Raw genomic sequence first — 144,179 nt, 5'->3', positions numbered from 1 at the left:
GATATCGCTGCCTCGTTCACCACATGGTCCGTCTATCGTGATTCTACATTTTCGTATCCGACGCAAAACTGATAGTTAATTGTAACGTTCAGGGTCACCTATTGACGATGGGGCACTCAAATTGCGTCGCGATTCATTACATCGTCCTCCTGTGGACTTGTCTCCAAGGGTCTATTGCTACCTCGGGCACCTTGTGATCGATCTCCAGTGAGTCTAGGTTTTCGAACCCGACGCAAAACTGATAGTTAATTGTACCCTTCAGGGCCTCCTAACGACGATGGAATACTCAAATTGCGTCGAGATTCTATACATCGTTTTCCAGGACATCTCTCCATGATTATAATGCTGCCTTGGGCACTTTATGGTCGTTCTCCTGTGAGTCTAGATATTCGAATCCGACGCGAAACTAATTGTTAATTGTAACGTTCAGGGCTTCCTAATGACGATGGAACACTCAAATTGCGTCGACATTCAATACATCGTCATTCAGCCGATTTGTCTCCAAGGGTCTGTTGCTGCCTCGGGCACCTTATGGTTGTTCCACTGTGAGTCTAGATTTTAGAATCCGACGCAAAACTGATAGTTAATTGTAATGTTCATTGCCTCCCAATGACGATGGAACACTCAAATCGCGTCGAGATTCAATACATCAGCCTCCAGCCGACTTGTATCCAAGGGGTATTGCTGCCTCGGGCACCATATGGTCCGTCTCAAAAATGATAGTTATTTGCAAGGTTCAGCGCCTCCTAATGACGATGGAACACTCAAATCGCGTCGAGATTCAATACATCAGCCTCCAGCCGACTTGCCTCCAAGGGTATATTGCTGCCTCGGGCACTTTATGTTCCTTCTCCTGTGAGTCTAGATTTTCGAATCCGACGCATAACTGATAGTTAATTGCTACGTTCAGCGCCCCCTAAAGACGATGGAACAATCAAATTGGGTCGAGAATCAATACATCATCCTTCAGCCGACTTGTCTCCAAGGTTCTATTGCTGCCTCGGGCACCTTATGGTCGTTCTCCTGTGAGTCTTGATTTTCGAATCCGACGCAAAACTGATAGTTAATTGCAACGTTCAGGGCCACCTAATGACGATGGAACACTCAAATTGCATCGAGAATCAATACATCGTACTCCAGCCGAATTGTCTACAAGGGATATTATCCTCGGGCTCCATGTGGTCCGCCTCCTGTGAGTCTAGATTTTCGAATCCGACGCGAAACTGATAGTTAATTGTAACTTTCAGGGCCTTTCTTATGACGATGGAACACTTAAATTGCGTCGAGATTCAATACATCGTCCTTCAGCCGACTTGTCTCCAAGGTTCTATTGCCGCCTCGGGCACCTTATGGTCGTTCTGTTGCGTGTCTCGATTTTCGAATCCGACGCAAAACTGATAGTTAATTGTAACGTTCAGGGCCTCCTAATGACGATGGGGCATTCAAATTGCGTCGCGATTCAATACATCGTAATCCAGCGGACTGGTCTCCAAGGGGATATTGTTGACTCGGACACCTTACGGTCAGTCTCTAGTGAGTCTAGATTTTCGAATCCGACGAAAAACTGATAGTTAATTGTACCGTTCAGGGCCTCCTAATGACGATGGAATACTCAAATTGCGTCGAGATTCAATACATCGGCCTCGAGCCGAATTGTCTCCAAGGTTCAATTGCTGCCTCGGGCACATTATGGTCGTTCTCCTGTGAGTCTCGATTTTCGAATCCGACGCAAAACTGATAGTTAATTGCAACGTTCAGGGCCTCCTAATGTCGATGGAACACTCAAATTGCGTTGAGATTCAATACATCGTCACCCAGCCGACTTCTCTCCGTGGGGATAATGCTGCCTCGGGCATTTTATAGTCCGTCTCAAAAATGATAGTTATTTGCAACGATCAGCGTCTCCTAATGACGATGGAACACTCAAATAGCGTCGAGATTCAATACATCGTCCTTCAGCCGACTTGTCTCCAAGGTTCTATTCCTGCCCCGGGCACCTTATGATCGTTCTCTTGTGAGTCTCGATTTTCGAATCCGACGCAAAACTGATAGTTAATTGCAACGTTCAGGGCCTCTTAATGACGATGGAACACTCAAATTGCGTCGAGATTCAATTCATTGTCCTCCAGCCGGCTTGTCTCCAAGGGGATATCGCTGCCTCGTTCACCACATGGTCCGTCTCCGGTGATTCTACATTTTCGTATCCGACGCAATACTGACAGTTAATTGTAACGTTCAAGGCCTCCTAATGACGATGGACCACTCAAATTGCGTCGCGATCCAATACTTCGTCCTCCAGCCGACTTGTCTCCATAGGTCTATTGCTGCCTCGGGCACCTTATGATCGATCTCCAGTGAGTCTAGATTTTCGAACCCGACGCAAAACTGATAGTTAATTGTACCGTTCAGTTCCTCCTAATGACGATGGAATACTCAAATTGCGTCGAGATTCAATACATCGTCTTCTAGCCGACTTCTCTCCATGGGGATAATGCTGCCTCGGGCACTTTATTGTCGTACTCCTGTGAGTCTAGATATTTGAATCCGACGCGAAACTGATTGTTAATTGGAAAGTTTAGGGCTTCCTAATGACGATGGAACACTCAAAAGTGCGTCAAGATTCAATACATCGGCCTCCAGCCGGCTTGTCTCCAAGGGGATATCGCTGCCTCGTTCACCACATGGTCCGTATCCGGTGAATCTACATTTTCGTATCCGACGCAAATCTGATAGTTAATTGTAACGTTCAGGGCCTCCTAATGACGATGGGGCACTCAAATTGCGTCGCGATTCAATACATCGTCCTCCAGCGGGCTGGTCTCCAAGGGGATATTGTTGCCTCGGACACCTTATGGGCAGTCTCCAGTGAGTCTAGATTTTCCAATCCGAAGAAAAACTGATAGTTAATTGTAGCATTCAGGGCCTCCTAATGACGATGGAACACTGAAATTGCGTCGCGATCCAATACGTCGTCCTCCAGCCGACTTGTCTCCAAAGGTCTGTTGCCGCCACGGGCACCTCATGATCGATATCCAGTGAGTCCAGATTTTCGAACCCGACGCAAAACTGATAGTTAATTGTACCGTTCAGGGCCTCCTAATGACGATGGAATACTCAAATTGTGTCGAGATTCAATACATCGTCATCCAGCCGACTTCTCTCCATGGGGATAATGCTGCCTAGGGTATTTATGGTCGTTCTCCTGTGAGTCTAGCTATTCGAATCCGACGCGAAACATATTGTTAATTGTAAAGTTTAGGGCTTCATAATGACGATGGAACACTCAAATTGCGTCGAGATTCAATACATTGGCCTCCAACCGACTTGTCTCCAAGTTTATATTGCTGCCTCGGGCACTTTATGGTCGTTCTCCTGTGAGTCTAGATTTTCGAATCTGACGCATAACTGATAGTTAATTGAAACGTTCAGTGCCCCCTAATGCCGATGGAACACTCAAATTGCGTCGAGATTCAATACATCGTCCTCCAGCCGGCTTGTCTCCAAGGGGATATCGCTGCCTCGTTCACCACATGGTCCGTCTATCGTGATTCTACATTTTCGTATCCGACGCAAAACTGATAGTTAATTGTAACGTTCAGGGTCACCTATTGACGATGGGGCACTCAAATTGCGTCGCGATTCATTACATCGTCCTCCTGCCGACTTGTCTCCAAGGGTCTATTGCTACCTCGGGCACCTTGTGATCGATCTCCAGTGAGTCTAGGTTTTCGAACCCGACGCAAAACTGATAGTTAATTGTACCCTTCAGGGCCTCCTAACGACGATGGAATACTCAAATTGCGTCGAGATTCTATACATCGTTTTCCAGGACATCTCTCCATGATTATAATGCTGCCTTGGGCACTTTATGGTCGTTCTCCTGTGAGTCTAGATATTCGAATCCGACGCGAAACTAATTGTTAATTGTAACGTTCAGGGCTTCCTAATGACGATGGAACACTCAAATTGCGTCGAGATTCAATACATCGTCATTCAGCCGATTTGTCTCCAAGGGTCTATTGCTGCCTCGGGCACCTTATGGTCGTTCCACTGTGAGTCTAGATTTTAGAATCCGACGCAAAACTGATAGTTAATTGTAATGTTCAGGGCCTCCTAATGACGATGGAACACTCAAATTGCGTCGAGATTCAATACATCAGCCTCCAGCCGACTTGTCTCCAAGGGGTATTGCTGCCTCGGGCACCATATGGTCCGTCTCAAAAATGATAGTTATTTGCAAGGTTCAGCGCCTCCTAATGACGCTGGAACACTCAAATTGCGTCGAGATTCAATACATCGGCCTCCAGCCGACTTGTCTCCAAGGGTATATTGCTGCCTCGGGCACTTTATGGTCGTTCTCCTGTGAGTCTAGATTTTCGAATCCGACGCATAACTGATAGTTAATTGCAACGTTCTGCGCCCCCTAAAGACGATGGAACAATCAAATTGGGTTGAGAATCAATACATCGTCCTTCAGCCGACTTGTCTCTAAGGTTCTATTGCTGCCTCGGGCACCTTATGGTCGTTCTCTCGTGAGTCTCGATTTTCGAATCCAAAGCAAAACTTATAGTTAATTGCAGCGTTCAGGGCCTCTTAATGACGATGGAACACTCAAATTGCGTCGAGGTTGAATACATCGTTCTCCAGCCGAATTGTCTCCGAAGGGTATTGCTGCCTCGGGCAGCATATGGTCCGCCTCCTGTGAGTCTAGATTTTCGAATTCGACGCAAAAATGATAGTTAATTGTAAATTTCAGCGCCTCCTAATGACGATGGAACACTCAAATTGCGTCGAGATTCAATACATCGGCCTCGAGCCAACTTGTCTCCAAGGTTCTATTGCTGCCTCGGGCACATTATGGTCGTTCTCCTGTGAGTCTTGATTTTCGAATCCGACGCGAAACTGATAGTTAATTGTAACATTCAGGGCCTCCTAATGACGATGGAACACTCTAATTGCGTCGCGATCCAATACTTCGTCCTCCAGCCGACTTGTCTCCAAGGGGATATTGTTGCCTCGGACACCTTATGGTCAGCCTCCTGTGAGTCTAGATTTTCGAACCCGACGCAAAGCTGATAGTTAATTGTACCGTTCAGGGCCTCCTAACGACGATGGAATACTCAAATTGCGTCGAGATTCAATTCATCGTTTTCCAGGACATCTCTCCATGGGGATAATGCTGCCTCGGGCACTTTATGGTCGTTCTCCTGTGAGTCTAGATATTCGAAGCCGACGCGAAACTAATTGTTAATTGTAACGTTCAGGGCTTCCTAATGACGATGGAACACTCAAATTGCGTCGACATTCAATACATCGTCATTCAGCCGATTTGTCTCCAAGGGTCTGTTGCTGCCTCGGGCACCTTATGGTTGTTCCACTGTGAGTCTAGATTTTAGAATCCGACGCAAAACTGATAGTTAATTGTAATGTTCATTGCCTCCCAATGACGATGGAACACTCAAATCGCGTCGAGATTCAATACATCAGCCTCCAGCCGACTTGTATCCAAGGGGTATTGCTGCCTCGGGCACCATATGGTCCGTCTCAAAAATGATAGTTATTTGCAAGGTTCAGCGCCTCCTAATGACGATGGAACACTCAAATCGCGTCGAGATTCAATACATCAGCCTCCAGCCGACTTGCCTCCAAGGGTATATTGCTGCCTCGGGCACTTTATGTTCCTTCTCCTGTGAGTCTAGATTTTCGAATCCGACGCATAACTGATAGTTAATTGCTACGTTCAGCGCCCCCTAAAGACGATGGAACAATCAAATTGGGTCGAGAATCAATACATCATCCTTCAGCCGACTTGTCTCCAAGGTTCTATTGCTGCCTCGGGCACCTTATGGTCGTTCTCCTGTGAGTCTTGATTTTCGAATCCGACGCAAAACTGATAGTTAATTGCAACGTTCAGGGCCACCTAATGACGATGGAACACTCAAATTGCATCGAGAATCAATACATCGTACTCCAGCCGAATTGTCTACAAGGGATATTATGCCTCGGGCTCCATGTGGTCCGCCTCCTGTGAGTCTAGATTTTCGAATCCGACGCGAAACTGATAGTTAATTGTAACTTTCAGGGCCTTTCTTATGACGATGGAACACTTAAATTGCGTCGAGATTCAATACATCGTCCTTCAGCCGACTTGTCTCCAAGGTTCTATTGCCGCCTCGGGCACCTTATGGTCGTTCTGTTGCGTGTCTCGATTTTCGAATCCGACGCAAAACTGATAGTTAATTGTAACGTTCAGGGCCTCCTAATGACGATGGGGCACTCAAATTGCGTCGCGATTCAATACATCGTAATCCAGCGGACTGGTCTCCAAGGGGATATTGTTGACTCGGACACCTAACGGTCAGTCTCTAGTGAGTCTAGATTTTCGAATCCGACGAAAAACTGATAGTTAATTGTACCGTTCAGGGCCTCCTAATGACGATGGAATACTCAAATTGCGTCGAGATTCAATACATCGACCTCCAGCCGACTTGTCTCCAAGGGTCTATTGCTGCCTCGGGCACCTCATGATCGATCTCCAGTGAGACTAGATTTTCGAACCCGACGCAAAACTGATAGTTAATTGTACCGTTCAGGGCCTCCTAATGACGATGGAATACTCAAATTGCGTCGAGATTCAATACATCGTCATCCAGCCGACTTCTCTCCATGGGGATAATGCTGCCTCGGGCATTTTATCGTGGTTCTCCTGTGAGTCTAGATATTCGATTCCGACGCGAAACTGATTGTTAATTGTAACGTTCAGGGCTTCCTAATGACGATGGAACACTCAAATTGCGTCGAGATTCAATACATCGTCCTACAGCCGACTTGTCTCCAAGGTTCTATTGCCGCCTCGGGCACCTTATGGTCGTTCTCTTGTGAGTCTCGATTTTCGAATCCGACGCAAAACTGATAGTTAATTGCAACGTTCATGGCCTCCTAATGACGATGGAACACTCAAATTGCGTCGAGAGTCAATACATCGTCCTCCAGCCGACTTGTCTACAAGGGGATATGGCTGCCCCAGGCTCCATGTGGACCGTCTCCTGTGAGTCTAGATTTTCGAATCCGACGCATAAATGATAGTTAATTGTAACGTTCAGCGCCTCCTAATGACGATATAACACTCAAATTGCGTCGAGATTCAATACATCGTCATTCAGCCCGATTTGTCTCCAAGGGTCTATTGCTGCCTCGGGCACCTTATGGTCGTTCCACTGTGAGTCTAGATTTTAGAATCTGACGCAAAACTGATAGTTAATTGTAATGTTCAGGGCCTCCTATAGACGATGGAACACTCAATTTGCGTCGAGATTGAATAGATCGGCCTCCAGCCGACTTGGGTCCAAATGTCTATTGCTGCCTCGGGCACCTTGTGGTCGTTCTCCTGTGAGTCTAGATTTTCGAACCCGACGCAAAACTGATAGTTAATTGTAACGTTCAGGGCCTCCTAATGACGATGGAATACTCAAATTGGGTCGAGATTCAATATATCGTCCTCCAGCCGACTTCTCTCCATGGGGATAATGCTGCCTCGGGTACCTTATGGTCGTTCACCTGTGAGTCTAGATTTTCGAATCCGACGCGAAAATGATTGTTAATTGTAACGTTCAGGGCTTCCTAATGACGATGGAACACTCAAATTGCGTCGAGATTCAATACATCGTCATTCAGCCGATTTGACTCCAAGGGTCCATTGCTGCCTCGGGCAGCTTATGATCGATCTCCAGTGATTCTAGATTTTCAAACCCGACGCAAAACTGATAGTTAATTGTACCGTTCAAGGCCCCCTAATGACGATGGAATACTCAAATTGCGTCGAGATTCAATACATCGTCATCCAGCTGACTTCTCTCCATGGGTATAATGCTGCCTCGGGCACTTTATAATCGTTCTCCTGTGAGTCTAGATTTTCGAATCCGACCCATAACTGATAGTTAATTGCAACGTTCAGCGCCTCCTAATGACGATGGAACACTCTAACTGCGTCGGGATTGAATACATCGGCCTCCAGCCGACTTGGGTCGAAATGTCTATTGCTGCCTCGGGCACCTTATGGTCGTTCTCCTGTGAGTCTAGATTTTCGAATCCGACCCATAACTGATAGTTAATTGCAACGTTCAGCGCCTCCTAATGACGATGGAATACTCAAATTGCGTCGAGATTTAATACATCAGCCTCCAGCCGACTTGTCTCCAAGGGGACATTGCTGCCTCGGCAACCATAAGGTCCTTCTCCTGTGAGTCTAGATTTTCGATTCCGATGCGAAACTGATAGTTAATTGTAACGTTCAGGACCTCCTAATGACGATGGATCACTCTAATTGCGTCGAGATTGAATACATCGGCCTCCAGCCGACTTGGATCGAAATGTCTATTGCTGCCTCGGGCACCTTATGGTCGTTCTCATGTGTGTCTCGATTTTCGAATCCGACGCAAAACTGCTAGTTAATTGCAACGTTGAGGGCTCTTAATGACGATGGAACACTCAAATTGCGTCGAGATTCAATGCATCGGCCTCGAGCCGACTTGTCTCCAAGGGGACATTGCTGCCTTTGGCACCAAATGGTACGTCTCCTGTGAGTCTAGATTTTCGTTTCCGATCCGAAACTGATAGTTAATTGTAACGTTCAGGGCGTCCTAATGGCGAAGGAACATTCAAATTGCGTCGAGATTCAATACGTCGGCCTCCAGCCGACTTGTCTCCAAGGGTCTATTGCTGCATCGAGCACTTTATGGTCGTTCTACTGTGAGTCTAGACTTTCGAATCCGACGCGAAACTGATAGTTATTTGCAACGTTCAGAGCCTCCTAATGACGATGGAACACTCAAATTGTTTTGAAAAGCAATACACCGGCATTCAAACCTACTTGTCTCCACAAGTCTATTGCTGCCTCGGGCACGTTATGGTCGTTCTCCTGTGAGTCTAGATTTTAGAATCCGACGGAAAACTAATAGTTAATTGTAACGTTCAGGGCCTCCTAAAGACGATGGAACACTCAAATTGCGTCGAGATTCAATACATCGGCCTTCAGCCGACTTGTCTACAAGGGGATATTGCTGCCTCGGGCTCCATGTGGTCCGTCTCCAGTGAGTGTAGATTTTCGAATCCGACGCGAAACTGATAGTTAATTGTAACGTTCAGGGCCTCCTAATGACGATGGAATACTCAAATTGCGTCAAGATTCAATACATCGTCCTCCAGCCGACTTCTCTCAATGGGGATATTGCTGCCTCGGGCACCTTATGATCGTTCTCCTGTGAGTCTAGATTTTCGAATCCGACGCACAAATGATAGTTAATTGTAAAGTTCAAGGCCTCCTAATGACGATGGAACACTCAAATTGCTTCAAGATTCAATACATCGGCCTCCAGCCGACTTGCCTCCACGGGTCTATTGCTGCTTTGGGCACCTTATGGTCGTTCTCCCGTGAGTCTAGATTTTCGAATCCGACGAATAACTGATAGATAATTGTAAAGCTCAGCGCCTCCTAATGACGATGGAACACTCAAATTGCGTCGAGATTCAATACATCGTCCTCCAGCCGACTTGTCTCCAAGGGGATATCGCTGCCTTGGGCACCACATGGTATATCTCCTGTGAGTCTAGATTTTCGAATCCGACGCAAAACTGATAGTTAATTGCAACGTTGAGGGCCTCCTAATGACGATGGAACACTCAAATTGCTTCGAGATTCAATACATCATCCTTCCGCCGACTTGTCTCCAAGGTTCTATTGCTTCCTCGGGCCCTTACGGTCGTTCCCCTGTGAGTCTAGATTTTCGAATCCGTCGCATAACTGATAGTTAATTGCAACGTTCAGCGCGTCCTAATGACGATGGAACACTCAAATTGCGTCGAGATTCAATACATCGTCCTCCAGCCGACTTGTCTCCAAGGGTCTATTGCTGCCTCGGGCACCTTATGTTCGTTCTCCTGTGAGTCTAGATTTTCGAATCCGACACATAACTGATAGTTTATTGTAACACTCAGCGCCTCCTAATGACGATGGAACACTCAAATTGGGTTGAGATCCATACATCGTCCTCCCGCCGACTTGTCTCCAAGGGGATATTGCTGCCTTGGGCACAACATGGTCCATCTCCGGTGATTCTACATTTTCGAATCCGACGCAAAACTGATAGTTAATTGTAACGTTCAGGGCCTCCTAATGACGATGGAACACTCCAATTGCGTCGAGATTCAATACATTGGCCTCCAGCCGACCTGTCTCCAACGGTCTATTCCTGCCTCGGGCACCTTATGGTCGTTCTCCTATGAGTCTAGATTTTCGAATCCGACGCATAACTGGTAGTTAATTGCAACGTTCAGCGCCTCCTAATGACGATGGAACACTCAAATTGCGTCGAGATTCAAAACATCGGCCTCCAGCCGACTTGTCTCCAAATGTCTATTGCTGCTTCGGGCACCTTGTGGTCCTTCTCCTGTGAGTCTAGATTTTCGAATACGACGCATAACTGATAGTTAACTGTAACGCTCAGCGCCTCCTAATGACGATGGAACACTCAAATTGCGTCGAGATTCAATACATCGTCCTCAAGCCGACAAGTCTCCAATGGTCTATTCCTGCCTCGGGCACCTTATCGTCGTTCTCCTGTGAGTCCAGATATTCGAATCCGACGCAAAACGGACTGCTAATTGAAACGTTCAGAGCCTCCTAATGATGATGGAACACTCAAATTGAGTCGAGATTCAATACATCGTCCTCCAGCCGACTTGTCTCCAAGGGGATATGGCTGCCTCGGGCACCATATAGTCCTTCCCCTGTGAGTCTAGAATTACGAATCCGACGCAAAACTGTTAGTTAATTATAACTTTCAGGACCTCCTAATGACGATGGAACACTCAAATTGCGTCGAGATTCAATACATCGTCCTCCAGCCGACTTATCTCCAAGGGGACATTGCAGCCTCGGGCACCATATGGTCCTTTTCCTGTGAGTCTAGATTTCCGATTCCGATGCGAAACTGATAGTCAATTGTAACGTTCAGGGCCTCCTAATGACGATGGAACACTCAAATTGCGTCGAGATTTTATACATCGGGTTCCAGCCGACTTGTCTCCAAATGTCTATTGCTCCCTCGGGCACCTTGTGGTCGTTCTCCTGTGTGTCTAGATTTTCGAATCCGACGCAAAACTGGTAATTGTAACGTTCAGTGCCTCCTAATGACGATGGATTACTCAAATTGCGTCGAGATTCACTACATCGTCCTTCTGCCGACTTGTCTCCAATGTTCTATTGCTGGCTCGGGCACCTTTTGGTCGTTCTCCTGTGACTCTAGATTTTAGAAACCGATGCAAAACTGATAGTTAATTGTAACTTTCAGGGCATCTTAATGACGATGGAACACTCTAATTGCGTCGAGATTCAATACATCGTCCTCCAGCCGACTTGTCTCGAAGGGGATATCGCTGCCTTGTGCACCACATGGTCCATCTCCTGTGAGTCTAGATTTTCGAATCCGACGCGAAACTGATTGTTAATTGTGACGTACAGGACTTCCTAATGACGATGCAACACTCAAATTGCGTCGAGATCCAATACATCGTCATTCAGCCAACTTCCTCCATGGGGATTTTGCTGCATCGGGCACCTTATGGTCGTTCTCCTGTGACACTACATTTTAGAAAACGACGCAAAACTGATAGTTAATTGTAACGGATAGGGCCTCCTAATGACGATGGAACACTCAAATTGCGTTGAGATTCAATACATCGTCTTTCAGCCGACTTGTCGCCAAGGTTCTATTGCTGCCTCAGGCACCTTATGGTCGTTCTCCTGTGAGTCTCGAATTTCGAAACCGACGCAAAAATGATAGTCAATTGCAACGTTCAAGGCTTCCGAATGACGATGGAACACTCAAATTGCGTCGAGGTTCAATACATCGTCCTCCAGCCGACTTGTCTCCAAGGGGTATTGCTACCTCGGGCACCAAATAGTCCGACTCCTGTGAGTCTAGATTTTCGAATTCGACGCATAACTGATAGTTAATTGCAACGTTCAGCGCCTCCTATTGACCAAGTAACACTCAAATTGCGTCGAGATTCAATACATCGGCCTCCAGCCGACTTCTCTCCAAATGTCTGTTGCTGCCTCGGGCAGATTGTGGTCGTTCTCCTGTGAGTCTAGATTGTCGAATACGACGCATAACTGATAGTTAATTGTAAAGTTCAGGGCCTCCTAAAGACGATGGAACACTGAAATTGCGTCGCGATTTAATACATCGTCCTCCAGCAGACTTGTCTCCAAGGGTCTATTGCTGCCTCGGGCACCTTATGGTCGTTCTCCTGTGAGTCTTGATTTTCGTATCCGACGCATAACTGATAGTTAATTGTAACGCACAGCGCCTCCTAATGACGATGGAACACTCAAATTCCGTCGAGATTCAATACATCGTCCTCTAGCCGACTTGTCTCCAAGGGGATATTGCTGCCTTGGGCACCACATGGTCCATCTCCGGTGATTCTACATTTTCGAATCCGACGCAAAACTGATAGTTAATTGTCACGTTCAGGGCCTCCTAATGACAATGGAACACTCAAATTGCGTCGAGATTCAATACATCGGCCTCCAGATGACTTGTCTCCAAATGTCAATTGCTCCCTCTGGCACCTTGTGGTCGTTCTCCTGTGAGTCTAGATTTTAGAATACGACGCATAACTGATAGTTAATTGCAACGTTCAGCGCCTCCTAATGACGATGGAACACTCAAATTCCGTCGAGATTCAATACATCGTCCTCCAGCCGACTTTTCTCCAAGGGTTTACTGCTGCCTCGGGCACCTTATGGACGTTCACCTGTGAGTCAAGAATTTCGAATCCGACGCATAACTGATAGTTAATTGTAACGCTCAGCGACTCCTAATGACGATGGAACACTCAAATTGCGTCGAGATTCAATACCTAGTTCTCCAGCCGACTTGTCTCCATGGGGATATTGCTGCCTCGGGCACCGTATGGTCCGTCTCCTGTGAGTCTCGATTTTCGAATCCGACGCAATACTGATAGTTAATTGCAACGTTCAGCGCCTCCAATTGACCATGTAACACTCAAATTGCGTCGAGATTCAATTTATCAGCCTCCAGCCGACTTGTCTCCAAATGTCTATTGCTGCCTCGAGCAGCTTGTGGTCGTTCTCCTGTGAGTCAAGATTTTCGAATACGACGCATAACTGATAGTTAATTGTAACGCTCAGCGCCTCCTAATGACGATGGAACACTCAAATTGCGTCGAGATTCAATACATCGTCCTCCAGCCGACTTGTCTCCAAGGGGATATTGCTGCCTTGGGCACCACATGGTCCATCTCCGGTGATTCTACATTTTCGAATCCGACGCAAAACTGATAGTTAATTGTCACGTTCAGGGCCTCCTAATGACAATGGAACACTCAAATTGCGTCGAGATTCAATACATTGGCCTCCAGCCGACTTGTCTCCATGGGTCTAATCCTGCCTCGGGCACCTTGTCGTCGTTCTCCTGTGAGTCCAGATATTTGAATCCGACGCAAAACGGACTGCTAATTGTAACGTTCAGAGCCTCCTAATGATGATGGAACACTCAAATTGCTTCGAGATTCAATACATCGTCCTCCAGCCGACTTGTCTCCAAGGGGAATATTGCTGCCTCGGGCACATATAGTCCTTCTCCAGTGAGTCTAGAATTTCGAATCCGACGCAAAACTGATTGTTAATTGTAACGTTCAGAGCCCCCCAATGACGATGGAACACTCAAATTGCGTCGAGATTCAATACATCGGCCTCTAGCCGACTTGTCTCCAAGGTTCTATTGCTGCCTCGGGCACCCTATGGTCGTCCTTCTGTGCGTCTAGATTTTCGAATCCGACGCATAACTGATAGTTAATTGCAACGTTTAGCGCCTCCTATTGACCATGTAACACTCAAATTGCGTCGAGATTCAATTCATCGGCCCCTAGCCGACTTGTCTCCAAATGTCTATTGCTGCCTCGGGCAGCTCGTGGTCGTTCTCCTGTGAGTCTAGATTTTCGAATACGACGCATAACTGATAGTTAATTGCAACGTTCAGCGCCTCCTAATGACGATGGAACACTCAAATTGCGTCGAGATTCAATACATCGGCCTCCAGCCGACTTGCCTCCAAATGTCTGTTGCTCTTTCGGGCACCTTGTGGTCGTTCTCCTGTGAGTGTAGATTTTAGAATCCGACGCATTACTGATAGTTAATTGTAAAGTTCAGTGCCTCCTAATGACGATGGAACACTCAAATTGCGTCGAGATTCAATACATAGTCCTCCAGCCGACTTGTCTCCAAGGTTAGACCACATGGTTGGGCACCACATGATCCATATCAGGTGATTCTACATTTTCGAATCCGACGCAAACTGATAGTTAATTGTAACGTTCAGGGCCTCCTAATGACGATAGGGCACTCAAATTGCGTCGCGATTCAATACATCGCCCTCCAGCGGACTGGTCTCCAAGGGGATATTGCTGCCTCTGGCACCTTATGGTCCGTCTTCAGTGAGTCTAGATTTTCGAATCCGACGCATAACTTATAGTTAATTGCAACGTTCAGCGCCTCCTAATGACGATGGAACACTCAAATTGCGTCGAGATTCAATAAATCGGACTCCAGATGACTTGTCTCCAAATGTCTATTGCTGCCTCGGGCAGCTTGTGGTCGTTCTCCTGTGAGTCTAGATTTTCGAATACGACGCAAAACGGACTGCTAATTGTAACGTTCAGCCGACTTGTCTCCAAGGGGGATATTGCTGCCTCGGGCACATATACTCCTTCTCCTGTGAGTCTACATTTTCGATTCCGACTTATAACTGATAGTTGATTGCAACGTTCAGGGCCTCCTAATGACGATGGAACACTCAAATTGCGTCGAGATTCAATACATCGTGCTTCTGCCGACTTGTCTTCAAGGTTCTATCGCTGCCTCGGGGACCTTTTGGTCGTTCTCCTGTGAGTCTAGATTTTCGAATCCGACGCAAACTGATAGATAATTGTAACGTTCCGGACCTCCTAATGACGATGGAACACTCAAATTGCGTAGAGATTCAATACATCGTACTTCAGCCGACTTGTATCCAAGCGTCCATTGCTCCCTCGCGCACCTTATGGTAGTTCTCCTGTGAGTCTACATTTTCGATTCCGACTTATAACTGATAGTTGATTGCAACGTTCAGGGCCTCCTAATGACGATGGAACACTCAAATTGCGTCGAGATACAATACATCGTCCTCCAGCCGACTTGTCTCCAAGGGGATATTGCTGCCCTGGGCACCACATGGTCCATATCCGGTGATTCTACATTTTCGAATCCGACGCAAAACTGACAGTTAATTGTAACGTTCAGGGGCTCCTAATGACGATAGGGCACTCAAATTGCGTCGCGATTCAATACATCGTCCTCCAGCGGACTGGTCTCCAAAGGGATATTGCTTCCTCGGGCACCTTATGGTCCGTCTCCAGTGAGTCTAGATTTTCGAATTCGACGCATAACTGATACTTAATTGCAACGTTCAGCGCCTCCTAATGACGATGGAACACTCAAATTGCGTCGAGATTCAATACATCGTCCTCCAGCCGACTTTTCTCCAAGGGTCTATTCCTGCCTCGGGCACCTTATCGTTGTTCTCCTGTGAGTCCAGATTTTCGATTCCGATGCGATACTGATAGTTAATTGTAACGTTCAGGGCATCCTAATGACGATAGAACACTCAAATTGCGTCGAGATTTAATACATCGTCCTTCAGCCGACTTTACTCCAAGGGGATATTGCAGCCTCGTGCACCATATGGTCCGTCCCCTGTGAGTCTAGATTAACGAATCAGACGCATAACTTGAAGTTAATTGTAACGTCCAGGGCCTCCTAATGTCGATGGAATACTGAAATTGCGTCGAGATTCAATTCATCGTCCTCCAGCCGACTTATCTCCAATGGGATTTTGCAGCCACGGGCACCATATATTCCTTCTACTGTGAGTCAAGAATTTCCAATCCGACGCAAAACTAATAGTTAATTGTAACGTTCACGACCTCCTAATGACGGTGGAACACTCAAATTGCGTCGCGATTCAATACATCGTCCTCCAGCCGACTTGACTCCAAGGGGATATTGCTGCCTCGGGCACCTTATGCTCGTTCTTCTGTGAGTCTACATTCTCGACCCCGACGCAAAACTGATAGTTAATTGTAACGTTCAGGGCCTCCTAATGACGATGGAATACTCAAACGGCGTCGTGATTCAATACATCGTCCTCCAGCCGACTTCTCTCCATGGGGATATTGCTGCCTCGGGCACCTAATGGTCGTTCTCCTGTGAGTGTAGATTTTCGAATCCGACGCGAAACTGATTGTTAACTGTAACGTTCAGGGCTTCCTAATGACGATGGAACACTGAAATAGCGTCGAGATTCAATACATCGTCAATCAGCCGACTTGTCTCCAAGCGACTATTGCTGCCTCGGGCACCTTATGGTCGTTCTCCTGTGAGGCATGATTTTAGAATCCGACGCCAAACTGATAGTTAATTGTAACCTTCAGTTCCTCCTAATGACGATGGAACACTGAAATTGCTTCGAGATTCAATACGTCGGCCTCCAGCCGACTTGTCTCCAAGGGGACATTGCTGCCTCGGGCACCATATGGTCCTTCTCCTGTGAGTCTAGATTTTCGATTCCGACTTATAACTGATAGTTGATTGCAACGTTCAGGGCCTCCTAATGACGATGGAACACTCAAATTGCGTCGAGATTCAATACATCGTCCTTCTGCCGACTTGTCTTCAAGGTTCTATCGCTGCCTCTGGGACCTTTTGGTCGTTCTCCTGTGAGTCTAGATTTTCGAATCCGACGCAAACTGATAGATAATTGTAACGTTCAGGGCCTCCTAATGACGATGGAACACTCAAATTGCGTCGAGATTCAATACATCGTCCTCCTGCCGACTTGTCTCCAAATGTCTATTGCTGCCTCGGGCACCTTGTGTTCGTTCTCCTGTGAGTCTAGATTTTCGAATACGACGCATAACTGATAGTTAATTGTTAAGTTCAGGGCCTCCTAATGACGATGGAACACTCAAATTGCGTCGAGATTCAATACATCGTCCTTCTGCCGACTTGTCTTCAAGGTTCTATCGCTGCCTCTGGGACCTTTTGGTCGTTCTCCTGTGAGTCTAGATTTTCGAATCCGACGCAAACTGATAGATAATTGTAACGTTCAGGGCATCCTAATGACGATAGAACACTCAAATTGCGTCGAGATTTAATACATCGTCCTTCAGCCGACTTGACTCCAAGGGGATATTGCTGCCTCGGGCACCATATGGTCCGTCCCCTGTGAGTCTAGATTAACGAATCAGACGCATAACTTGTAGTTAATTGTAACGTCCAGGGCCTCCTAATGTCGATGGAACACTGAAATTGCGTCGAGATTCAATTCATCGTCCTCCAGCCGACTTATCTCCAAGGGGATTTTGCAGCCACGGGCACCATATATTCCTTCTACTGTGAGTCAAGAATTTCCAATCCGACGCAAAACTAATAGTTAATTGTAACGTTCACGACCTCCTAATGACGGTGGAACACTCAAATTGCGTCGCGATTCAATACATCGTCCTCCAGCCGACTTGACTCCAAGGGGATATTGCTGCCTCGGGCACCTTATGCTCGTTCTTCTGTGAGTCTACATTTTCGACCCCGACGCAAAACTGATAGTTAATTGTAACGTTCAGGGCCTCCTAATGACGATGGAATACTCAAACGGCGTCGTGATTCAATACATCGTCCTCCAGCCGACTTCTCTCCATGGGGATATTGCTGCCTCGGGCACCTAATGGTCGTTCTCCTGTGAGTGTAGATTTTCGAATCCGACGCGAAACTGATTGTTAACTGTAACGTTCAGGGCTTCCTAATGACGATGGAACACTGAAATAGCGTCGAGATTCAATACATCGTCAATCAGCCGACTTGTCTCCAAGCGACTATTGCTGCCTCGGGCACCTTATGCTCGTTCTCCTGTGGGTCTCGATTTTCGAATCCGACGCAATACCGATAGTTAATTGCAATTTTCTCGGCCTCCTGATGACGATGGAACACTCAAATCGCGTCGAGGTTCAATACATCGTCCTCCACCCGACTTGTCTCCAAGGGGTATTGCTGCCTCGATGTCCTTGTGGTCCGCCTCCTGTGAGTCTAGATTTACGAATCCGACGCGAAACTGAAGATAATTGTAACGTTCAGGGCCTCCTAATGGCGATGGAACACTCAAACTGCGTCGAATTTCAATACATCGTCATTCAGCCGACTTGTCTCCATGGGTCTATCGCTGCATCGGGCACCTTATGATCATTCTAATGCGAGTCTAGATTTTAGAATCCGACGCAAAACTGAAAGTTAATTGTACCGTTCAGGGCCTCCTAATGACGATGGAACACTCATATTGCGTCGAGATTCAATACATCGTCCTCCAGCCGACTTGTCTCCAAGGGAACATTGCTGCCTCGGGCACCATATGGTTCTTCTCCTGTGAGTCTAGGTTTTCGATTCCGATGCGAAACTGATAGTTAATTGTTACGTTCAGGGCCGCCTAAAGACGATGGAACACTCAAATAGCGTCGAGATTCAATACATCGGCCTCCAGCCGACTTGTCTCCAAATATCTATTGCTGCCACGGGCACCTTGTGTTCGTTTTCCTGTGAGTCTAGGTTTTCAAATCCGACGCATAACTGATAGTTAATTGTAAAGTTCAGGGCTTCCTAATGACGATGGAACACTCAAATTGCGTCGAGATTCAATACATCGTCCTCCAGCCGACTTTTCTCCAAGGGGATATCGCTGCCTCGTGCACCAAATGGTCCGTCTCCGGTAATTCTACATTTACGAATCCGACGCAAAACTGATAGTTAATTGTAACGTTCAGGGCCTCCTAATGACGATGGGGCACTCAAATTGCGTCGCGATTCAATACATCGTCCTCCAGCGCGCTGATCTCCAAGGGGATATTGCTGCCTCGGGCACCTTATGGTCCGTCTCCTGTGACTCTAGATTTTCGAATCCGACGAAAATCTGATACTTAATTGTAACATTAAGTGCCTCCTAATGACGATGGAACGCTCAAATTGCGTCGCGATCCAATACATCGTCCTCCAGCCGACTTGTCTCCAAGGGACTATTGCTGCCTCGGGCACCTTATGATCGTTTTCCTGTGAGTCTAGATATTCGAATCCGATACGAAACTGATAGTTATTTGTAAGGTTCAGGGCCTCTTAATGACGATGGAACACTCAAATTGCTTCGAGATTCAATACATCGTCCTCCAGCCGACTTCTCTCCATGGGGATATTGCTGCCTCGGGCACCTAATGGTCGTTCTCCTGTGAGTGTAGATTTTCGAATCCGACGCGAAACTGATTGTTAACTGTAACGTTCAGGGCTTCCTAATGACGATGGAACACTGAAATAGCGTCGAGATTCAATACATCGTCAATCAGCCGACTTGTCTCCAAGCGACTATTGCTGCCTCGGGCACCTTATGGTCGTTCTCCTGTGAGGCATGATTTTAGAATCCGACGCCAAACTGATAGTTAATTGTAACCTTCAGTTCCTCCTAATGACGATGGAACACTGAAATTGCTTCGAGATTCAATACGTCGGCCTCCAGCCGACTTGTCTCCAAGGGGACGTTGCTGCCTCGGGCACCATATGGTCCTTCTCCTGTGAGTCTAGATTTTCGATTCCGACTTATAACTGATAGTTGATTGCAACGTTCAGGGCCTCCTAATGACGATGGAACACTCAAATTGCGTCGAGATTCAATACATCGTCCTTCTGCCGACTTGTCTTCAAGGTTCTATCGCTGCCTCTGGGACCTTTTGGTCGTTCTCCTGTGAGTCTAGATTTTCGAATCCGACGCAAACTGATAGATAATTGTAACGTTCAGGGCCTCCTAATGACGATGGAACACTCAAATTGCGTCGAGATTCAATACATCGTCCTCCTGCCGACTTGTCTCCAAATGTGTATTGCTGTCTCGGGCACCTTGTGTTCGCTCTCCTGTGAGTCTAGATTTTCGAATACGACGCATAACTGATAGTTAATTGTTAAGTTCAGGCCCTCCTAATGACGATGGAACACTCAAATTGCGTCGAGATTCAATACATCGTCCTCCAGCCGACTTTTCTCCAAGGGTCTATTCCTGCCTCGGGCACCTTATCGTTGTTCTCCTGTGGGTCCAGATTTTCGATTCCGATGCGATACTGATAGTTAATTGTAACGTTCAGGGCATCCTAATGACGATAGAACACTCAAATTGCGTCGAGATTTAATACATCGTCCTTCAGCCGACTTGACTCCAAGGGGATATTGCTGCCTCGGGCACCATATGGTCCGTCCCCTGTGATTCTAGATTAACGAATCAGACGCATAACTTGTAGTTAATTGTAACGTCCAGGGCCTCCTAATGTCGATGGAACACTGAAATTGCGTCGAGATTCAATTCATCGTCCTCCAGCCGACTTATCTCCAAGGGGATTTTGCAGCCACGGGCACCATATATTCCTTCTACTGTGAGTCAAGAATTTCCAATCCGACGCAAAACTAATAGTTAATTGTAACGTTCACGACCTCCTAATGACGGTGGAACACTCAAATTGCGTCGCGATTCAATACATCGTCCTCCAGCCGACTTGACTCCAAGGGGATATTGCTGCCTCGGGCACCTTATGCTCGTTCTTCTGTGAGTCTACATTTTCGACCCCGACGCAAAACTGATAGTTAATTGTAGCGTTCAGGGCCTCCTAATGACGATGGAATACTCAAACGGCGTCGTGATTCAATACATCGTCCTCCAGCCGACTTCTCTCCATGGGGATATTGCTGCCTCGGGCACCTAATGGTCGTTCTCCTGTGAGTGTAGATTTTCGAATCCGACGCGAAACTGATTGTTAACTGTTACGTTCAGGGCTTCCTAATGACGATGGAACACTGAAATAGCGTCGAGATTCAATACATCGTCAATCAGCCGACTTGTCTCCAAGCGACTATTGCTGCCTCGGGCACCTTATGCTCGTTCTCCTATGGGTCTCGATTTTCGAATCCGACGCAATACCGATAGTTAATTGCAATTTTCTCGGCCTCCTAATGACGATGGAACACTCAAATCGCGTCGAGGTTCAATACATCGTCCTCCAGCCGACTTGTCTCCAAGGGGTATTGCTGCCTCGATGTCCTTGTGGTCCGCCTCCTGTGAGTCTAGATTTACGAATCCGACGCGAAACTGAAGATAATTGTAACGTTCAGGGCCTCCTAATGGCGATGGAACACTCAAACTGCGTCGAATTTCAATACATCGTCATTCAGCCGACTTGTCTCCATGGGTCTATCGCTGCATCGGGCACCTTATGATCATTCTAATGCGAGTCTAGATTTTAGAATCCGACGCAAAACTGAAAGTTAATTGTACCGTTCAGGGCCTCCTAATGACGATGGAACACTCATATTGCGTCGAGATTCAATACATCGTCCTCCAGCCGACTTGTCTCCAAGGGAACATTGCTGCCTCGGGCACCATATGGTTCTTCTCCTGTGAGTCTAGGTTTTCGATTCCGATGCGAAACTGATAGTTAATTGTTACGTTCAGGGCCGCCTAAAGACGATGGAACACTCAAATAGCGTCGAGATTCAATACATCGGCCTCCAGCCGACTTGTCTCCAAATATCTATTGCTGCCACGGGCACCTTGTGTTCGTTTTCCTGTGAGTCTAGGTTTTCAAATCCGACGCATAACTGATAGTTAATTGTAAAGTTCAGGGCTTCCTAATGACGATGGAACACTCAAATTGCGTCGAGATTCAATACATCGTCCTCCAGCCGACTTTTCTCCAAGGGGATATCGCTGCCTCGTGCACCAAATGGTCCGTCTCCGGTAATTCTACATTTACGAATCCGACGCAAAACTGATAGTTAATTGTAACGTTCAGGGCCTCCTAATGACGATGGGGCACTCAAATTGCGTCGCGATTCAATACATCGTCCTCCAGCGCGCTGATCTCCAAGGGGATATTGCTGCCTCGGGCACCTTATGGTCCGTCTCCTGTGACTCTAGATTTTCGAATCCGACGAAAATCTGATACTTAATTGTAACATTAAGTGCCTCCTAATGACGATGGAACGCTCAAATTGCGTCGCGATCCAATACATCGTCCTCCAGCCGACTTGTCTCCAAGGGACTATTGCTGCCTCGGGCACCTTATGATCGTTTTCCTGTGAGTCTAGATATTCGAATCCGATACGAAACTGATAGTTATTTGTAAGGTTCAGGGCCTCTTAATGACGATGGAACACTCAAATTGCTTCGAGATTCAATACATCGTCCTCCAGCCGACTTCTCTCTGCTGCCTCGGGCACCTAATGGTCGTTCTCCTGTGAGTGTAGATTTTCGAATCCGACGCGAAACTGTTTGTTAACTGTAACGTTCAGGGCTTCATAATGACGATGGAACACTGAAATAGCGTCGAGATTCAATACATCGCCAATCAGCCGACTTGTCTCCAAGCGACTGTTGCTGCCTCGGGCACCTTATGGTCGTTCTCCTGTGAGGCATGATTTAAAATCCGAAGCAAAACTGATAGTTAATTGTAACGTTAAGTTCCTCCTAATGACGATGGAACACTCAAATTGCTTCGAGATTCAATACGTCGGCCTCCAGCCGACTTGTCTCCAAGGGGACATTGCTGCCTCGGGCACCATATGGTCCTTCTCCTGTGAGTCTAGATTTTCGATTCCGATGCGAAACTGATAGTTAATTGTAACGTTCAGGGCCTCCTAATGACGATGGAACACTCAACTTGCGTCGAGATTCAATACATCGTCCTCCAGCCGACTTGTCTCCAAGGGTCTATTGCTGCCTCGGGCACCTAATGGACGTTCTCCTGTGAGTCAAGATTTTCGAATCCGACGCATAACTGATAGTTAATTGTAACGCTCAGCGACTCCTAATGACGATGGAACACTCAAATTGCGTCGAGATTCAATACCTCGTCCTCCAGCCGACGTGTCTCCATGGGTATATTGCTGCCTCGGGCACCATATGGTCCGTCTCTTGTGAGTCCAGATTTTAGAATCCGACGCGTAACTGATAGTTAATTGTAACGTTCAGGGCCTCCTAATGACGATGGATCACTCACGTTGCGTCGAGATTCAATACATCGTCCTCCAGCCGACTTGTCTCCAAGGGGAGACCACATGGTTGGGCACCACATGGTCCATATCCAGTGATTCTACATTTTCGAATCCGACGCAAAACTGATAGTTAATTGTAACGTTCAGGGCCTCCAAATGTCGATAGGGCACTCAAATTGCGTCGCGATTCAATACATCGTCCTCCAGCGGACTGGTCTCCAAGAGGATATTGCTGCCTCTGGCACCTTATGGTCCGTCTCCAGTGAGTCTAGATTTTCGAATCCGACGCATAACTGATAGTTAATTGCAACGTTCAGCGCCTCCTAATGACGATGGAACACTCAAATTGCGTCGAGATTCAATACATCGTCCTCCAGACAACTTTTCTCCAATTGTCTATTGCTGCCTCGGGCACTTTATGGTCGTTCTCCTGTGAGTCTCGATTTTCGAATCCGACGCAATACCGATAGTTATTTGCAATTTTCAGGGCCTCCTAATGACGATGGAACACTCAAATTGCGTCGAGGTTCAATACATCGTCCTCCAGCCGACTTGTCTCCAAGGGGTATTGCTGCCTCGGGGTCCTTGTGGTCCGCCTCCTGTGAGTCTAGATTTACGAATCCGACGCGAAACTGAAGATAATTGTAACGTTCAGGGCCTCCTAATGGCGATGGAACACTCAAACTGCGTCGAATTTCAATACATCGTCATTGAGCCGACTTGTCTCCAAGGGTCTATCGCTGCATCGGGCACCTTATGATCGTTCTCCTGCGAGTCTACATTTTAGAATCCGACGCAAAACTGATAGTTAATTGTACCGTTCAGGACCTCCTAATGACGATGGAACACTCAAATTGCGTCGAGATTCAATACATCGTCCTCCAGCCGACTTGTCTCCAAGGGAACATTGCTGCCTCGGGCACCATATGGTTCTTCTCCTGTGAGTCTAGATTTTCGATTCCGATGCGAAACTGATAGTTAATTGTAACGTTCAGGGCCGCCTAAAGACGATGGAACACTCAAATTGCGTCGAGATTCAATACATCGGCCTCCAGCCGACTTGTCTCCAAATATCTATTGCTGCCTCGGGCACCTTGTGTTCGTTTTCCTGTGAGTCTAGGTTTTCGAATCCGACGCATAACTGATAGTTAATTGTAAAGTTCAGGGCTTCCTAATGACGATGGAACACTCAAATTGCGTCGAGATTCAATACATCGTCCTCCAGCCGATTTGTCTCCAAGGGGATATCGCTGCCTCGGGCACCACATGGTCCGTCTCCGGTAATTCTACATTTTCGAATCCGACGCAAAACTGATAGTTAATTGAAACGTTCAGGGCCTCCTAACGACGATGGGGCCCTCAAATTGCGTCGCGATTCAATACATCGTCCTCCAGCGCGCTGATTTCCAAGGGTCTATTGCTGCCTCGGGCACCTTGTGATCGTTTTCCTGTGAGTCTAGATTTTCGAATCCGATACGAAACTGATAGTTATTTGTAAGGTTCAGGGACTCTCAATGACGAAGGAACACTCAAATTGCTTCAAGATTCAATACATCGTCCCCAAGCCGACTTGTCTCTAAGGGGATATCGCTGCCTCGGGCACCACATGGTCCGTCTCCAGTGATTCTACATTTTCGAATCCGACGCAAAACTGATAGTTAATTGTAACGTTCAGGGCCTCCTAATGACGATGGGGCACTCAAATTGCGTCGCGATTCAAAACATCGTCCTCCAGCGGGCTGATCTCCAAGGGGATATTGCTGCCTCGGGCACCTTATAGTCCGTCTCCTGTGACTCTAGATTTTCGAATCCAACCAATAACTGATAGTTAATTGCAACGATCAGCGCCTCCTAATGACGATGGAACACTCAAATTGCGTCAAGATTCAATACATCGGCCTCTAGCCGACTTGTCTCCAAATGCCTATTGCTGCCTCGGGCACCTTGTGTTCGTTCACCTGTGAGTCTAGATTTTCGAATACAACGCATAACTGATAGTTAATTGTAAAGTTCAGGGCCTCCTAATGACGATGGAACACTCAAATTGCGTCGAGATTCAATACATCGTCCTCCAGCCGACTTTTCTCCAAGGGTCTATTGCTGCCTCGGACACATTATGGTCGTTCTCCTGTGAGTCTAGATTTTCGAATCAGACGCATAACGGATAGTTAATTGTAACGCTCAGCGCCTCCTAATGACGATGGAACACTCAATTGGCGTCGATATTCAATGCATCGTCCTCCAGCCGACTTCTCTCCAAGGGTCTATTCCTGCCTCGGGCACCTTATCGTAGTTCTCCTGTGAGTCCAGAAATTCGAATCCGACGCAAAACGGACTGCTAATTGTAACGTCCAGTGCCTCCTAATGATGATGGAACACTCAAATTGCGTCGAGATTCAATACATCGTCATTCAGCCGACTTGTCTCCAAGGGTCTATTGCTGCCTCGTGAACCTTATGGTCGTTCTCCTGTGAGTCTAGATTTTAGAATCCGACGCAAAACTGATAGTTAATTGCCACGTTCAGGGCCTCCTAATGACGATGGAACACTCAAATTGCGTCGAGATTCAATACATCGTCCTCCAGCCGACTTGTCGCAAGGGGACATTGCTGCCTCGTGCACCATATGGTCCTTCTCCTGTGAATCTAGATTTTCGATTCCGATGCGAAACTGATAGTTAATTGTAACGTTCAGGGCCTCCTAATGACGATAAACCACTCACATTGCGTCGAGAGTCAATACATCGTCTTCCAGCCGACTTGTCTCCAACGGGATATTGCTCCCTCGGGCACCATGTGGTCCGTCTCCTGTGAGGCTAGATTTTCGAATCCGACGCAAAAATGATAGTTAATTGTAACGTTCAGGGCTTCCTAATGACGATGGAACACTCAAATTGCGTAGCGATTCAATTCATCGTCCTCCAGCCGACCTGCCTCCAAGGGTCTATTGCTGCCTCTGGCACCTAATGGTCTTGCTCCTGTGAGTCTAGGTTTTCGAATCCGTCGCAAAACTGATATTTAATCGTAACGTTAAGGGCCTCCTAATGACGATGGAACACAGAAATAGCGTCGAGATTCAATACATCGTCCTTCAGCCGACTTGTCTCCAAGCGTCCACTGTTGCCTCGGGCACCTTATGGTCGTTCTCCTGTGAGTCTACAATTTCAATTCCGACACATAACTGATAGTTAATTGTAACGTTCAGGGCCTCCTAATGACGATGGAACACTCAAATTGCGTCGCGATTCAATAAATCGTCCTCCAAGCGACTTGTCTCCAAGGGTCAATTGCTGCCTTTGGCACCTAATGGTCTTGCTCCTTTGAGTCTAGATTTTCGTATCCGACGCAAAACTGATATTTAATTGTAACGTTAAGGGCCTCCTAATGACGATGGAACGCTCAAATTGCGTCGCGATCCAATACATCGTCCTCCAGCCGACTTGTCTCCAAGGGACTATTGCAGCCTCGGGTACCTTATGATCGTTTTCCTGTGAGTCTAGATATTCGAATCCGATACGAAACTGATAGTTATTTGTAAGGTTCAGGGCCTCTTAATGACGATGGAACACTCAAATTGCTTCGAGATTCAATACCTCGTCCTCCAGCCGGCTTCTCTCCATGGGGATATTGCTGCCTCGGGAACCTAATGGTCGTTCTCCTGTGAGTGTAGATTTTCGAATCCGACGCGAAACTGATTGTTAACTGTAACGTTCAGGGCTTCCTAATGACGATGGAACACTGAAATAGCGTCGAGATTCAATACATCGCCAATCAGCCGACTTGTCTCCAAGCGACTGTTGCTGCCTCGGGCACCTTATGGTCGTTCTCCTGTGAGGCATGATTTTAGAATCCGAAGCAAAACTGATAGTTAATTGTAACGTTCAGTTCCTCCTAATGACGATGGAACACTCAAATTGCTTCGAGATTCAATACGTCGGCCTCCAGCCGACTTGTCTCCAAGGGGACATTGCTGCCTCGGGCACCATATGGTCCTTCTCCTGTGAGTCTAGATTTTCGATTCCGATGCGAAACTGATAGTTAATTGTAACGTTCAGGGCCTCCTAATGACGATGGAACACTCAACTTGCGTCGAGATTCAATACATCGTCCTCCAGCCGACTTGTCTCCAAGGGTCTATTGCTGCCTCGGGCACCTAATGGACGTTCTCCTGTGAGTCAAGATTTTCGAATCCGACGCATAACTGATAGTTAATTGTAACGCTCAGCGACTCCTAATGACGATGGAACACTCAAATTGCGTCGAGATTCAATACATCGGCCTCCAGATGACTTGTCTCCAAATGTCTATTGCTGCCTCTGGCACCTTGTGGTCGTTCTCCTGTGAGTCTAGATTTTCGAATACGACGCATTACTGATAGTTACTTGTAAAGTTCAGGGCCTCCTGATGACGATGGAACACTCAAATTGCGTCGAGATTCAATACATCGTCCTCCAGACAACTTTTCTCCAATTGTCTATTGCTGCCTCGGGCACTTTATGGTCGTTCTCCTGTGAGTCTCGATTTTCGAATCCGACGCAATACCGATAGTTATTTGCAATTTTCAGGGCCTCCTAATGACGATGGAACACTCAAATTGCGTCGAGGTTCAATACATCGTCCTCCAGCCGACTTGTCTCCAAGGGGTATTGCTGCCTCGGGGTCCTTGTGGTCCGCCTCCTGTGAGTCTAGATTTACGAATCCGACGCGAAACTGAAGATAATTGTAACGTTCAGGGCCTCCTAATGGCGATGGAACACTCAAACTGCGTCGAATTTCAATACATCGTCATTGAGCCGACTTGTCTCCAAGGGTCTATCGCTGCATCGGGCACCCTATGATCGTTCTCCTGCGAGTCTAGATTTTAGAATCCGACGCTAAACTGATAGTTAATTGTACCGTTCAGGGCCTCCTAATGACGATGGAACACTCAAATTGCGTCGAGATTCAATACATCGTCCTCCAGCCGACTTGTCTCCAAGGGAACACTGCTGCCTCGGGCACCATATGGTTCTTCTCCTGTTAGTCTAGGATTTCGATTCCGATGCGAAACTGATAGTTAATTGTAACGTTCAGGGCCGCCTAAAGACGATGGAACACTCAAATTGCGTCGAGATTCAATACATCGGCCTCCAGCAGACTTGTCTCCAAATATCTATTGCTGCCTCGGGCACCTTGTGTACGTTTTCCTGTGAGTCTAGGTTTTCGAATCCGACGCATAACTGATAGTTAATTGTAAAGTTCAGGGCTTCCTAATGACGATGGAACACTCAAATTGCGTCGAGATTCAATACATCGTCCTCCAGCCGACTTGTCTCCAAGGGGATATCGCTGCCTCGGGCACCACATGGTCCGTCTCCGGTAATTCTACATTTTCGAATCCGACGCAAAACTGATAGTTAATTGTAACGTTCAGGGCCTCCTAATGACGATGGGGCACTCAAATTGCGTCGCGATTCAATACATCGTCCTCCAGCGCGCTGATTTCCAAGGGTCTATTGCTGCCTCGGGCACCTTATGATCGTTTTCCTGTGAGTCTAGATTTTCGAATCCGATACGAAACTGATAGTTATTTGTAAGGTTCAGGGTCTCTCAATGACGAAGGAACACTCAAATTGCTTCGAGATTCAATACATCGTCCCCCAGCCGACTTGTCTCTAAGGGGATATCGCTGCCTCGGGCACCACATGGTCCGTCTCCGGTGATTCTACATTTTCGAATCCGACGCAAAACTGATAGTTAATTGTAACGTTCAGGGCCTCCTAATGACGATGGGGCACTCAAATTGCGTCGCGATTCAATACATCGTCCTCCAGCGGGCTGATCTCCAAGGGGATATTGCTGCCTCGGGCACCTTATAGTCCGTCTCCTGTGACTCTAGATTTTCGAATCCAACCGATAACTGATAGTTAATTGCAACAATCAGCGCCTCCTAATGACGATGGAACACTCAAATTGCGTCGAGATTCAATACATCGTCCTCCAGCCGACTTTTCTCCAAGGGTCTATTGCTGCCTCGGACACATTATGGTCGTTCTCTTGTGAGTCTAGATTTCCGAATCAGACGCATAACGGATAGTTAATTGTAACGCTCAGCGCCTCCTAATGACGATGGGACACTCAATTGGCGTCGATATTCAATGCATCGTCCTCCAGCCGACTTCTCTCCGAGGGTCTATTCCTGCCTCGGGCACCTTATCGTAGTTCTCCTGTGAGTCCAGAAATTCGAATCCGACGCAAAACGGAATGCTAATTGTAACGTTCAGTGCCTCCTAATGATGATGGAACACTCAAATTGCGTCGAGATTCAATACATCGTCATTCAGCCGACTTGTCTCCAAGGGACTATTGCTGCCTCGTGAACCGAGTCTAGATTTTAGAATCCGACGCAAAACTGATAGTTAATTGCCACGTTCAGCGCCTCCTAATGACGATGGAACACTCAAATTGCGTCGAGATTCAATCCATCGTCCTCCAGCCGACTTGTCGCAAGGGGACATTGCTGCCTCGGGCACCATATGGTCCTTCTCCTGTGAATCTAGATTTTCGATTCCGATGCGAAACTGATAGTTAATTGTAACGTTCAGGGCCTCCTAATGACGATAAACCACTCACATTGCGTCGAGAGTCAATACATCGTCTTCCAGCCGACTTGTCTACAAGGGGATATTGCTGCCTCGGGCACCTTGTGGTCCGACTCCTGTGAGTCTAGATTTTCGAATCCGACGCAAAAATGATAGTTAATTGTAACGTTCAGGGCTTCCTAATGACGATGGAACACTCAAATTGCGTAGCGATTCAATTCATCCTCCTCCAGCCGACCTGCCTCCAAGGGTCTATTGCTGCCTCTGGCACCTAATGGTCTTGCTCCTGTGAGTCTAGGTTTTCGAATCCGTCGCAAAACTGATATTTAATCGTAACGTTAAGGGCCTCCTAATGACGATGGAACACTGAAATAGCGTCGAGATTCAATTCATCGTCCTTCAGCCGACTTGTCTCCAAGCGTCCACTGTTGCCTCGGGCACCTTACGGTCGTTCTCCTGTGAGTCTACAATTTCAATTCCGACACATAACTGATAGTTAATTGTAACGTTCAGGGCCTCCTAATGACGATGGAACACTGAAATAGCGTCGAGATTCAATACATCGTCCTCCAGCAGACTTGTCTCCAAGGGGATATTGCTGCCTCGGGCACCATATGGTCCGTCTCCTGTGAGTCTAGATTTTCGAATCCGAAGCAGAACTTGTAGTTAATTGTTACGTTCAGTGCTTCCCAAAGACGATGGAATACTCAAATTGCGTCGAGAGTCAATACATCGTATTCCAGCCGACTTGTCTCCAACGTGATATTGCTGCTTGGGGCACCATGTGGTCCGTCTCCTGTGAGTCAAGATTTTCGAATCCGACGCAAAATTGATAGATAATTGTAACGTTCAGGGCCTCCTAATGACGATGGAACACTCAAATTGCGTCGAGAGTCAATACACCGTCATCCAGCCGACTTGTCTTCAAGGGGATATTGCTGCCTCGGGCTCCATGTGGTCCGTCTCCTGTGAGTCTAAATTTTCGTAACCGACGCAAAAATGATAGTGAATTGTAACGTTCAGCGCCTCCTAATGACGATGGAACTCTCAAATTGCGTCGAGAGTCAATACATCGTCTTACAGCCGACTTGACTACAAGGGGATATTGCTGCCTCGGGCTCCATATGGTTCGTCTCCTTTGAGTCCAGATTTTCGAATCCGACGCAAAAATGATATTTAATTGTAACGTTCAGGGCCTCCTAATGACGATGGAACACTCAAATTGCGTCGAGATTTAACACTTTAATACAACGGCCTCCAGCCGACTCGGTGCCTCGGACACCTTATGGTCGTTCTCTTGTGTGTCTAGATTTTCGAACCCGAAGCATAACTGATAGTTAATTGTAACGTCCAGGGCCTCCTAATGACGATGGAACACTCAAATTGCGTCGAGATTCAATACATCGCCCTCCAGCCAACTTGTCTCCAAGGGTCTATTGCTGCCTGGGGCACCGCATGGTCGTTCTCCTGTGAGTCTATATTTTCGGATCCGACGCATAACTGATAGATAATTGTAACGTTCAGGGCCTCCTAATGACGATGGAACACTGAAATAGCGTCGAGATTCAATACATCGTCCTTCAGCCGACTTGTCTCCAAGCGTCCAGTGTTGCCTCAGGCACCTTATGGTCGTTCTCCTGTGAGTCTACATTTTCGATTCCGACACATAACTGATAGTTAATTGTAACGTTCAAGGTCTCCTTATGACGATGGAACACTCAAATTGATCGAGATTCAATACATCGTCCTCCAGCCGACTTGTATCCAAGGGTCTACTGCTACCTCGGTTACCTTATCGTCGTTCTCCAGTGAGTCCAGATATTCGAATCCGACGCAAAACGGACTGCTAATTGTAACGTTCAGAGCCTCCTAATGATGATGGAAGACTCAAATTGCGTCGAGATTCAATACATCGTCCTCCAGCCGACTTGTCTCCTAGGGGATATTGCTGCCTCGGGCACCATATAGTCCTTCTCCTGTGAGTCTAGAATTTCAAATCCGACGCAAAAGTGATAGTTAATTGTAACGTTCAGGACCTCCTAATAACGATGGAACACTCAAATTGCGTCGCGATTCAATACATCGTCCTCCAGGCGACTTGTCTCCAAGGGTCAATTGCTGCCTTTGGCACCAAATGGTCTTACTCCTTTGAGTCTAGATTTTCGTATCCGACGCAAAACTGATAATTAATTCTAACGTTAAGGGCCTGCTAATGACGATGGAACACTCAAATAGCTTCGAGATTCAATACATCGTCCTCCAACCGACTTGTGTCCAAGGGGATATTGCTGCCTCGGGCACCATATGGTCCGTCTCCTGTGAGTCTAGATTTTCGAATCCGAAGCAAAACTTGTAGTTAATTGTTACGTTCAGGGCTTCCTAATGACGATGGAACACTCAAATTGCGTCGAGAGTCAATACATCGTCTTCCAGCCGACTTGTCTACAAGGGGATATTGCTGCCTCGGGCTCCATGTGGTCCGTCTCCTGTGAGTCTAAATTTTCGAATCCGACGCAAAAATGATAGTGAATTGTAACGTTCAGCGCCTCCTAATGACGATGGAACACTCAAATTGCGTCGAGAGTCAATACATCGTCTTCCAGCCGACTTGTCTACAAGGGGATATTGCTGCCTCGGGCTCCATGTGGTCCGTCTCCTGTGAGTCTAGATTTTCGAATTGGACGCAAAAATGATAGTTAATTGTAACGTTCAGGGCCTCCTAATGTCGATGGAACACTCAAATTGCGTCGCGATTCAATACATCGTCCTCCAGACGACTTGCCTCCAAGGGTCTATTGCTGCCTTTGGCACCTAATGGTCTTGCTCCTGTGAGTCTAGATTTTCGAATCCGGCGCAAAACTGATATTTAATTGTATCGTTAAGGGCCTCCTAACGACGATGGAGCACTCCAATTGCGTCGAGATTCAATACTTCGTCCTCCAGCCGACTTTTCTCCATGGGTCTACTGCTACCGCGGTCACCTTATCGTCGTACTCCTGTGAGTCCAGATATTCGAATCCGACGCAAAACGGACTGCTAATTGTAACGTTCAGAGCCTCCTAATGATTATGGAACACTCAAATTGCGTCGAAATTCAATACATCGTCCTCCAGCCGACTTGCCTCCAAGGGGATATCGCTGCCTCGGGCACCATATAGTCCTTCTCCTGTGAGTCTAGAATTTCCATCCGACGCAAAACTGATAGTTAATTGTAACGTTCAGGACCTCCTAATGACTATGAAACACTCAAATTGCGTCGCGATTCAATACATCGTCCTCCAGCCGACTTGACTCCAAGGGTCAATTGCTGCCTTTGGCACCAAATAATCTTGCTCCTGTGAGTCTAGATTTTCGAATCTGACGCAAAACCGATATTCAATTGTAACGTTATGGGCCTCCTAATGATGATTGAACACTCTGCGTCGAGATTCAATACATCGTCCTCCAGCCGACTTGTCTCCAACGTCATATTGCTGCTTGGGGCACCATGTGGTCCGTTTCCTGTGAGTCTAGATTTTCGAATCCGACGCTAAAATGATAGTTAATTGTAACGTGCAGGGCCTCCTTATGACGAAGGAACACTCAAATTGCGTCGAGATTCAATACATCGTCCTCCAGCCGACTTGTCTCCAAGGGTCTATTGCTGCCTCGGGCACCTTATGGTCGTTCTCCTGTGAGTCTAGAATTTCGGATCCGACGCATAACTGATAGTTAATTGTAACGTTCAGGACCTCCTAATGACGATAGAACACTCAAATTGCGTCGAGATCCAATACATCGCCCTCCCGCCGACTTGTCTCCAACGGGATATTGCTGCCTCGGGCACCACGTGGTCCGTCTCCTGTGAGTCTAGATTCTCAAATCCGACGGAAAAATGATAGTTAATTGTAACGCTCAGGGCCTCCTAATGACGATGGAACACTCAAATTGCGTCGAGAGTCAATACATCGTCATCCAGCCGACTTGTCTACAAGGGGATATTGCTGCCTCGGGTTCCATGTGGTCCGTCTCCTGTGAGTCTGAATTTTCGAATCCGACGCAAAAATGATAGTGAATTGTAACGTTCAGCGCCTCCTAATGACGATGGAACTCTCAAATTGCGTCGAGAGTCAATACATCGTCTTCCAGCCGACTTGTCTACAAGGGGATATTGCTGCCTCGGGCTCCATATGGTTCGTCTCCTGTGAGTTCAGATTTTCGAATCCGACGCAATAATGATATTTAATTGTAACGTTCATGGCCTCCTAATGACGATGGAACACTCAAATTGCTTCGAGATTCAATACATCGTCCTCCAGCCGACGTGTCTCCAATGGTCTATTGCTGCCTCGGGCACCTTATGGTCCGCCTCCTGTGAGTCAAGAATTTCGAATCCGACGGAAAACTGATAGTTAATTGTAACGTTCATTGCCTCCTAATGTCGATGGAACACACAAATTGCGCAGCGATCTAATACTTCGTCCTCCAGCCGACTTGACTCCAAGGGGATATTGCTGCCTCGGGCACCTTATGCTCGTTCTCCTGTGAGTCTAGATTTTCGAACCCGACGCAAAAATGATAGTTAATTGTAACGTTCAGGGCCTCCTAATGACGATGGAATACTCAAACTGCGTCGAGATTCAATACATCGTCCTCCAGCCGACGTCTCTCCATGGGAATACTGCTGCCTCGGGCACCTTATGGTCGTTCTCCTGTGAGTGTAGATTTTCGAATCCGACGCGAAACTGATTGTTAATTGTAACGTTCAATGCTTCCTAATGACGAAGGAACACTCAAATTGCGTCGAGATTCAATACATCGTCCTCCAGCCGACTTGTCTCCAAGGGTCTATTGCTGCCTCGGGCACCTTATGGTCGTTCTCCTGTGAGTCTAGATTATCGAATCTGACGAATAACTGATAGTTAATTGTAACGTTTAGCGCCTCCTAATGACGATGGAACACTCAAATTGCGTCGAGATTTAATACATCGGCCCCCAGCCGACTTGCTGCCGCGGACACTTTATGGTCGTTCTCCTGCGAGTCTAGATTTTCGAATCCGAAGCATAACTGATAGTTAATTGTAACGTCCAGGGCCTCCTAATGACGATGATACACTCAAATTGCGTCGAGATTCAGTACATCGTCCTCCAGCCGACTTGTCTCCAAGGGTCTATTGCTGCCTGGGGCACCGCATGGACGTTCTCCTGTGAGTCTATATTTTCGAATCCAACGCATAACTGACAGCTAATTGTAACGTTCAGGGCCTCCTAATGACGATGGAACACTGAAATAGCGTCGAGATTCAATACATCGTCCTTCAGCCGACTTGTCTCCAAGCGTCCATTGTTGCCTCGGGCACCTTATGGTCGTTCTCCTGTGAGTCTACATTTTCGATTCCGACACGTAACTGATAGTTAATTGTAACGTTCAGGGCCTCCTAATGACGATGGAACTCTCAAATTGGTCGAGATTCAATACATCGTCCTCCAGCCGACTGGTCTCCATGGGTCTACTGCTACCTCGGCCACCTTATCTTCGTTCTCTTGTGAGTCGAGATATTCGAATCCGACGCAAAACGGACTGCTAATTGTAACGTTCAGAGCCTCCTAATGATGATGGCAGACTCAAAATGCGTCGAGATTCAATACATCGTCCTCCAGCCGACTTGTCTCCAAGGGGATATTGCTGCCTCGGGCACCATATAGTTTTTCTCCTGTGAGTCTAGAATTTCAAATCCGACGCTAAAGTGATAGTTAATAGTAACGTTCAGCACCTCCTAATGACGATGGAGCACTCAAATTACGTCGAGAGTCAATACATCGTCTTCCAGCCGACTTGCCTCCAAGGGTCTATTGCTGCCTCTGGCACTTAATGGTCTTGCTCCTGTGAGTCTAGATTTTCGAATCCGACGCAAAACTGATATTTAATTGTATCGTTAAGGGCCTTCTAATGTCGATGGAACACTCAAATTGCGTCGACATTTAATACATCGTCCTCCAGCCGACTTGTCTCCAAGGGGATATTGCAGCCTTGGGCACCATGTGGTCCTTCTCCTGTGAGTCTAGATTGTCGAATCCGACGCGAAACTGATAGTTAATTGTAACATTCAGCGCCTCCTAATGACGATGGAACACTTAAATTGCATCGAGATTCAATACAGCAGCCTCCAGCCGACTTGTCTCCAAGGATCTATTATTGCCTGGGGCACCGCATGGTAGTTGTCCTGTGAGTCTACATTTTCGAATCCGACGCATAACTGATAATCAATTGTAACGTTCAGGGCCTCCAAATGACGATGGAACACTGAAACCGCGTCGAGATTCAATACATCGTCCTTCAGCCGACAGGTCTCTATGCGTCCATTGCTGCCTCAGGCACCTTATGGTCGTTCTCCTGTGAGTCTACATTTTCGATTCCGGCACATAACTGATAGTTAATTGTAACGTTCAGGGCCTCCTAATGACACATAACTGTTAGTTAATTGCAACATTCAGGGCCTCTTAACGACGATGGAACACTCAAATTGCGTCGAGATTCAATACATCGTCCTCCAGCCGACTTGTCTTCATGGGTCTACTGCTACCTCGGTCACCTTATCGTCGTTCTCCTGTGAGTCCAGATATTCGAATCCGACGCAAAACGGACTGCTAATTGTAACGTTCAGAGCCTCCTAATGATTATGGAACACTCAAATTGCGTCGAAATTCAATACATCGTCCTCCAGCCGACTTGTCTCCAAGGGGATATCGCTGCCTCGGGCACCTTATAGTCCTTCTCCCGTGAGTCTAGAATTTCGATATGACGCAAAACTGATAGTTAATTGTAACGTTCAGAACCTCCTAATGACGATGGAACACTTAAATTGCGTCGCGATTCAATACATCGTCCTCCAGCCGACTTGTCTCCAAGGGTCAATTGTTGCCTTTGGCACCTAATGGTCTTGCTCCTGTGAGTCTAGATTTTCGAATCCGACGAAAAAGTGATATTTAATTGTAACCTTATGGGCCTCCTAATGATGATGGAACACTCAAATTGAGTCGACATCCAATACATCGTCCTCCCGCCGACTTGTCTCCAACGTGATATTGCTGCTTGGGGCACCATGTGGTCCGTCTCCTGTGTGTCTAGATTTTCGAATCCGACGCAAGAATGATAGTTAATTGTAACGTTCAGCGCCTCCTAATGACGATAGAACACTCAAATAGCGTCGAAATCCAATACATCGCCCTCCCGCCGACTTGTCTCCAACGGGATATTGCTGCCTCGGGCACCATGTGGTCCGTCTCCTGTGAGTCTAGATATTCGAATCCGACGGAAAAATGATAGTTAATTGTAACGTTCAGGGCCTCCTAATGAGGATGGAACACTCAAATTGCGTCGAGAGTCAATACATCGTCATCCAGCCGACTTGTCTACAAGGGGATGTTGCTGCGTCGGGCTCCATGTGGTCCGTCTCCTGTGAGTCTAGATTTTCGAATCCGACCCAAAAATGATAGTGAATTGTAGCGTTCAGCGCCTCCTAATGACGATGGAACTCTCAAATTGCGTCGAGAGTCAATACATCGTCTTCCAGCCGACTTGTCTACAAGGGGATATTGCTACCTCGGGCTCCATATGGTTCGTCTCCTGTGAGTCCAGATATTCGAATCCGACGCAAAAATGATAGTTAATTGTAACGCAGCTGTAGCGGCGCATCGAAAGCTAAGTACTAATTAATTGTTTGTGTATAGTAGTTTATTTAGGAACTTTAGTAGTCTTCAACCGGTGTTCTTGGTGTTTTCCGGTGAAATAACTTCAGAAGAAATTTTTGCGAACTGCTGTCAGTTTCGTTACTGTCATTAGGCGTTTGATTTTCTTTCTGTGTTAGTATTTTGTTATATTCTCATTTGTTGTTGATTAATATTGTCAATAATAGTAGTTACTTCCCTTGTAGAGCAAGTTTGTGATAATTGTAGTCAGTTTTTAACATCTTCTTATTGTAGTAGCAGAACTTAGATAAAGTTGTTTTCTTGTTTCAATAATTGTAAAATTTTACCATGAGTGAGAAGTGTGGGCTTTGCCGTAGGTTCGTGAGTAGTGGATTGCGGTGTGAGACTTGTTCGAAGTATTTTCACTGGGGGGAATGCAGTGGGGAAGCCAGTGGGCATTCTGGTGAGATCCTCTCGTGGAACTGCAGGTTATGTAGTAAGAGTAAGTTGATAGCGGAGCAGGAGCGTAAGATCTGTGCCCTTCAGGTGCAGTTGAAAAACGCACAGGAGGAGCTAGATAGGATGAGGAGGGAGAAGGGGGTTGGGGAATGGGAGCTGGCTGTTGGCAAGAGATCTGCTAGGAGAAGGAGATTTTCAGATAGTTTTACTATTGGTGTTTGTAATAGATATGACCAACTGTCAGAGTCTAGTGGAGAGGAATATCTAGTTGCTGTAGATGTAGGAAGTATGCAGCAGACCTCAGCAGTTACGGTGGCTAGGACAGTTGCAAAGTCTAAGAGAAAGAAGAAGGTTCTGCTGTTAGGTAGTTCTCATGGTAGAGGTGTAGGCCAGCAGTTGCAGGAAGTTTTGGGGAGTGAGTACCAGGTCACCAGCATTGTGAAGCCTAATGCAGGATTGGCTCAGGTGACTTTTAACATAGGGGGGTAGTGTAGGGATTTTACTAAAGAGGATCAGGTAGTGATTGTGGGTGGGGCTGGTAATAGTATTGATAGGGATGGGGAGTATGACATAGATGGTGACCTGGAAAAGATAGCCACTCAGACTGGCAACACCAATGTGCATTTCGTGGAACTGTTTCAGCGTCACGATCGGCCTCATCTTAATACAGCCGTCAGGCGTAATAACATGAGACTTGGGGGTGCGCTGATGACAGAAGGCATGAGTCACATTTCAGTGGTGTCGGTGGAGTCTATCAGTAGGACGGGTTTCACTAGACATGGCCTGCACCTCAACAGGTATGGGAAGGGGAGGTTGGCAAAACTTATAGGTGACAGCATAGGTGGGGGTGGTGGGATCACTCATGGGAAAATTCCGGTAGTTGTGGGTGTTAGAGCTGTACCTTTTTTAGATTGAAGTCAGCTGATAGGTATTCCTGCTTAAGGGAAGTCTCTCTAACAAAGAAACCACTTTCTACAAAGCTTGGGTATCCTATTAATGAGGGAATTAGTATATTTCATCAAAATATACAAGGTATTAGAGATAAAGTTAGTGAACTGCTTATAGATGTTGACTCTGAAATTATTGGTATATCTGAACACTTCTTAAGTAAGGAGATCATTCAGAGGCTTCCTTTACCAGGATACAGGTTGGCTGGCAGCTTTTCTAGGAGCTCTTTGCGGTGTGGGGGAGTAGCCATGTATGTGAAAAACGGTATCCCATTTGAGTCAATTGATGTTTCAAAGTACTGCACTGAAAAGGTGTTTGAATGTTGTGCAGGTGTGATTAAATTTAGTGGAGCTAAACTTCTTACTGTTGTTATTTATAGATCCCCAGACTCCGATTTCACAACATTTTTGCTAAAGCTAGAGGAGGTTCTTGGTTCACTTTATAGGAAATACAAAAAGTTTGTTATATGTGGTGACTTCAATATTAATTGTATAAGTGATTGTGCAAGGAAAAGGATGCTGGTAGACCTCCTTAATTCATATAATCTTATGCAAACCGTATTCTTTCCAACGAGAGTGCAAGGGAACAGTAGAACAACCATAGACAATATTTTTGTTCATTCGTCATTATTAGAAGGGCATTCTGTTAGCAAAAAGGTGAATGGCCTTTCAGATCATGATGCACAAATTTTAAGTCTAAAGCATTTTTGTGCTGCAACACATGTTAAATATAGTTACCAACTTTTTAGGAAAGCTGATCCAGTTGCTGTACAGACTTTTATAAACCTTATCAAGGAACAAGAGTGGCAAGATGTTTATAGTGCTGATACAGTAGACGGTAAATATAATGCTTTCCTCAAGACTTTTCTCGTGCTCTTTGAAAGTTGCTTTCCGTTAGAACGTTCAAAACAGGGTACTAGCACAAACAGGCAGCCTGGGTGGCTGACTAAAGGGATAAGAATATCTTGTAGAACAAAGTGGCAATTATATCAAAATGTTAGAAACAGTCAAAATCTAAATGCAGCAGCCCATTACAAACAGTATTGTAAGGTGCTTAAAAAAGTTATTAGGAAGGCAAAAAGTATGTGGTATGCAGATAGAATAGCTAAGTCTCAGGATAAAATTAAAACCATATGGTCAGTCGTAAAGGAAGTGGCTGGTCTGCAGAGACAGGTCGAGAATATAGAATCAGTGCATAGTGGGGATGTCCGTGTTACTAATAAGTCGTATATATGTACAGTACTTAATAATCACTTTCTGAATATAGCAGGTGAACTAAATAGAAACCTAGTCCCAACAGGGAATCATATAGCGCTCTTAGAAAAATGTGTTCCGAGACTGTTACCTGAAATGCTCCTCCATGATACTGACAAGAGGGAGATTGAGTTAATAATTAAATCACTAAAGACCAAGAACTCTCATGGATATGACGGGATATCTAGCAGAATACTGAAGTATTGTTCCACGTATGTTAGCTCAGTACTTAGCCATATCTGTAACTTTTCCTTTAGGAGTGGTCAGTTTCCTGACCGATTAAAGTACTCGGTAGTGAAGCCACTTTATAAAAAGGGAGACAGGGATAATGTTGACAATTATAGACCTATTTCTATGCCATCGGTGTTTGCTAAAGTTATCGAGAGGGTTGTATATACAAGGTTACTGCAGCATTTAAATTCACATAATTTGCTATCAAATGTACAGTTTGGTTTTAGAAATGGCTTAACAACTGAAAATGCTATAGTCTCTTTTCTCTGTGAGGTTTTGGACGGATTAAATAAAAGGTTGCGAACGTTAGGTGTTTTCTTTGATTTAACGAAGGCTTTTGACTGTGTTGACCACAAAATATTACTTCAGAAGTTGGAACATTATGGAGTAAGGGGAGTAGCTTACAATTGGTTCGCCTCCTACTTTAAGAACAGAAAGCAGAAGGTAATCCTCCGCAATATTGAGAGTGGTAATGATGTTCAGTCCCAATGGGGCACTGTTAAATGGGGCGTTCCCCAAGGGTCGGTGCTGGGGCCACTGCTGTTCCTTATTTATGTAAATGATATGCCTTCTAGTATTACAGGGGATTCAAAAATATTTCTGTTTGCTGATGACACCACCTTGGTAGTGAAGGATCTTATGTGTAATATTGAAACATTATCAAATAATGTAGTTCATGATATAAGTTTGTGGCTTGTGGAAAATAATTTGATGCTAAATCACAGTAAGACTCAGTTTTTACAGTTTCTAACCCACAATTCAACAAGAACTGACATTTTAATCAGACAGAATGGGCATGTTATAAGCGAGACGGAACAGTTCAAGTTCCTAGGCGTACGGATAGATAGTAAGCTGTTGTGGAAAGCCCATGTTCAGGATCTTGTTCAGAAACTAAATGCCGCTTTATTTACCATTAGAACAGTATCTGAAATAAGTGACATTTCAACACGAAAAGTAGTATACTTCGCATATTTTCATACGCTTATGTCATATGGTATTATTTTTTGGGGTAATTCTTCTGATTCAAAAAGGGTATTTTTGGCTCAAAAACGGGCTGTTCGAGCTATGTATGGTGTAAGTTCGAAAACCTCCTGTCGACCCCTATTCAATAGTCTGGGAATTTTGACACTGCCGTCACAGTATGTATTTTCTTTAATGTCGCTTGTTGTTAGCAATATCAGCTTATTCCCAAGAGTTAGCAGCTTTCACTCAGTTAATACTAGGCAGAAATCAAATCTGCATGTGGAATGCACTTCCTTGACTCTTGTGCAGAAAGGAGTGCAGTATTCTGCTGTATCCATTTTCAATAAGCTGCCACAAGAACTCAAAAATCTTAGCAGTAGCCCAAACACTTTTAAGTCTAAACTGAAGAGTTTCCTCATGGCTCACTCCTTCTACTCTGTCGAGGAGCTCCTGGAAGAGATAAAAAATTAAGCAAATTCCAGTGTCACATTCTTGATTTTCTTTATTTAAACTAACGACTTGTCACCTGAATATGTTTCTTATATTTCATTTTATACGTTTCTACAATCGTGTTATAATTTCATGTATTGACTCGTTCCATGACCATGGAGACTTCTCCTAAATGTGGTCCCACGGAACAATAAATAAATAAATAAAAAATAAATAAATAAACGTTGAGGGCCTCTTAATGACGGTGGAACACTCAAATTGCGTCGCGATTCAATACATCGTCCTCCAGCCGACTTGCCTCCAAGGGTCTATTGCTGCCTCTGGCACCTAATGGCCTTGCTCCTGTGAGTCTAGACTTTCGAATCCGACACATAACTGATAGTTAATTTAAAAGTTCAGGGCCTCCTAACGACGAAGGAACACTAAAATTGCGTCGAGATTCAATACATCGTCCTCCAGCCGACTTCTCTCCAATGGTCTATTGCTGCCTCGGGCACCTTATGGTCCGCCTCCTGTGAGTCTAGATTTTCGAACCCGACGCAAAACTGACAGTTAATTGTAACGTTCAGCGCCTCCTAATGACGATGGAATACTCAAACTGCGTCGAGATTCAATACATCGTCCTCCAGCCGACTTGTCTCCAAGGGTCTATGGCTGCCTCGGGCACCTTATGGTCCGCCTCCTGCGAGTCTAGATTTTCGAATCCGACGCAAAACTGATAGATAATTGTAACGTTCATGGCCTCCTAATGACGATGGAACACTCAAATTGCGTAGCGATCTAATACATCGTCCTCCAGCCGACTTGACTCCAAGGGGATATTGCTTCCTCGGGCACCTTATGCTCGTTCTCCTGTGAGTCTAGATATTCGAACCCGACGCAAAACTGATAGTTGATTGTAACGTTCAGGGCCTCCTAATGACGATGGAATACTCAAACTGCGTCGAGATTCAATACATCGTCCTCCAGCCGACTTCTCTCTATGGGGATACTGCTGCCTCGGGCACCTTATGGTCGTTCTCCTGTGAGTGTAGATTGTCGAACCCGACGCGAAACTGATTGTTATTTGTAACGTTCAGAGCTTCCTAATGACAATGGAACACTGAAATAGCGTCGAGGTTCAATACATCGTCAATCAGCCGACTTATCTCCAAGCGACTATTGCTGCCTCGGGCACCTTAAGGTCGTTCTCCTGTGAGTCATGATTTTAGAATCCGACGCAAAACTGATAGTTAATTGTAACGTTCAGGGCCTCATAATGACGATGGAACACTCAAATTGCGTCGAGATTCAATACATCGGCCTCCTGCCGACTTGTCTCCAAGGGGACATTGCTGCCTAATGCACCATATGGTCCGTCTCCTGTGAGTCTAGATTCCCGATTCCGATGCGAAACAGATAGTTAACTGTAACGTTCAGGGCCTCCTAATGACGATGGGACACTCAAATTGCGTCGAGATTCAATACATCGTCCTCCCGCTGACTTGTCTCCAACGGGATATTGCTGCCTCGGGCACCATGTGGTCCTTCTCCTGTGAGTCTAGATTTTCGAATCCGACGAATAACTGATAGTTAATTGTAACGTTCAGCGACTCCTAATGACGATGGAACACTCAAATTGCGCGAGATTTAATACATCGGCCTCCAGCCAACTTGCTGCCTCGGACACCTTATGGTCGTTCTCCTGTGAGTCTAGATTTTCGAATCCGACGAATAACTGTTAGCTAATTGTGACGTTCAGGGCCTCCTAATGACGATGGAACACTGAAATAGCGTCGAGATTCGATACATCGTCCTTCAGCCGACTTGTTTCCAAGCGTCCATTGTTGCCTCGGGCACCTTATGGTCGTTCTCCTGTGAGTCTACATTTTCGATTCCGACACGTATTTGATAGTTAATTGTAACGTTCAGGGCCTCCTAATGACGATGGAACACTCAAATTGATCGAGATTCAATACATCGTCCTCCAGCCGACTTGTCTCCAAGGGTCAATTGTTGCCTTTGGCACCTAATGGTCTTGCTCCTGTGAGTCTAGATTTTCGAATCCGACGAAAAACTGATATTTAATTGTAACGTTATGGGCCTCCTAATGACGATGGAACACTCTGAGTCGAGATTCAATACATCGTCCTCCAGCCGACTTGTCTCCAAGGGGTTAATGGTGCCTCGTGCACCATAGGGTCCGTCTCCTGTGAGTCTAGATTTTCGAATCCGACGCAAAAGTGATAGTTAATTGTAACGTTCAGCGCCTCCTAATGACGACAGAACACTGAAATAGCGTCGAAATCCAATACATCGCCCTCCCGCCGACTTGTCTCCAACGGGATATTGCTGCCTCGGGCATCATGTGGTCCGTCTCCTGTGAGTCTAGATTTTCGAATCCGACGGAAAAATGATAGTTAATTGTAACGTTCAGGGCCTCCTAATGACGATGGAACACTCAAAGTGCGTCGAGAGTCAATACATCGTCATCCAGCCGACTTGTGTACAAGGGGATATTGCTGCGTCGGGCTCCATGTGGTCCGTCTCCTGTGAGTCTAAATTTTCGAATCCGACGCAAAAATGATAGTGAATTGTAACGTTCAGCGCCTCCTAATGACGATGGAACTCTCAAATTGCGTCGAGAGTCAATACATCGTCTTCCAGCCGACTTGTCTACAAGGGGATATTGCTACCTCGGGCTCCAAATGGTTCGTCTCCTGTGAGTCCATATATTCGAATCCGACGCAAAAATGATAGTTAATTGTAACGTTCAGGGCCTCCTAATGACGATGGAATACTCAAACTGCGTCGAGATTCAATACATCGTCCTCCAGCCGACTTCTCTCTATGGGGATACTGCTGCCTCGGGCACGTTATGGTCGTTCTCCTGTGAGTGTAGATTTTCGAATCCGATGCGAAACTGATAGTTAATTGTAACGTTCAGGGCCTCCTAATGACGATCGAACACTCAAATTGCGTCGAGATTCAATACATCGTCCTCCCGCTGACTTGTCTTCAACGGGATATTGCTGCCTCGGGCACCATGTGGTCCTCCTCCTGTGAGTCTAGATTTTCGAATCCGACGAATAACTGATAGTTAATTGTAACGTTCAGCGCCTCCTAATGACGATGGAACACTCAAATTGCGTAGCGATCTAATACATCGTCCTCCAGCCGACTTGACTCCAAGGGGATATTGCTGCCTCGGGCACCTTATGCTCGTTCTCCTGTGAGTCTAGAAATTCGAACCCGACGCAAAACTGATAGTTAATTGTAACGTTCAGGGCCTCCTAATGACGATGGAATACTCAAACTGCGTCGAGATTCAATACATCGTCCTCCAGCCGACTCCTCTCTATGGGTCTACTGCTACCTCGACCACCTTGTCGTCGTTCTCCTGTGAGTCAAGATAATCGAATCCGACGCAAAACGGACTGCTAATTGTAACGTTCAAAGCCTCCTAATGATGACGGAAGACTAAAATTGCTTCCACAATCAATACATCGTGCTCGAGCCGACTTGTCTCCAAGGGGATATTGCTGCCTCGGGCACCATATATTCCTTCTCCTGTGAGTCTAGAATTTCGAATCCGACGCAAAACTGATAGTTAATTGTAACGTTCAGGACCACCTAATGACGATGGAACACTCAAATAGCGTGAGATTCAATACATCATCCTCCAGCCGACTTGTCTCCAAGGGGATATTGCTGCCTCGGGCACCATATGGTCCGTCTCCTGTGAGTCTAGATTTTCGAATCCGACGCAAAACTGATAGTTAATTATAACGTTCAGGGCCTCCTAATGACGATGGAAAACTCAAATTGCGTCGAGATTCAATACATCGTCCTCCAGCCGACTTGTCTCCATGTGTCTACTGCTACCTCGGTCACCTTATCGTCGTTCTCCTGTGAGACCAGATACTCGAATCCGACGCAAAACGACTGCTAATTGTTACGTTCAGAGCCTCCTATTGATGATGGAACACTCTAATTGCGTCGAGATTCAATACATCGTCCTCCAGCAGACTTGTCTCCATATAGTCCTTCTATTGTGAGTCTAGAATTTCGAATCCGACGCAAAACTGATATTTAATTGTAACGTCAAGGGCCTCCTAATGACGATGGAACACTCAAATTGAGTCGAGATTCAATACATTGTCCTCCAGCCGACTTGTCTCCAAGGGGATATTGCTGCCTCGGCACCATATGGTCCGTCTCCTGTTAGTCTAGATTTTCGAATCCGAAGCAAAACTTGTAGTTAATTGTAACGTTCAGGGCCTCCTAATGACGATGGAACACTCAAATTGCGTTGAGATCCAATACATCGTCCTCCCGCCGACATGTCTCCAACGTGGTATTGCTGCCTCGGGCACCATGTGGTCCGTCTCCTGTGAGTCTAGATTTTCGAATCCGACGCAAAACTAATAGTTAATTGTAAAGTTCAGGGCCTCCTAATGGCGATAGAACACTTAAATTGCGTCGAGATTCAATACGTCGTCCTCCAGCCGACTTGTCTCCAAGGGTATATTGTTGCCTCGGGCAGCTTATGGTTGTTCTCCTGTGAGTCTAGATTTTCGGATCCGACGCATAACTGATAGTAAATTGTAACGTTCAGCGCCTCCTAATGACGATAGAACACTCAAATTGCGTCGAGATTCAATACATCGTCCTGCAGCCGAATGGTCTATAAGGCGATATTGCTGCCTCCTTTGAGTCTGGATTTTCGAATTCGATGCAAAAATGATAGTGAATTGTAACGTTCAGCGCCTAATAATGACGATGGAAATCTCAAATTGCGTCAATCAATACATCGTCTTCCAGGCGACTTGTCTACAAGGGGATATTGCTGCCTCGGGCTCCATGTGGTCCGTCCCCTGTGAGTTTAGATTAACGAATCTGACGCATAACTTGTAGTTGATTGTAACGTTTAGGGCTTCCTAATGACGATGTAACACTGAAATAGCGTCGAGATTCAATACATCGTCCCTCGGCAGACTTGTCTCCAAGCGTCCATTGTTGCCTCGGGCACCTTATGGTCGTTCTCCTGTGAGTCTACATTTTCGATTCCGACACATAACTGATAGTTAATTGTAACGTTCAGGGCCTCCTAATAACGATGGAACACTCAAATTGCGTCGAGATTCAATACATCGTCCTCTAGCCGACTTGTCTCCATGGGTCTATTGCTACATCGGTCACCTTATCGTCGTTCTCCTGGGAGTCCAGATATTCGAATCCGACGCAAAACGGACTGCTAATTGTACAGTTCAGAGCCTCCTAATGATGATGGAACAATCAAATTGCGTCGAGATTCAATACATCGTCCTCCAGCCGACTTGTCTCCAAGGGGATATCGTTGCCTCGGGCACCATATAGTCCTTCTCCTGTGAGTCTGGAATTTCGAATCCGACGCAAAACTGATAGTTAATTGTAACGTTCAGGACCTCCTAATGACGATGGAACACTCAAATTGCGTCGCGATTCAATATATCGTCCTCCAGCCGACTTGTATCCAAGGGTCAATTGCTGCCTTTGGCAAGTTATGGTCTTGCTCCTGTGAGTCCAGATTTTTGTATCCGACGCAAAACTGATATTTAATTGTAACGTAAAGGGCCTCCTAATGACGATGGAACACTCATATTGCGTCGAAATTCAATACATCGTCCTCCAGCAGACTTGTCTCCAAGGGGATATTACTGCCTCGGGCACAATATGGTCCGTTTCCTGTGAGTCTAGATTTTCGTATCCGACGCAAAACTTGTAGTTAATTGTAACGTTCAGGGCTTCCTAATGACGATAGAACACTAAAATTGCGTCGAGATTCAATACGTCGTCCTCCAGCCGACTTGTCTGCAAGGGGATATTGCTGCCTCGGGCACCTTATCGTCATTCCTCTGTGAGTCTACATTTTCGAATCCGACGCAAAACTAATTGTTAATTGTAAAGTTCAGGGCCTCCTAATGACGATGGGACACTCAAATTACGTCGGGATTCAATACATTGTCCACCCGCCGACTTGTCTGCAACGAGATATTGCTGCCTCGGGCACCATATGGTCCGTATCCTGTGTGTCTAGATTTTCGAATCCGACGCAAAACTGATAGTTAATTGTAACGTTCAGGGGCTCCTAATGACGATAGCACACTCAAATTGCTTCGAGATTCAATACGTCATCCTCCAGCCGACTTGTCTGCAAGGCGATATTGCTGCCTCGGGCACCATATGGTCCGTCTCCTGTAGGTCCAGATATTCGAATCTGACGCAAAACGGACTGCCAATCGTAACGATCAGAGCCTCATAATGACGATGGAACACTCAAATTGCATGAAGATTCAATACATCGTCCTTCAGCCGACTTGTCTCCAAGCGTCCTTTGCTGCCTCGGGCACCTTACGGTCGTCCTCCTGTGAGTCTACATTTTCGATTCCGACACATAACTGATAGTTAATTGTAACGTTCAGGGCCTCCTAATGATGATGGAACACTCAAATTGCGTCGAGATTCAATACATCGTCCTCCGACGCAAAACTGATAGTTAATTGTAACGTTCAGGGCCTCCTAATGACGATGGAACACTCAAATTGCGTCGAGATTCAATACGTCGTCCTCCAGCCGACTTGTCTCCAAGGGTCTATTGTTGCCTCGGGCAGCTTATGGTCGTTCTCCTGTGAGTCTAGATTTTCGGATCCGACGCATAACTGATAGTCAATTGTAACGTTCAGGGCCTCCTAATGACGATGGAACACTCAAATTGCGTCGAGATTCAATACATCGTCCTCCAGCCGACTTGTCTCCTAGGGGATATTGCTGCATCGGGCACCATATGATCCGTCTCCTGTGAGTCTAGATTTTCGAATCCAACGCAAAACTTGTAGTTAATTGTTACTTTCAGGGCCTCAGAATGACGATGGAACACTCAAATTGCGTCGGGATCCAATACATCGTCCTCCCGCCGACTTGTCTCCAACGTGATATTGCTGCCTCGGGCACCATGTGGTCCGTCTCCTGTGAGACTAGGTTTTCGAATCCGACGCAAAACTGATAGTTAATTGTAACGTTCAGGGCCTCCTAATGGCGATAGAACACTCAAAATTGCGTCGAGATTCAATACGTCGTCCTCTAGCCGACTTGTCTCCAAGGGTCTATTGTTGCCTCGGGCAGCTTATGGTCGTTCTCCTGTGAGTCTAGATTTTCGGATCCGACGCATGACTGATAGTCAATTGTAACGTTCAGCGCCTCCTAATGACGATAGAACACTCAAATTGCGTCGAGATTCAACACAGCGTCCTCCAGCCGACTTACATGGGGATATTGCTGCCTCGGGCTCCATGTGGTCCGTCCCGTTTGAGTCTAGATTAACGAATCAGACGGATAACTTGTAGTTAATTGTAACGTTCAGGGCCTCGTAATGACGATAGAACACTATAATTGCGTCAAGATTCAATACGTCGTCCTCCAGCCGACTTGTCTGCAAGGTTATATTGCTGCCTCGGGCACCTTATCGTCATTCCTCTGTGAGCCTAGAGTTTCAAATCCGACGCAAAACTAATAGTTAATTGTAACGTTCAGGGCCTCCTAATGATGATAGAACACTAAAATTGCGTCGAGATTCAATTCATCGTCCTCCAGCCGACTTGTCTACAAGGGGATATTGCTGCCTCGGGCACCTTATGGTCCGCCTCCTGTGAGTCTAGATTTTCGAATACGTCGCAAAACGGATGGTTATTTGTAACGTTCATGGCCTCCTAATAACGATGGAACACTCAAATTGCGTCGAGATTCAATACCTCGTCCTCCAGCCGACTTGTCTCCATTGGTCTACTGCTACCTCGGTCACCTTATCGTCGTTCTCCTGTGTGACCAGATATTCGAATCCGACGCAAAACGGACTGCTAATTGTAACGTTCAGAGCCTCCTAATGATGATGGAACACTCTAATTGCGTCGAGATTCAATACATCGTCCTCCAGCAGACTTGTCTCCATATAGTCCTTCTGCTGTGAGTCTAGATTTTCGAATCCGACGAAAAACTGATATTTAATTGTAACGTTATGGGCCTCCTAATGACGATGGAACACTCTGAGTCGAGATTCAATACATCGTCCTCCAGCCGACTTGTCTCCAAGGGGTTAATGGTGCCTCGTGCACCATAGGGTCCGTCTCCTGTGAGTCTAGATTTTCGAATCCGTCGCAAAAGTGATAGTTAATTGTAACGTTCAGCGCCTCCTAATGACGACAGAACACTGAAATAGCGTCGAAATCCAATACATCGCCCTCCCGCCGACTTGTCTCCAACGGGATATTGCTGCCTCGGGCATCATGTGGTCCATCTCCTGTGAGTCTAGATTTTCGAATCCGACGGAAAAATGATAGTTAATTGTAACGTTCAGGGCCTCCTAATGACGATGGAACACTCAAAGTGCGTCGAGAGTCAATACATCGTCATCCAGCCGACTTGTGTACAAGGGGATATTGCTGCGTCGGGCTCCATGTGGTCCGTCTCCTGTGAGTCTAAATTTTCGAATCCGACGCAAAAATGATAGTGAATTGTAACGTTCAGCGCCTCCTAATGACGATGGAACTCTCAAATTGCGTCGAGAGTCAATACATCGTCTTCCAGCCGACTTGTCTACAAGGGGATATTGCTACCTCGGGCTCCAAATGGTTCGTCTCCTGTGAGTCCATATATTCGAATCCGACGCAAAAATGATAGTTAATTGTAACGTTCAGGGCCTCCTAATGACGATGGAATACTCAAACTGCGTCGAGATTCAATACATCGTCCTCCAGCCGACTTCTCTCTATGGGGATACTGCTGCCTCGGGCACGTTATGGTCGTTCTCCTGTGAGTGTAGATTTTCGAATCCGATGCGAAACTGATAGTTAATTGTAACGTTCAGGGCCTCCTAATGACGATCGAACACTCAAATTGCGTCGAGATTCAATACATCGTCCTCCCGCTGACTTGTCTCCAACGGGATATTGCTGCCTCGGGCACCATGTGGTCCTCCTCCTGTGAGTCTAGATTTTCGAATCCGACGAATAACTGATAGTTAATTGTAACGTTCAGCGCCTCCTAATGACGATGGAACACTCAAATTGCGTAGCGATCTAATACATCGTCCTCCAGCCGACTTGACTCCAAGGGGATATTGCTGCCTCGGGCACCTTATGCTCGTTCTCCTGTGAGTCTAGAAATTCGAACCCGACGCAAAACTGATAGTTAATTGTAACGTTCAGGGCCTCCTAATGACGATGGAATACTCAAACTGCGTCGAGATTCAATACATCGTCCTCCAGCCGACTCCTCTCTATGGGTCTACTGCTACCTCGACCACCTTGTCGTCGTTCTCCTGTGAGTCCAGATAATCGAATCCGACGCAAAACGGACTGCTAATTGTAACGTTCAAAGCCTCCTAATGATGACGGAAGACTAAAATTGCTTCCACAATCAATACATCGTGCTCGAGCCGACTTGTCTCCAAGGGGATATTGCTGCCTCGGGCACCATATATTCCTTCTCCTGTGAGTCTAGAATTTCGAATCCGACGCAAAACTGATAGTTAATTGTAACGTTCAGGACCACCTAATGACGATGGAACACTCAAATAGCGTGAGATTCAATACATCATCCTCCAGCCGACTTGTCTCCAAGGGGATATTGCTGCCTCGGGCACCATATGGTCCGTCTCCTGTGAGTCTAGATTTTCGAATCCGACGCAAAACTGATAGTTAATTATAACGTTCAGGGCCTCCTAATGACGATGGAAAACTCAAATTGCGTCGAGATTCAATACATCGTCCTCCAGCCGACTTGTCTCCATGTGTCTACTGCTACCTCGGTCACCTTATCGTCGTTCTCCTGTGAGACCAGATACTCGAATCCGACGCAAAACGACTGCTAATTGTTACGTTCAGAGCCTCCTATTGATGATGGAACACTCTAATTGCGTCGAGATTCAATACATCGTCCTCCAGCAGACTTGTCTCCATATTGTCCTTCTATTGTGAGTCTAGAATTTCGAATCCGACGCAAAACTGATATTTAATTGTAACGTCAACTGCCTCCTAATGACGATGGAACACTCAAATTGAGTCGAGATTCAATACATTGTCCTCCAGCCGACTTGTCTCCAAGGGGATATTGCTGCCTCGGCACCATATGGTCCGTCTCCTGTTAGTCTAGATTTTCGAATCCGAAGCAAAACTTGTAGTTAATTGTAACGTTCAGGGCCTCCTAATGACGATGGAACACTCAAATTGCGTTGAGATCCAATACATCGTCCTCCCGCCGACATGTCTCCAACGTGGTATTGCTGCCTCGGGCACCATGTGGTCCGTCTCCTGTGAGTCTAGATTTTCGAATCCGACGCAAAACTAATAGTTAATTGTAAAGTTCAGGGCCTCCTAATGGCGATAGAACACTTAAATTGCGTCGAGATTCAATACGTCGTCCTCCAGCCGACTTGTCTCCAAGGGTATATTGTTGCCTCGGGCAGCTTATGGTTGTTCTCCTGTGAGTCTAGATTTTCGGATCCGACGCATAACTGATAGTAAATTGTAACGTTCAGCGCCTCCTAATGACGATAGAACACTCAAATTGCGTCGAGATTCAATACATCGTCCTGCAGCCGAATGGTCTATAAGGCGATATTGCTGCCTCCTTTGAGTCTGGATTTTCGAATTCGATGCAAAAATGATAGTGAATTGTAACGTTCAGCGCCTAATAATGACGATGGAAATCTCAAATTGCGTCAATCAATACATCGTCTTCCAGGCGACTTGTCTACAAGGGGATATTGCTGCCTCGGGCTCCATGTGGTCCGTCCCCTGTGAGTTTAGATTAACGAATCTGACGCATAACTTGTAGTTGATTGTAACGTTTAGGGCTTCCTAATGACGATGTAACACTGAAATAGCGTCGAGATTCAATACATCGTCCCTCGGCAGACTTGTCTCCAAGCGTCCATTGTTGCCTCGGGCACCTTATGGTCGTTCTCCTGTGAGTCTACATTTTCGATTCCGACACATAACTGATAGTTAATTGTAACGTTCAGGGCCTCCTAATAACGATGGAACACTCAAATTGCGTCGAGATTCAATACATCGTCCTCCAGCCGACTTGTCTCCATGGGTCTATTGCTACATCGGTCACCTTATCGTCGTTCTCCTGGGAGTCCAGATATTCGAATCCGACGCAAAACGGACTGCTAATTGTACAGTTCAGAGCCTCCTAATGATGATGGAACAATCAAATTGCGTCGAGATTCAATACATCGTCCTCCAGCCGACTTGTCTCCAAGGGGATATCGTTGCCTCGGGCACCATATAGTCCTTCTCCTGTGAGTCTGGAATTTCGAATCCGACGCAAAACTGATAGTTAATTGTAACGTTCAGGACCTCCTAATGACGATGGAACACTCAAATTGCGTCGCGATTCAATATATCGTCCTCCAGCCGACTTGTATCCAAGGGTCAATTGCTGCCTTTGGCAAGTTATGGTCTTGCTCCTGTGAGTCCAGATTTTTGTATCCTACGCAAAACTGATATTTAATTGTAACGTAAAGGGCCTCCTAATGACGATGGAACACTCATATTGCGTCGAAATTCAATACATCGTCCTCCAGCAGACTTGTCTCCAAGGGGATATTACTGCCTCGGGCACAATATGGTCCGTTTCCTGTGAGTCTAGATTTTCGTATCCGACGCAAAACTTGTAGTTAATTGTAACGTTCAGGGCTTCCTAATGACGATAGAACACTAAAATTGCGTCGAGATTCAATACGTCGTCCTCCAGCCGACTTGTCTGCAAGGGGATATTGCTGCCTCGGGCACCTTATCGTCATTCCTCTGTGAGTCTACATTTTCGAATCCGACGCAAAACTAATTGTGAATTGTAAAGTTCAGGGCCTCCTAATGACGATGGGACACTCAAATTACGTCGGGATTCAATACATTGTCCACCCGCCGACTTGTCTGCAACGAGATATTGCTGCCTCGGGCACCATATGGTCCGTATCCTGTGTGTCTAGATTTTCGAATCCGACGCAAAACTGATAGTTAATTGTAACGTTCAGGGGCTCCTAATGACGATAGCACACTCAAATTGCTTCGAGATTCAATACGTCATCCTCCAGCCGACTTGTCTGCAAGGCGATATTGCTGCCTCGGGCACCATATGGTCCGTCTCCTGTAGGTCCAGATATTCGAATCTGACGCAAAACGGACTGCCAATCGTAACGATCAGAGCCTCATAATGACGATGGAACACTCAAATTGCATGAAGATTCAATACATCGTCCTTCAGCCGACTTGTCTCCAAGCGTCCTTTGCTGCCTCGGGCACCTTACGGTCGTCCTCCTGTGAGTCTACATTTTCGATTGCGACACATAACTGATAGTTAATTGTAACGTTCAGGGCCTCCTAATGATGATGGAACACTCAAATTGCGTCGAGATTCAATACATCGTCCTCCGACGCAAAACTGATAGTTAATTGTAACGTTCAGGGCCTCCTAATGACGATGGAACACTCAAATTGCGTCGAGATTCAATACGTCGTCCTCCAGCCGACTTGTCTCCAAGGGTCTATTGTTGCCTCGGGCAGCTTATGGTCGTTCTCCTGTGAGTCTAGATTTTCGGATCCGACGCATAACTGATAGTCAATTGTAACGTTCAGGGCCTCCTAATGACGATGGAACACTCAAATTGCGTCGAGATTCAATACATCGTCCTCCAGCCGACTTGTCTCCTAGGGGATATTGCTGCATCGGGCACCATATGATCCGTCTCCTGTGAGTCTAGATTTTCGAATCCAACGCAAAACTTGTAGTTAATTGTTACTTTCAGGGCCTCAGAATGACGATGGAACACTCAAATTGCGTCGGGATCCAATACATCGTCCTCCCGCCGACTTGTCTCCAACGTGATATTGCTGCCTCGGGCACCATGTGGTCCGTCTCCTGTGAGACTAGGTTTTCGAATCCGACGCAAAACTGATAGTTAATTGTAACGTTCAGGGCCTCCTAATGGCGATAGAACACTCAAAATTGCGTCGAGATTCAATACGTCGTCCTCTAGCCGACTTGTCTCCAAGGGTCTATTGTTGCCTCGGGCAGCTTATGGTCGTTCTCCTGTGAGTCTAGATTTTCGGATCCGACGCATGACTGATAGTCAATTGTAACGTTCAGCGCCTCCTAATGACGATAGAACACTCAAATTGCGTCGAGATTCAATACAGCGTCCTCCAGCCGACTTGTCTACAAGGCGATATTGCTGCCTCGGGCACCTTATGGTTCGCCTCCTTTGAGTCTAGAATTTCGAATCCGACGCAAAAATGATAGTGAATTGTAACGTTCAGCGCCTCCTAATGACGATGGTAATCTCAAATTGCGTCGAGAGTCAATACATCGTCTTCCAGCCGACTTATCTACATGGGGATATTGCTGCCTCGGGCTCCATGTGGTCCGTCCCGTTTGAGTCTAGATTAACGAATCCGACGGATAACTTGTAGTTAATTGTAACGTTCAGGGCCTCGTAATGACGATAGAACACTATAATTGCGTCAAGATTCAATACGTCGTCCTCCAGCCGACTTGTCTGCAAGGGGATATTGCTGCCTCGGGCACCTTATGGTCCGCCTCCTGTGAGTCTAGATTTTCGAATACGTCGCAAAGCGGATGGTTATTTGTAACGTTCATGGCCTCCTAATAACGATGGAACACTCAAATTGCGTCGAGATTCAATACCTCGTCCTCCAGCCGACTTGTCTCCATTGGTCTACTGCTACCTCGGTCACCTTATCGTCGTTCTCCTGTGTGACCAGATATTCGAATCCGACGCAAAACGGACTGCTAATTGTAACGTTCAGAGCCTCCTAATGATGATGGAACACTCTAATTGCGTCGAGATTCAATACATCGTCCTCCAGCAGACTTGTCTCCATATAGTCCTTCTGCTGTGAGTCTATAATTTCGAATCCGACGCAAAACTGATAGTTAATTGTAACGTTCAGGACCTCCTAATGACGATGGAACACTGAAATTGCATCGCAATTCAATATATCGCCCTCCAGCCGACTTGTTTCCAAGGGTCATTTGCTGCCTTTGGCACCCAATGGTCTTGCTCCTGTGAGTCAAGAATTTCGAGATCCGACGCAAAACTGATAGTTAATTGTAAAGTTCAGGACCTCCTAATGACGATGGAACACTCAAATTGCGTCGCGATTCAATACATCGTCCACCCGCCGACTTGTCTCCAACAGGATAATTCTGCCTCGGGCACCTTATGGTCGTTCTCCTGTGAGTCTACATTTTCGATTCCGACACATAACTGATAGTTAATTGTAACGTTCAGGGCCTCCTAATGACGATGGAACACTCAAATTGCGTCAGTATTCAATACATCGTCCTTCAGCCGACTTGTCTCCAAGGGTCTATTGCTGCCTCTGGCACCTTATGGTCGTTCTCCTGTGAGTCAAGAATTTCGAGATCCGACGCAAAACTGATAGTTAATTGTAAAGTTCAGGACCTCCTAATGACGATGGAACACTCAAATTGCGTCGCGATTCAATACATCGTCCACCCGCCGACTTGTCTCCAACAGGATAATTCTGCCTCGGGCACCTTATGGTCGTTCTCCTGTGAGTCTACATTTTCGATTCCGACACATAACTGATAGTTAATTGTAACGTTCAGGGCCTCCTAATGACGATGGAACACTCAAATTGCGTCAGTATTCAATACATCGTCCTTCAGCCGACTTGTCTCCAAGGGTCTATTGCTGCCTCTGGCACCTTATGGTCGTTCTCCTGTGAGTCTAGATTTTCGGATCCGACGCATATCTGATATTTAATTGTAACCTTCAGGGCCTCCTAATGACGATGGAACACTCAAATTGCATCGAGATCCAATACATCGACCTCCAGCCGACTTGTCTCCAAGCGTCTATTGCTGCCTCGGGCACCTTATGGTCGTAATCCTGTGAGTCTAAATTTTCGGATCCGACGCATAACTGATAATTGTAACGTTCATGGCCTCCTAACGACGATGGAACACTCAAATTGCGTCGAGATCCAATACATCGTCCTTCAGCCGACTTGTCTCCAAGGGTCAATTGCTGCCTCTGGCACCTAATGGTCTTGCTCTTGTGAGTCTAGATTTTCGAATGTAACAAAAAACTGATATTTAATTGTAACGTTAAGAGCCTCCTAATGACGTTGGAACACTCGAATTGCGTCGAGATTTAATACATCGTTCTCCAGCCGACGTGTCTGCAAGGGGATATTACTGCCTCGAGCACTATAAAATAAATAAAATAAGTAAATAAAAATAAATTGTTATTTGGATATTGATTATTCTATCTGTATGATGGTGATTGTGATTGCAATTGTATTTGCTTATCTGGATCGTGGACGTTTAATTATTCGGTATCAGACGCTTGACAATGGCTTTTTCGTAAAGGCAATGTTACTCGTAGTTGACCGTGAAATAAAACTGAATAATCGGACTTCGTAATTAAATCGTTTCCAAAGACTGCTGCGGTAGGTGCGGACTCATAATCTAAATCTCAATATTACAATAATTTGCAAGCCATGCCAGTACGTCGTACAGAGGTGATTGTCTACTAAACATAAAAAAGTTACACAGTTAGTTAAATCAGATATATTCAATGAATAAGCCTACAGTTCATAATCCTACTTACTTTTATAAATATAAATTCTTTACAGAATCGAGTGCCTAGTGTGGTTGCAACTCGCAGTATTCTTCTATAACATGAAATATGGCGGTGTGCCAGACAATAAAAAAAAATACGTGCTTCTCGCACCACTTCAACCAGAGCTCTCCTTTTTCTTAATCAAACATAAGAGTAACGTAATTGTGCTTTTGTTTTATCAGCGACACAGCGCTGCAGTTGTGTGCCATAGGCTTTATTTATTTGTCACTGATTATTTATTTAATTAATATTTCGCGTTTCCGCGGAAACTCACGCTCGGCATGCAAATGTGCCTTTATATTGCCCCCTGAATTGCGAGGCGAAAGGACACACCTGCAGGCGAGCAATTCACCTAAAGGCACAAGAAAATCTAAGTTATCTACAACTATTTACATGACTTACATTACACATTATACACATTATATACAAAATTTGAATGACGCGGGTGCGCCGTAAAAGTTCTAATGTTCGCAGATAGAGTGCGCGCATGCGCAGAAGCGTCTGTGTAACTGCGACACTGCCGTTATTTCGTACAGTTACATCACGCGGCCCAGTATTGCAGTTCATATTGTTCGTGGGCGCGCGTTTCTCAGTCGTTGCACAAAGAAAATATTCAACCAAGCTTACATATGAAGACTACATTCTATGACAGGTAACTTAGTTTTAAACTTACAATATTTGTTATAACACAATACAACTTAGATTGTTGAATGTTCTTAGTTACATAGTATTGTTTTGAAATACTTCAAAGAAAAATGTCCGTATTTTTCAGGTGCGTTGACCTATACACATCGTGTCGTTATTACAGTTCATATTCATCCGCTGCACAATATTTTTTACAGGTTAGTATCGTCGTGGTAAAGTTTTTTGATCACAGTAACATCGTTGTATAACAACGTGATTAATACATAAGCGTGTCCATTTCTCATTTCCATTATAGTCGTAGTGATGCAGTTCGTTGTGACTAAAAGCATTGCTTATTACAGATCAGACATGACCCGTCGAGTAATTGTTCCACGTGCAGTTCGTTTTTTACATTCCGTGGAAGCTTGGTTGCAGAACCACGGACGGCACATAGCTGGCGTCGATCCTTGGACAATCCAGGTAAGAGTGTCCGTCACATTTCGAGAACATTTCATTCCCTGAAGTTCCAACCAAAATTCTTCCACCCGTCGTGTTGTTTTCTGGACAGGCACTTTGTGTCCATTTAATCCAGTTAACATCTTGAAGTTGGGTACTGTAGTAATGTCACTAGACGATGCACGAATTATGCACTTCACATTTTCAGTTTTTTGCTGAATATAGATCACCTAAATGTTCGTAGTTATTAATCAAGGAAATCGTTCATCGCGTTTACATTGATACGCTGCATAATGAATGGCATTAACAGTTTCTTTCACATAGGTTTCCGCGTAGTTGCAGAGTTAGTAATGTTCGTTAATGTCCGTGAACAGTGGTTCACTATGCAATGTCTTTTTGGCACTCGTTTTGTTCAAATTTTTACATAGTAGCAGTTACACTATACATCAGTTAAAAAAATAAGTAATTATACATACACACGTCACATATTTTCTTAGCATAAACATAATATAGTTGCACATAAACATGTTTACATCATCATTACATCGCTATAGGTTATTACATTGTGTCACATTTGATTTCATGAATTGCAGATATTTACATCCTCTTTAGCGGTTTTGCTGGGATATTATCGATGTTTTTTGTGATGTCATCTGAAATTAAGATAGGTTAGACACAACATTCATTACATCAGTAGGCAAGACCAGGCGTTTTCACTACTCAATAAATATTCAAAATAGTAAGAGAGAGAAAATGTTCGATTCCTCGCGTTTTGTGCGTGTGTGTAGAGTGTCTGTGTGGCCTTGACTACTGATAGATGCTTTTCGTGTTGAGAGATGTGCGTCTAATCTATTTCTCAAAGTAAAAGATCGCTTCACAGATGACGTCTGTCAGTTCGTCAGGTATCACACCAAGTCAGTGGTACCTTCAGTAACAAATGTTCCGTGAAAAATTAATATGTCATCCACTGCTACGTAATCATAAATTTTACTTTAATATTCCGTCTTTCAGGTGGAGGCGCGCGCTGAAAGAAGAGTTCTTCTGTCTTCAACTGCGTCACTGGAACCGCTGAAATGAAAATTTCTATACTACTTATTATCTGTGTTGTAACAACAGAGTTTTTCGAGTTGCTTAGCAATATTTTGATGGGTATGACCTTGACATTATTCAGCATGAAATGCTCTAAGATCTCGGTGTGCGTATAGCCCAATAATTTTGTTAGTTCTAGGATGTTGTAACAGATACGCACCAGGATGCGGTATGTTAACAATTATATAAGGTCCTTCATATAGCAGACGCCACTTAGCGTTGCGTCGTTTGAGTGCTACAGATTTATGATGAGTACGAAGTAGTACAAGCAGTCCTACCTCGAATTTTTGTTTTCTTTTTATTATGTTTCTGTGATGTTTGTTTCGTATTTGTGCGTGATGTGTCAATGTAGTCAATACTTCTTTTATTTTCTGTTCAGGTGTGATTTCCTTGTCCGACAACTTAGGTAATGGTTCTACCCACTGATCGTTCTGTTTGCAATTGAACATGATCTCGTTAGGTGTGTAATTCGTATCGTAAATATTTAAGTTATTGTGTACGTCTTCGAAAAGACTTAGGTAGGACACCCAATTAGTATGTTTTGATGAAATATAGGTCCTCATGAAACGGTTTAATTCTCGGAAAAGTCTCTCAGTCGCGTTACATTGTGGACTAAACCTCGAAATAAATATACTTTTGATGTTATTGTCGTTCAAGAAATTTCTCCATTTGTACCCAGAGTAGTATGCTGCATTATCTGATAGAATTGCTTTAGGATTTCCCACGTGCGTCAGGTAATCACTTGAGAATCTTCGTATTATAGCATTTGCAGTGGCGGATTTTAAAGCATAAAGTTTTACATGTTTAGAAAATATATCGTAAAAAGCTAAGATATATTTGACGCCTCCAGAGCTTGCTGGATGCGGTCCACTGATGTCAGTACACAGAATTTCCAGGGGTTTACTAGGTAAAATAGAATGTAAATCTGTTTTTGTGGATAAATTCTGAGGTTTTGATTTTTGACATATGACACATGTTTTTAGTTCCCTGTAAATTTTTCTTCTCATATTGCTAAAATAACAGTATGTGCTGAGCTTTGCCAAACACTTTTTCGTCCCATAATGACCCCAAACTAAGTGTGTGTGCCAAATTAGATTACGTTCAGACTCTTTGGGAATGCATACACACCAGTTAGTAGCATTTGGATGTCGGCGGTAAAATAACACATCATTGTGTAACTTGTAATACTTAGTCAAAGGATGATTGTGTTTTTCTACCAGTAATGTTATTATCTTATACCAGTGAGGATCAGATTTTTGTAATTCAGCCATGTTTCTGCACATATCAATATAATATTGGTGAAACTGCTTGTCTTGCATTAAGAGAATCCTGTAGTCATTTATATTTTCTAAGTCACTGTTGGTATCATTCATACCTTGTGGAAGTCTAGACAAAGTGTCTGCAATGGTGTTGTCCTTACCTCTTATGTACTTAATTTCAAAAGAGTAGTTCTGAAGTGTAACTGCCCATCGTGATAGTCTAGGATGTACAAGTTTACAAGTTAACAAAAATGTCAGGGCCTGGTGATCGGTGTAAATTACCGTATGTTTTCCAAATAAATAATAATTGAATTTCTTGAATGCCCATACTATGGAAAGTGTTTCTAACTCAGTAGTGGAGTATGTACGCTCACATTCAGTTAGAGTGCGACTCGCAAACCCAATAATTCTTATCTGTTCCTCCTCTTTATTCTTTACAACTTGAAATAAGCAACAGCCCAAGCCAGTACGTGAAGCGTCACAAGTCATACAAAAATCTAAATTGAAATCTGGATGGCTCAATATGTTAGCATTCACTAAAGCATGTTTAATTGTATTAAAGTCATTCTGGCACTGTTCCGACCAGATCCAAACTTGATTCTTTCTGAGTAGATTTAGCAGATGTTTACTGTTCAAAAGTGGTTGTGGCAAAAAACGTCTGAAAAATTAACTGCTTTTTTGTTCGAGGGCTAGGAAAGTTTCTGATAGCATCTAATTTACTGGGATCCGGACGTATGCCCTGTGAATTAATGATATGTCCTAAATACTTTATCTCACTGCAACCAAATTTTGATTTTCTTAGGTTGGCTGTGACTCCAGCTTGTGCAAATTTTTCTAAAATTCTTTGAAGAGTGTCAACGTGTTCATTCCAAGATTGTGTAGCTATCAGTATATCATCTACATAGTGTGTGACTGTCTCAACTAAATCGTCGCCAAGCACGGTATCCAGGGCTGTAATGAATACCCCAGAGCTGACATTCAGTCCGAAGGGTAGAACACAAAACTGATAGGTTCGCCCCCCGAACATAAATGCAGTATATTTCCGAGAATCAGGAGTGATACCCACCTGCCAAAACGAATTAGCGAGATCTATTGTGGAAAAATATTTTGCATCTAGAAATTTCTGTAATTTCTCTTCTAAATTTTCAGGTTTTGTGTGAACCGGTAAAATTATTTCATTAATAGCTCGTGCGTCTAACACTAACCTAATGCTTCCATTTGATTTTTTGACAACAAGTAGAGGACTACAATAAGGTGAGGTGGATGGTTCAATGACCTTCCAGTCTAACATTTGTTTTAATTCTTGGCACACAGCAGGTCGTTGAGATAACGGTACGTTATATGTCTTATGGTAGAAGATCTTGTGAGGCTTAACTTCAATCTTGTGCACATACGTGTTGATAACACCTAATCGTTTGGTAAAAACTTGTAAATATTTGGATAACACTTCCTGTAATTTTATACGTTCATGTACACTGAGAGCTGTAGCTTCACTTATCTTATGATCAAGCAATGCTTTCAAGTCCATTATCTCTGTGTCAGATGAGTGTGTTTGCATGTCTTGAATGTCTTTGTCAAGTACTAACTGAACCTTGTACCCTGTACAGTGTTTGTCATGCTTTTGAGTTCTCCTGTCCAAATCAATAATAATTACACTGCCTTTATCATTTAAAATACATTTACCTTTGGAGAAGTCTATAATGCAGTCCTTCTCGCTCATAATATCTATTCCTAATATGCAATTTGTCACAAGGTTTTGTACAACCAGGAATGGCCATTGTACGGTTCCATTACCTATTTTAACGTTTACAAAAACTTGCTTCGTAACCCTACATGACTTATTACCTAGTGCAGTAGTTATTTTACAGTTTTGGGCAGGAAACTCAGGCACAGGTTCCAATTCACACATCTTTTTATAGAAATTAAAAGACAAAACGCTCACAGCTGCACCTGTATCTAGGATAATAGTAGTTGGAATCCCACCTACTACACCAGTAGTAGATGCTAAAATAATTTCATTTGTGTTTAAACGACATTGTGTACTGTCTTGTAAAAGTTCATCTGATATATTGTTATTGTAGTTGTATCTTATAAATAAAACAGGTAGTTTTTGTTTAGAATTACTCGGCATATCATTATTCTGTTGTTCAAGTGTGGTGTCAAATAACTGATTAACATTGAAGTCGCCCCCCAAGAATTCTTCAGCCACGACCTGGGGCAAAGTAGTGACTGTTTCTAGTTTGTTGGATTAGCATTTGTACTAGGTACTGACACAGATTGAGGTTGTGCATCAGGTGTCATTTCTATTATATTCACATTGGGATATTGCCTATTATGATCTCCAAACTTTTGCGGTTGTTGTTGCTGTTGCGCATTATAACTTACCTGTCGGTCGTAAGGTATGCTCCAATTTTGACCTGGTGGCTGCTGTGGTAAAGCAGAGTTTGAATAAAAGTACTGATCGTTACGAGTCCAACCTTGATGCTGTCTTGGCTCGTAGTTATTATTATTTCTATTTCTGTTTGTGTTTTTGTTATTACCTTTGTATCCGTTGTTACCGTTGTAATTACCGCGGTGCCTTTTGTATGGATTGCCGCATGAAATGTTATTACTGTTGTAACTATTGTTTGTATTGGAATACGCGTGTTGATTTTGATTTCCGTACTGAGACGGCATGTGAGTTTGCTGTTTTCGTTGTACCGCGTATCCAACTGTGGGCGCGCCAGAATTGTGTTGGCAAGCCTGCATGTTTTGCATACCACTAGTGTAAACATTGTGGCTGCTGTTTTGCCGCGCGAAGCGCTGATCTTCAAGTAACATGTCAACCGAATCTAAAGCTGTTAAAAAATAATCTGAATCGTCATCCGGGATATGTAGAAGTTTTTCCTTAATGTTGAAAGGCAATTTGGCCTTCAACGCTCGGAGTATATCACGCGTTGCGACCGGTTCGTCTAAAAAATTTCCCATGTTCAAGTATTTTTCAAAATATCTGCGTAAGTTACCATTTTTACTGTTAAAAGTTTCAGGTTCTAAAATTTGTCTTCTGAGTCGCTCCTGGACGGATTGCGACCAGAATTTGTTCAGAAAAGCACGCTCAAACTCACTGTACGTAGTACATACGTCAGCTTGACTGTATGCCCAGACAGCTGCATCGCCTTGGATGTAACCGACAATATATGAAATCTTTTTCCGGTCACTCCAAGTGCGTGGAAATGCGTTACTAAAAGATTTAAGAAAAGTCACCGGATGAATGGTTCGTTTTTCTGGGATAAAAATCTGAAATTGCCTGTGTTTCATTAAGCTTTCATCTTCCTTCGCATTGTGATATGGATTTATTCCACTGTAATTACTGGTATGTTCAGCTGGCGAGTAATTACGATAATGTTGCTGTGGTTTACCATGATAATAGCTTGTGTTTGTGTTTCCACATCGTGGTATGTGTTGTAGTCGTGGTGTGTTTTGTTCTTGTGTATTTGTCGTGTGCGGAATGTGTGTATCATACTCGAATGTATATTGGTTTCTGAACTGTACATTTTGACTGATATTTTCGTTACATTCAGACTGTAGTTGATCGGTGAATTGTCTCATGGGTGCAGTGACGGATTGTACTGCGTCACTGATCAGCTGTTTGTTATTAGTAATGTATTGCGCTACGGAGTCGTGCACAATTGTTGGTAAATTTTCACGTAAGCATCTATCAAAATGTTTGTCTTTGTTCTCAACCCAATCATGAAATTCTTTATTAATATTTTGAAAATGAGCTGTGGCATCTGATTGTAAGATGTCAGTCAGGTGTTGTTCAACATTGTCAAATTTATTCTGTACGTCAGTAATTCGTTTTTCAAGGTTGTCATGTACTGAAGGATATGTTTGAATTTGTTCAGTAAGAACTTCACACGTGACATTAAGGTTTTTTACTTGTGTCTGTAAAAGTGCTACGTCAGTTGTAGTCTTTTCTTGTCTCGTATTGAGCTGGGAAAATTTAGTACTGAGTTCGGTCATCTGTTTGGTCAGTGTGGCGTCTATAAGTTCCACACGTTTACACAAAGTGTCATTACCTATCTTGATTGCTATGAGATCAGATTTGATTTCGTCATTTTGTGTTTTTAACTGTTCATTTTGTGTCTCTAATTGTGCCTTTAAGGTTGCCATGTTTTCGGCGTTCTGTTTCCTTATGGTTGCCATATTTTCTGCGATTTGTTTCATTAGCATTTGTAACATGTCGGCAATGTTTACCGTTTGCAAGGTCTCTGCCCCCGCCGCGTCATTAGACGTGACGTCATGCATTAACATGGGCTCTGATTGAGATTTTGAAATTTTTGTAGTGGACGGCCTATCGTCAAAATTTTCGTCAACACTTGCGTCAATGTTTGATGAATCGTCACTACCGGTTGCTGTCGTAAAGTCATTTTCTAACACTTGTCTCACGTCCGAGTCGGATTGCACCTGAATAGTACGTCCTTGCTGTTCCATTTTTGCGTATTGTTTCTAGTTATTACCATGCCACACGTGATATATGTTTCAAGAAAATTTTTGACACTGATTTTAAAATAAAATGTAGTTGAGCATGAATCGCTCGTAGCAACAATGGCTGTCTGTTAATTTAAAAATATAAACTGAATTTGAGATTATTGGTAATGGCTGCTGGCCATGTTACATGATATCGTACAGAAGTCGGCCATATTGTACACTCGTGTATTGGTATTGTTGCATATGTTATTGTTTAGGGAAAAGTACTGAGAATGAAATTTATCACTGAAACTGTTATGCGGAAAAGAAACACTACAGAATTTACTGAAAAGCTAATACACTGAATTATACGTCTGGTCAAGCCTGCTAATGCAAAGATGCTGCGTCTTACCTTATTTTGCTGGAAGTTTCATTGCGTCTTCCCGCAAAATTTCAGAATTGGAAAATATCTTCAGATTTTGTTATCTCTCATACATTGACGTCCAGGTCCAGAAAGTTGATTTTTTAAATGAAACAAAGAGAACAATGTAACAAATGACAAAATAACAAGTCCTGTCACGGTCGCCAATATAAAATAAATAAAATAAATAAATAAAAATATATTGTTATTTAGATATCGATTATTCTATCTGTATGATGGTGATTGTGATTGCAATTGTATTTGCTTATCTGGATCGTGGACGTTTAATTATTCGGTATCAGACGCTTGACAATGGCTTTTTCGTAAAGGCAATGTTACTCGTAGTTGACCGTGAAATAAAACTGAATAATCGGACTTCGTAATTAAATCGTTTCCAAAGACTGCTGCGGTAGGTGCGGACTCATAATCTAAATCTCAATATTACAATAATTTGCCAGCCATGACAATACGTCGTACAGAGGTGATTGTCTACTAAACATAAAAAAGTTACACAGTTAGTTAAATCAGATATATTCAATGAATAAGCCTACAGTTCATAATCCTACTTACTTTTACAAATATAAATTATTTACAGAATCGAGTGCCTAGTGTGGTTGCAACTCGCAGTATTCTTCTATAACATGAAATATGGCGGTGTGCCAGACAATAAAAAAAAATACGTGCTTCTCGCACCACTTCAACCAGAGCTCTCCTTTTTCTTAATCAAACATAAGAGTAACGTAATTGTGCTTTTGTTTTATCAGCGACACAGCGCTGCAGTTGTGTGCCATAGGCTTTATTTATTTGTCACTGATTATTTATTTATTTAATATTTCGCGTTTCCGCGGAAACTCACGCTCCTCATGCAAATGTGCCTTTATAGCACCATATCGTCGTTCCTCTGTGAGTCTAGATATTCGAATCCGACGCAAAACTAATAGTTAATTGTAACGTTCAGGGCCTCTTAATGACGATAGAACACTCAAATTGCTTCGAGATTCAATAAGTCGTTCTCCAGCCAACTTGTCTCCAAGGGGATATTGCTGAGTCCGGGCACCATATGGTCCGTCTCCTGTAGGTCCAGATATTCGAATCCGACGCAAAACGGACTGCCAATTGTAACGTTCACAGCCTCATATTGACGATGGAACACTCAAATTGCATCAAGATTCAATACATCGTCCTTCAGCCGACTTGTCTTCAAGCGTCCATTGCTGCCTCGGGCACCATATGGTCCGTCTCCTGTGAGTCTGGATTTTCGAATCCGACGCTAAAATGATAGTTAATTGTAACATTCAGCGCGTCCTAATGACGATGGAACACTCAAATTGCATCAAGATTCAATACATCGTCCTCCAGCCGACTTGTCTCCAAGATGATATTGCTGCCTCGGGCACCATATGGGCCGTTTCCTGTGAGTCTAGATTTTCGAATCCGACTCAAAACTTGTAGTTAATTGTATCGTTCAGGGCCTCCTAATGACTATGGAACACTCAAATTGCGTCGAGATCCAGTACATCATCCTCCCGCCGACTTGTCTCCATCGTGATATTGCTGCCTCGGGCACCATGTGGTCCGTCTCCTGTGAGTCTGGATTTTCGAATCCGACGCAAAAATGATAGTTAATTGTAACGTTCAGGGCCTCCTAATGACTAGGGAACACTCAAATTGCGTCGAGATTCAATACATCGTCCTCCAGCCGACTTGTCTCCAAGATGATATTGCTGCCTCGGGCACCATATGGTCCTTCTCCTGTGAGTCTAGTTTGTCGAATCCGACGCGAAACTGATAGTTAATTGTAACATTCAGCGCGTCCTAATGACGATGGAACACTTAAATTGCGTCGAGATTCAATACGGCAGCCTCCGGCCGACTTGTCTCCAAGGGTCTATTGCTGCCCTGGGCACCGCATGGTCGTTCTCCTGTGAGTCTAGATTTTCGAATTCGACGCATAACTGATAGTTAATTGTAACGTTCAGTAGCTCCTAATGACGATGGAACACTCAAATTGATCGAGATACAATACATCGTCCTCCAGCCGACTTGTCTCCATGGGTCTACTGCTACCACGGTCACCATATCGTCGTTCTCCTGTGAGTCCATATATTCGAATCCGACGCAAAACGGACTGCTAATTGTAACGTTCAGAGTCACCTAATGATGATGGAACACTCAATTTGCGTCGGGATTCAATAAATCGTCCTCCAGCCCACCTGTCTCCAAGGGGATATTGCTGCTTCGGGCACCATATAGTCCTTGTCCTGTGAGTCTAGAATTTCGAATCCGACGCAAAACTGATAGTTAATTGTAACGTTCAGGACCTCCTAATGACGATGGAACACTCAACTTGCGTCGCGATTCAATACATCGTCCTCCAGCCGACTTGTATCCAAGGGTCAATTACTGCCTTTGACAAGTAATGGTCTTGCTCCTGTGAGTCTAGATTTTCGTATCCGACGCAAAACTGATATTTAATTGTAACGTTAAGGGCCTCCTAATGACGATGGAACACTCAAATTGCGTCGAAAATCAATACATCGTCCTCCAGCCGACTTGACTCCAAGGGTCTATTGCTCCCTCGGGCACCTTATGGTCGTTATCATGTGAGTCTAAATTTTCGGATCCGACCCATAACTGATAATTGTAACGTTCATGGCCTCCTAACGACGATGGAACACTCAAATTGCGTCGAGATTTAATACATCGTCCTCCAGCCGACTTGTCTCCAAGGGTGTATTGCTGCCTCTGGCACCTAATGGTCTTGCTCTTGTGAGTCTAGATTTTCGAATGTGACGCCAAACTGATATTTAATTGTAACGTTAAGAGCCTCCTAATGACGTTGGAACACTCGATTTGCGTCGCGATTTAAAACATCGTACTCCAGCCGACTTGTATGCAAGGGGATATTACTGCCTCTAACACCTTATCGTCGTTCCTCTGTGAGTCTAGATATTCGAATCCGACGCAAAACTAATAGTTAATTGTAACGTTCAGGGCCTCTTAATGACGATGGAACATTGAAATTGCGTCGCGATTCAATACATCGTCCTCCAGCCGACTTGTCCCCAAGGGGATATTGCTGCCTCGGGCACCATACGGTCCGTCTCCTGTGAGTCTAGATTTTCGAATCCTACGCGAAACTGATAGTTAATTGTATCGTTCAGGGCCTCCTAATGACGATGGAACACTCAAATTGCTTCGCGATTCAATAAGTCGTTCTCCAGCCAACTTTTCTCCAAGGGGATATTGCTGCCTCGGGCGCCATATGGTCCGTCTCCTGTAGGTCCAGATATTCGAATCCGACGCAAAACGGACTGGCAATTGTAACGTTCAGAGCCTCATATTGACGATGGAACACTCAAATTGCATCAAGATTCAATGCATCGTCCTTCAGCAGACTTGTCTTCAAGCGTCCATTGCTGCCTCGGGCACCATATGGTCCGTCTCCTGTGAGTCTAGAATTTCGAATCCGCCGCAAAACTGATAGTTAATTGTAACGGTCAGGGCCTAGTAATGACGATGGAACACTCAAATTGCGTCGAGATTCAATCCATCGTCCTCCAGCCGGCTTGTCTCCAAGAGGATATCGCTGCCTCGTTCACCACATGGTCCGTCTCCGGTGATTCTACATTTTCGTATCCGACGCAAAACTGATAGTTAATTGTAACGTTCAGGGCCTCCTAATGACGATGGAACACTCAAATTGCGTCGCGATACAATACATCGTCCTCCAGCCGACTTGTCTCCAAGGGTCTATTGCTGCCTCGGGCACCTTATGATCGATCTCCAGTGAGTCTAGATTTTCGAACCCGACGCAAAACTGATAGTTAATTGTAACCCTCAGGGCCTCGTAATGACGATGGGGCACTCAATTTGCGTCGCGATTCAATACATCGTCCTCCAGCGGACTGGTCTCCAAGGGGATATTGTTGCCTCGGACACCTTATGGTCACTCTCCACTGAGTCTAGATTTTCGAATCCGACGAAAAACTGATAGTTAATTGTAACATTCAGGGCCTCCTAATGACGATGGGACACTAAAATTGCGTCGCGATCCAATACATCGTCCTCCAGCCGACTTGTCTCCAAGGGTCTATTGCTGCCTCAGGCACCTTATGATCGATCTCCAGTGTGTCTAGATTTTCGGACCCGACGCAAAACTGATAGTTAATTGTACCGTTCAGGGCCTCCGAATGACGATGGAATACTCAAATTGCGTCGAGATTCAATACATCGTCATCCAGCCGAAACCTCTCCATGGGGTTAATGCTGCCTCGGGCACTTTATGGTCGTTCTCCTGTGAGTCTAGATATTCGATTCCGACGCGATACTGATTATTAATTTTAACGTCCAGGGCTTCCTAATGACGATGGAACACTCAAATTGTGTCGAGATTCAATACATCGTCATTCAGCCGATTTGTCTCCAAGGGGCTATTGCTGCCTCGGGCACCTTATGGTCGTTCCACTGTGAGTCTAGATTTTAGAATACGACGCAAAACTGATGGTTAATTGTAATGTTCAGGGCTTCCTAATGACGATGGAACACTCAAATTGCGTCGAGATTCAATACATCGGCCTCCAGCCGACTTGTCTCCAAGGGTCTATTGCTGCCTCGGGCACCTTATGATCGATCTCCAGTGAGTCTAGATTTTCGAATCCGACGCAAAACTGATAGTTAATTGTACAGTTCAGGGCCTCCTAATGACGATGGAATACTCAAAATGCGTCGAGATTCAATACATCGTCATCCAGCCGACTTCTCTCCATGGGGATAATGCTGCCTCGGGAACTTTATGGTCGTTCTCCTGTGAGTCTAGATATTCGAATCCGACGCGAAACTGATTGTTAATTGTAAAGTTCAGGGCTTCCTAATGACGATGGAACACTCAAATTGCGTCGAGATGCAATACATCGGCCTCCAGCCGACTTGTCTCCAAGGGTATATTGCTGCCTCGGGCACTTTATGGTCGTTCCCCTGTGAGTCTAGATTTTCGAATCCGAAGCAAAACTGATAGTTAATTGCAACGTTCAGCCCCTCCTATTGACGATGGAACACTAAAATTGCGTCGAGAGTCAATACATCGTCCTCCAGCCGACTTATCTCCAAGGGTCTATTGCTGCCTCGGGCGCCTTATGGTCGGTCTACTGTGAGTCTAGATTTTCGAATCTGACGCATAACCGATAGTTAATTGTAAAGTTCAGGGCTTCCTAATGACGATGGAACACTCAAATTGCGTCGAGATTCAATACATCGTCCTCCAGCCGACTTATCTCCAAGGGTCTATTGCTGCCCCGGGCGCCTTATGGTCGGTCTACTGTGAGTCTACATTTTAGAATCCGACGCAAAACTGATGGTTAATTGTAATGTTCAGGGCCTCCTAATGACGATGGAACACTTAAATTGCGTCGAGATTCAATACATCTGCCTCCAGCCGACTTGTCTCCAAGGGGTATTGCTGCCTCGGGACCATATGGTCCGCTCCTGTGAGTCTAGATTTTCGAATCCGACGCAAAAATGATAGTTAATTGTAAATTTCAGAGCCTCCTAATGACGATGGAACACTTAAATTGCGTCGAGATTCAATACATCGGCCTCGAGCCGACTTGTCTCCAAGGTTCTATTGCGGCCTCGGGCACATTATGGTCGTTCTAATATGAGTCTCGATTTTCAAATCCGACGCAAAACTGATAGTTAATTGTAACGTTTAGGGCCTCCTAATGACGATGGAACATTGAAATTGCGTCGCGATTCAATACATCGTCCTCCAGCCGACTTGTCCCCAAGGGGATATTGCTGCCTCGGGCACCATACGGTCCGTCTCCTGTGAGTCTAGATTTTCGAATCCTACGCGAAACTGATAGTTAATTGTATCGTTCAGGGCCTCCTAATGACGATGGAACATTAAAATTGCGTCGAGATTCAATACATCGTCCTTCAGCCGACTTGTCTCCAAGGGTCTATTGCTGCCTCGGGCACCTAATGGTCGTTCTCCTGTGAGTCTACATTTTCGATTCCGACGCAAAACTGATAGTTAATTGTAACGTTCAGGGCCTCCTAATGACGATGGAACACTCAAATTCCGTCGAGATTCATCACATCGCCCTCCTGCCGATTTGTCTCCAAGGGTCTATTGGTGCCTCGGGCACTATATGGTCGTTCTCCTGTAAGTCTAGATTGTCGTATCCGACGCAAAACTGATAGTTAATTGTAACATTCAGGGCCTCCTAATGACGATGGAACACTCAAATTTCGTCGAGATTCAATACATGGTCCTCCAGCCGACTTGTCACCAAGGGGATATTGCTGCCTCGGGCACCATTGGGGCCGTCTCCTGTGAGTCTAGATTTTCGAATCAGACGCGAAACTGATAGTTAATTGTAACGTTCATGGCCTCCTAATGACGATGGAACACTCAAATCGTGTCCAGATTCAATACATCGTCCTCCAGCCGACTTGCCTACAAGGGAATATTGCTGCCTCGGGCACTATATTGTCCTTCCCTGTGAGTCTAGATTTTAGAATCCGACGCAAAACTGACGGTTACTTGTAACGTTCAGGGCCTCCTAATGACGATGGAACACTCAAATTGCGTCGAGATTAAATACATCGGCCACCAGCCGACATGTTTCCAAGGCTCAATTGCTCCCTGTGGCACCTTCTCCTGTGGGTCTAGATTTTCGAATCCGACGCAAAACTGATGGTTGCTTGTAACGTTCAGAGCATCCTATTGACGATGGAACACTAAAATTGCGTCGAGAATCAATACATCGTCCTCCAGCCGACTTGTCTCCAAGGGGATATTGCTGGCTCGGGCACCTGATGTTCCGTCTCCTGTGAGACTAGATTTTCGAATCCAACGCGAAACTGATAGTTAATTGTAACATTCAGGGCCTCCTAATGACTTTGGGACACTCAAATTGCGTCGAGATTCAATACATCGTCCTCCAGCCGACTTATCTCCAAGGGTCTATTGCTGCCCCGGGCGCCTTATGGTCGGTCTACTGTGAGTCTACATTTTAGAATCCGACGCAAAACTGATGGTTAATTGTAATGTTCAGGGCCTCCTAATGACGATGGAACACTTAAATTGCGTCGAGATTCAATACATCTGCCTCCAGCCGACTTGTCTCCAAGGGGTATTGCTGCCTCGGGACCATATGGTCCGCTCCTGTGAGTCTAGATTTTCGAATCCGACGCAAAAATGATAGTTAATTGTAAATTTCAGAGCCTCCTAATGACGATGGAACACTTAAATTGCGTCGAGATTCAATACATCGGCCTCGAGCCGACTTGTCTCCAAGGTTCTATTGCGGCCTCGGGCACATTATGGTCGTTCTAATATGAGTCTCGATTTTCAAATCCGACGCAAAACTGATAGTTAATTGTAACGTTTAGGGCCTCCTAATGACGATGGAACACTCAAATTGCGTCGAGATTCAATACATCGTCCTCCAGCCGACTTGTCTCCAAGGGGGTTTAGCTGCCTCGGGCAACTTATGGTCCGTCTCCTGTGAGTCTAGATTTTCGAATCCGACGCGAAACTGATAGTTAATTGTAACGTTCAGGGCCTCCTAATGACGATGGAACACTCAAATTGCGTCGAGATTCAATACATCGTCCCTCAGCCAAATTGTCTCCAAGAGTTTATTGCTGCCATGGGCACCTTATGGTCGTTCACCTCTGAGCCTAGATTTTCGAATCCGACGCAAAACTGATAGTTAATTGTAACGTTTAGGGCCTCCTAATGACGATGGAACATTGAAATTGCGTCGCGATTCAATACATCGTCCTCCAGCCGACTTGTCCCCAAGGGGATATTGCTGCCTCGGGCACCATATGGTCCGTCTCCTGTGAGTCTAGATTTTCGAATCCTACGCGAAACTAATAGTTAATTGTATCGTTCAGGGCCTCCTAATGACGATGGAACACTTAAATTGCGTCGAGATTCAATACATCGTCCATCAGCCGACTTGTATCCAAGGGTCTATTGCTGCCTCGGGCACCTAATGGTCGTTCTCCTGTGAGTCTAGATTTTCGATTCCGACGCAAAACTGATAGTTAATTGTAACATTCAGGGCCTCCTAATGACGATGGAACACACAAATTGCGTCTAGATTCATCACATCGCCCTCCTGCCGATTTGTCTCCAAGGGTCTATTGGTGCCTCGGGCACTTTATGGTCGTTCTCCTGTAAGTCTAGATTGTCGTATCCGACGCAAAACTGATGGTTAATTGTAACGTTCAGGGCCACCTAATGACGATGGAACACTCAAATTGCGTCGAGATTCAATACATCGTCCTCCATCCGACTTGTCTCCAAGGGTGTTTAGCTGCCTCGGGCAACTTATGGTCCGTCTCCTGTGAGTCTAGATTTTCGAATCCGACGCGAAACTGATAGTTAATTGTAACGTTCAGGGCCTCCTAATGACGATGGAACACACAAATTGCGTCGAGATTCATCACATCGCCCTCCTGCCGATTTGTCTCCAAGGGTCTGTTGGTGCCTCGGGCACTTTATGGTCGTTCTCCTGTAAGTCTAGATTGTCGTATCCGACGCAAAACTGATGTTAATTGTAACGTTCAGGGCCTCCTAATGACGATGGAACACCCAAATTGCGTCGAGATTCAATACATCGTCCCTCAGCCAAATTGTCTCCAAGGGTTTATTGCTGCCATGGGCACCTTATGGTCGTTCACCTCTGAGCCTAGATTTTCGAATCCGACGCAAAACTGATAGTTAATTGTAACGTTTAGGGCCTCCTAATGACGATGGAACATTGAAATTGCGTCGCGATTCAATACATCGTCCTCCAGCCGACTTGTCCCCAAGGGGATATTGCTGCCTCGGGCACCATATGGTCCGTCTCCTGTGAGTCTAGATTTTCGAATCCTACGCGAAACTAATAGTTAATTGTATCGTTCAGGGCCTCCTAATGACGATGGAACACTTAAATTGCGTCGAGATTCAATACATCGTCCTTCAGCCGACTTGTATCCAAGGGTCTATTGCTGCCTCGGGCACCTAATGGTCGTTCTCCTGTGAGTCTAGATTTTTGATTCCGACGCAAAACTGATAGTTAATTGTAACATTCAGGGCCTCCTTATGACGATGGAACACTCAAATTTCGTCGAGATTCAATACATCAGCCTCCAGCCGACTTGTCTCCAAGGGGATATTGCTGCCTCGGGCACCATTGGGGCCGTCTCCTGTGAGTCTAGTTTTTCGAATCAGACGCGAAACTGATAGTTAATTGTAACGTTCAGGGCCTCCTAATGACGATGGAACACTCAAATCGTGTCGAGATTCAATACATCGTCCTGCAGCCGACTTGTCTACAAGGGAATATTGCTGCCTCGGGCACTATATGGTCCTTCCCTGTGAGTCTAGATTTTAGAATCCGACGCAAAACTGACAGTTACTTGTAACGTTCAGGGCCTCCTAATGACGATGGAACACTCAAATTGCGTCGAGATTCAATACATCGGCCACCAGCCGACATGTTTCCAAGGCTCCATTGCTGCCTGTGGCACCTTCTCCTGTGAGTCTAGACTTTCGAATCCGACGCAAATCTGATAGTTGCTTGTAACGTTCAGAGCATCCTATTGACGATGGAACACTAAAATTGCGTCGAGAATCAATACATCATCCTCCAGCCGACTTGTCTCCAAGGGGATATTACTGGCTCGGGCACCTTATGTTCCGTCTCCTGTGAGAATAGATTTTCGAATCCGACGCGAAACTGATAGTTAATTGTAACATTCGGGGCCTCCTAATGACGTTGGGACACTCAAATTGCGTCGAGATTCAATACATCGTCATCCTGCCGACTTGTCTCCAAGGGTCTATTGCTAACTCGGGGACCTTATGGTCTTTCTCCTGTGAGTCAAGATTGTCGGATCCGACGCAAAACTGATAGTTACTTGTAACGTTCAGGGGCTCCTAATGACGATTGAACACTCAAATTGCGTCGAGATTCATCACATCGCCCTCCTGCCGATTTGTCTCCAAGGGTCCATTGGTGCCTCGGGCACTTTATGGTCGTTCTCCTGTAAGCCTAGATTTTCGAATCCGACGCAAAACTGTAACGTTCAGGACCTCCTAATGACGATGGAACACTCAAATTGCGACGTGATTCAATACATCGGCCACCAGCCGACTTGTTTCATAGTATCTATTGCTGCCTGTGGCACCTTCTCCTGTGAGTCTAGATTTTCGAATCCGACACAAAAATGATTGTTAAATGTAACGTGCTAGGCATCCTAATGACGATGGAACACTCAAATTGGGTCGAGATTCAATACATCGTCCTCCAGCCGACTTGTCTCCATGGGGATATTGCTGCCTCGGGCACCTTATGGTCGTTCTCCTGTGAGTCTGAATTTTCGAATCTGACGCAAAACTGATAGTTAATTGTAACGTTCAGGGCCTCCTAATGACGGTGGAACACTCAAATTGCTTCGAGATTCGTTACATCGACCTTCAGCCGACCTGTCTCCAACGGTCTATTGCTGCCTCGGGCACCTAATGGTCGTTCTCCTGTGTCTAGATTATCGAATCCAACGCAAAAGAGATAGTTAATTGCAATGATCAGGGCCTCCTAATGACGATGGAACACTCAATTTGCGTCGAGATTCAATACATCGTCCTCCAGCCGACTTGTCTCCAAGGGGATATTGCTGCCTCGGGCACCTTATGGTCCTTCTCCTGCAAGTCTAGTTTGTCGAATCCGACGCAAAACTGATAGTTAATTGTAACATTCAGGGCCTCCTAATGACGATGGAACACTCAAATTTCGTCGAGATTCAATACATCATCCTCCAGCCGGCTTTTCTCAAAGGGGATATTGCTGCCTCGGGCACCATAGGGTCCGTCACCTGTGAGTCTAGATTTTCGAATCCGACGCGAAACTGATAGTTAATTGTAACGTTCAGGGCCTCCTAATGACGATGGAACACTCAAATCGTGTCGAGATTCAATACATCGTCCTCCAGCCGACTTGTCTACAAGGGAATATTGCTGCCTCGGGCAGTATATGGTCCTTCCCTGTGAGTCTAGATTTTAGATTCAGACGCGGAACTGATAGTTAATTGTAACGTTCAGGGCCTCCTAATGACGATGGAACACTCAAATTCCGTCGAGATTCACTACATTGTCATCCTTGCAACTTGTCTTCCTTGGGCACCTTATGGTCGTTCTCCTGTAAGTCTAGATTGTCGAATCCGTCGCAAAACTGATAGTTACTTGTAACGTTCAGGGCATCCTAATGACGATGGAACACTCAAATTGCGTCGAGATTCAATACATCGGCCACCAGCCGACATGTTTCTAAGGCTCCATTGCTGCCTGTGGCACCTTCTCCTGTGAGTCTAGATTTCCGAATCCGACGCAAAACTGATAGTTGCTTGTAACGTTCAGAGCATCCTAATGACGATGGAACAATCAAATTGCGTCGAGAATCAATACATCGTCCTCCAGCCGACTTGTCTCCAAGGGGATATTGCTGCCTCGGGCACCTTATGTTCCGTCTCCTGTGAGACTAGATTGTCGAATCCGACGCGAAACTGATAGTTAATTGTGACGTTCAGGGCCTCCCAATGACGATTGAACACTCAAATTGTGTCGAGGTTCAATTCAACCTCCTCCAACCGACGTGCTCCAAAGGGATAATGCTGCCTCGGGCACCATATGGTCCGTCTCCTCTGAGTCTAGATTTTCGAATCCGACGCGAAACTGATAGTTGCTTGTAACAGTCAGGGCCTCCTAATGACGTTGGAACACTCAAATTGCGTCGAGATTCAATACATCGTCATCCAGCCGACTTGTCTCCAAGGGTCTATGGCTGCCTCGGGTACCATTTGGTCGTTCTCCTGTAAGTCTAGATTGTCGTATCCGACGCTAAGCTGATAGTTACTTGTAACGTTCAGGGCCTCCTAATGACGATTGAACACTCAAATTGCGTCGAGATTCAATAGATCGGCCACCAGCCGACTTGTTTCAGAGGGTCTATTGCTGCCTGTGGCACCTTCTCCTGTGAGTCTAGATTTTCGAATCCAACCTAAAACTGATAGTTAGTTGTAACGTTCAGGGCATCCTAATGACGATGGAACACTCAAATTGCGTCAGGATCCAATGCATCGTCCTCCAGCCGACTTGTCTCCATGGGGATATTGCTGCCTCGGGACCCTTATGGTCGTTCTCCTGTGAGTTTAGATTTTCGAATCCGACGCAAAACTGATAGTTAATTAAAACGTTCAGGGCCTCCCATTGACGATGGAACACTCAAATTGCGTCGAGATATAATATATTGTCCTCTAGCCGACTTGTCTCCAAAGGGATATTGCTCACTCGTGCACCTTATGGTCCGTCTCCTGAGCGTCTAGATTTTCGAATCCGACGCGAAACTGATAGTTAATTGTAACATTCAGGGCCTCCTAATGACGATGGAACACTCAAATTGCGTCGAGACGCATCACATCGCCCTCCTGCCGATTTATCTCCAAGGGTCTATTGGTGCCTCGGGCACTTTATGGTCGTTCTCCTGTAAGCCTAGATTTACGAATCCCACGCAAAACTGTAACGTTAAGGACCTCCTAATGTCGTTGGGACACTCAAATTGCGACGTGATTCAATACATCGGCCACCTGCCGACTTGTATCATAGTAACTATTGCTGCCTGTGGCACCTTCTCCTGTGAGTCTAGATTTTCGAATCCGACACAAATATGATTGGTAAATGTAACGTGCTGGGCATCCTAATGACGATGGAACACTCAAATTGCGTCGAGATTCATCACATCGCCTCCTGCCGATTTGTCTCCAAGGGTCTATTGGTGCCTCGGGCACTTTATGGTCGTTCTCCTGTAAGTCTAGATTGTCGAAGCCGACGCAAAACTGATAGTTAAATGTCACGTGCAGGGCCTCCTTATGACGATGGAACACTCAAATTTCGTCGAGATTCAATACATCAGCCTCCAGCCGACTTGTCTCCAAGGGGATATTGCTGCCTCGGGCACCATTGGGGCCGTCTCCTGTGAGTCTAGATTTTCGAATCAGACGCGAAACTGATAGTTAATTGTAACGTTCAGGGCCTCCTAATGACGATGGAACACTCAAATCGTGTCGAGATTCAATACTTCGTCCTGCAGCCGACTTGTCTACAAGGGAATATTGCTGCCTCGGGCACTATATGATCCTTCCCTGTGAGTCTAGATTTTAGAATCTGACGCAAAACTGACAGTTACTTGTATCGTTCAGGGCCTCCTAATGACGATGGAACACTCAAATTGCGTCGAGATTCAATACATCGGCCACCAGCCGACATGTTTCCAAGGCTCCATTGCTGCCTGTGGCACCTTCTCCTGTGAGTCTAGACTTTCGAATCCGACGCAAATCTGATAGTTGCTTGTAACGTTCAGAGCATCCTATTGACGATGGAACACTAAAATTGCGTCGAGAATCAATACATCATCCTCCAGCCGACTTGTCTCCAAGGGGAAATTACTGGCTCGGTCACCTTATGTTCCGTCTCCTGTGAGAATAGATTTTCGAATCCGACGCGAAACTGATAGTTAATTGTAACATTCGGGGCCTCCTAATGACGTTGGGACACTCAAATTGCGACGTGATTCAATACATCGGCCACCAGCCGACTTGTTTCATAGTATCTATTGCTGCCTGTGGCACCTTCTCCTGTGAGTCTAGATTTTCGAATCCGACACAAAAATGATTGTTAAATGTAACGTGCTAGGCATCCTAATGACGATGGAACACTCAAATTGGGTCGAGATTCAATACATCGTCCTCCAGCCGACTTGTCTCCATGGGGATATTGCTGCCTCGGGCACCTTATGGTCGTTCTCCTGTGAGTCTGAATTTTCGAATCTGACGCAAAACTGATAGTTAATTGTAACGTTCAGGGCCTCCTAATGATGGTGGAACACTCAAATTGCTTCGAGATTCGTTACATCGACCTTCAGCCGACCTGTCTCCAACGGTCTATTGCTGCCTCGGGCACCTAATGGTCGTTCTCCTGTGTCTAGATTATCGAATCCAACGCAAAAGAGATAGTTAATTGCAATGATCAGGGCCTCCTAATGACGATGGAACACTCAATTTGCGTCGAGATTCAATACATCGTCCTCCAGCCGACTTGTCTCCAAGGGGATATTGCTGCCTCGGGCACCTTATGGTCCTTCTCCTGCAAGTCTAGTTTGTCGAATCCGACGCAAAACTGATAGTTAATTGTAACATTCAGGGCCTCCTAATGACGATGGAACACTCAAATTTCGTCGAGATTCAATACATCATCCTCCAGCCGGCTTTTCTCAATGGGGATATTGCTGCCTCGGGCACCATAGGGTCCGTCACCTGTGAGTCTAGATTTTCGAAACCGACGCGAAACTGATACTTAATTGTAACGTTCAGGGCCTCCTAATACGATGGAACACTCAAATTTCGTCGAGATTCAATACAACATTCTCCAGCCAACTTGTCTCCAAGGGGATATTGCTGCCTCGGGCACCATAGGGTCCGTCTCCTGTGAGTCAACATTTTCGAACCCGACGCGAAACTGATAGTTAATTGTAACATTCAGGGCCTCCTAATGACGATGGAACACTCAAATTTCGTCGAGATTCAATACATCATCCTCCAGCCGACTTGTCTCCAAGGGAATATTGCTGCCTCGGGCACCATAGGGTCCGTCTCCTGTGAGTCTAGATTTTCGAATCCGACGCGAAACTGATAGTTAATTGTAACGTTCAGGGCCTCCTAATGACGATGGAACACTCAAATTGCGTCGAGATTCAATACATCGTCCTCCAGCCGACTTGTCTACAAGGGAATATTGCTGCCTCGGGCAGTATATGGTCCTTCCCTGTGAGTCTAGATTTTAGAATCAGACGCGGAACTGAGAGTTAATTGTTACGTTCAGGGCCTCCTAATGACGATGGAACACTCAAATTCCGTCGAGATTCACTACATCGTCATCCTTGCAACTTGTCTTCCTTGGGCACCTTATGGTCGTTCTCCTGTAAGTCTAGATTGTCGAATCCGTCGCAAAACTGATAGTTACTTGTAACGTTCAGGGCATCCTAATGACGCTGGAACACTCAAATTGCGTCAAGATTCAATACATCGGCCACCAGCCGACATGTTTCTAAGGCTCCATTGCTGCCTGTGGCACCTTCTCCTGTGAGTCTAGAATTCCGAATCCGACGCAAAACTGATAGTTGCTTGTAACGTTCAGAGCATCCTAATGACGATGGAACAATCAAATTGCGTCGAGAATCAATACATCGTCCTCCAGCCGACTTGTCTCCAAGGGGATATTGCTGCCTCGGGCACCTTATGTTCCGTCTCCTGTGAGACTAGATTGTCGAATCCGACGCGAAACTGATAGTTAATTGTAACGTTCAGGGCCTCCCAATGACGATTGAACACTCAAATTGTGTCGAGGTTCAATTCAACCTCCTCCAACCGACGTGCTCCAAAGGGATAATGCTGCCTCGGGCACCATATGGTCCGTCTCCTCTGAGTCTAGATTTTCGAATCCGACGCGAAACTGATAGTTGCTTGTAACAGTCAGGGCCTCCTAATGACGTTGGAACACTCAAATTGCGTCGAGATTCAATACATCGTCATCCAGCCGACTTGTCTCCAAGGGTCTATGGCTGCCTCGGGTACCATTTGGTCGTTCTCCTGTAAGTCTAGATTGTCGTATCCGACGCTAAGCTGATAGTTACTTGTAACGTTCAGGGCCTCCTAATGACGATTGAACACTCAAATTGCGTCGAGATTCAATAGATCGGCCACCAGCCGACTTGTTTCAGAGGGTCTATTGCTGCCTGTGGCACCTTCTCCTGTGAGTCTAGATTTTCGAATCCAACCTAAAACTGATAGTTAGTTGTAACGTTCAGGGCATCCTAATGACGATGGAACACTCAAATTGCGTCAGGATACAATACATCGTCCTCCAGCCGACTTGTCTCCATGGGGATATTGCTGCCTCGGGAACCTTATGGTCGTTCTCCTGTGAGTTTAGATTTTCGAATCCGACGCATAACTGATAGTTAATTAAAACGTTCAGGGCCTCCCATTGACGATGGAACACTCAAATTGCGTCGAGATATAATATATTGTCCTCTAGCCGACTTGTCTCCAAAGGGATATTGCTCACTCGTGCACCTTATGGTCCGTCTCCTGAGCGTCTAGATTTTCGAATCCGACGCGAAACTGATAGTTAATTGTAACATTCAGGGCCTCCTAATGACGATGGAACACTCAAATTGCGTCGAGATTCATCACATCGCCTCCTGCCGATTTGTCTCCAAGGGTCTATTGGTGCCTCGGGCACTTTATGGTCGTTCTCCTGTAAGTCTAGATTGTCGAAGCCGACGCAAAACTGATAGTTAAATGTCACGTGCAGGGCATCCTAATGACGATGGAACACTCAAATTGCGTCGAGATTCAATACATCGTCCTCCAGCCGACTTGTCTCCAAGGGGTTTTTGCTGCCTCGGGTACCATTTGTTCCTTCTCCTGTGAGTCTCGATTTTCGAATCCGACGCGAAACTGATAGTTAATTGTAACGTTCAGGGCCTCCTAATGACGATGGAACACTCAAATTGCGTCGAGATTCAATAAATCGTCCCTCAGCCAAATTGTCTCCAAGGGTCTATTGCTGCCTTGTGCACCTTATGGTCGTTCACCTGTGAGCCTAGATTTTCGAATCCGACGCAAAACTGATAGTTAGTTGTAACGTTCAGGGCCTCCTAATGACGATGGAACATTGAAATTGCGTTGCGATTCAATACATCGTCCTCCAGCCGACTTGTCTCCAAGGGGATATTGCTGCCTCGGGCACCATATGGTCCGTCTCCTGTGAGTCTAGATTTTCGCATCTTACGCGAAACTAATAGTTAATTGTACCGTTCAGGGCCTCCTAATGACGATGGAACATTTAAACTGCGTCGAGATTCAATACATCGTCCTTCAGCCGACTTGCCTCCAAGGGTCTATTGCTGCCTCGGGCACCTAATGGTCGTTCTCCTGTGAGTCTAGATTTTCGATTCCGACGCAAAACTAATAGTTAATTGACACATTCAGGGCCTCCTAATGACGATGGAACACTCAAATATCGTCGAGATTCAATACATCATCCTCCAGCCGACTTGTCTCCAAGGGGATATTGCGGCCTCTGGCACCATAGGGCCCGTCTCCTGTGAGTCTAGATTTTCGAATCCGACGCGAAACTGATAGTTAATTGTAACGTTCAGGGCATCCTAATGACGATGGAACACTCAATTCGTGTCGAGATTCAATACATCGTCCTCCAGCCGACTTGTCTACAAGGGAATATTGCTGCCTCGGGCACTATATGGTCCTTCCCTGTGAGTCTAGATTTTAGAATCAGACGCGGAACTGATAGTTAATTGTAACGTTCAGGGCCTCCTAATGACGATGGAACACTCAAATTGCGTCGAGATTCACTACATCGTCATCCTACCAACTTGTCTACCTCGGGCACCTTATGGTCGTACTCCTGTAAGTCTAGATTGTCGAATCCGTCGCAAAACTGATAGTTACTTGTAACGTTCAGGGCCTCCTAATGACGATTGAACACTCAAATTGCGTCGAGATTCAATACATCGGCCACCAGCCGACATGTTTCCAAGGCTCCATTGCTGCCTGTGGCACCTTCTCCTGTGAGTCTAGATTTCCGAATCCAACGGAAAACTGATAGTTAATTGTAACATTCAGGGCCTCCTAATGACGATGGAACACTCAAATTGCGTCGAGATTCAATACATCGTCATCCAGCCGACTTGTCTCCAAGGGTCTATTGCTGCCTCGGGTACCATTTGGTCGTTTTCCTGTAAGTCTAGATTGTCGAATCCGACGCTAAGCTGATAGTTACTTGTAACGTTCAGATCCTCCTATTGACGATGGAACACTCAAATTGCGTCGAGATTCATCACATCGCCCTCCTGCCGATTTGTCTCCAAGGGTCTATTGGTGCCTCGGGCAACATAGGTTCCGTCTCCTGTGAGTCTAGATTTTCGAATCCGACGCGAAACTGATAGTTAATTGTAACGTTCAGGGCCTCCTAATGACGATGGAACACTCAAATCGTGTCGAGATTCAATACATCGTCCTCCAGCCGACTTGTCTACAAGAGAATATTGCTGCCTCGGGCACTATATGGTCCTTCCCTGTGAGTCTAGATTTTAGAATCAGACGCGGAACTGATAGTTAATTGTAACGTTCAGGGCCTCCTAATGACGATGGAACACTCAAATTGCGTCGAGATTCACTACATCGTCATCCTACCAACTTGTCTACCTCGGGCACCTTATGGTCGTACTCCTGTAAGTCTAGATTGTCGAATCCGTCGCAAAACTGATAGTTACTTGTAACGTTCAGGGCCTCCTAATGACGATGATTCAATACATCTTCATCCTGCCGACTTGTCTCCAAGGGTCTATTGCTACCTCGGGGACCTTATGGTCGTTCTCCTGTAAGTCAAGATTGTCGAATCCGACGCAAAACTGACAGTTACTTGTAACGTTCAGGGCCTCCTAATGACGACTGAACACTCAAATTGCGTCGCGATTCAATAGATCGGCCACCAGCCGACTTGTTTCCAAGGGTCTATTGCTGCCTGTGGCACCTTCTCCTGGGAGTCTAGATTTTCGAATCCAACGCAAAACTGATAGTTGATTGTAACATTCAGGGCCTCCTAATGACGATGGAACACTCAAATTGCGTCGAGATTCAATACATCGTCATCCAGCCGATTTGTCTCCAAGGGTCTATTGCTGCCTCGGGTATAATTTGGTCGTTTTCCTGTAAGTCTAGATTGTCGAATCCGACGCTAAGCTGATAGTTACTTGTAACGTTCAGGGCCTCCTAATGACGATGGGACACTCAAATTTCGTCGAGATTCAATACATCATCCTCCAGCCGACTTGTCTCCAAGGGGATATTGCTGCCTCGGGCACCATAGGTTCCGCCTCCTGTGAGTCTAGATTTTCGAATCCGACGCGAAACTGATAGTTAATTGTAACGTTCAGGGCCTCCTAATGACGATGGAACACTCAAATCGTGTCGAGATTCAATACATCGTCCTCCAGCCGACTTGTCTACAAGGGAATATTGCTGCCTCGGGCACTATATGGTCCTTCCCTGTGATTCTAGATATTAGAATCAGACGCGGAACTTATAGTTAATTGTAACGTTCAGGGCCTCCTAATGACGATGGAACACTCAAATTGCGTCGAGATTCACTACATCGTCATCCTACCAACTTGTCTACCTCGGGCACCTTATGGTCGTTCTCCTATAAGCCTAGATTTTCGAATCCGCCGCAAAACTGTGACGTTCAGGACCTCCTAATGACGATGGAACACTCAAATTGCGACGAGATTCATAACATCGGCCACCTCCCGACTTGTTTCATAGTATCTATTGCTGCCTGTGGCACCTTCTCCTGTGAGTCTAGACTTTCGAATCCGACACAAGAATGATTGTTAAATGTAACGTGCAGGGCCTCCTAATGACGATGGAACACACAAATTGCGTCGAAATTCACTACATCGTCATCCAACCGACTTGTCTACCTCGGGCACCTTATGGTCTTTCTCCTGTGAGTCTAGATTTTCGAATCCGACGCATAACTGATAGTTAATTGTAACGTGCTGGGCATCCTAATGACGATGGAACACTCAAATTGCGTCGAGATTCACTACATCGTCATCCTACCAACTTGTCTACCTCGGGCACCTTATGGTCGTTCTCCTATAAGCCTAGATTTTCGAATCCGCCGCAAAACTGTGACGTTCAGGACCTCCTAATGACGATGGAACACTCAAATTGCGACGAGATTCATAACATTGGCCACCTGCCGACTTGTTTCATAGTATCTATTGCTGCCTGTGGCACCTTCTCCTGTGAGTCTAGACTTTCGAATCCGACACAAAAATGATTGTTAAATGTAACGTGCAGGGCATCCTAATGACGATGGAACACTCAAATTGCGTCGAGATTCAATACATGGTCCTCCAGCCGACTTTAGGGGATATTGCTGCCTCGGGCACCTTATGTATCGTCTCCTGTGGGATCAGATTTTGGAATCCGACGCGAAACTGATAGTTAATTGTAACGTTCAGGGCCTCCCAATGACGATTGAACACTCAAATTGCGTCGAGATTCAATACATGGTCCTCCAGTCGATTTGTCTCCAACGGGATATTGCTCCCTCGGGCACGTTATGGTCTTTCTCCTGTGAGTCTAGATTTTCGAATCCGACGCATAACTGATAGTTAATTGTAACGTTCAGGGCCTCCCAATGATGATGGAACCTTCAAATTCCTTCGAGATTCGTTACATCGACCTTCAGCCGACCTGTCTCCAAGGGTCAATTGCTGCTTCGGGCACCTAATGGTCGTTCACCTGTGTCTAGATTATCGAATCCATCGCTAAACAGATTGTTAATTGCAATGTTCAGGGCCTCCTAATGACGATGGAACACTCAAATTGCGTCGAGATTCAATACATCGTCCTCCAGCCGACTTGTCTCCAAGGGGATACTGCTGCCTCGGGCACCATATGGTCCTTCTCCTGTGAGTCTAGATTTTCGAATACGACGCGAAACTGATAGTTAATTGTAACGTCCAGGGCTTTCTATTGACGATGGAACACCCAAATTGTGTCGAGATTCAATACATCGTCCTTCAGGCGACTTGTATCCAAGGGTCTATTGCTGCCTCGGGCACCTTGTGGTCGTTCTCCTGTGAGTCTAGATTTTCTATTCCTACGCAAAACTGTTGGGTAATTGTAACGTTCAGGGCCTCCTAATGACGATGGAACACTCAAATTGCGTCGAGATCCAATACATCGTCCTTCAGCCTATTTGTCTCCAAGGGTCTATTGCTGCCTCGGGCACCTTATGGTCGTTCTCCTGTGAGACTACATTTTCGAATCCGACGCAAAAGTGATAGTTAATTGTAACGTTCAGGGCCTCCTAATGACGATGGAACACTCAAATTGCGTCGAGATTCAATACATCGTCCTCCAGCCGACTTGTCTCCAAGTGGATATTGCTGCCTCGGGATCGAAATGGTCCGGCTCCTGTGAGTCTAGATTTTCGAATCCGCCGCGAGACTGATAGTTAAATGTAAGGTTCAGGGCCTCCTGATGACGATGGAACACTCAAATTGCGTCGAGATTCAATACATCGACCTTCAGCCGACCTGTCTCCAAGTGTCTATTGCTGCCTCGGGCACCTTGTGGTCGTTCACCTGTGAGTCTAGATTTTTGAATCCGACGCAAAACTGATAGTTAATTGTAACGTTCAGGGTCTCCTAATGTCGACGGAACACTCAAATTGCGTCGAGATTCAATACATCGTCCTCCAGCCGACTAGTCTCTAAGGGGATATTGCTGCCTCGGGCACCATAGGATCCGTCTCCTGTGAGTCTAGATTTTCGTATCCGACACGAAACTGATAGTTAATTGTAACCTTCAGGGCCTCCTATTGACGATGGAACACTTACATTGCGTCGAGATTCAATACATCGTCCTCCAGCCGACTTGTTTACAAGGGGATATTGCAGCCTCGGACACTATATGGTCCTTCTCTGTGAGTATAGATTTTAGAATCAGACGCGGAACTGATAGTTTAATGCAACGTTCAGGGCATCCTAATGACGATGGAACACTCAAATTAGGTCGAGATTCAATACATCGTCCTCCAGCCGACTTGTCTCCATGGGGATATTGCTGCTTCGGGCACCTTATGGACGTTCTCCTGTGAGTCTGAATTTTAGGATCCGACGCAAAACTGATAGTTAGTTGTAACGTTCAGGGCCTCCTAATGATGATGGAACACTCAAATTGCTTCGAGATTCGTTACATCGACCTTCAGCCAACCTGTCTCCAAGGGTCAATTGCTGCCTCCGGCACCTAATGGTCGTTCTCCTGTGTCTAGATTATCGAATCCAACGCAAAAGTGATAGTTAATTGCAATGATCAGGGACTCCTAATGACGATGGAACACTCAATTTGCGTCGAGATCCAATACATCGTCCTCCAGCCGTCTTGTCTCCAAGGGGAAATTGCTGCCTCGGGCACCATATGGTCCGTCTCCTGTGAGTCCCGATTTTCGAATAACGCGGGATCTGATAGTTAATTGTAACATTCAGTGCCTCCTAATGACGATGGAACACTCAAATTGCGTCGAGATTCATCATATCGCCTCCTGCCGATTTGTCTCCAAGGGTCTATTGATGCCTCGGGCACTTTATGGTCATTCTCCTGTAAGTCTAGATTGTCGAAGCCGACGCAAAACTGATAGTTAAATGTCACGTGCAGGGCATCCTAATGACGATGGAACACTCAAATTGCGTCGAGATTCAATACATCGTCCTCCAGCCGACTTGTCTCCAATGGGTTATTGCTGCCTCGGGTACCATATGTTCCTTCCCCTGTGAGTCTCGATTTTCGACTCCGACGCGAAACTGATAGTTAATTGTAACGTTCAGGGCCTGCTAATGACGATGGAACACTCAAATTGCGTCGAGATTCAATAAATCGTCCCTCAGCCATATTGTCTCCAACGGTCTATTGCTGCATTGTGCACCTTATGGTCGTTCACCTGTGAGCCTATATTTTCGAATCCGACGCAAGACTGATAGTTAGTTGTAACGTTCAGGGCCTCCTAATGACGATGGAACATTTAAACTGCGTCGAGATTCAATACATCGTCCTTCAGCCGACTTGCCTCCAAGGGTCTATTGCTGCCTCGGGCACCTAATGGTCGTTCTCCTGTGAGTCTAGATTTTCGAATCTTACGCGAAACTGATAGTTAATTGTACCGTTCAGGGCCTCCTAATGACGATGGAACATTTAAACTGCGTCGAGATTCAATACATCGTCCTTCAGCCGACTTGCCTCCAAGGGTCTATTGCTGCCTCGGGCACCTAACGGTCGTTCTCCTGTGAGTCTAGTTTTCGATTCCGACGCAAAACTGATAGTTAATTGTAACATTCAGGGCCTCCTAATGACGATGGGACACTCAAATATCGTCGAGATTCAATACATCATCCTCCAGCCGACTTGTCTCCAAGGGGATATTGCGGCCTCGGGCACCATAGGGTCCGTCTCCTGTGAGTCTAGATTTTCGAATCCGACGCGAAACTGATAGTTAATTGTGACGTTCAGGGCCTCCTAATACGGTGGAACACCCAAATTTCGTCGAGATTCAATACATCATCCTCCAGCCAACTTGTCTCCAAGGGGATAGTGCTGCCTCGGGCACCATAGGGTCCGTCTCCTGTGAGTCAAGATTTTCGAATCCGACGCGAAACTGATAGTTAATTGTAACTTTCAGGGCCTCCTAATGACGATGGGACACTCAAATGTCGTCGAGATTCAATACATCATCCTCCAGCCGACTTGTCTCCAAGGGGATATTGCTGCCTCGGGCACCATAGGGTCCGTCTCCTGTGAGTTTAGATTTTCGAATCCGACGCGAAACTGATAGTTAATTGTAACGTTCAGGGCCTCCTAATGACGATGAAACACTCAAATCGTGTCGAGATTCAATACATCGTCCTCCAGCCGACTTGTCAACAAGGGAATATTGCTGCCTCGGGCACCATAGGGTCCGTCTCCTGTGAGTCTAGATTTTCGAATCAGACGCGGAACTGATGGTTAATTATAACGTTCAGGGCCTCCTAATGACGATGGAACACTCAAATTGCGTCGAGATTCACTACATCGTCATCCTACCAACTTGTCTACCTCGGGCACCTTATGGTCGTACTCCTGTAAGTCTAGATTGTCGAATCCGTCGCAAAACTGATAGTTACTTGTAACGTTCAGGGCGTCCTAATGACGATGGAACACTCAAATTGCGTCGAGATTCAATACATCGGGGACCAGCCGACATGTTTCCAAGGCTCCATTGCTGCCTGTGGCACCTTCTCCTGTGGGTCTAGATTTCCGAATCCGACGCAAAACTGATAGTTGCTTGTAACGTTCAGAGCATCCTAATGACAGTGGAACAATCAAATTGCGTCGAGAATCAATACATCGTCCTCCAGCCGACTTGTCTCCAAGGGGATATTGCTGCCTCGGGCACCTTATGTTCCGTCTCCTGTGAGACTAGATTTTCGAATCCGACGCGAAACTGATAGTTAATTGTAACGTTCAGGGCCTCCCAATGACGATTGAACACTCAAATTGTGTTGAGGTTCAATACAACCTCCTCCAACCGACTTGTCTCCAAAGGGATAATGCTGCCTCGGGCACCATATGGTCCGTCTCCTCTGAGTCTTGATTTTCGAATCCGACGCGAAACTGATAGTTGCTTGTAACATTCAGGGCCTCCTAATGACGATGGAACACTCAAATTGCGTCGAGATTCAATACATGGTCCTCCAGCCGACTTTAGGGGATATTGCTGCCTCGGGCACCTTATGTATCGTCTCCTGTGAGACTAGATTTTCGAATCCGACGCGAAACTGACAGTTAATTGTAACGTTCAATGCCTCCCAATGACGAATGAACACTCAAATTGCGTCGAGATTCAATACATGGTTTTCCAGTCGATTTGTCTCCAACGGGGTATTGCTCCCTCGGGCACCTTATGGTCTTTCTCCTGTGAGTCTAGATTTTCGAATCCGACGCATAACTGATAGTTAATTGTAACGTTCAGGGCCTCCTAATGACGATGGAACATTGATATTGCGTCGCGATTCAATGCATCGTCCTCAAGCCGACTTGTCTCCAAGGGGATATTGCTGCCTCCGGCACCATATGGTCCGTCTCCTGTGAGTCTAGATTTTCCAATCCGACGCGAAACTGATAGTTAATTGTATCCTTCAAGGCCCCCTAATGACGATGGAACACTCAAATCGTGTCGAGATTGAATACATCGTCCTCCAGTCGACTTGACTACGAGGGGATATTGCTGCCTCGGGCACTACATGGTTCTTCCCTGTGAGTCTTGATTTTAGAATCAGAAGCGGAATTGATAGTTAATTGTAACGTTCAGGGCCTCCTAATGACGATGGAACACCTAAAATTGCGTCGAGATACACTACATCGTCATCCAACCGACTTGTCTACCTCGGACACCATATGGTCGTTCTCCTGTAAGTCGAAACCGACGCAGAACTGATAGTTGCTAGTAACGTTCAGAGCATCCTAATGACGATGGAACACTCAAATGGCGTCGAGAATCAATACATCGTCCTCCAGCCGACTTGTCTCCAAGGGGATAATGCTGCCTCGGGCACCTTATGTTCCGTTTCCTGTGAGACTAGATTTGCGAATCCGATGCGAAACTGATAGTTAATTGTAACGTTCAGGGCCTCCCAATGACGATTGAACACTCAAATTGCGTCGAGATTCAATACATCGTCCTTAAGCCGATTTGTCTCCAACGGGGTATTGCTTCCTCGGGCACCTTATGGTCTTTCTCCTGTGAGTTAGATTTACGAATCCGACGCAAAACTGATAGTTAATTGTAACGTTCAGGGCCTCCTAATGACGATTGAACACTCAAAGTGCGTCGAGATTCAATACATCGGCCACCAGCCGACTTGTTTCCGAGGGTCGATTGCTGCCTGTGGCACCTTCTCCTGTGAGTCTAGATTTTCGAATCCAACGCAAAACTTATAGTTAATTGCAACGTTCAGGGCATCCTAATGACGATGGATCTCTCAAATTGCTTCGAGATTCAATACATCGTCCTCCAGCCGACTTGTCTCCATGGGGATATTGCTGCCTCGGGAACCTTATGGTCGTTCTATTGTGAGTTTAGATTTTCGAATCCGACGCATAACTGATAGTTAATTGTAACGTTCAGGGCCTCCTAATGACGATGGAACACTCAAATTCTGTCGAAATTCAATACATCGTCCTCCAGCCGACTTGTCTACAAGGGGATATTGCTGCCTCTGGCACTATATGGTCCTTCCCTGTGAGTCTAGATTTTCGAATCAGACGCTAAACTGATAGTTAATTCTAACGTTCAGGGCCTCCTAATGACGATGGAATACTTAAATTGCGTCGAGATTCAATACATCGCCTCTCAGCCGACTTGTCTCCAGCGGTCTATTGCTGCCTCGGGCAACTAATGGACTTACTCCTGTGAGTCTAGATTTTCGTATCCGAAACAAAACTGATAGTTAATTGTAACGTTCAGGGCCTCCTAATGACGATGGAACACTCAAATTGCGTCGAGATTCAATACATCGTCCTCCAGCCGCCTTGTCTCCAAGGGGTTATTGCTGCCTCGGGCACCATAGGGTCCGTCTCCTGTGAGTCTAGATTTTCGAATCCGACGCAAAACTGATGGTTAATTGTAACGTCAGGGCCTCCTAATGACGATGGAACACTCAAATTGCTTCGAGATTCGTTACGTCGACCTTCAGCCGACCTGACTCTAAGGGTCTATTGCTGCCTTGGGCACCTAATGGTCGTTCTCCTGTGTCAGGATTATCGAATCCAACCCAAAACAGATAGTTAATTGCAATGATCAGGGCCTCCTAATGACGATGGAACACTCAACTTGCGTCGAGATTCAATACATCTTCCTCCAGCCGACTTGTCTCCATGGGGATATTGCTGCCTCGGGAACGAAATGGTCCGGCTCCTATGAATCTAGATTTTCGAATCCGACGCGAGACTGATAGTTAATTGTAACGTTCAGGGCCACCTAATGACGATGGAACACTCAAATTGCGTCGAGATTCAATACATCGACCTTCAGCCGACCTGTCTCCAAGTGTCTATTGCTGCCTCGGGCACATTATGGTCGTTCACCTTTGAGTCTAGATTTTCGAATCCGACGCAAAACTGATAGTTAATTATAACGTTCATTGCCTCCTAATGACGACGGAACACTCAAATTGCGTCGAGGTTCAATACATCGTCCTACAGCTGACTTGTCTCCAAGGAGATAATGCTGCCTCGGGCACCATATGGTCCGTCTCCTGTGGGTCTAGATTTTTGAATCCGACGCAAAACTGATAGTTAATTGCAACGTTCAGGGTCTCCTAATGACGATGGAACACTCAAAATGCGTCGAGATTCAATAGATCGTCCTCCTGCCGACTAGTCTCCAAGGGTCTATTGCTGCCTCGGGCACCTTATGGTCGTTCCCCTGTGAGTCTAGATTTTAGAATCCGACGCAAAACTGATAGTTAATTGTAACGTTCAGGGCCTCCTAATGACAACGGAACACTCAAATTGCGTCGAGACTCAATACATCGTCCTCCAGCCGACTTGTCTCCAAGGGGATATTGCTGCCTCGGGCACCATAGGGTCCGTCTTCTGTGAGTCTAGATTATCGAATCCGACGCGAAACTGATAGTTAATTGAATCGTTTAGCGCCTCCTAATGACGATGGAACACTCAAATCGTGTCGAGTTTCAATACATCGTCCTCCAGCCGACTTGTCTACAAGCGGATATTGCTGCCTCGGGCTCTATATTGTCCTTCCCTGTGAGTCCACATTTTAGAATCAGACGCGAAACTGACAGTTAATTGTAACGTTAAGGGCCTCCTAATGACGATGGAACACTCAAATTGCGTCGATATTCAATACATCGTCATCCAACCGACTTGTCTCCAAGGGTCTATTGCTACCTCGGGCACCTTATGGTCATTCTCCTGTAAGACTAGATTGTCAAACCCGACGCAAAACTGTAGTTTTTTGTAACGTTCAGGGCCTCCTAATGACGATGGAACACTCAAATTGCGTCGAGATTCAATACATCGGACACCAGCCGACATGTTTCCAACGCTCCATTGAAGCCTGTGGCACCTTCTCCTGTGAGTATAGATTTCCGAATCCGAAGCACAACTGATAGTTACTTGTAACTTTCAGAGCATCCTAATGGCGATGGAACACTCATATTGCGTCGAGAATCAATACATCGTCCTCCAGCCGATTTGGCTCCAACGGGGTATTGCTGCCTCGGGCACCATATAGTCGTTCTCCTGTGAGTCTAGATTTTCGACTCCGACGCAAAAGTGATAGTTAATTGTAACGTTCAGGGCCTCCTAATGACGATGGAACATTCAAATTACATCGAGATTCAATACATCGTACTCTAGCCGACTTGTCTCCAAGTGGATATAGCTGTCTCGAGAACCAAATGGTCCGGCTCTTGTGAGTCTAGATTTTAGAATCCGACGCGAGCCTGATAGTTAATTGTAACGTTCAGGGCCTCCTAATGACGATGGAACACTCAAATTGCGTCGAGATTCAATACATCGACCTTCAGCCGACTTGTCTCCAAGTGTCTATTGCTGCCTCAGGCACCTTATGGCCGTTCACCTGTGAGTCTAGATTTTCGAATCCGACGCAAAACTGATAGTTAATTGTAACGTTCAGAGCCTCCTAATGACAACGGAACACTCAAATTGCGTCGAGATTCAATTCATCGTCCTCCAGCCTACTTGTCTCCAAGGGGATATTGCTGCCTCGGGCACCAAAGGATCCATCTCCTGTGAGTCTAGATTTTCGATTTCGACGCGAAACTGATAGTTTATTGTAACGTTCAGGGCCTCCTATTGACGATGGAACACTTAAATTGCGTGGAGATTCAATACATCGTCCTTCAGCCGACTTGTCTCTAAGGGTCTATTGCTGCCTCGGGCACCTAATGATTGTCCTCCTGTGAGTCTAGATTTTCGAATCCGACGCAAAACTGATAGTAAATTGTAACATTCAGGGCCTCCTAATGACGATGGAACACTCAAATTTCGTCGAGATTCAATACTTCTTCCTCCAGCCGACTTGTCTCCAAGGTGATATTGCTGCCTCGGGCACCATAGGGTCCGTCTTCTGTGAGTCTAGATTATCGAATCCGACGCGAAACTGATAGTTAATTGAATCGTTTAGCGCCTCCTAATGACGATGGAACACTCAAATCGTGTCGAGTTTCAATACATCGTCCTCCAGCCAACTTGTCTACAAGCGGATATTGCTGCCTCGGGCACTATATTGTCCTTCCCTGTGAGTCTAGATTTTAGAATCAGACGCGAAACTGACAGTTAATTGTAACGTTAAGGGCCTCCTAATGGCGATGGAACACTCAAATTGCGTCGAGATCAATACATCGTCATCCAACCGACTTGTCTCCAAGGGTCTATTGCTACCTCGGGCGCCTTATGGTCATTCTCCTGTAAGTCTAGATTGTCGAATCCGACGCAAAACTGTAGTTACTTGTAACGTTCAGGGCCTCCTAATGACGATGGAACACTCAAATTGCGTCGAGATTCAATACATCGGCCTCCAGCCGACATGTTTCCAAGGCTCCATTGAAGCCTGTGGCACCTTCTCCTGTGAGTATAGATTTCCGAATCCGAAGCACAACTGATAGTTTCTTGTAACTTTCAGAGCATCCTAATGACGATGGAACACTCAAATTGCGTCGAGAATCAATACATCGTCCTCCAGCCGATTTGTCTCCAAAGTGATATTGCTGCCTTGGGCACCTTATTGTCGTTCTCCTGTGAGTGTAGATTTTCGATTCCGACGCAAAACTGATAGTTAATTGTAACGTTCAGGGCCTCCTAATGACGATGGAACACTTAAAATGCGTCGAGATTCGTTACATCGACCTTCAGCCGACCTGTCTCCAAGGGTCTATTGCTGCCTCGGGCACCTTATGGTCGTTCTCCTGTGAGTCTGGATTTTCGAATCCGACGCAAAACTGATAGTTAATTGTAACGTTCAGGGGAATCCTAATGAAGATGGAACTCTCAAATTTCGTCTAGATTCAATACATCGTCCTTCAGCCGACTTGTCTCCAAAGGTCTACTACTCCCTCGGGCAACTTATGGTCGTCCTCCTGTGTGTCTAGATTTTCGAATCCGACGCAAAACTGATTGTTAATTGTAACGTTCAGGGCCTTCTAATGACAATGGAACACTCAAATTGCGTCGAGATTCAATACATCGTATTCCAGCCGACTAGTCTCCATGGAGATATTGCTGCCTCGGGCACCGTATGGTCCGACTCCTGTGACTCTAGATTTTCGAATCCTACGCATAACTGATAGCTAATTGTAACGCTCAGGGCCACCTAATGACAATGGAACACTCAAATCGCATCGAGGTTCAATACATCGTGCTCCAGCCGACGTGTCTCCAAGGGGATATTGCTGCCTCGGGCACCATAGGGTCCGTCTTCTGTGAGTCTAGATTATCGAATCCGACGCGAAACAGATAGTTAATTGAATCGTTTAGCGCCTCCTAATGACGATGGAACACTCAAATCGTGTCGAGTTTCAATACATCGTCCTCCAGCCAACTTGTCTACAAGCGGATATTGCTGCCTCGGGCACTATATTGTCCTTCATTGTGAGTCTAGATTTTGGAATCAGACGCGAAACTGATAGTTAATTGTAACGTTAAGGGCCTCCTAATGACGATGGAACACTCAAATTGCGCCGAGGTTCAATACATCGTCATCCAACCGACTTGTCTCCAAGGGTCTATTGCTACCTCGGGCACCTTATGGTCATTCTCCTGTAAGTCTAGATTGTCGAATCCGACGCAAAACTGTAGTTACTTGTAACGTTCAGGGCCTCCTATTGACGATGGAACACTCAAATTGCGTCAAGATTCAATACATCGGCCACCAGCCGACATGTTTCCAAGGCTCCATTGAAGCCTGTGGCACCTTCTCCTGTGAGTATAGATTTCCGAATCCGAAGCACAACTGATAGTTTCTTGTAACTTTCAGAGCATCCTAATGACGATGGAACACTCAAATTGCGTCGAGAATCAATACATCGTCCTCCAGCCGATTTGTCTCCAACAGGGTATTGCTTCCTCGGGCTCCTTATGGTCGTTCTCCTGTGAAATAGATTTACGAATCCGACGCAAAACTGATAGTTAATTGTAACGTTCAGGGCCTCCTAATGACGATGGAACACTCAAATTGCGTCGAGATGCAATACATCGTCATCCAGCCGACTTGTCTCCAAGGGTCTACTGCTGCCTGTGGCACCATCTCCTGTGAGTCTAGATTATCGAATCCAACGCAAAACTGATAGTTAATTGTAACGTCAGGACCTCCTAATGACGATGAAACACTCAAATTGGGTCGAGATTAAATACATCGTCCTCCAGCTGCCTTGTCTCCAAGGGGATATTGCAGCCTCGGGCACCGTAGGGTCCGTCTCCTGTGAGTCTAGATTTTCGAATCCGACGCGAAACTGATAGTTAATTGTATCGTTAAGGGCCTCTTAATGACAATGGAACACTTAAATTGCGTCGAGGTTCAATACATCGTCCTTCAGTCGACTTGTCTCCAAGGGTCTATTGCTACCTCGGGCACCTTATGGTCATTCTCCTGTAAGTCTAGATTGTCGAATCCGACGCAAAACTGTCGTTACTTGTATCGTTCAGGGCCTCCTAACGACGATGGAACACTCAAATTGCGTCGAGATTCAATACATCGGCCACCAGCCGACATGTTTCCAAGGCTCCATTGCTGCCTGTGGGACATCCTCCTGTGAGTCTACATTTTCGAATCCGAAGCAAAACTGATAGTTGCTTGTAACGTTCAGAGCATCCTAATGACGATGGAACACTCAAATTGCGTCGAGAATCAATACATCGTTCTCCAGCCGATTTGTCTCCATGGGGATATTGCTGCCTTGGGCACCTTATTGTCGTTCTCCTGTGAGTGTATATTTTCGAATCCGACGCAAAACTGATAGTTAATTGTAACGTTCAGGGCTTCCTAATGACGATGGAACACTCAAAATGCGTCGAGTTTCGTTACATTTGCCTTTCAGCCGACCTGTGTCCATGGGGATTTTGCTGCCTTGGGCACCTTATGGTCGTTCTCCTGTGAGTCTAGATTTTCGAATCCGACGCAAAACTGATAGTTAATTGTAACGTTCAGGGCCTCCTAATGACGATGGAACACTCAAATTGCGTCGAGATTCGTTACATCGACCTTCAGCCGACCTGTCTCCAAGGGTCTATTGCTACCTCGGGCACCTTATGGTCGTCCTCCTGTGTGTCTAGATTTTCGAATCCGACGCAAAACTGATTGTTAATTGTAACGTTCAGGGCCTTCTAATGACAATGGAACACTCAAATTGCGTCCAGATTCAATACATCGTCCTCCAGCCGACTAGTCTCCATGGAGATATTGCTGCCTCGAGCACCTTATGGTCCGACTCCTGTGAGTCTAGATTTTCGAATCCTACGCATAACTGATAGCTAATCGTAACGCTCAGGGCCACCTAGTGACAATGGAACACTCAAATCGCATCGAGGTTCAATACATCGTCCTCCAGCCGACGTGCCTCCAAGGGGATATTGCTGCCTCGGGCACCATATAGTCCGTCTCCTGTGAGTCTGGATTTTCGACTCCGACGCAAAAGTAATAGTGAGATATAACGATCAGCGCCTCCTAATGATGACGGAACACTCAAATTGCGTCGAGATTCAATACATCGTCCTTCAGCCGACTTGTCTCCAAAGGTCTATTGCTGCCACGGGCACCTTATGGTCGTCCTCCTGTGAGTCTAGATTTTCGAATCCGACGCACAACTGATAGTTAATTATAACGTCCAGGGCCTCCTAATGACGATGGAACACTCAAATTGCGTCGAGATTCAATACATCGTCCTTCAGCCGACTTGTCTCCAAGGGTCTATTCCTGCCTCGGGCACCTTATGGTCGTTCTCCTGTGAGTCTATATTATCGAATCCGACGCAAAACTGGTAGTTAATTGTAACGATCAGGGCCTCCTAATGACGATGGAACACTCAATTTGCGTCGAGATTCAATACATCGTCCTGCAGGTGACTTGTCTCCATGGGGATATTGCTGCCTTGGGCACCTTACGGTCGTTCTCCTGTGAGTCTAGATTTTCGTATCCGACGCAAAACTGATAGTTAATTGTAACGTTCAGGGCCTCCTAATGACGATGGAACTCTCAAATTCCGTCGAGATTCAATAGATCGTGCTTCAGCCGACTTGTCTCCAAAGTCTATTGCTGCCTCGGGCACCTTATGGTCGTCCTCCTGTGTGTCCAGATTTTCGAATCCGACGCAAAACTGTCGTTACTTGTATCGTTCAGGGCCTCCTAACGACGATGGAACACCCAAATTGCGTCGAGATTCAATACATCGGCCACCAGCCGACATGTTTCCAAGGGTCCATTGCTGCCTGTGGCACCTCCTCCTGTGAGTCTAGATTTTCGAATCCGAAGCAAAACTGATAGTTGCATGTAACGTTCAGAGCATCCTAATGACGATGGAACACTCAAATTGCATCGAGGTTCAATACATCATCCTCCAGGCGACGTGCCTCCAAGGGGATATTGCTGCCTCGGGCTCCATATGGTCCGTCTCCTGTGAGTCTAGATTTTTGAATCCTATGCGGAACTGATAGTTAATTGTGACGTTCAGGGCCTCCTATTGACGATGGAGCACTCAGATTGCGTCGCGATTCAATGCAACGTCCTTCAGCCGACTTGTCTCCAAGGGTCTATTGCTGCCTCGTTCAACTTATGGTCGTTCCCCTGTAAGTCTAGATTTTGGATTCCGACGCAAACCTGATTGTCAATTGTAACGTTCAGGGCCTCCTAATGACGATGGAACACTCAAATTGCGTCGAGTTTCAATACATCGTCCTCCAGCCCTCTTCTATCCAAGGGGATATTGCTGTCTCGGGCAGCATATGATCCTTCTCCTGAGCGTAGATTTTCGAATCCGACCCTAAAATGATAGTTAATTGTAACGTTCAGCGCCCCCTAATGGCGATGGAACACTCAAATTGCGTCGAGAGTCAATACATCGCCCTCCAGCCGACTTGTCTACAAGTGGATATTGCTGCCTCGGGCACCATATGGTCCGTCTCCTGTGAGACTAGATTTTCGATTCCGACGCAAAAATGATAGTGAGATGTAACGATCAGCGCCTCCTAATGATGATGGAACACTCAAATTGCGTCGAGATTCAATTCATCGTCCTCCAGCCGACTTGTCTCCAAGGGGATATTGCTGCCTCGGGCTCCATATCGTCCGTCTCCTGTGAGACTAGATTTTTGAATCCGACGCAAAACAGATAGTTAATTGTGACGTTCAGGGCCTCCTATTGACGATGGAGCACTCAGATTGCGTCGCGATTCAATGCAACGGCCTTCAGCCGACTTGTCTCCAAGAGTCTATTGCTGCCTCGGGCAACTTATGGTCGTTCTCCTGTGAGTCTAGATTTTCGAATCCGACGCATAACTGGTAGTTAATTGTAACTTTCATGGCATCCTAATGACGATGGAACACTCAAATTGCGACGAAATTCAATACATCGTCCTCCAGCCGACTTGTCTACAACTGGATTATTCTGCCTCCGGCTCCATATGGTCCGTCTCCTGTGAGTCTTGATCTATGAATCTGACGCGAAACTGATAGTTAATTGTGACGTTCAGGGCCTCCTAATGACGATGGAACACTCAAATTGCGTCGAGTTTCAATACATCGTCCTCCAGCCGACTTGTCTCCAAAGGGATATTGCTGCCTCGGGCACCATATGGTCCGTCTCCTGTGAGACTAGATTTTCGATTCCGACGCAAAAATGATAGTGAGATGTAACGATCAGCGCCTCCTAATGATGATGGAACACTCAAATTGCGTCGAGATTCAATTCATCGTCCTCCAGCCGACTTGTCTCCGAGGGGATATTGCTGCCTCTGGTTCCATATGGTCCGTCTCCTGTGAGTTTAGATTTTTGAATCCGACGCGAAACTGATAGTTAATTGATAAGTTCAGGGCCTCCTAATGACGATGGAACACTCAAATTGCGTCGACATTCAATACATCGTCCTTCAGCCGACTTGTTTCCAAGGGTCTATTGCTTCCTCGGGCACCATATGATCTTTATCCTGAGAGTAGATTTTCGAATCCGACGCTAAAATGATAGTTAATTGTAACGTTCAGGGCCTCCTATTTACGATGGGAGACTCAGATTCCGTCGAGATTCAATACATCAGCCTCAAGACGAATTGTCTCCAAAGGTCTATTGCTGCGTCGGGCACCTTTTGGTCGTTCTCCTGTGAGTCTAGATTTTCGAATCCGACGCATAACTGACAGTTAATTGAAACGTTCAGCGAGTCCTAATGACGATGGAGCACTCAAATTCCGTCGAGATTCAATACATCGTCCTTCAGCCGACCTGTCTCCAAGAGTCTATTGCTGCCTCGGGCACCATATGGTCCGTCTCCTGTGAGTCTGGATTTTCGATTCCGACGCAAAAATAATAGTGAGATGTAACGATCAGCGCCTCCTAATGATGACGGAACACTCAAATTGCGTCGAGATTCAATACATCGTCCTCCAGCCGACTTGTCTCCAAAGGGATATTGCTGCCTCGGGCTCCATATGGTCCGTCTCCTGTGAGTCTAGATTTTTGAATCCGACGCGGAACGTTCAGGGCCTCCTATTGACGATGGAACACTCAAATTGCGTCGAGATTCAATACATCGTCCTCAAGCCGACTTGTCTCCAAGGGGATATTGCTGCCTCCGGCACCATATGGTTCGTCTCCTGTGAGTCTAGATTTTCGAATCCGACGCGAAACTGATAGTTAATTGTAACGTTGAAGGCTTCCTAATGACGTTGGAACACTCAAATATCTTCGAGATACAATACATCGTCCTTCATCTGACCTGCCTCCAAGAGTCTATTGCTGCCTCGGGCAACTTATGGTCGTTCTCCTGTGGGTCTAGATTTTCGAATCCGACGCATAGCTGGTAGTTAATTGTAACGTTCATGGCATCCTAATGACGATGGAACACTCAAATTGCGACGAGATTCAGTACATCGGCCTCCAGCCTACTTGTCTCCAAGGGGATATTGCCGTCGCGGGCACCAAATTATTCTTCTCCTGTGAGTCTAGGTTTTCGATTCCGACGCCAAAATGATAGTGAATTGTAACGTTCAGCACCTCCTAATGACGGTAGAACAATCAAATTGCGTCGAGAATCAATACATCGGTCTCCAGCCGACTTGACTCCAAGGGGATATTGCTGCCTTGGGCAAAATATGTTCCGCCTCCTGTGAGTCTAGATTTTTGAATCCGACGCGAAACTGATAGTTAATTGTAACGTTCAGGGCCTCTTCATGACGATGGAGCACACAAATTGCGTCGAGTTTCAATGCATCGTCCTTCAGCCAACTTGTCTCCAAGGGTCTATTGCTGCCTCGGGCACCTTATGGTCGTTCTCCTGTGAGTCTAGATTTTGGAATCCGACGCAAAACTGATTGTTAATTGTAACGTTCAGGGCCTCCTAATGACGGTGGAACACAATAATTGCGTCGAGATTCAATACATCGGCCTCCAGTCGACTTGTCTCCAAGGGGATATTGCTGTCTCGGGCACCAAATCATCCTTCCCTGTGAGTCTAGATTTTCGAATCCGACGCAGATATAATAGTGCGATGTACCGATCAGTGTCTCCCAATGATGATGGAGCACTCAAATTGCGTCGAGATTCAATACATCGTCCTCCAGCCGACTTGTCTCCAAAGGTCTATTGTTGCCTTGGGCACCTTATGGTCGTTCACCTGTGAGTCTAGATTTTGGAATCCGACTCAAAACTGATTGTTAATTGTAGCGTTCAGGGCCTCCTAATGACGATGGAGCACTCAAATTGCGTCGCGATCCAATACATCGTTCTCCATCCGACTTGTCTCCAAGGGTCCTTTTGCTGACTCGGGCACCTTGTGATCGTTCTCCTGCGAGTCTAGATTTTCGAACCCGAAGCCAAACGGATAGTTAATTGTAACATTCAGGTCCTCCTGATGACGATGGAACACTCAAATTGCGTCGAGATTCAATACATCATCATCCAGCCGACTTGGCTCCATGGGGATATTGCTGCCTCGGGCACCTTATGGTCGTTCTCCAGTGAGTCTAGATTTTCGAATCCGAAGCGAAACTGATTGTTAATTGTAACTTTCAGGGCTTCCTAAATTCAATGGAACATTCAAATTACGTCGAGATTCAATACATCGTCATTCAGCCGACTTGTCTGCAGAAGTCTATTGCTGACTCGGGCACCTTATGGTCGTTCTCCTGTGAGTCTAGATTTTAGAATCCGACGCAAAACTGATAATTAATTGTAACGTTCAGGGCCACCTAATGACGATGGAACACTCAAATTGCGTCGAGATTTAATACATCGGCCTCCAGCCGAATTGTCTCCAAAGGGATATTGCTGTCTCGGGCACCAAATGATCCTTCCCTGTGAGTCTAGATTTTCGAAACCGACGCAAAAATAATAGTGCGATGTAACGATCACCGCCTCCCAATTATGATGGAGCACTCAAATTGCGTCGAGATTCAATACATCGTCCTTCAGCCGACTTGTCTCCAAGGGTCTATTCCTGCCTCGGGCACCTTATGGTCGTTCTCCTGTGAGTCTATATTATCGAATCCGACGCAAAACTGATAGTTAATTGTAACGATCAGGGCCTCCTTATGACGATGGAACACTCAATTTGCGTCGAGATTCGTTACATCGACCTTTAGCCGAACTGTCTCCAAGGGTCTGTTGCTGCCTCGGCCACCTTATGGTCGTTCTTCTGTAACTCTAGATTTTCGAATTCGACGCAAAACTGATAGTTAATTGTAACGTTCAGGGCATCCTAATGACGATGGAACTCTCAAATTCCGTCGAGATTCAATACATCGTCCTTTAGCCGAACTGTCTCCAAGGGTCTGTTGCTGCCTCGGCCACCTTATGGACGTTCTTCTGTAACTCTAGATTTTCGAATTCGACGCAAAACTGATAGTTAATTGTAACGTTCAGGGCATCCTAATGACGATGGAACTCTCAAATTCCGTCGAGATTCAATACATCGTCCTTTAGCCGAACTGTCTCCAAGGGTCTGTTGCTGCCTCGGCCACCTTATGGACGTTCTTCTGTAACTCTAGATTTTCGAATTCGACGCAAAACTGATAGTTAATTGTAACGTTCAGGGCATCCTAATGACGATGGAACTCTCAAATTCCGTCGAGATTCAATACATCGTCCTTCAGCAGACTTGTCTCCAAAGTCTATTGCTGCCTCGGGCACCTTATGGTCGTCCTCCTGTGTGTCTAGATTTTCGAATCCGACGCAAAACTGATTGTTAATTGTAACGTTCAGGGCCTCCTATTGACGATGGAGCACTCAGATTGCGTAGCGATTCAATGCAACGTAATTAAGCCGACTTGTCTCCAAGGGTCTATTGCTGCCTCGTTCACCTTATGGTCGTTCCCCTGTAAGTCTAGATTTTGGATTCCGACGCAAACCTGATTGTTAATTGTAACGTTCAGGGCCTCCTAATGACGATGGAACACTCAAATTGCGTCGAGTTTCAATACATCGTCCTCCAGCCCTCTTCTATCCAAGGGGATATTGCCGTCTCGGGCAGCATATGATCCTTCACCTGAGCGTAGATTTTCGAATCCGACCCTAAAATGACAGTTAATTGTAACGTTCAGCACCCCCTAATGGCGATGGAACACTCGAATTGCGTCGAGAGTCAATACATCGTCCTCCAGCCGACTTGTCTACAAGTGGATATTGCTGCCTCGTGCACCATATGGTCCGTCTCCTGTGAGACTAGATTTTCGATTCCGACGCAAAAATGATAGTGAGATGTAACGATCAACGCCTCCAAATGATGATGGAACACTCAAATTGCGTCGAGATTCAATTCATCGTCCTCCAGCCGACTTGTCTCCAAGGGGATATTGCTGCCTCGGGCTCCATATGGTCCGTCTCCTGTGAGTCTAGATTTGTGAATCCGACGCAAAACAGATAGTTAATTGTGACGTTCAGGGCCTCCTATTGTCGATGGAGCACTCAGATTGCGTCGCGATTCAATGCAACGTCCTTCAGCCGACTTGTCTCCAAGGGTCTATTGCTGCCTCGTTCACCTTATGGTCGTTCCCCTGTGAGTCTAGATTTTGGAATCCGACGCAAAACTGATTGTTAATCGTAACGTTCAGGGCCTCCTAATGACGATGGAACACTCAAATTGCGTCGAGATTCAATACATCGTCCTCCAGCCGACTTGTCTCCAAGAGGACAGTGCTGCCTCGGGCACCATATGGTCCGTCTCCTGTGAGACTAGATATTCGAATCCGACGCGAAACTGATAGTTAATTGTAACGTTCAAGGCCTCCTATTGACGATGGAACACTCACATATCGTCGAGATACAACACATCGTCATTCAGCCGTCCTGTCTCCAAGAGTCTATTGCTGCCTCGGGCAACTTATGGTCGTTCTCCTGTGAGTCTAGATTTTCGAATCCGACGCTTAACTGGTAGTTAATTGTAAATTTCATGGCATCCTAATGACGATGGAACACTCAAATTGCGACGAGATTCAATACTTCGTCCTCCAGCCGACTTGTCTACAACTGTATTATGCTGACTCCGGCTCCATATGGTCCGTCTCCTGTGAGTCTAGATCTATGAATCCGACGCGAAACTGATAGTTAATTGTGACGTTCAGGGCCTCCTATTGACGATGGAAGACTCAGATTCCGTCGAGATTCAATACATCAGCCTCAAGTCGACTTGTCTCCAAAGGTCTATTGCTGCCTCGGGCACCTTATGGTCGTTCTCCTGTGAGTCTAGATTTTCGAATCCGACGCATAACTGACAGTTAATTGAAACGTTCAGCGAGTCCTAATGACGATGGAGCACTCAAATTCCGTCGAGATTCAATACAACGTCCTTCAGCCGACCTGTCTCCAAGAGTCTATTGCTGCCTCGGGCACCTTAAGGTCGTCCTCCTGTGAGTGTACATTTTCGATTCCGACGCAAAAATTATAGTGAGATGTAACGATCAGCGCCTCCTAATGATGATGAAACACTCAAATTGCGTCGAGATTCAATTCATCGTCCTCCAGCCGACTTGTCTCCAAGGGGATATTGCTGCCTCGGGCTCCATATGGTCCGTCTCCTGTGAGTCTAGATTTTTTAATCCGACGCGAAACAGACAGTTAATTGTGACGTTCAGGGCCTCCTAATGACGATGGAACACACAAATTGCGTCGAGTTTCAATGCATCGTCCTTCAGCCTACTTGTCTCCAAGGGTCTATTGCTGCCTTGGGCACCTTATGGTCGTCCTCCTGTGTGTCTAGAACTTGGAATCCGACGCAAAACTGATTGTTAATTGTAACGTTCAGGGTCTCCTAATGACGATGGAACACTCAAAATGCGTCGAGATTCAATACATCGTCCTCCAGCCGACTAGTCTCCAAGGGGATATTGCTGCCTCGGGCACCGAATGGTCCGACTCCTGTGAGTCTAGATTTTTGAATCCGACGCGAAACTGATAGTTAATTGTAACGTTCAGGGCCTCTTCATGACGATGGAACACACAAATAGCGTCGAGTTTCAATGCATCGTCCTTCAGCCAACTTGTCTCCAAGGGTCTATTGCTGCCTCGGGCACCTTATGGTCGTTCTCCTGTGAGTCTAGATTTTGGAATCCGACGCAAAACTGATTGTTAATTGTAACGTTCAGGGCCTCCTAATGACGGTGGAACACTATAATTGCGTCGAGATTCAATACATCGGCCTGCAGCCGACTTGTCTTCAAGAGGATATTGCTGTCTCGGGTACCAAATGATCCTTCCCTGTGAGTCTAGATTTACGAATCCGACGCAAAAATAATAGTGCGATGTACCGATCAGCGACTCCTAATGATGATGGAGCACTCAAATTGCGTCGAGATTCAATACATCGTCCTCCAGCCGACTTGTCTCCAAGGGTCTATTGTTGCCTTGGGCACCTTATGGTCGTTCACCTGTGAGTCTAGATTTTGGAATCCGACTCAAAACTGATTGTTAATTGTAGCGTTCAGGGCCTCCTAATGACGATGGAACACTCAATTTGCGTCGAGACTCAATACATCGTCCTTCAGCCGACTTGTCTCCAAGGGTCTATTGCTGCCTCGGGCACCTTATGGTCCGTCTCCAGTAAGCCTAGATTTTCAAATCCGACGAAAAACTGATAGATAATTGCAACATTCAGGGCCTCCTAATGACGATGGAACACTCAAATTGCGTCGCGATCCAATACATCGCTCTCCATCCGACCTGTCTCCAAGGGTCTTTTGCTGACTCGGGCACCTTGTGATCGTTCTCCTGCGAGTCTAGATTTTCGAACCCGACGCCAAACTGATAGTTAATTGTAACATTCAGTTCCTCCTGATGACGATGGAACACTCAAATTGCGTCGAGATTCAATACATCATCCTCCAGCCGACATGGCTCCATGGGGATATTGCTGCCTCGGGCACCTTATGGTCGTTCTCCAGTGAGTCTAGATTTTCGAATCCGAAGCGAAACTGATAGTTAATTGTAACTTTCAGGGCTTCCTAAATACAATGGAACATTCAATTTACGTCGAGAATCAATACATCGTCATTCAGCCGACTTGTCTGCAGAAGTCTATTGCTGCCTCGGGCACCTTATGGTCGTTCTCCTGTGAGTCTAGATTTTAGAATCCGACGCAAAACTGATAATTAATTGTAACGTTCAGGGCCACCTAATGACGATGGAACACTCAAATTGCGTCGAGATTTAATACATCGGCCTCCAGCCGACTTGTCTCCAAGGGGATATTGCTGTCTCGGGCACCAAATGATCCTTCCCTGTGAGTCTAGCTTCTCTAAACCGACGCAAAAATAATAGTGCGATGTAACGATCACCGCCTCCCAATTATGATGGAGCACTCAAATTGCGTCGAGATTCAATACATCGTCCTTCAGCCGACTTGTCTCCAAGGGTCTATTCCTGCCTCGGGCACCTTATGGTCGTTCTCCTGTGAGTCTATATTATCGAATCCGACGCAAAACTGGTAGTTAATTGTAACGATCAGGGCCTCCTAATGACGATGGAACACTCAATTTGCGTCGAGATTCAATCCATCGTCCTGCAGGTGACTTGTCTCCAAGGGGATATTCCTGCCTCGGGCACCATATGGTCCGTCTCCTGTGAGTCTCGATTTTCGAAACCGACGCAAAACTGATAGTTAATTGTAACGTCCAGGGCCTCCTAATGACGATGGAACACTCAAATTGCGTCGAGATTCAATACATCGTCCTTCAGCCGACTTGTCTTAAAGGTTCTATTCCTGCCTCGGGCACCTTATGGTCGTTCTCCTGTGAGTCTAGATTTTCGAATCCTACGCAAAACTGATGGTTAATTGTAACGTTCAGGGCCTCCTAATGACGATGGAACACTCAAATTGCGTCGAGATTCAATACATCGTCCTCCAGCCGACTTGTCTCCATGGCGATATTGCTGCCTTGGGCACCTTATGGTCGTTCTCCTGTGAGTCTAGATTTTCGTATCCGACGCAAAACTGATAGATAATTGTAACGTTCAGGGCCTCCTAATGACGATGGAACACTCAAATTGCGTCGAGATTCGTTACATCGACCTTTAGCCGAACTGTCTCCAAGGGTCTGTTGCTGCCTCGGCCACCTTATGGTCGTTCTTCTGTAACTCTAGATTTTCGAATTCGACGCAAAACTGATAGTTAATTGTAACGTTCAGGGCATCCTCATGACGATGGAAATCTCAAATTCCGTCGAGATTCAATACATCGTCCTTCAGCCGACTTGTCTCCAAACTCTATTGCTGCCTCGGGCACCTTATGGTCGTCCTCCTGTGTGTCTAGATTTTCGAATCCGACGCAAAACTGATTGTTAATTGTAAGGTTCAGGACCTTCTAATGACTATGGAACACTCAAATTGCGTCGAGATTCAATACATCGTCCTCCAGCCGACTAGTCTCCAAGGGGATATTGCTGCCTCGGGCACTGTATGGTCCGACTCCTGTGAGTCTAGATTTTCGAATCCTACGCATAACTGATAGTTAATTGTAATGCTCAGGGCCTCCTAATGACGATGGAACACTCAAATTGCATCGAGGTTCAATACATCGTCCTCCAGGCGACGTGCCTCCAAGGGGATATTGCTGCCTCGGGCTCCATATGGTCCGTCTCCTGTGAGGCTAGATTTTTGAATCCGATGCGGAACTGATAGTTAATTGTGACGTTCAGGGCCTCCTGTTGACGATGGAGCACTCAGATTGCGTCGCGATTCAATGCAAAGTCCTTCAGCCGCCTTGTCTCCAAGGGTCTATTGCTGCCTCGTTCACCTTATGGTTGTTCCCCTGTAAGTCTAGATTTTGGATTCCGACGCAAACCTGATTGTTAATTGTAACGTTTAGGGCCTCCTAATGACGATGGAACACTCAAATTGCGTCGAGTTTCAATACATCGTCCTCCAGCCCTCTTCTATCCAAGGGGATATTGCTGTCTCGGGCAGCATATGATCCTTCTCCTGAGCGTAGATTTTCGAATCCGACCCTAAAATGATAGTTAATTGTAACGTTCAGCGCCCCCCAATGGCGATGGAACACTCGAATTGCGTCGAGAGTCAATACATCGTCCTCCAGCCGACTTGTCTACAAGTGGATATTGCGGCCTCGGGCACCATATGGTCCGTCTCCTGTGAGACTAGATTTTCGATTCCGACGCAAAAATGATAGTGAGATGTAACGATCAGCGCCTCCTAATGATGATGGAACACTCAAATTGCGTCGAGATTCAATTCATCGTCCTCCAGCCGACTTGTCTCCAAGGGGATATTGCTGCCTCGGGCTCCATATGGTCCGTCTCCTGTGAGTCTAGATTTTTGAATCCGATGCGGAACTGATAGTTCATTGTGACGTTCAGGGCCTCCTGTTGACGATGGAGCACTCAGATTGCGTCGCGATTCAATGCAAAGTCCTTCAGCCGCCTTGTCTCCAAGGGTCTATTGCTGCCTCGTTCACCTTATGGTCGTACCCCTGTGAGTCTAGATTTTGGAATCCGACGCAAAACTGATTGTTAATTGCAACGTTCAGGGCCTCCTAATGACGATGGAACACTCAAATTGCGTCGAGATTCAATACATCGTCCTCCAGCCGACTTGTCTCCAAGAGGATATTGCTGCCTCGGGCACCATATGGTCCGTCTAATGTGAGACTAGATATTCGAATCCGACGCGAAACTGATAGTTAATTGTAACGTTCATGGCCTCCTAATGACGATGGAACACTCAAATATCGTCGAGATACAATACATCGTCATTCAGCCGTCCTGTCTCCAAGAGTTTATTGCTGCCTCGGGCAACTTATGGTCGTTCTCCTGTGAGTCTAGATTTTCGAATCCGACGCATAACTGGTAGTTAATTGTAACTTTCATGGCATCCTAATGACGATGGAACACTCAAATTGCGACGAGATTCAATACATCGTCCTCCAGCCGACTTGTCTACAACTGTATTATGCTGCCTCCGGCTCCATATGGTCCGTCTCCTGTGAGTCTAGATCTATGAATCCGACGAGAAACTGATAGTTAATTGTGACGTTCCGGGCCTCCTAATGAGGATGGAACAATCAAATTGCGTCGAGTTTCAATACATCGTCCTCCAGCCGTCTTCTATCCAATGGGATATTGCTGTCTCGGGCACCATATGATCCTTCTCCTGACCGTAGATTTTCGAATCCGACCCTAAAATGATAGTTAACTGATAGTTAACTGTAACGTTCAGCGCCCCCTAATGGCGATGGAACACTCAAATTGCGTCGAGAGTCAATACATCGTCCTCCAGCCGACTTGTCTACAAGTGGATATTGCTGCCTCGGGCGCCATATGGTCCGTCTCCTGTGAGACTAGATTCTCGATTCCGACGCAAAAATGATAGTGAGATGTAACGATCAGCGCCCCCTAGTGATGATGGAACACTCAAATTGTGTCGAGATTCAATACATCGTCCTCCAGCCGACTTGTCTCCAAGAGGATATTGCTGCCTCTGGCTCCATATGGTCCGTCTCCTGTGAGTCTAGATTTTTGAATCCGACGTGAAACAGATAGTTAATTGTGACGTTCAGGGCCTCCTAATGACGATGGAACACACAAACTGCGTCGAGTCTCAATGCATCGTCCTTCAGCCTACTTGTCTCCAAGGGTCTATTGCTGCCTTGGGCACCTTATGGTCGTCCTCCTGTGTGTCTAGAATTTGGAATCCGACGCAAAACTGATTGTTAATTGTAACGTTCAGGGCCTCCTAATGACGATGGAACACTCAAATTGCGTCGAGATTCAATACATCGTCCTCCAGCCGACTAGTCTCCAAGGGGATATTGCTGCCTCGGGCACCGTATGGTCCGACTCCTGTGAGTCTAGATTTTTGAATCCGACGCAAAACTGATAGTTAATTGTAACGTTCAGGGCCTCCTAATGACGATGGAACACTCCAATTGCGTCGATATTCAATACATCATCCTCCAGCCGACTTGTCTCAAAGGGTCTATTGCTGCCTCGGGCACCATATGGTCATTCTCCTGTGAGTCTAGATTTTCGAATCCTACGCATACCTGATAGTTAAATGTAACGCTCAGGGCCTCCTAATGACGATGGAACACTCAAATTGCATCGAGGTTCTATACATCGTCCTCCAGGCGACGTGCCTCCAAGGGGATATTGCTGCATCGGGCACCATATGGTCCGTCTCCTGTGAGTCTGGATTTTCGATTCCGACGCAAAAATAATAGTGAGATGTAACGATCAGCGCCTCCTAATGATGACGGAACACTCAAATTGCGTCGAAATTCAATACATCGTCCTCCAGCCGACTTGTCTCCAAAGGGATATTGCTGCCTCGGGCTCCATATGGTCCGTCTCCTGTGAGTCTAGATTTTTGAATCCGACGCGGAACTAATAGTTAATTGTGACGTTCAGGGCCTCCTAATGACGATGGAACACTCAAATTGCGTCGAGATTCAATACAACGTCCTTCAGCCGACTTGTCTCCAAGTGTCTATTGCTGCCTCGGGCACCTTATGTTCGTTCCCCTGTGAGTCTAGATTTTGGAATCCGACGCAAACCTGATTGTTAATTGTAACGTTCAGGGCCTCATAATGTCGATGGAACACTCAAACTGCGTCGAGATTCAATACATCGTCCTTCAGCCGACATGTCTGCAGGGGTCTATTGCTGCCCAGGGCCCCTTATGGTCGTTCTCCTGTGAGTCTAGATTTTGGAATCCGACGCTAAACTGATTGTTAATTATAACGTTCAGGGCCACCTAATGACGATGGAACACACAAATTGCGTCGAGATTCAATTCATCGTCCTCCAGCCGACTTGTATCCAAGGGGATATTGCTGCATCGGGCTCCAAGTGGTCCGTCTCCTGTTAGTCTAGATTTTCGAATCCTACGCAATAATGATTGTTAATTGTAACGTCCTGGGCCACCTAATGACGATGGAACACACAAATTGCGTCGAGATTCAAAACATCGGCCTCCAGCCTACTTGTCTCCAAGGGGATATTGCCGTCGCGGGCACCAAATTATCCTTCGCCTGTGAGTCTAGATTTTCGATTCCGACGCCAAAATGATAGTGAATTGTAACGTTCAGCACCTCCTAATGACGGTAGAACAATCAAATTGCGTCGAGAATCAATACATCGGTCTCCAGCCGACTTGACTCCAAGGGGATATTGCTGCCTTGGCCAAAATATGTTCCGCCTACTGTGAGTCTAGATTTTTGAATCCGACGCGAAACTGATAGTTAATTGTAACGTTCAGGGCCTCTCCATGACGATGTAACAGTCAAATTGCGTCGAGACTCAATACATCGTCCTTCAGCCGACTTGTCTACAAGGGTCAATTGCTGCCTCGGGTACCATATGGTCCGGCTCCTGTGAGTCTAAATTTTCGAATCCGACGCGAAACTGATAGTTAATTGTAACGTTTAAGGCCTCCTAATGACGATGGAACACTCAAATATCGTCGAGATACAATACATCGTCCTTCAGCCGACATGTATCCAAGAGTGCATTGCTGCCTCGGGCACCTTATGGTTGTTCTCCAGTGAGTCTAGATTTTCGAATTCGACGCGAAACTGATTGTTAATTGCAAAGCTCAGGGCTTCCTAATTACGATGGAACACTCAAATTGCGTCGAGAATCAATACATCGTCATTCAGCCGACTTGTCTCCAGGGGTCTATTGCTGCCTCGGGCACCTTATGGTCGTTCTCCTGTGAGTCTAGATTTTAGAATCCGACGCAAAACTGATAATTAATTGTAACGTTCAGGGCCACCTAATGTCGATGGAACACTCAAATTGCGTCGAGATTCAATACATCGGCCTCCAGCTGACTTGTCTCAAAGGGGATATTGCTGTCTCGGGCACCAAATGATCCTTCTCCTGTGAGTCTAGATTTTCGAATCCGACGCAAAAATACTAGTGAGATGTAACGATAAGCGCGGCCTAATGATGATGGTACACTCAAATTGCGTCGAGATTCAATACATTGTCCTCCAGCCGACTTGTCTACAACTGGATATTGCTGCCTCCGGCTCCATATGGTCCGTCTCCTGTGAGTCTAGATTTTTGAATCCGACGCGAAACTGATAGTTAATTGTGACGCTCAGGGCCTCCTAATGACGATGGAACACTCAAATTGCGTCGAGATTCAATAAATCGTCCTTCAACCGACTTGTCTCCATGGGTCTATTGCTGCCGCGGGCACCTTATGGTCGTTCTCCTGTGAGTCTAGATTTTGGAATCCGACGCAAAACAGATTGCAACTGTAACGTTCGGGGCCTCCTAAAGACTATGGAACACTCAAATTGCGTCGAGTTTCAATACATCGTCCTCCAGCCGTCTTGTATCCAAGGGGATATTGCTGTCTCGGGCACCATATGATCCTTCTCCTGAGCGTAGATATTCGAATCCGACCCTAAAATAATAGTTAATTGTAACGTTCAGCGCCTCCTAATGATTATGGAACACTCTAATTGCGTCGAGATTCAATTCATCGTCCTCCAGCCGACTTGTCTCCAAGGGTCTATTGCTGCCTCGGGCACCTTATAGTCGTTCTCCTGTGAGTCTAGATTTTGGAATCCGACGCAAAACTGATTGTTAATTGTAACGTTCAGGGCCTCCTAATGACGGTGGAACACTATAATTGCGTCGAGATTCAATACATCGGCCTCCAGCCGACTTGTCTCCAAGGGGATATTGCTGTCTCGGGCACCAAATGATCCTTCCCTGTGAGTCTGGATTTTAGAATCCGACGCAAAAATAATAGTGCGATGTACCGATCAGCGCCTCCTAATGATGACGGAGCACTCAAATTGCGTCGAGATTCAATACATCGTCCTCCAGCCGACTTGTCTCCAAGGGTCTATTGTTGCCTTGGGCACCTTATGGTCGTTCACCTGTGAGTCTAGATTTTGGAATCCGACTCAAAACTGATTGTTAATTGTAGCGTTCAGGGCCTCCTAATGACGATGGAACACTCAATTTGCGTCGAGACTCAATTCATCGTCCTTCAGCCGATTTGTCTCCAAGGGTCTATTGCTGCCTCGGGCACCTTATGGTCTGTCTCCAGTAAGCCTAGATTTTCAAATCCGACGAAAAACTGATAGATAATTGCAACATTCAGGGCCTCCTAATGACGATGGAACACTCAAATTGCGTCGCGATCCAATACATCGTTCTCCATCCGACTTGTCTCCAAGGGTCTTTTGCTGACTCGGGCACCTTGTGATCGTTCTCCTGCGAGTCTAGATTTTCGAACCCGACGCCGAACTGATAGTTAATTGTAACATTCAATTCCTCCTGATGACGATGGAACACTCAAATTGCGTCGAGATTCAATACATCATCCTCCAGCCGACTTGGCTCCATGGGGATATTGCTGCCTCGGGCACCTTATGGTCGTTCTCCAGTGAGTCTAGATTTTCGAATCCGAAGCGAAACTGAATATTAATTGTAACTTTCAGGGCTTCCTAAATACAATGGAACATTCAAATTACGTCGAGATTCAATACATCGTCATTAAAGCGGACTTGTCTGCAGAAGTCTATTGCTGCCTCGGGCACCATATGGTCGTTCTCCTGTGAGTCAAGATTTTAGAATCCGACGCAAAACTGATAATCAATTGTAACGTTCAGGGCCACCTAATGACGATGGAACACTCAAATTGCGTCGAGATTTAATACATCGGCCTCCAGCCGACTTGTCTCCAAGGGGATATTGCTGTCTCGGGCACCAAATGATCCTTCCCTGTGAGTCTAGATTTTCGAAACCGACGCAAAAATAATAGTGCGATGTAACAATCAGCGCCTCCTAATGATGATGGAACACCCAAATTGCGTCGAGATTCAATACATCGTCCTCCAGCCGACCTGTTCCCAAGGGTCTATTGCTACCTCGGGCACCTTATGGTCGTTCTCCTGTGAGTCTAGGCTTTGGAATCCGCCGCAAAACTGATTGTTAATTGTAACGTTCACGGCCTCCTAATGACGATGGAACACTCAAATTGCGTCGAGAATCAATACATCGTCCTCCATCCGACTTCTATCCAAGGGGATATTGCTGACTCGGGCACCATATGATCCTTCTCCTCTGCGTGGATTTTCGAATCCGACCGTAAAATGATAGTTAATTGTAACGTTCAGCGCCTCCTAATGCCGATGGAACACTCAAATTGCGTCGAGAGTCAAGCCATCGTCCTCCAGCCGACTTGTCTACAAGGGGAAATTGCTGCCTCGGGCTCCATGTGGTCCGTCTCCTGTTAGTCTAGATTTTCGAATCCCACGCAAAAATGATTATTAATTGTAACGTTCAGGGCCACCTTATGACGATGGAACACTCAAATTGCGTCGAGATTCAAAACATCGGCCTCGAGCCGACTTGTATCCAAGGGGATATTGCTGTCTCGGGCACCAAATGATCCTTCACCTGTGAGTCTAGATTTTTGGATCCGACGCCTAAATGATAGTGAATTGTAACGTTCAGCGCGTCCTAATAACGATAGAGAAATCAAATTGCGTCGCGATCCAATACATCGTTCTCCATCCGACTTGTCTCCAAGGGTCTATTGCTGACTCGGGCACCTTGTGATCGTTCTCCTGCGAGTCTAGATTTTCGATCCCGACGCCAAGCTGATAGTTAATTGTAACATTCAGGTCCTCCTGATGACGATGGAACACTCAAATTGCGTCGAGATTCAATACATCATCCTCCAGCCGACTTGTCTCCATGGGGATATTGCTGCCTCGGGCACCTTATGGTCGTTCTCCAGTGAGTCTAGATTTTCGAATCCGAAGCGAAACTGATTGTTAATTGTAACGTTCAGGGCTTCCTAATTACAATGGAACATTCAAATTACGTCGAGATTCAATACATCGTCATTCAGCCGACTTGTCTGCAGGGGTCTATTGCTGCCTCGGGCACCTTCTGGTCGTTCTCCTGTGAGTCTAGATTTTAGAATCCGACGCAAAACTGATAATTAATTGTGACGTTCAGGGCCACTTAATGACGATGGAACACTCAAATTGCGTCGAGATTCAATACATCGGCATCTAGCCGACTTGTCTCCATGGGGATATTGCTGCCTCGGGCACCTTAAGGTCGTTCTGCTGTGAGTTTAGATTTTCGAATCCGACGCGAAACTGATTGTTAATTGTAACGATCAGGGCTTCCTAATGACGATGGAACACTCAAATTGCGTCGAGATTCAATACATCGTCATTCAGCCGACTTGTCTCCAAGGGTATATTGCCGCCCCGGGCACCTTATGGTCGTTGTCCTGTGAGTCTAGATTTTAGAATCCGACGCAAAACTGATAATTAATTGTAGCGTTCAGGGCCACCTAATGACGATGGAACACTCAAATTGCGTCGAGATTCAATACATCGGCCTCCAGCCGAATTGTCTCCATGGGGATATTGCTGCCTCGGGCACCTTATGGTCGTTCTCCAGTGAGTCTAGATTATCGTATCCGACGCGAAACTGATTGTTAATTGTAACGTTCAGGGCTACCTGATTACTATGGAACACTCAAATTGCGTCGAGATTCAATTCATCGTCATTCAGCCGACTTGTCTGCAGGGGTCTATTGCTGCCCAGGGCCCCTTATGGTCGTTCTCCTGTGAGTCTAGATTTTGGAATCCGACGCTAAACTGATTGTTAATTATAACGTTCAGGGCCACCTAATGACGATGGAACACACAAATTGCGTCGAGATTCAATTCATCGTCCTCCAGCCGACTTGTATCCAAGGGGATATTGCTGCATCGGGCTCCAAGTGGTCCGTCTCCTGTTAGTCTAGATTTTCGAATCCTACGCAATAATGATTGTTAATTGTAACGTCCTGGGCCACCTAATGACGATGGAACACACAAATTGCGTCGAGATTCAAAACATCGGCCTCCAGCCGACTTGTCTCAAATGGTCTATTGCTGCCTCGGGCACCTTATGGTCGTTCTAGTTTGTGTCTAGATTTTGGAATCCGACGCTAAACTGATTGTTAATTATAACGTTCAGGGCCACCTAATGACGATGGAACACACAAATTGCGTCGAGATTCAATTCATCGTCCTCCAGCCGACTTGTATCCAAGGGGATATTGCTGTCTCGGGCACAATATGATCCTTCTCCTCAGCGTAGATTTTCGAATCCGACCCTAAAATGATAGTTAATTGTAACGTTCAGCGCCTCGTAATGACGATGGAACACTCAAATTGCGTCGAGATTCAATACATCGTCCTCCAGTCGAATTGTCTCCATGGGGATATTGCTGCCTCGGACACCTTATGGTCGTTCTCCAGTGAGTCTAGATTATCGAATCCGACGCGATACTGATTGTTAATTGTAACGTTCATGCCCACCTAATGACGATGGAACACTTAAATTGCGTCGAGATTCAATACATCGGCCTCCAGCCGACTTGTCTCCAAGGGGATATTGCTGTCTCGGGCACCAAATGACCTTCCCTGTGAGTCTACATTTTCGAATCCGACGCAAAAATAATAGTGAGATGTAACAATCAGCGCCTCCTAATGATGATGGAACATTCAAATTTCGTCGAGATTCAATACATCGTCCTTCAGCCGACTTGTTCCCAAGGGTCTATTGCTGCCTCGGGCACCTTATGGTCGTTCTCCTGTGAGTCTAGACTTTGGAATCCGACGGAAAACTGATTGTTAATTATAATGTTCACGGCCTCCTAATGACTATGGAACACTCAAATTGCGTCGAGATTCAATACATCGTCCTCCAGCCGACTTGTAGCCAAGGGGATATTGCTGTCTCGGGCACCATATGATCCTTCTCCTCAGGGTGGATTTTCGAATCCCACCCTAAAATGATAGTTAATTGTAACGTTCAGCGCCTCCTAATTCCGATGGAACACTCAAATTGCGTCGAGAGTCAAGCCATCGTCCTCCAGCCGACTTGTCTACAAGGGGATATTGCTGTCTCGGGCTCCATGTGGTCCGTCTCCTGATAGTCTAGATTTTCGAATCCCACGCAAAAATGTTTGTTAATTGTAACGTTCAGGGCCACCTAATGACGATGGAACACTCAAATTGCGTCGAGATTCAAAACATCGGCCTCGAGCCGACTTGTCTCCAATGGTCTACTGCTGCCTCGGGCACCTTATGATCGTTCTCCTGTGAGTCTAGATTTTGGAATCCAAAGCAAAACTGATTGTTTATTGTAACGTTCGGGGCCTCCTAATGACGATGGAACACTATAATTGCGTCGAGATACAATACATCGTCTTCCAGCCGACTTGTGTCCAATGGGATATTGCTGTCTCGGGCACCAAATGATCCTTCTCCTGTGAGTCTAGATTTTCGAATCCTACGCCGAAATGATAGTGAATTGTAACGTTCAGCGCGTCCTAATGACGATAGAAAAATCAAATTGCGTCGAGATTCAATACATCGGTCTCCAGCCGTCTTGTCTCCAATGGGATATTGCTGCCTCGGGCACCATATGGTCCGTCTTCTGTGAGTCTAGATTTTTGAATCCGACGCCAAACTGATAATTAATTGTAACGTTCAGGGCCACCTAATGACGATGGAACACTTAAATTTCGTCGAGATTCAATACATCGGCCTCCAGCCGACTTGTCTCCAAGGGGATATTGCTGTCTCGGGCACCAAATGATCCTTCCCTGTGAGTCTAGATTTTCTAACCGACGCAAAAATAATAGTGCGATGCAACGATCAGCGCCTCCTAATTAAGATGGAGCACTCAAAATGCGTCGAGATTCAATACATAGTCCTCCAGCCGACTTGCCACAAGGCTATATTCCTGCCTTGGGCTCCATATGGTACGTCTCCTGTGAGTCTAGATTTTTGAATCCAAAGCGAACCTGATAGTTAATTGTGCCGTTCAGGGCTTCCTAATGACGATGGAACACTCAAATTGCGTCGAGATTCAATACATCGTCCTTCAGCCGACTTGTCTCCAAGGGTCTATTGCTGCCTCGGGCACCTTATGATCGTTTTCCTGCGAGTCTAGATTTTCGAACCCGACGCCAAGCTGATAGTCAATTGTATCATTCAAGGCCTCCTAATGACGATGGAACACTCAAATTGCGCCGAGATTCAATATATCGTCCTCTAGCCGACTTGTCTCCATGGGGATATTGCTGCCTCGGGCACCTTAAGGTCGTTCTGCTGTGAGTTTAGATTTTCGTATCCGACGCGAAACTGATTGTTAATTGTAACGATCAGGGCTTCCTAATGACGATGGAACACTATAATTGTGTCGAGATACAATACATCGTCATTCAGCCGACTTGTCTCCAAGGGTCTATTGCCGCCTCGGGCACCTTATGGTCGTTCTCCTGTGAGTCCCGATTTTCGAATCCGACGCAAAACTGATAGTTAATTGTAACGTTCAGGGCCTCCTAATCACGATGGAACACTCAAATTGCGTCGTGGTTCAGTACATCGTCCGCCAGCCGACGTGCCTCCAAGGGGATATTGCTGCTCCGGGCACCCTATGGTCCGTCTCCTATGAGACTAGATTTTCGATTCCTACGCAAAAATGATAGTGAATTGTAACGATCAGCGCCTCCCACTGATGATGGAACACTCAAACTGCGTCGAGATTCAATACATTGTCCTCCAGGCGACTTGTCGCCAAGGGGATATTGCTGCCTCGCGTTCCATATGGTCCGTCTCCTGTGAGCCTACATTTTTGAATCCGACGCGAAACTGATAGTTAATTGTAACCGTCAGAGCCTCCTAATGACGATGGAACACTCAATTTGCGTCGAGATTCAATACATCGTCCTTCAGCCGACTTGTCTCCAAGGGCCTATTGCTGCCCCGGGCACCTTATGGTCGTTCTCCTGTGAGTCTAGATTTTCGATCCCGACGCCAAACTGATAGTTAATTGTAACATTCAGGTCCTCCTGATGACGATGGAACACTCAAATTGCGTCGAGATGCAATACATCGTCCTCCAGCCGACTTGTCTCCATGGGGATATTGCTGCCTCGGGTTCCATTTGGTATGTCTCCTGTGAGCCTAGATTTTTGAATCCGACGCAAAACTGATAGTTAATTGTAACGGTCAGGGCCTCCTAATGACGATGGAACACTCAAATTGCGTCGAGATTCAATACATTGTCCTTCAGCCGACTTGTCTCCAAGGGTCTATTGCTGCCCCGGGCACCTTATGGTCGTTCTCCAGTGAGTCTAGATATTCGAATCTGACGCGAAACTGATTGTTAATTGTAACGTTCGGGGCTTCCTAATTATGATGGAACACTGAAATTGCGTCGAAACTCAATACATCGTCATTCAGCCGACTTGTCTGTAGGGGTCTATTGCTCCCTCGGGCACCTTATGGTCGTTCCCCTGTGAGTCTAGATTTTAGAATCCGACGGAAAACTGATAATTAATTGTAACCTTCAGGGCCACCTAATGACAATGGAACACTCAAAATGCGTCGAGATTCAATACATCGGCCTCCAGCCGAATTGTCTCCATGGGGATATTGCTGCCTCGGGCACCTTATGTTCGTTCTCTAGTGAGTCTACATTATCGTATCCGACGCGAAACTGATTGTTAATTGTAACGGTCAGTGCTTCCTGATTACGATGGAACACTCAAATTGCGTCGAGATTCAATTCATCGTCATTCAGCCGACTTGTCTGCAGGGGTCTATTGCTGCTTCGGGCACCTTATGGTCGTTCACCAGTGAGTCTAGATTTTTCAATCAGACGCAAAACTGATAATTAATTGTAACGTTCAGGGCCACCTAATGACGATGGATCACTCAAATTGCGTCGTGATCCAATACATCGTTCTCCAGCCGACTTGTCTCCAAGGGTCTATTGCTGACTCGGGCACCTTATGATCTTGGTCCCCCTCGAGTCTAGATTTTCGAACCCGACGCCAAAGTGATAGTTAATTGTAACATTCCGGTCCTCCTGAAGACGATGCAACACCAAATTGCGTCAGGATTCAATACATCGTCCTCCAGCCGACTTGCCTCCATGGAGATATTGCTGAGTCGGGCACCTTATGGTCGTTCTCCAGTGAGTCTAGATTATCGAATCCGACGCGAAACTGATTGTTAATTGTAACGTTCATGGCCACCTAATGACGATGGAACACTCAAATTGCGTCGAGATTCAATACATCGTCCTCCAGCCGATTTGTTCCCAAGGGTCTATTGCTACCTCGGGCACCTTATGGTCGTTCTCCTTTGAGTGTAGACTTCTGATTCCGACGCAAAACTGATTGTTAATTGTAACGTTCACGGCCTCCTAATGACGATGGAACGCTCAAATTGCGTCCAGGTTCAATACATCGTCCTCCATCCGACTTCTATCCAAGGGGATATTGCTGTCTCGGGCACTATATGATCCTTCTCCTCTGCGTGAATTTTCGAATCCGACCCTAAAATGATAGTTAATTGTGACGTTCAGCGCCTCCTAATGCCGATGTAACACTCAAATTGCGTCGAGAGTCAAGCCATCGTCCTCCAGCCGACTTGTCTACAACTGGATATTGCTGCCTCGGGCTCCATGTGGTCCGTCTCCTGTTAGTCTAGATTTTCGAATCCCACGCAAAAATGATTGTTAATTGTAACGTTCAGGGCCACCTTATGACGATGGAACACTCAGATTGCGTCGAGATTCAAAACATCTGCCTCGAGCCGACTTTTCTCCAATGGTCTACTACTGCCTCGGGCACCTTATGGTCGTTCTCCTGTGAGTCTAGATTTTGGAATCCGAAGCAAATCTGATTGTTAATTGTAACGTTCGGGGCGTCCTAATGACGATGGAACACTATAATTGCGTCGAGATACAATACATCGTCCTCCAGCCGACTTATATCCAAGGGGATATTGCTGTCTCGGGCACCTTATGGTCCGTCTCCAGTGAGCCTAGATTTTCAAATCCGACGAAAAACTGATAGATAATTGCAACATTCAGGGCCTCCTAATGACGATGGAACACTCAAATTGCGTCGCGATCCAATACATCGTTCTCCATCCGACTTGTCTCCAAGGGTCTATTGCTGACTCGGGCACCTTGTGATCTTTCTCCTGCGAGTCTAGATTTTCGATCCCGACGCCAAGCTGATAGTTAATTGTAACATTCAGGTCCTCCTGATGACGATGGAACACTCAAATTGCGTCGAGATTCAATACATCATCCTCCAGCCGACTTGTGTCCATGGGGATATTGCTGCCTCGGGCACCTTATGGTCGTTCTCCAGTGAGTCTAGATTTTCGAATCCGAAGCGAACCTGATTGTTAATTGTAACGTTCAGGGCTTCCTAATTACAATGGAACATTCAAATTACGTCGAGATTCAATACATCGTCATTCAGCCGACTTGTCTGCAGGGGTCTATTGCTGCTTCGGGCACCTTATGGTCGTTCACCAGTGAGTCTAGATTTTTCAATCAGACACAAAACTGATAGTTAATTGTAACGGTCAGGGCCTCCTAATGACGATGGAACACTCAAATTGCGTCGAGATTCAATACATTGTCCTTCAGCCGACTTGTCTCCAAGGGTCTATTGCCGCCCCGGGCACCTTATGGTCATTCTCCTGTGAGTCTAGATTTTCGAATCCGACGCAAAACTGATAGTTAATTGTAACGTTCAGGGCCTCCTAATCACGATGGAACACTCAAATTGCGTCGAGGTTCAGTACATCGTCCGCCAGCCGACGTGCCTCCAAGGGGATATTGCTGCCTCGGGCACCATATGGTCCGTCTAATGTGAGACTAGATTATCGATTCCGACGCAAAAATGATAGTGAGATGTTACGATCAGCGCCTCCTAATGATGATGGAACACACAAACTGCGTCGAGATTCAGTACATTGTCCTCCAGGCGACTTGTCTCCAAGGAGATATTGCTGCCTCGGGTTCCATATGGTCCGTCTCCTGTGAGCCTAGATTTTTGAATTTGACGCGACACTGATAGTTAATTGTAACCGTCAGAGCCTCCTAATGACGATGGAACACTCAAATTGCGTCGAGATTCAATACATCGTCCTTCAGCCGACTTGTCTCCAATTGTCTATTGCTGCCCCGGGCACCATATGGTCGTTCTCCTGTGAGTCTAGATTTTCGAATCCGACGCGAAACTGATTCTTAATTGTAACGTTCGAGGCTTCCTAATTATGATGGAACACTCAAATTGCGTCGAGACTCAATACATCGTCATTCAGCCGACTTGTCTGTAGGGGTCTATTGCTGCCTCGGGCACCTTATTGTCGTTCTCCTGTGAGTCTAGATTTTAGAATCCGACGCAAAACTGATAATTAATTGTAGCGCTCAGGGCCACCTAATGACGATGGAACACTCAAATTGCGTCGAGATTCAATACATCATCCTCCAGCCGAATTGTCTCCATGGGGATATTGCTGCCTCGGGCACCTTATGGTCGTTCTCCAGTGAGTCTAGATTATCGTATCCGACGGGAAACTGATTGTTAATTGTAACGTTCAGGGCTACCTGATTACTATGGAACACTCAAATTGCGTCGAGATTCAATTCATCGTCATTCAGCCGACTTGTCTGCAGGGGTCTATTGCTGCCTAGGGCCCCTTATGGTCGTTCTCCTGTGAGTCTAGATTTTGGAATCCGACGCTAAACTGATTGTTAATTGTAACGTTTGGGGCCTCCTAATGACGATGGAACACTCTATTTGCGTCGAGATTCAATACATCGTCCTCAAGCCGACTTGTATCCAAGGGGATATTGCTGTCTCGGGCACCATATGATCCATCTCCTCAGCGTAGATTTTCGAATCCGACCCTAAAATGATAGTTAATTGTAACGTTCAGCGCCTCGTAATGACGATGGAAAACTCAAATTGCGTCGAGATTCAATACATCGGCCTCCAGCCGACTTGTCTCCAAGGGGATATTGCTGTCTCGGGCACCTTATGTTCGTTCTCCTGTGAGTCTAGACTTTGAAATCCGACGGAAAACTGATTGTTAATTATAACGTTCACGGCCGCCTAATGACTATGGAACACTCAAATTGCGTCAAGATTCAATACATCGTCCTCCAGCCGACTTATCCAAGGGGATATTGCTGTCTCGGGCACCAAATGATCCTTCTCCTCAGCGTGGATTTTCGAATCCCACCCTAAAATGATAGTTAATTGTAACGTTCAGCGCCTCCTAATTCCGATGGAACACTCAAATTGCGTCGAGAGTCAAGCCATCGTCCTCCAGCCGACTTGTCTACAAGGGGATATTGCTGCCTCGGGCTCCATGTGGTCCGTCTCCTGTTAGTCTAGATTTTCGAATCCCACGCAAAAATGTTTGTTAATTGTAACGTTCAGGGCCACCTTATGACGATGGAACACTCGAATTGCGTCGAGATTCAAAACATCGGCCTCGAGCCTACTTGTCTCCAATGGTCTACTGCTGCCTCGGGCACCTTATGGTCGTTCTAGTGTGAGTCTAGATTTTGGAATCCGAAGCAAAACTGATTGTTAATTGTAACGTTCAGGGCCCCCTAATGACGATGGAAAAATTGAAATTGCGTCGAGACTCAATACTTCGTCCTTCAGCCTGCTTGTCTCCAAGTGTCTATTGCTGCCTCTGGCACCTTATGGTCGTTCACCAGTGAGTCTAGATTTTTCAATCAGACGCAAAACTGATAATTAATTGTAACGTTCAGGGCCACCTAATGACGATGGATCACTCAAATTGCGTCGTGATCCAATACATCGTTCTCCAGACGACTTGTCTCCAAGGGTCTATTGCTGACTCGGGCACCTTATGATCTTGGTCCCCCTCGAGTCTAGATTTTCGAACCCGACGCCAAAGTGATAGTTAATTGTAACATTCCGGTCCTCCTGAAGACGATGCAACACCAAATTGCGTCAGGATTCAATACATCGTCCTCCAGCCGACTTGTCTCCATGGGGAAAATTGAAATTGCGTCGAGACTCAATACTTCGTCCTTCAGCCTGCTTGTCTCCAAGTGTCTATTGCTGCCTCTGGCACCTTATGGTCCGTCTCCAGTGAGCCTAGATTTTCAAATCCGACGAAAAAATGATATATAATTGTAACATTCAGGGCTTTCTAATGACGATGGAACACTCAAATTGCGTCGAGAGTCAATACATCGTCCTCCAGCCGACTTGTCTACAAGGGGATATTGCTGCCTCGGGCTCCATGTGGTCCGTCTCCTGTTAGTCTAGATTTTCGAATCACACGCAAAAATGATTGTTAATTATAACGTTCAGGGCCACCTAATGACGATGGAACACACAAATTGCGTCGTGATTCAATTCATCGTCCTCCAGCCGACTTGTATCCAAGGGGATATTGCTGTCTCTGGCACCATATGATCCTTCTCCTCAGCGAAGATTTTCGAATCCGACCCTAAAATGATAGTTAATTGTAACGTTCAGCGCCTCGTAATGACGATGGAACACTCAAATTGCGTCGAGATTCAATACATCGGCCTCCAGCCGACTTGTCTCCAAGGGGATATTGCTGTCTCGGGCACCTTCTGTTCGTTCTCCTGTGAGTCTAGACTTTGGAATCCGACGGATAACTGATTGTTAATTATAACGTTCACGGCCGCCTAATGACTATGGAACACTCAAATTGCGTCAAGATTCAATACATCGTCCTCCAGCCGACTTATCCAAGGGGATATTGCTGTCTCGGGCACCAAATGATCCTTCTCCTCAGCGTGGATTTTCGAATCCCACCCTAAAATGATAGTTAATTGTAACGTTCAGCGCCTCCTAATGCCGATGGAACACTCAAATTGCGTCGAGATACAATACATCGTCTTCCAGCCGACTTGTGTCCAATGGGATATTGCTGTCTCGGGCACCATATGGTCCGTCTTCTGTGAGTCTAGATTTTTGAATCCGACGCAAAACTGATAGTTAATTGCAACGTTCAGGGCCTCCTAATGACGATGGAACACTGAGATTGCGTCGAGACACAAAACATCGTCAATCAGCCGACTTGTCTGCAGGGGTCTATTGCTGCCTCGGGCACCTTATGATCGTTTTCCTGCGAGTCTAGATGTTCGAACCCGACGCCAAGCTGATAGTCAATTGTAACTTTCAAGGCCTCCTAATGACGATGGAACACTCAAATTGCGCCGAGATTCAATATATCGTCCTCTAGCCGACTTGTCTCCATGGGGATATTGCTGCCTCGGGCACCTTAAGGTCGTTCTGCTGTGAGTTTAGATTTTCGAATCCGACGCGAAACTGATTGCTAATTGTAACGATCAGGGCTTCCTAATCACGATGGAACACTATAATTGTGTCGAGATACAATACATCGTCATTCAGCCGACTTGTCTCCAAGGGTCTATTTCCGCCTCGGGCACCTTATGGTCGTTCTCCTGTGAGTCTCGATTTTCGAATCCGACGCAAAACTGATAGTTAATTGTAACGTTCAGGGCCTCCTAATCACGATGGAACACTCAAATTACGTCGAGGTTCAGTACATCGTCCGCCAGCCGACGTGCCTCCAAGGGGATATTGCTGCTCCGGGCACCATATGGTCCGTCTCCTATGAGACTAGATTTTCGATTCCGACGCAAAAATGACAGTGAAATGTAACGATCAGCGCCTCCTACTGATGATGGAAAACTCAAACTGCGTCGAGATTCAATACATTGTCCTCCAGGTGACTTGTCGCCAAGGGGATATTGCTGCCTCGGGTTCCATATGGTCCGTCTCCTGTGAGCCTACATTTTTGAATCCGACGCAAAACTGCTAGTTAATTGTAACCGTCAGAGCCTCCTAATGACGATGGAACACTCAATTTGCGTCGAGATTCGATACATCGTCCTTCAGCCGACTTGTCTCCAAGGGCCTATTGCTGCCCCGGGCACCTTATGGTCGTTCTCCTGTGAGTCTAGATTTTCGAACCCGACGCCAAACTGATAGTTAATTGTAACATTCAGGTCCTCCTGATGACGATGGAACACTCAAATTGCGTCGAGATGCAATACATCGTCCTCCAGCCGACTTGTCTCCATGGGGATATTGCTGCCTCGGGTTCCATTTGGTATGTCTCCTGTGAGCCTAGATTTTTGAATCCGACGCAAAACTGATAGTTAATTGTAACGGTCAGGGCCTCCTAATGACGATGGAACACTCAAATTGCGTCGAGATTCAATACATTGTCCTTCAGCCGACTTGTCTCCAAGGGTCTATCGCTGCCCCGGGCACCTTATGGTCGTTCTCCAGTGAGTCTAGATATTCGAATCCGACGCGAAACTGATTGTTAATTGTAACGTCCAGGGCTTCCTAATTATGACGGAACACTCAAATTGCGTCGAGACTCAATACATCGTCATTCAGCCGACTTGTCTGTAGGGGTCTATTGCAGCCTCGGGCACCTTATGGTCGTTCCCCTGTGAGTCTAGATTTTAGAATCCGACGGAAAACTGATAATTAATTGTAACTTTCAGGGCCACCTAATGACAATGGAACACTCAAATTGCGTCGAGATTCAATTCATCGGCCTCCAGCCGAATTGTCTCCATGGGGATATTGCTGCCTCGGGCACCTTATGGTCGTTCTCTAGTGAGTCTAGATAATTGTATCCGACGCGAAACTGATTGTTAATTGTAACGTTCAGGGCTTCCTAATTATGATGGAACACTCAAATTGCGTCGAGACTCAATACATCGTCATTCAGCCGACTTGTCTGTAGGGGTCTATTGCAGCCTCGGGCACCTTATGGTCGTTCCCCTGTGAGTCTAGATTTTAGAATCCGACGGAAAACTGATAATTAATTGTAACGTTCAGGGCCACCTAATGACGATGTAACACTCAAATTGCGTCGTGATCCAATACATCGTTCTCCAGCCAACTTATCTAGAAAGGGTCTATTGCTGACTCGGGCACCTTATGATCTTGGTCCCCCTCGAGTCTAGATTTTCGAACCCGACGCGAAACTGATAGTTAATTGTAACATTCAGGGCCTCCTAATGACGATGGAACACTCAAATTGCGTCGAGATTCAATACATCGGCCTCCAGCCGACTTGTCTCCAAGGGGATACTGCTGTCTTGGGCACCAAATGATCCTTCCCTGTGAGTCTAGATTTTCGAATCCAAAGCGAACCTAATAGTTAATTGTGACGTTCAGGGCCTCCTAATGACGATGTAACACTCAAATTGCGTCGAGATTCAATACATCGTCCGTCAGCTGACTTGTCTCCAAGGGTCTATTACTGCCTCGGGTACCTTATGGTCGTTCTCCTGTGAGTCCAGATTTTGAATCCGACGCAAAACTGATTGTTAATTGTAACGTTCAGGGCCTCCAAATGACGATGGAACATTCAAATTGCGTCGCGATTCAATACATCGTCCTCCAGCCGACTTGTCTCCAAAAAGCTGCCTCGGGCACCATATGGTCCGTCTCCTGTGAGTCTAGATTTTTGAATCTGACGCGAAACTGATAGTTAATTGTAACGTTCAGGTCCTCCTAATGTCGATGGAACAATCAAATTGCGTCGAGACTCAATACATCGTCCTTCAGCCGACTTGTCTCCAAGGGGAGATTGCTGCCTCAAGCACCTTATGGTCCGTCTCCAGTGAGTCTAGATTTTCGAATCCGACGAAAAACTGATAGTTAATTGTAACATTCAGGGCCTCCTATTGATGATGGAACACTCAAATTGCGTCGGAACCAATACATCGTTCTCCAGCCGACTTGTCTCCAAGGGTCTATTGCTGCCTCGGGAACCTTATGGTCGTTCTCCTGTGAGTCCAGATTTTGGAATCCGACCCAAAACTGATTGTTATTTGTAACGTTCAGGGCCTCCCAATGACGATGGAACACTCAAATTGCGTCGCGAACCAATACATCGTTCTCCATCCGACTTGTCTCCAAGGGGATATTGCTGCCTCGGGCACCATATGGTCCCTCTTCTGTGAGTCTTGATTTTTGAGTCCGACGCGAAACTGATAGTTAATTGTAACGTTCAGGGCCCCCTAATGACGATGGAACACTGAAATTGCGTCGAGACGCAATACATCGTCCTTCGGCCGACTTGTCTCCAAGGGTCCATTGCTGCCTCTGGCACCTTATGGTCCGTCTCCAGTGAGCCTAGATTTTCGAATCCGACGAAAAACTGATAGATAATTGTAACATTCAGGGCTTCCTAATGACGATGGAACACTCAAATTGCGTCGAGAGTCACTACATCGTCCTCCAGCCGACTTGTCTACAAGGGGATATTACTGCCTCGGGCTCCATATGGTCCGTCTCCTGTTAGTCTAAATTTTCGAATCCCACGCAAAAATGATTGTTAATTATAACGTTTAGTGCCACCTATTGACGATGGAACACTCAAATTGCGTCAGGATTCAAAAATCGTCCTCCAGCCGACTTGTCTCCATGGGGATATTGCTGCCTCGGGCACCTTAAGGTCGTTCTGCTGTGAGTTTAGATTTTCGAATCCGACGCGAAACTGATTTTTAATTGCAACGATCAGGGCTTCCTAATGACGATGGAACACTCAAATTGCGTCAAGATTCAATACATCGTCATTCAGCCGACTTCTCTCCAAGGGTCTATTGCCGCCTCGGGCACCTTATGGTCGTTCTCCTGTGAGTCTCGATTTTCGAATCCGACGCAAAACTGATAGTTAATTGTAACGTTCAGGGCCTCCTAATGACGATGGAACACTCAAATTGCGTCGAGGTTGAGTACATCGTCCTCCAGCCGACGTGCCTCCAAGGGGATATTGCTGCCTCGGGCACCTTATGGTCGTTCTCCAGTGTGTCTAGATTTTCGAATCCGACGCGAAACTGAATGTTAGTTGTAACGTTCAGGGCTTCCTAATTACGATGGAGCACTCAAATAGCGTCGAGATTCAATACATCGTCATACAGCCGACTTGTCTGCAGGGGTCTATTGCTGCCTCGGGCCCCTTATGGTCGTTCTCCTGTGACTCTAGATTTTAGAATCCGACGCAAAACTGATAATTAATTATAACGTTCAGGGCCACCTAATGACGATGGAACACTCAAATTGCGTCGAGATTCAATACATTGTCTAAATGGGGATATTGCTGCCTCGGGCACCTTATGGTCGTTCTCCAGTGAGTCTAGATTATCGAATCCGACGCGAAACTGATTGTTAATTGTAACGTTCAGGGCTTCCTGATTACGATGCAACACTCAAATTGCGTCGAGATTCAATACATCGGCCTCGAGCCGACTTGTCTCCATGGGTCTATTGCTGCCTCGGGCACCTTATGGTCGTTCTCCTGTGAGTCTAGATTTTCGAATCCGACGCAAAACAGATAGTTAATTGTGACGTTCAGGGACTCCTAATGACGAAGGAGCACTCAAATCGCGTCGAGATTCACTACATCGTCCTCCAGCCGACTTGTCTCCATAGGGATATCGCTGCTTCGGGCGCCTAATGGTCAGTCTCCAGTGAGTCTAGATTTTCGAATCCGACGAAAAACTGATAGTTAATTCAAACATTCAGGGCCTCCTAATGACGATGGAACACTCAAATTGCGTCGCGATCGAATACATCGTCCCCAGCCGACTTGTCTCCAAGGGTCTATTGCCGCCTTGGGCACCTTATGGTCGTTCTCCTGTGAGTCTAGTTTTTCGAACCCGACGCAAAACTGATAGTTAATTGTAACGTTCAGGGGCACCTAATGACGATGGAACACTCAAATTGCGTCGAGATTCAATACATCGGCCTCCAGCCGACTTGTCTCCAAGGGGTATTGCTGCCTCGAGCACCATACGAGCCTACTCCTTAGAGTCTAGATTTTCGAATCCGACGCAAAAATGATAGTGAATTGTAACGTTCAGCTTCTCCTAATGACGATAGAACACTCAAATTGCGTCAAGATTCAATACATCGTCCTCCAGCCGATTTGTCTCCAAGGGGATATTGCTGCCTCGGGCACCAAATGGTCCGTCTCCTGTGAGTCTAGATTTTCGAATCCGACGCACAAATGATAGTTAATTGTAACGTTCAGCGCCTCCAATTGACGATGAAACACTCAAATTGCGTGGAGATTCAATACATCGGCCTCCAGCCGACTTGTCTCCAAGGGGATATCGCTGTCTCGGGCACCATATGAGCCTTCTCCTGTGAGTCTAGATTTTCGAATCCGACGCAAAACAGATAGTTAATTGTAACGTTCAGGGCCTCCTAATGACGATGGAACACTCAAATTGCGTCGAGAATCAAAACATCGGCGTCGAGCCGACTTGTCTCCAAGGGGATATTGCTGCCTCGGGCACCTTATGGTCGTTCTCCTGTGAGTCTAGATTTTCGAATCCGACGCAAAACAGATAGTTAATTGCAACGTTCAGGACCTCCTAATGACGAAGGAACACTCAAATTACGTCGAGATTCAATACATAGGCCTCCAGCCGACTTGGCTCCAAGGGTCTGTTGCTGACTCTGGTACCTTATGATCGTTCTCCTGTGAGTCTAGATTTTCGAATCCGACGCAAAAATGATAGTGAATTGTTACGTTCAACGCCTCCTAATGACGATAGAACATTCAATTTGCGTCGAGATTCAATATATCGTCCTCCAGCCGATTTGTCTCCAAGGGGATATTGCTGCCTCGGGCACCTCATGGTCGTTCTCCGGTGAGTCTAGACTTTCGAATCCGGCGCAAAACAGATAGTTAATTGTAACGTTCAGCGCCTCCTAATGACGATGTAACACTCAAACTGCGGCGAGAGTCAATAAATCGACCTCCAGCCGACTTGTCTACAAGGGGATTTTGCAGCCTCGGGCTCCATGTGGTCCGTCTCCTGTGAGTCTACATTTTCGAATCCGACGCGAATCTGATAGTTAATTGTAACGTTCATTGCCTCCTAATGACGATGGAACACTCAAATTACGTCTAGATTCAAAACATCGTCCTTCAGCCCACTTGTCTCCAAGGGGATATTGCTGTCTCGGGCACCATATGATCCTTCTCCTGTGAGTTGATTTTCGAATCCGACGCTAAAATGATAGTTATTTGCAACCTTCAGGGCCTCCTAAAGGCGATGGAACACTCAAATTGCGTCGAGTCTCAATACATCGGCCTCGAGCCGACTTGCCTCCATGGGTCTATTGCTGCCTCGGGCACCTTATGGTCGTTCTCCTGTGAGTCCAGATTTTCGAATCCGACGCAAAACAGATAGTTAATTGTGACGTTCAGGGCCTCCTAATGACAAAGGAACACTCAAATCGCGTCGAGATTCAATACATCGTCCTCCAGCCGACTTGTCTCCAAGGGGATATCGCTGCCTCGGGCACCACATTGTACGTCTCCGGGGATTCTACGTTTTCGAATCCGACGCAAAACTGATTGTTAATTCTAACGTTCAGGGCCTCCTAATGACGATGGATCACTCAAATTGCGTCGAGATTCAATACATCGGCCTCCAGCCGACTTGTCTCCAAGGGGATATTGCTGTCTCGGGCACCATATGACCCGTCACTTGAGAGTCCAGATTTTCGAATCCTACGCAAAAATGATAGTGAATTGTAACGTTCAGCGCCTCCTAATGACGATAGAACACTCAAATTGAGTCAAGATTCAATACATCGTCCTCCAGCCGATTTGTCTCCAAGGGTCTATTGCTGCCTCGGGCACCTTATGGTCGTTCTCTTGTCAGTCTAGATTTTCGAATCCGACGCAAAAATGATATTTAATTGTAACGTTCAGGGCCTAATAATGACGATGGAACACTCAAATTGCGTCGAGATTCAATACATCGTCCTCCACCCGACTTGTCTCCATGGGGATATTGCTGCCTCGGGCTAATTATGATCGTTCTCCTGTGTGTCTGGATTTTCGAATCCGACGCAAAATTGATAGTTAATTGTAACGTTCTTCGCCTCCTAATGACGATGGAACTCTCAAATTGCGTCGAGAGTCAATACATCGACCTCCAGCCGTTTTGTCTATAAGGGGATATTGCTGCCTCGGGCTCCATGTGGTCGGAATCCTGTGAGTCTAGATTATCGAATCCGACGCGAAACTGATAGTTAATTGTAACATTCAAGGCTTCCAAATGACGATGGAACACTCAAAATGCGCCGAGATTCAATACATCGTCCTTCAGCCGACTTGTTTCCAAGGGTCTCTTGCTGCCTCTGGCACCTTATGGTCGTTCTCCTGTGAGTCTAGATTTTCGAATCTGACGCATAACTGATATTGAATTGTAACGTTCAGCGCCTCCAAATGACGATGGAACACTCAAATTGCGTCGCGAACCAATACATCGTCCTCCAGCCGACTTGTCTCCAAGGGTCTATTGCTGCCTCGGGCACCATATGGTTCGTCTCCTGTGACTAGATTTTCGAATCCGACGCAAAAATGATAGTTAATTGTAACGTTCAGCGCCTCCCAATGACGATGGAACACTCAAATTGCGTCGAGAGTCAATACATCGATCTCCAGCCGACTTGACTACAAGGGGATATTGCTGCCTCGGGCCGTCTCCTGTGAGTCTAGATTTTCGAATCCGACGCGAAACTGATAGTTAATTGTAACGTTGAGGGCCTCCTAATGACGATGGAACACTCAATTTTGCGTCGAGATTCAATACATCGGCATTCAACCAACTTGTCTCCAAAAGCCTGTTGCTGCCTCGGGCACCTTATGGTCGTTCACCTGTGCGTCTAGATTCTCGAATCAGACGCTAAAATGATAGTTAATTGTAACGTTCAGTGCCTCCTAATGACGATGGAACACTGAAATTGCGTCGAGATTCACTACATCGTCCTCCAGCCGACTTGTCTCCAAGTGGATATCGCTGCCTCGGGCACCACATGGTCCGTCTCCTGTGATTCTACGTTTTCGAATCCGACGCAAAACTGATAGTTAATTGTAACGTTCAGGGCCTCCTAATGCCGATGGAGAACTCAAATTGCGTCCTGATTCAATACATCGTCCTCCAGCGGACTGGTCTCCAAGGGGATATTGCTGCGGCGGGCACCTAATGGTCCGTCTCCAGTGAGTCTAGATTTTTGAATCCGACGAAAAACTGATAGTTAATTGTAACATTCAGGGCCTTCTAATGACGATGGAACACTCAAATTACGTCGCGATCCAATACATCGTCCTCCAGCCGACTTGTCTACAAAGGTGTATTGCTGCCTCGGGCACCTTATGATCGTTCTCCTGTGAGTCTAGATTTTCGAACCCGACGCAAAACTGATAGTTAATTGTAACGTTCAGGGGCATTTAATGACGATGGAACACTCAAATTGCGTCGAGATTCAGTACATCGTATTCCAGCCGATTTGTCTCCAAGGGGATATTGCTGCCTCGGGCACCAAATGGTGCGTCTCCTGTGAGTCTAGATTTTTGAATCTGACGCGAAACTGATAGTTAATTGAAACGTTCAGGGCCTCCTAATGACGATGGAACACTCAAATTGCGTCGAGATCCAATACATCGGCCTCCAGCCGACTTGTCTCAAAGGGTCTGTTGCTGCCTTTGGCACCTAATGGTCGTTCTCCTGTGAGTCTAGACTTTCGAATCCGACGCTAAAATGATAGTTAATTGTAACGTTGAGTGCCTCCTAATGACGATGGAACACTCACATTGCGTCGAGATTCAATAAATCGGCCTCCAGCCGACTTGTCTCCAAGGGTCTGTTGCTGCCTCTGGCACCTTATGTTCGTTCTCCTGTGAGTCTAGATTTTCGAATCCGACGCATAACTGATATTGAATTGTAACGTTGAGCGCCTCCTATTGACGATGGAACACTCAAATTGCGTCGAGAGTCAATACATCGATCTCCAGCCGACTTGTCTACAAGGGGATATTGCTGCCTCGGGCCGTCTCCTGTGAGTCTAGATTTTCGAATCCGACGCGAAACTGATAGTTAATTGTAACGTTCGGGGCTTCCTAATGACGATGGAAGACTCAAATTGCGTCGTGATTCAATATATCGGTATTCAGCCGATTTGTCTCCAAGGGTCTATTGCTGCTTGGGGCTCCTTATGATCGTTCTCCTGTGAGTCTAGATGTTAGTATCCGACGCTAAATTGATAGTTAATTGTAATATTCAGGGCCTCTTAATGACGAAGGAACACTCAATTTGCGTCGAGATTCAATACATCGGCCTCCAGCCGACTTGTCTCCAAGGGTCTGTTGCTGCCTTTGGCACCTAATGGTCGTTCTCCTGTGAGTCTAGACTTTCGAATCCGACGCTAAAATGATAGTTAATTGTAACGTTGAGCGCCTCCTAATGACGATGGAACACTCAAATTGCGTCGAAAATCATAACATCGTCCTCCAGCCGACTAGTCTCCAAAGGTCTATTGCTGCCTCGGGCACCAAATGGTCCGTCTCCTGTGAGTCTAGATTTTCGAATCTGACGCAAAACTGACAGTTAATTGTAACATTCAGGGCCTCCTAATGACGATGGAACACTCAAATTGCGTCGAGAGTCAATACAACGACCTCCAGCCGAATTGTCTACATGGGGATATTGCCGCCTCGGGCTCGATGTGGTCCGTTTCCTGTGAGTCTGGATTTTCGAATCCGCCGCAAAACTGACAGTTAATTTTAAAGTTCAGGGACCCGTAAAAACGATGGAGCACTCAAATTGCGTCGCGATTCAATAAATCGTCCTCCAGCGGACTGGTCTCCAAGGGGATATTGCTGCCTCGGGCACCTTATGGTCCGTCTCCAGTGAGTCTAGATTTTCGAAACCGACGAAAAACTGATGGTTAATTGTAACATTCAGGGCCTCCTAATGACGATGGAACACTCAAATTGCGTCTCGATCCTATACATCGTCCTCCAGCCGACTTGATCCGAGGGTCTATTGCTGCCTCGGGCACCCTATGGTCGTTCTCCTGTGCGTCTAGATTTTCGAATCCGCTCATAACTGATAGTTAATTGTAACGTTCAGCGGTTCCTAATGGTGATAGAACACTCATATTGCGTCGAGATTCAATTCATCGTCCATGAGCCGACTTGTCTCCAAGGGGTTATTGCTGCCTCGGGCACCAAATGGTCCGTCTCCTGTGAGTCTAGATTTTTGAATCCGACGCGAAACTGATAGTTAATTGTCACGTTCAGGGCCTCCTAATGGCGTTGGAACACTCAAATTGCGACGAGATTCAATACATCGGCCTCGAGCCGACTTGTCTCCATGGGTCTATTGCTGCCTCGGCCACCTTATGGTCGTTCTCCTTTGAGGCTAAATTTTCGAATCCGACGCAAAACAGATAGTTAATTGTGACGTTCAGGGCCTCCTAATGACGAAGGAACGCTCAAATTGCGTCGAGATTCACTACATCGTCATCCAGCCGACTTGTCTCCAACGGGATATTGCTGCCTCGGGCACCTTATGATCGTTCTCCTGTGAGTCTAGATTTTCGAACCCGACGCAAAACTGATAGTTAATTGTAACGTTCAGGGCCTCCTAATGACGATGGAACACTCAAATTGCGTCGAGATTCAATACATCGGCCTCCAGCCGACTTGTCTCCAAGGGTTTGTTGCTTCATCTGGCACCTTATGGTCGTCCTCCTGTGGGTCTAGATTTCGAATCCGACGCATAACTGGTAGTTAATTGTAATCTTCAGCGCCTCCTAATGACGATGGAACACTCACATTGCGTCGAGATTCAATACATCGTCCTCCAGCCGACTTGTGTCCAAGGGGATATTGCTGCCCCGGGCACCATATGGTCCATCTCCTGTGAGTCTAGATTTTCGAATCCGACGCGAAACTGATCGTTAATTGTAACGTTCAGGGCCTCCTAATGACGATGCAACACCCAAATTGCGTCACGATCCAATACATCGTCCACCAGCCGACTTGACTCCAAGGATCTATTGCTGCCTCGGGCACCTTATGGTCGTTCTCCTGTGAGTCTAGAGTTTCGAATCCGACGCATAACTGATAGTTAATTGTAACGTTCAGAGCCTACTAATGACAATGGAACACTCAAATTGCGTCGAGATTCAATACATTGTCCTTCAGCTGACTTGTCTCCAAGGGTCTTTGGCTGCCTCGGGTTCTTTATGGTCGCTCTCCTGTGAGTCTAGATTTTACGAATCCGGCGCGAAACTGATTGTTAATTGTTACGTTCAGGGCTTCCTAATGACTATGGAACACTCAAATTGCGTCGAGATTCATAACATCGTCCTTCAGCCGACTTGTCTCCAGGGGTCGATTGCTGCCTCGGGCACCTTATGGTCTTTCTCCTGTGAGTCTAGATTTTCAAATCCGACGCAAAACAGATAGTTAATTGTAACGTTCAGGGCCTCCTAATGACGAAGGAACACTCAAATTGCATTGAGAGACACTACATCGACCTCCAGCCAACTTGCCTCCAAGGGAATATCGCTGCTTCGAGCACCACATGGTCCGTCTCCGGTGATTCTACGTTCTCGAATCTGACGCAAAACTGAAAGTTAATTGTAACGTTCAGGGCCTCCTAATGACGATGGAACACTCAAATTCCGTCGAGATTCAATACATCGTCCTTCAGCCGACTTGTCTCCAGGGGTCTATTGCTGCCTCGGGCACCTTATGCTCGTTCTCCTGTGAGTCTAGATTTTCTAATCCGACGAAAAACTGATTGTTAATTGTAACGATCAGGGCCACCTAATGACAATGGAACACTCAAATTGCGTCGAGATTGAATACATCGTCCTCCAGCCGACTTGTATCCAAGGGGATATTGCTGTCTCGGGCACCATATGATCCTTCTCCTGTGACTAGATTTTCGAATACGACGCTAAAATGATAGTTAATTGTGACGTTCAGCGCCTCCTAATGACGATGGAACACTCAAATTGCGTCGAGATTCAATACAACGGCCTCCAGCCGACTTGTCTCCAAGGGTCTATTGCTGCGTCGGGCACGTTATGATCGTTCTCCTGTGAGTCTAGATTTTGGAACCCGACGCAAAACTGATAGTTAATTGTAACTTTCAGGGCCTCCTAATGTTGATGGAATACTCAAATTGCGGCTAGATTCAATACATCGTCCTCCAGCCGACTTCACTCCATGGGAATATTGCTGCCTCGGGCACCTTATGGTCGTTCTCCTGTGAGTCTAGATTTTCGAATCCGACGCGAAACTGATAGTTAATTGTAACGTTCAGAGCCTCCTAATGACGATGGAACATTCAAATTTCGTCGAGATTCAATACAATGTCCTTCAACCGACTTGTCTCCAAGGGTCTATTGCTGCCTCGGGTTCTTTATGGTCGCTCTCCTGTGAGTCTAGATTTTCGAATCCGACGCGAAACTGATTGTTAATTGTTACGTTCAGGGCTTCCTAATGACGATGGAACACTCAAATTGCGTCGAGATTCAATACGTCGTCCTTCAGCCGTATTGTCTCTAAGAGTTTATTGCTGCCTCGGGCACTTTATGGCCGTTCCCCTGTAGGTCTAGATTTTAGAATCCGACGATAAACTGATAGTTAATTGTTTAGTTCAGGGCCTCATAATGACGATGGAACACCCAAATTGCGTTGAGAGTCACGACATCGTCCTCCAGCCGACTTGTCCCCAAGGGGATATCGCTGCTTCGGGCACCACATGGTCCGTCGCCGGTGAATCTACGTTTTCGAATCCGACGCAAAACTGGAAGTTAATTGTAACGTTCAAGGCCTCCTAATGACGATGGAACACTCAAATTGCGTCCTTCAGCCGACTTGTCTCCAAGGGGATATTGCTGCCTCGGGCACCTTATGGTCCGTCTCCTGTGAGTCTAGATTTTCAAATCCGACGGAAAAATGATAGTCAATTGTAACGTTCAGCGCCTCCTAATGACGATGGAACACTCAAATTGCGTCGAGAGACAATACATCGTCCTCCAGCCGACTTGTCTCCAAGGGGATATCGCTGCCTCGGGCATCACATGGACCGTCTCCGGTGATTCTAGGTTTTCGAATCCGACGCAAAACTGAAATTTAATTGTAACGTTCAGGGCCTCCTAATGACGATGGAACACTCAAATTGCGTCGAGATTCAATACATCGTCCTTCAGCCGACTTGTCTCCAAGAGGATATTGCTGCCTCGGGCACCGTATGGTCCGTCTCCTGTGAGTCTAGATTTTCGAATCCGACGCAAAAATGATAGTTAATTGCAACGTTCAGTGCCTCCTAATGACGATGGAACACTCAAATTGCGTCGAGAGACAATACATCGACCTCCAGCCGACTTGTCTACAAGGGGATATTGCTGCCTCGGGCTAAATGTGGTCCGTCTCCTGTGAGTCTAGATTTTCGAATCCGACGCGAAACTGATAGTTAATTGTAACGTTCAGGGCCTCCTAATGACGATGGATCACTCAAATTGCGTCGTGATTCAATACATCGGCCTCCAGCCGACTTGTCTTCAAATGTCTATTGCTGCCTCGGGCACCTTGTGGTCGTTCTCCTGTGAGTCTGAATTTTCGAATCCCACGCATAACTGATAGTTAATTGTAAAGTTCAGGACCTCCTAATGACGATGGAACACTGAAATTGCGTCGAGAGTCAATACATCGTCCTCGAGCCGACTTGTCTAAAAGGGGATATTGCTGCCACGGGCTCCATGTGGTACGTTTCCTGTGAGTCTAGATTATCGAATCCGACGCGAAACTGATAGTTAATTGTATTGCTCAGGGCCTCCTAATGACGACGGAACACTCAAATTGCGTCGAGATTCAATACATCGGCCTGCAGCCGACTCATCTCAGAGGGTCTATTGCGGCCTCGGGCACCTTATGGTCGTTCTCCTGAGAGTCTAGACTTTCGAATCCGACGCATAACTGATAGTTAATTGCAACGGTCAGCGCCTCATAATGACGATGGAACACTCAAATTGCGTCGAGACTCAATACAATGTCCTCCAGCCGACTTGTTTCCAAGGGGATATTGCTGCCTCGGGTTCTTTATGGTCGCTCTCCTGTGAGTCTAGATTTTCGAATTCAACGCGAAACTGATTGTTAATTGTTACGTTCAGGGGTTCCTAATGACAATGGAACACTCAAATTACGTCGAGATTCAATACATCGTCCTTCAGCCGACTTGTCTCCAGGTGTCCATTGCTGCCTCGGGCACCTTATGGTCGTTCTCCTGTGAGTCTAGATTTTCGAATCCGACGCAAAACAGATAGTTAATTGTAACGTTCAGGGCCTCCTAATGACGAAGGAACACTCAAATTGCGTTGAGAGTCACTACATCGTCCTCCAGCCGACTTGTCTCCAAGGGGATATCGCTGCCTCGGGCACCACATGGTCCGTCTCCGGTGATTCTACGTTCTCGAATCCGACGCAAAACTGAAAGTTAATTGTAACGTTCAGGGCCTCCTAATGACGATGGAACACTCAAATTGCGTCGAGATTCAATACATCGTCCTTCAGCCGATCTGTCTCCAGAGGTCTATTGCTGCCTCGGGCACCTTATGGTCGTTCTCCTGTGAGTCTAGATTTTCTAATCCGACGCAAAACTGATTGTTAATTGTAACGTTCAGGGCCACCTAATGACGATGGAGCACTCAAATTGCGTCGAGATTGAATACATCGTCCTCCAGCCGGCTTGTATCCAATGGGATATTGCTGTCTCGGGCACCATATGATCCTTCTCCTGTGACTAGATTTTCGAAACTGACGCTAAAATGATAGTTAATTGTAACGTTCAGCGCCTCCTAATGACGATGGAACACTCAAATTGCGTCGAGATTCAATAAATCGTCATTCAGCCGATTTCTCTCCAAGGGTCTATTGCTGCCTCGGGCACGTTATGATCGTTCTCCTGTGAGTCCAGATTATCGAACCCGACGCAAAACTGATAGTTAGTTGTAACTTTCAGGGCCTCCTAATGTCGATGGAGCACTCAAATTGCGTCGAGATTCAATACATCGGCCTCCAGCCGACTTGTCTCCAAGGGGTTATCGCTGCCTCGGGCACCACATGGTCCGTCTCCAGTGAATCTACATTTTCGATTCCGACGCAAAACTCATAGGAAATTGTAACGTTCAGGGCCTCCTAATGACGATGGAACACTCAAATTGCGGCGAGATTCTATACTTTGGCTTCCAGCCGACTTGTTTCCAAGTGGACATTGCTGCCTCGGGCACCATATGGTACGTCTCCTGTGAGTCTAGATTTTCGATTCCGATGCGAAACTGATAGTTAATTGTAACGTTCAGGGCCTCCTAATGACGATGGAACACTCAAACTGCGTTGAGATTCAATACATCGTCCTTCAGCCGACTTGTCTCCAACTTTCTATTGCTGCCTCGGGCACCTTATGCTCGTTCTCCTGTGAGTCTAGATTTTCGAATCCGACGCAAAAATAATAGTTAATTGTAACGTTCAGCGCCTCCTAATGACGATGGAACACTCAAATTGCGTCGAGAGTCAATACATTGTCCTCCAGCCGACTTGTCTACAAGGGAATATTGCTTCCTCGGGCTCCATGTGGTCCGTCTCCTGTGAGTCTAGATTTTCGAATCCGACGCTTAACTGATAGTTAATTGTAAACTTCAGGTGCTCCTAATGACGATGGAACACTCAAATTGCGTCGAGATTCAATACTTTGGCTCCCAGCCGACTTGTTTCCAAGTGGACATTGTAACTTTTAGGGCCTCCTAATGACGATGGGGCACTCAAATGGCGTGGCGATTCAATACATCGTCCTCCAGCGGACTGGTCTCCAAGGCGATATTGCTGCTCCGGGCACCTTATGGTCCGTCTCTAGTGAGTCAACGTTTTCGAATCCGACGAAAAACTGATAGTTAATTGTAACGTTAAACGCCACCTAATGACGACGGCACACCCAAATTGCGTCGAGAGTCAATACATCGTCCTCCAGCCGACTTGCCTCCAAGGGGATATTGCTGCCTCGGGCACCTTATGGTCCGTCTCCTGTTAGGCTAGATTTTCGAATCCGACGCAAAAATGATAGGTAATTGCATCGTTCAGCGCCTCCTAATGACGATGGAACACTCAAATTGCGACGAGAATCAATACATCGGCCTCGAGCCGACTTGTCTTCAAATGTCTATTGCTGCCACGGGCACCTTGTGGTCGTTCTCCTGTGAGTCTAGATTTTTGAATCCGACGCACAACTGATAGTTAATTGAAAAGTTCAGGACCTCTTAATGACGATGGAACACTCAAATTGCGTTAAGATTCAATACATCGGTCACCAGCCGACTTGTCTCCAAGGGTCTATTGCTGCCACGGGCACCTTATGGGCGTTCTCCTGTGAGTCTAGATTTTCGAATCCGACGCGAAACTGATAGTTAATTGTAACGTTCAGGGCCTCCTAATGACGATGGGGCACTCAAATGGCGTCGCGATTCAATACATCGTCCTCCAGCGGACTGGTCTCCAAGGGGATATTGCTGCCTCGGGCACCTTATGTTCGTTCCCCTGTGAGTCTAGATTTTCGAATCCGACGCGAAACTGATAGTTAATTGTAACGTTCAGGGCCTCCTAATGACGATGGAACACTCAAATTGCATCGAGATTCAATACACTGTCCACGAGCCGACTTGTCTCCAAGGGTCCATTGCTTCCTCGGGCACCTTATGGTCGCTCTCCTGTGAGTCTAGATTTTCGAATCCGACGCAAAAATGATAGTTAATTGTAACGTCCAGCGCCTTCTAATGACGATGGAACACTCAAATTGCGTCGAGAGTCAATACATCGTACTCCAGCCGACTTGTCTAGAAGGGGATATTGCTGCCTCGGGCTCCATTTGGTCCGTGTCCTGTGAGTCTAGATTTTCGAATCCGACGCAAAACTGATAGCTAATTGTAACGTTCAGGGCCTCCTAATGACAATGAAACACTCAAATTGCGTCGAGATTCAATACAGTGTCCTTCAGCCGACTTGACTCCAAGAGACTATTGCTGCCTCGAACACCTTATGGTCGTTCTCCTGTGAGTCTAGATTTTCGAATCCGACGCATAACTGATAGTTAACTGTGACGTTCAGAGCCTCTTAATGACGATGGAACACTCAAATTGCGTCGAGATTTAATACATCGGCCACCAGCCGACTTGCCTCCAAGGCTCTATTGCTGTATCGGGCACCTTTTGTTCGTTCTCCAGTGAGTCTAGATTTTCGAATCCGACGCATAACTGATAGTTAATTGTAACGCTCAGCGCCTTCTAATGACGATGGAACACTCAAATTGCGTCGAGATTCAATACATCGTCCTTCAGCCCACTTGACTCCAAGAGTCTATTGCAGCCTCGGACACCTTATGGTCGTTCTCCTGTGAGACTAGATTTTCGAATTCGAAGCAAAACTGATAGTTAATTGTAACGTTCAGGGCCTCCTAATGACGATGGAATACTCAAATTGCGTCGAGATTCAATACATCGGCCTCCAGCCGACTTGTCTCCAAGGGAACATTGCTGCCTCGGGCACCATATGGTCCGTCTCCTGTGAGTCTAGATTTTCTAATCCGATTCAAAACTGATAGTAATTGTAACGTTCAGGGCCTCCTAATGACGATGGAACACTCAAATAGCGTAGAGATACAATACAGCGTCCTTCAGCCGACTTGACTCCAAGAGTCTGTTGCTGGCTCCGACACCTTATTGTCGTTCTCCTGTGAGTCTAGATTTTCGAATCCGCCGCATAACTGATAGTTAATTGTAAAGTTCAGGACCTCCTAATGACGATGGGGCACTCAAATTTCGTTGCTATTCAATACATCGTCCTCCAGCGGACAGGTCTCCAAGGGGATATTGCTGCCTTGGGCACCTTATGCTCCGTCTCTAGTGAGTCTACATTTTCGAATCCGACGAAAAACTGATAGTTAATTGTAACGTTCAACGCCTCCTAATGACGATGGAACACTCAAATTGCGTCGAGAGTTAATACATCGTCCTCCAGCCGACTTGTCTCCAAGGGGATATTGCTGTCTCGGGTCCTTTATGGTCACTCTCCTGTGAGTCTAGATTTTCGAATCCGACGCGATACTGATTGTTAATTGTTACGTTCAGGCCTTCCTATTGACGATGGAACACTCAAATTGCGTTAAGATTCAATACATTGTCCTTCAGCCGACTTGTCTCTAAG

The sequence above is a fragment of the Schistocerca americana genome, chromosome 1 (assembly GCF_021461395.2).
Source record: "Schistocerca americana isolate TAMUIC-IGC-003095 chromosome 1, iqSchAmer2.1, whole genome shotgun sequence".
Classification (NCBI taxonomy): Eukaryota; Metazoa; Arthropoda; class Insecta; order Orthoptera; family Acrididae; genus Schistocerca; species Schistocerca americana.
The sequence above is the reverse complement of the archived record's forward strand: the minus strand, read 5'-3'. Positions refer to the sequence as shown.